The 144,179-nt window shown below is 44.4% G+C and overlaps 2 protein-coding genes across 2 annotated transcripts; one reads left to right on the top strand and one right to left on the bottom strand.

The window, feature by feature from the left end:
* Positions 1–26,654: 26,654 nt before the first annotated feature.
* On the bottom strand, positions 26,655–92,852 carry LOC138663598 (zinc finger protein 665-like). The gene is made up of 7 exons (XM_069749860.1): positions 92,806–92,852; positions 49,044–49,193; positions 48,735–48,914; positions 48,528–48,651; positions 48,347–48,444; positions 48,054–48,144; positions 26,655–32,942 (listed from the first exon to the last, which is right to left on the bottom strand). Exons 2-7 carry the CDS (start codon positions 49,119–49,121, stop codon positions 31,330–31,332), a joined length of 2,184 nt encoding a protein of 727 aa, XP_069605961.1. The 5' UTR covers positions 49,122–49,193; positions 92,806–92,852; the 3' UTR covers positions 26,655–31,329.
* A 56-nt stretch (positions 92,853–92,908) lies between these two features.
* LOC138663601 (oocyte zinc finger protein XlCOF22-like) lies at positions 92,909–123,026 on the top strand. Its single transcript, XM_069749864.1, has 7 exons — positions 92,909–92,978; positions 113,746–113,900; positions 114,029–114,208; positions 114,292–114,415; positions 114,502–114,599; positions 114,797–114,887; positions 121,359–123,026. Exons 2-7 carry the CDS (start codon positions 113,829–113,831, stop codon positions 122,546–122,548), a joined length of 1,755 nt encoding a protein of 584 aa, XP_069605965.1. The 5' UTR covers positions 92,909–92,978; positions 113,746–113,828; the 3' UTR covers positions 122,549–123,026.
* The last annotated feature ends 21,153 nt before the right edge of the window (positions 123,027–144,179 follow it).

Here is a 144,179-nt window from a genome sequence, read left to right as displayed (position 1 = left end):
TTTCGTTTGTCAAGTTGTGTGTGTTGAGTTGCGTGTGGCGACATGCATGTAGCGACTTTTGTGAGATGAGTTTTGTGTGGCAACATGCGTGTAGCAACTTTTTGTGTGTCGACTGGCATGTGACAGGTTAGTGTAGCAAGTTGTGTGCAGCAAGTTTTGCGCATGGCGAGTTTTGCGCATGGCGAGTTTTATGTGTGGTGCCTTTTGAGTATGTGCAAGTTGTGTGTGAGGCAACTTTTGCATGTGCTGCAACTTTTGTGCATGTGGCAATTTTTCCGCGTGTGCAAGTTTTGCGTGTGGCGAGTTTTCCATGAGGTGAGTTTTGCACTTGTGGCGAGTTTTGCGTGAGCCTAGTTTTTGCATGTGGCGAGTTTTGCGCGGCGACTTTTGTGTTTCGACTTTTATGTGGCGAGGTTGGTGTATGTGTGGTGAAATGTGTGCTGAGGGTGGTATATGTGTTCAAGCACGTGGTAGTGCGTGGCGCATTTCGTGTGTGTTCATATCCCCGTGTGTGGTGAGTATCCCATGTCGGGGCCCCACCTTAGCAACTGTACGGTATATACTCTTTGGCGCCATCGCTCTCATTCTTTAAGTCCCCCTTGTTCTCATCTGGCAGTTGTCAATTTGCCTCCAACACTTTTCCTTTCACTTTTCCCCATTATGTAGATAGGGGCAAAATTGTTTGGTGAATTGGAAAGCGCGGGGTTAAAATTTCACCTCACAACATAGCCTATGATGCTCTCAGGGTCCAGACGTGTGACTGTGCAAAATTTTGTGGCTGTAGCTGCGACGCCTCCAACACTTTTCCTTTCACTTTTTTCCCCATTATGTAGATAGGGGCAAAATTGTTTGGTGAATTGGAATGCGCAGGGTTAAAATTTCGCCTCACAACATAGCCTATGACGCTCTCGGGGTCCAGACGTGTGACTGTGCAAAATTTTGTGGCTGTAGCTGCGACGCCTCCAACACTTTTCCTTTCACTTTTTTCCCCATTATGTAGATAGGGGCAAAATTGTTTGGTGAATTGGAATGGGCGGGGTTAAAATTTCGCCTCACAACATAGCCTATGACGCTCTCGGGGTCCAGACGTGTGACTGTGCAAAATTTTGTGGCTGTAGCTGCGACGGTGCAGATGCCAATCCCGGACATACAGTTAGGGCCAGAAATATTTGGACAGTGACACAATTTTCGCGAGTTGGGCTCTGCATGCCACCACATTGGATTTGAAATGAAACCTCTACAACAGAATTCAAGTGCAGATTGTAACGTTTAATTTGAAGGGTTGAACAAAAATATCTGATAGAAAATGTAGGAATTGTACACAATTCTTTACAAACACTCCACATTTTAGGAGGTCAAAAGTAATTGGACAAATAAACATAACCCAAACAAAATATTTTTATTTTCAATATTTTGTTGCAAATCCTTTGGAGGCAATCACTGCCTTAAGTCTGGAATCCATGGACATCACCAAACGCTGGGTTTCTTCCTTCTTAATGCTTTGCCAGGCCTTTACAGCCGCAGCCTTCAGGTCTTGCTTGTTTGTGGGTCTTTCCGTCTTAAGTCTGGATTTCAGCAAGTGAAATGCATGCTCAATTGGGTTTAGATCTGGAGATTGACTTGGCCATTGCAGAATGTTCCACTTTTTGGCACTCATGAACTCCTGGGTAGCTTTGGCTGTATGCTTGGGGTCATTGTCCATCTGTACTATGAAGCGCCGTCCAACCAACTTTGCAGCATTTGGCTGAATCTGGGCTGAAAGTATATCCCGGTACTCTTCAGAATTCATCCGGTTACTCTTGTCTGCTCTTATGTCATCAATAAACACAAGTGACCCAGTATACAAAAAAACCCTGTTTGGGAGAGAAGAACAGACAAATCGCGGCGCCCTAAGTGCGTAAACACAATATTATAGTCTTTAAAGGGTGCACAATTTTATGCACTCACCTGATAAAAGACTAAAATGACTTTAGATCGTGTATCCTCCAAATTCCCTCTGAGATACTTTTCAATATACAGGGCTTGCAGCTTGCCTCGGGTGGATCCAAGTGAGAGAGCCAGAGTAAGACTCACACAGGATGAGTAGTTCAAGAAAAGCACATCCAGCCCATGAATGGCAGCGCTTCCCAGGACTCACATTCAAAGATGATATTTCATATTTTTTTATTTCATAACTTAAAATAGAAGAGATACAATGCGTTTCGGATACAGTATATATCCTTCTTCAGGTATCATAAAAACACCGTACAAATCCTACTAGTATAAAATTCAATTACACTTATATATAGTATCACACCTTTTATCCCAGTCTCAGAAACTTTTCTGAGACTGGGATAAAAGGTGTGATGGCCTAGTGCCATTTGTAATCTAGAAAGATTTTGAAAATAATCCATTTACCCTGACCTTGGCAGTTGGAGTCGTATAAAGCGTCATAATGGCTTCTATAAATAGTTTCCCTTATTTTGATGCTGGACTGAAGGACACTGAGTAAATCTAAAAATAGGTTACATGGGTATAAAGACTTGGGTATAAAGAGGCTCAAAGACAGAGGGACACAGCCGGACATTCTGCAAAACACTGAACAGACGAGAGACGGGACAGAAGTCAATTCATCATGGCACCATCACGAGGGACACGGATCAATCATTCTGTATGAAGCAACCAAGGGGTTTTCGGCTCCGGTTGGAAAGATACAGATCTGCTCCATTGACCATCGCTGAACCATGAATACGTTTGGAGACAGCCAGGAATGGGGACGCGCTGGTCGCCTGGCTCTATAGAGATGTTTGGAGAAGTCAGGTGGTGACTCTCGTGTCAACTGTCTTTAAACCTCGTATTGACTGAATAGATTGTCATCTTCATATGCTTGTCGTTACCTCCTCTTTGTATGTGTACCTCAGGTGGGGTAGCGACCCTGGGAGCTCTGACATAACATCTGCCATTATCCCGGCGGGTCAGCGGAAGGGTGAGACTCTGTAATGTGCACCATCTTGGGGAATTTTGCTGGGACTGTTCTATATGTTATCTGCATGTTTTGTGGTTCAATAAAGCATTGCCATACTGTTTTACCCTCACCCTGCATTGTCTGAGTAGAGTTATGCACACATTAATGGGAGAGCGGGCGTTAGGCGGGATGATTCCTTTGTCCATGTGGTTCCAGCTAGCAGACTGGGGCGCCCTGTTTCCCCACACTGCCTATCAACTCATAGAACTCCAAGGACTATTGCACCCCAATCGCAGACTGTACAGACTAGGTTATATTGCATTTTTTAGTGTGATGTATTAATGTCACGTAACAGCACTCTGTGATATATTTAGTTTGGCTTCTGTGCCTGCTGTTGCTGCTGCTAACACAAATTTGTGGAAATGTAAACAGTCACGGTTGGTATAAATCTACTGGGTTAGCTGTAGTGGAAGACGTCCCGGTCCCAATTATACTGTTTCTATTGTCATGACAGGTATTCCACTTCGGTAGTGTCAGGCTCTCATTTTGTAAAATGTGATCACTTCTGGTGGGGTGTCCATCTGCTGCATTGTGTGTAGTGGAAGACCTGTTGGTCCCTATTATACTATTTCTACTGTGGTGAAATTGATGCCACTTCTGTGGTGTACAGTAAGGCCCTTATTTCTTTAAATGTGAACACTCCTGGTTGGGTGTCCATCTGCTGCCCTGGGTGCATTGGAAGAACTTTCAGTCTCTATTATACTATTTATACTGTGGTGAAATTTATGCCACTTTGGTGGTGTCTGTCAATAATTTTTGGAAATGTGAAAACTCATGGTTGGGTCTCCTTTATGCGTGTTGCCTGTAACAGTAGGCCTCCGACACCATCAGGCCTCCACTTCTTTGGACTCAACTACCTGTGTTACTATCCTTAAATTTTTCTGACAATGGTAGTGTACAAAACTGATATTTGTGCCAATTGAGTGTGACTCAACATGAAAGCAGGTAGAGGTGTTGCGTGTGGTATCATGGCTCCCAGCAAAAGGGCCCTACACCGATCCTTCACCCACCTCATCTGTAACATTCAATTGAAAGCTGTAGATGCTGTCCCAGACCCAGATACCTCATGCCTGGCTGATTGCTGCAGTTCCATGCTGCAATTTGTACTGAATTGAGGCCACTTTTCTGGTGTCTGTCCCTCATTTGTCTGATGAAGGGACCTGAGTAGTCTCGAAAGCTTGCAATTTGTTGCCATCTTTACAGTTAGCCATTAAAAAGGTATCAACTGTAATAGTATGCAGGTACTGAGTATGTCACCACGGAACAGACAGACCAACAGTTGAGGGGTTTAATAACAGGAAACAGGTTCTCCTCACAGGGAGGAAGCAATGGAATATAACTAGCAATAAAACAGTGCTAAAATATGGGAGTCAAACAGTGTAACAGAAATAAGCAGAAAAAAACACTTATCAGTCTGATGAGGACTTGCTTGTAGGGTCGTCTTCTCCACCGTAGGCGCCGAGAAACAGCGGCACTTGTCATCCCTCTGTTGTCCGTGGGCTGAGTAGTCTCTAGGAGCCCGCTGCCTGGGGTTTCGGGAGTTAATGTGATATGCACAGGCTCTAAGTCTTTAGCTTTTACAGCACAGCCTATCCCGTGAAAATGATGGTCAGTCTATTATTAAGTCTCTCACCAGGAATCAGAGGCTCTGCACTGTTAAGTCTCTCACCAGGAATCAGGGGTCACAGTCTCTGCACTGATACCACGGGTACCAGGAGGCCGCAGTCTCTACATGGGCCAATGTCTCTACTCGGGTCTCAAAGCGCCCCTCTCCAGTCATAGCAGAGTCCGCTTTCATGTACTCACAAGATGCAGTCTTTCTGGGCAATCTCCCTGTATTTGTACTCTGACGGAGGCTCTCTTTCTCTCCCGGAGCGCAGCTGCACCCTGCTCTGACCGCTGCTCATGCTGCTCTGTTCCTTCCGCGCATGCCTTTCCCGCTCTATGCCTGGCTTCCTTTCTGTCACAGTCTCTAAGTCTGCCCCCTGGGGAACCTGTAGCAAAGCTCAATGGTTCCAGGCACAGAGCCGAGAAGGTAACCGCCCCCGGACTCTTCTTGTGCTTCACCTCCTTACATTCCCTCCCTCATTCTGCTCGCCATTCCACGGGCGAGATTTTCAGGAGTTCCTGTCGGCAATCTTCCAGTCCTTGCACAATCTGCTGCCAGATGAACTCGTCCTGATTGTAGCGAACAGGGGGTACACCAGCCATTGAACGTTCAGAGCATCTCAAATCAGCAGGGGTGATGGTGTCAACTGCTGTGGGAGGAGTCTAGGGTTCCTCCGATACGTTGGTAGTGTCAGGCACCAGCCCTGTGTCTGGGTTCCCTGGGAGAGATTGGGAGTCTTCCTCGTCTTCTACATCTACATTGATCACTGGCGCAGCCAGTGGGGGCGCTGGAGCCAATTGGACTGATTCAGGATCTCTAGACAAACAGGGACGCAACATATTCCTGTGCAGTGTGCGGGTGGGAGTCCCCTGATCTGTTTTGGGCTGGACCTCATAAACGGGACCCCTGTTGCCGAGCCGCCGCTTCACTCGGTATGGCCTTTTCTCCCACCAGTACTCTAGTTTGTTGTGTGTGCGCTTTTCCCTCACTAAGACTCGGCCTCCAGGCCGCAGGGCTGTCCCCTTTTGAGGAGCTACCTGGGGATGCTCCAAATCTTGCAGCCGGTTCTGCACTAGACATTGAATTGTCAGCAGCCGACGACGATGTTCTTGAACCCAGGAGTACACCCCCGTCCATGGTTAGTCCTCCTCGGGTTCCAACTCCAGCTCTGCCAGCCCCTTCCTGAGTCGGCCAAAGAACAAAGAGTAGGGGGTAAATCCGGTGGTGCTGTGTTTCCGATTGTTATGCGCCCACACCAATTCAGGGACGGACTCAGTCCACTTCGCCTTCTGGTCCTCAGCATTTGAATCAGAGTGCGGTTAAATCTTTCCCAAGCCCCATTCCCCTGTGGATGATAAGAGGTGGTCCGGGACTTATCGATTTTGTACAGCTGGTGCAGCTCCTCCATCACTCTTCTGAGGAAGCAGGCCCCTTGATCAGAATGGATGCGCTTGGGACACCCGTACACCTGTAAGTAGCGTTTGCAAATTGCGTGAGCAGCAGACTCGGAGTCTGGTCCTGCGTGGGCGTCACTACGGCAAATTTAGTAAAGTGGTCTATCATCACTAAAAAATGCTCATAGCCTTGGTGTGCTGGTCCAACTGTCAAGTAATCTATTGCCAGTAGGTCCATGGGGCCAGAAGACCTCACCGTCTCTGTGGGGGCTCATTTTTCTAGTGGTTTGACCAGCTCACAACTTCTGCATTGCTGACATACTTTCTCCACAATGTTCCTTAAGTTGGGATGATAAAATAGGTGCTGTAACCACTGGAAAGTTTTCTCTGGCCCAAAATGTGCTCCTTTCTCATGTGCTTCCTTAGCCACCTGATCTATCAAGGACGAGGGAATCACCGTCTGCCACACAAGACTGAGTTCGGTTTGCAGGAATACCTTCCGGTACAGGATACCATCCCGCAACTGGAGCCTCTCCCACTGGCGTAGCATCTTCAGTACTTCAGGTGACATGGACCTCCTCTCATGCTGATTGGGAATTTGCTCAGACACGACCCTTCTCAACTGAGCAAGCTCCAGATCCTCCTGCTGCACTCGGTCCCACTCCTCGCGGAGTTGCTCCAGCAAATTCACACAGGCCTCTACCTGTTCAATTTTCTGTGTCGCTGCCACCGTCCTGGCAGTCTCTCCAAAATCTGGAACCTCCACATCTTCCAGTTCTTCATCCTGGCTGGGTGCTGGTTTGCGATAGTTTACTCGGGAGAGGGCATCCGCATGAACATTCTCAGCTCCTCTTTTATACGAAATTCTGTATCAGAACTTGGCCATTCGGGCCAACGGATTGTTATCAGTGCGTACATGAACTTCTGAACCAGCAAGATATTCCGCAAACTTCATTGCCCACACCAATGCCAACAACTCCAGCCTAACCGAACTGTAGTTTTCTGGATTCTTTTCCGAGTCATGCAAAGACCAACTGGCGTATGCAATGACGCACTCCTTCCCATCCTGCATCTGCGATAGTACGGCCCCAAGGCCCTGCAGGCTCCCATCGATGTGCAAGATGATCGGTTGTATGAAGACAGCGTAGGCCAGCACGGGGGCGTCCGTCAAAGCCTTCTTCAAAGCCAAAAATGCCTCCTCCTGATGCTTCCCCCACTGTATGTTCCTGTTTTTGGCACAAGAGAGCACACAACTCCTGGAGTGGATTAGCAAGGCGGGAAGTCTTTTACGAAGCGTCTGAAGTATCCTGTGAGTCCCAGGAACGCACGCAAATCTTTCACAGTTTTTGGAGTTGGCCACTCTTGTACCGCAGCAATCTTCTCCTGGGAAGGCCTCACCCCCTCAGCGGAGGCAACGTGTCCCAAGTATTCAGTCTCGATACAGATGAGGTGACATTTCTGGGGTTTCACTTTCAAGCCGTACTTCTGTAGCTGACTCAGAACTTGCTCTAGTATCTGCAGATGCTCCTCAAAGGTGGGGGCAAAGACGATGATATCATCCAAGTAAATGAAAGTGGCTTCAAAATTCAGGTCTGCCAGACATCTCTCCATGAGTCACTGAAATGTTCCTGGGGCGTTTGCTAGGCCGAAGAGCATCCAGTCGAACTCATACAGTCCCATCGGAAGGATGAAAGCCATCTTGGCTCGATCTTGCTCAGACATGGCCACCTGCCAGTAGCCGCTGGCCAAGTCTAACATGGAGAAATATCTGGCATTCCCTAGTGCCATCAGGGACTCCTCTATCCTGGACAGTGGGTACGAGTCCCGCACTGTGCAAGCGTTGAGCTGGCGATAGTCCACACAGAACTGCAAGGACCCGACTGTCTTTCTCACCAAGACTATAGGGGCAGCCCACGGGCTCTGACTCTCGCGTATAACTCCCTTCTTCAGCATGTGTGACAGCATTCCCTTCACCTCCTGGTACATCTGTGGGGGTATTTGCCGGTACCATTCTCGGATTGGTGCCGCATCCCCGGTGGGTATCTCGTGGGTGATGGCCGTGGTACGTCCAAAGTCATCTTCATCTTTGGCGAACGCCTCCTGAAATTTCCACAATACGGCTTCCACCTGAGGTATCTGCTGCAGAATAAGTTCTGAGAGCTCCGCCCTCATGCGTTCCAGTATCTGGCGCCCTTCTTGCAGTATTCTGGGGTCCGGAGCTGCCTCCGCTTTGACGGTCACCAGCCACGAATATTCTGGCCTCGCGGTCAGCTGTACCGCCTCAGTTGGGACCAACTCGTCTGGGAGGCCCAGGACTTGAGCGACTTCGCTTCTAGGGGGCAAAGTTGTATCAGTCTCCCCCAAATTTATGCAGCACACAAGGACAGTTCCATCCCGCATGGTAGCCAGGGACTGGGCGACCAATATTCCTGACGGCAGCTGGTCTGCTCTGCTGAGCTCAATTTGGATTTCGAACCCTTCCAGCGGGATGCCAAGTCGTATAGGCAGGGGAAGCACCGTCTGCCCAGGGGGCAACACTCAATTGACTGAGGCAGGGGTGACAACTTTGCCGAGTTCCTTTCCATCGCTGTATGCTTCCCGGACCTGGGTGGTCCGTATCATTTGTATGCAAGACCCTTCTCTGGGGGAACTTGGTCGCTCCATTTTTGCTGGAACTGTTCCAAGGACTCGTTGAAAACCAGGCTTCCGAGGTCTTTTAACACATTCATGCCCAGGGTCACGGTATGGTCTTCAGCTACCTCTCCATCCACCAGTACTACTCCTCTTCTCCCGAGGTCTTTTCCGGAGACCTCTATGTTCATCCATACCACCCCTGCAACCGGGATGGGCATGTGATTGGCCGCCATAAGTTTGATCACAGGGCCCCATTCGTGCCGTAGTGCCTCTGTGAAGTGATGGCGGAAATATCTCTCAGGCCTGGTCAATTGTGAGCCGGTGGCTATCAAGCACCTGTTGTGAATTCTGCTTTTGGGCTCCCTCCTGTGGTTGTAGATGGTAATGCAGGTGTGCCTGGACTGCAGGATTGGACAGGTGTATCTGCTAATTGCAAGGCTGACTGGGGTATTTAGCTTTGCAAGACTCTTTAGTCCCTGCCAGTTGTCAATGTTCCTTGTTAGGTGTTGGATCACTTTCTGGCTTCTCCTGCTCGCTGCCAATTTCAGCAAAGATAAGTGTTTGGTTTTTGTTTCTGTGGCACACTGCCGGTGTGCTTGTTTCAGTTTTATTCCTGTTCTGATTGTGGGATTCACTGGAGTTGCAGATATACGCTCCTGCATCTTTTAGTAGATGTAGGAAGTTTTAGTATATTCTGCTGTGGATATTTTGAAGGGTTTTATACTGACCGCACAGAACTCTGTCCTATCCTGTCCTATCTAGCTAGAGTGGCCTCCTGTGCTAATCCTGTTTTTCTGCCTGTGTATGTTTTTTCCTCTCCGACTCACCGCCAATATTTGTGGGGGCCTGTCTATCCTTTGGGGATTTTCTCTGAGGCAAGATAGTATTCCTATTTCCATCTTTAGGGGTATTTAGTTCTCCGGCTGTGACGAGGTGTCTAGGTGTGTTAGGTACACTCCACGGCTACTTCTAGTTGCGGTGTTAAGTTCAGGATTGCGGTCAGTACAGTGGCCACTTTCTCCAGTGAAAGTTCTCATGCAGCTCCTAGGTCACCGGATCATAACAGTACAACTGGCCAACAATGAGTTAATTGCATCTCAGAAGAAGGGAGGAAAGGTTTTGAGCCATTTTTTTTCTCAGCCTGTTTTGTCTTCTCCTCCCTCTTAATCTCTGGGTGGCTGAGGAACCTAGTACTAACATGAATGTTCAGGAGTTAGCTTCTCGTGTGGATCAGCTTGCTGCTAGGGTACAGGGTATTTCGGATTATATTGTTCAGACTCCTGCTTTAGAAACTAAGATTCCCACTCCTGATTTATTTTTTGGTGACAGATCCAAATTTTTGAGTTTCAAAAATAACTGTAAACTGTTTTTTGCATTGAGACCCCGGTCCTCTGGTGATCCCATTCAGCAGGTTAAAATCATCATATCCCTGCTGCGTGGTGACCCACAGGATTGGGCATTTTCCCTGGAATCTGGCAATCCTGCTTTGCTTAATGTTGATTCTTTCTTTCAAGCATTGGGGTTATTGTATGATGAGCTTAATTCTGTGGATCAAGCCGAGAAGACCTTGTTGGCCCTATCTCAGGGGCAAGAGGCGGCTGAATTGTATTGTCAGAAATTCAGAAAATGGTCTGTGCTGACTAAATGGAATGATGATGCTTTGGCGGCAGTTTTCAGAAAGGGTCTTTCTGAATCCGTTAAGGATGTTATGGTGGGGTTTCCCACACCCTCCAATCTGAGTGATTCTATGTCTTTGGCCATTCAGATTGACCGGCGCTTGCGGGAACGCAGAACTGTGCGCGCTATGGTGTTATCCTCAGAGCAAATTCCTGAGCCTATACAGTGTGATAGGATTCTGTTTCAAACGGAACGACAAGGTTTCAGACGTCTCAACAGGTTGTGCTTTTATTGTGGCAACGCTTCTCATGTCATTTCTGTCTGCCCTAAGCGGACAAAAAGGATCGCCAGTTCATTTACCATCAGTACTGTACAACCTAAATTTCTGTTATCTGTGTCCTTGATCTGCTCATTGTCGTAATTTTCTGTCATGGCGTTTGTGGATTCAGGCGCCGCCTTGAATTTGATGGACTTTGACTTTGCTAGGCGTTGTGGTTTTCCCTTGCAGCCTTTGCAGAATCCTATTCCTTTAAGGGGCATTGATGCTACACCCTTGGCTAAAGATAAGCCCCAGTTTTGGATACAGGTGACCATGCGCATGGCGCCAGCCCACCAGGAAGATAGTCGATTTCTGGTGTTGCATAATTTGCATGATGCTGTCGTGCTGGGTTTCCCGTGGTTGCAGGTCCATAATCCTGTTTTGGATTGGAAGTCCATGTCTGTAACTAGTTGGGGTTGTCAGGGGGTTCATAATGATGTTCCTCTGATGTCAATCGCCCCTTCTCCCTCTTCTGAATTTCCGGACTTTTTGTCTGAATTTCAGGATGTATTCGATGAGCCTAAGTCCAGTTTCCTTCGACCGCACAGGGACTGCGATTGTGCTATTGATTTGATTCCAGGCCTGTAAGTTTCCTAAGGGTCGACTTTTCAACCTTTCTGTACCTGAACATACCGCCATGCGGAGTTATATTAAGGAGTCTTTGGAGAAGGGGCATATTCGTCCATCTTCTTCACCGTTGGGAGCAGGGTTCTTTTTTGTTGCTAAAAAAGATGGTTCTTTGAGACCCTGTATTGATTATCGCCTCTTAAATAAGATCACAGTCAAGTTTCAATACCCCTTGCCTTTGCTTTCTGATTTGTTTGCTAGGATTAAGGGAGCTAGTTGGTTTACGAAGATTGACCTTCGGGGGGCTTATAATCTTGTTCGTATAAAGCAGGGTGATGAATGGAAAACTGCGTTTAACACGCCCGAAGGCCATTTTCAATACCTTGTGATGCCATTCGGACTCTCTAATGCTCCATCTGTTTTTCAGTCCTTCATGCATGATATCTTCCGGAGTTATCTTGATAAATTCTTGATCATTTATTTGGACGATATTTTGATTTTTTCCGATGATTGGGAGTCTCATGTGCAGCAGGTCAGGATGGTATTTCAGATCCTTCGTGACAATGCTTTGTTTGTGAAAGGGTCTAAGTGTCTTTTTGGGGTGCAGAAGGTTTCCTTTTTGGGCTTTATTTTTTCTCCCTCGTCTATAGAGATGGATCCGGTTAAGGTACAGGCCATTCATGATTGGATTCAGCCCACATCCGTGAAGAGCCTTCAGAAATTTTTGGGTTTCGCTAATTTTTATCGCCGTTTCATTGCTAATTTTTCCAGTGTGGTTAAACCCTTGACTGATTTGACTAAGAAGGGCGCTGATGTGGCGAATTGGCCCTCTGCGGCTGTTGAGGCCTTTCAAGAACTTAAACGTCATTTTTCTTCTGCTCCAGTGTTGCACCAGCCGGATGTTTCTCTTCCGTTTCAGGTTTAGGTTGACCCTTCTGAGATTGGGGCAGGGGCTGTTTTGTCTCAGAGGGATCCTGTTGGTTCCTTGATGAAACCGTGTGCCCTCTTTTCCCGTAAATTTTCGCCTGCGGAGCGCAATTATGATGTCATCAATCGGGAGTTGTTGGCTATGAAGTGGGCATTTGAGGAGTGGCGACATTGGCTTGAGGGAGCTAAGCACCGTATTGTGGTCTTGACCGACCATAAGAATTTGATTTACCTCGAGTCTGCCAAACGGTTGAATCCTAGACAGGCTCGATGGTCCTTGTTTTTTTCTCGTTTTGATTTTGTGGTCTCGTACCTTCCTGGTACTAAGAATGTTAAGGCTGATGCCCTCTCTAGGAGTTTTTTGCCTGATTATCCTGAGGTTTTGGAACCAGTCGGTATTTTGAAGGAAGGGGTGGTCCTTTCTGCCATTTCTCCTGATTTACGACGGGTTCTTCAGAAATTTCAGGCTGACAAACCTGACCGTTGTCCTGTGGGGAAACTGTTTGTTCCTGACAGATGGACTAGTAGAGTGATTTCTGAGGTTCATTGTTCTGTGTTGGCTGGTCATCCTGGTATTTTTGGTACCAGAGACTTGGTTGGTAGGTCCTTTTGGTGGCCTTCTTTGTCGCGTGATGTGCGGTCTTTTGTGCAGTCCTGTGGGACTTGTGCGTGGGCCAAGCCTTGTTGCTCCCGTGCTAGTGGGTTGCTCTTGTCATTGCCGGTCCCCGAGAGGCCCTGGACACATATTTCTATGGATTTTATTTACGATATTCCTGTTTCCCAAAGGATGTCGGTTATCTGGGTTGTTTGTGACCGATTTTCTAAGATGGTTCATTTGGTGCCTTTGCCTAAATTGCCTTCTTCTTCTGATTTGGTTCCGTTGTTTTTTCAGCATGTGGTCCGTTTGCATGGTATTCCGGATAATATTGTGTCCGACAGAGGTTCCCAGTTTGTTTCTAGGTTTTAGTGGGCCTTTTGTGCCAAGCTGGGCATTCATTTGTCTTTTTCTTCTACATTTCATCCTCAGACAAATGGCCAGACTGAGCGAACTAATCAGACCTTGGAGACCTATTTGAGATGCTTTGTGTCTGCTGATCAGGATGATTGGGTGGCTTTTTTGCCATTGGCCGAGTTTGCCCTTAATAATCGGGCTAGTTCGGCTACTTTGGTTTCGCCTTTTTTTTGTAATTTTGGTTTTCATCCTCGTTTTTCTTCTGGGCAGGTTGAGCCTTCTAACCTTCCTGGTGTGGATTCTGTGGTCGACAGGTTGAAGCAGATTTGGGCTCATGTGGTGGACAATTTGGTGCTGTCTCAGGAGGAGGCTCAACGTTTTGCTAACCGTCGTCGGTGTGTTGGTTCCCGGCTTCGGGTTGGGGATCTGGTTTGGTTATCTTCCCGTCATGTTCCTATGAAGGTTTCTTCCCCTAAGTTTAAGCCTTGATTTATTGGTCCTTATAGGATTTCTGAGATTATTAATCCGGTGTCCTTTCGCCTGGCGCTTCCGGCCTCTTTTGCTATTCATAATGTCTTCCATAGATCTTTGTTGCGGAAATATGTGGAGCCGGTTGTTCCCTCTGTTGATCCTCCGGCCCCTGTGTTGGTCGATGGGGAGTTGGAATATGTTGTTGAGAAGATTTTGGATTCTCGTTTTTTGAGGCGGAAGCTTCAGTACCTTGTCAAATGGAAGGGTTATGGCCAGGACTATAATTCTTGGGTTTCTGCCTCTGATGTCCATGCCGCTGATTTGGTTCGTACCTTTCATCGGGCTCATCCTGATCGGCCTGGGGGCTCTGGTGAGGGTTCGGTGACCCCTCCTCAAGGGGGGGGTACTGTTGTGAATTCTGCTTTTGGGCTCCCTCCTGTGGTTGTAGATGGTAATGCAGGTGTGCCTGGACTGCAGGATTGGACAGGTGTATCTGCTAATTGCAAGGCTGACTGGGGTATTTAGCTTTGCAAGACTCTTTAGTCCCTGCCAGTTGTCAATGTTCCTTGTTAGGTGTTGGATCACTTTCTGGCTTCTCCTGCTTGCTGCCAATTTCAGCAAAGATAAGTGTTTGGTTTTTGTTTCTGTGGCACACTGCCGGTGTGCTTGTTTCAGTTTTAATCCTGCTCTGATTGTGGGATTCACTGGAGTTGCAGATATACGCTCCTGCATCTTTTAGTAGATGTAGGAAGTTTTAGTATATTCTGCTGTGGATGTTTTGAAGGGTTTTATACTGACCGCACAGAACTCTGTCCTATCCTGTCCTATCTAGCTAGAGTGGCCTCCTGTGCTAATCCTGTTTTTCTGCATGTGTATGTTTTTTCCTCTCCGACTCACCACCAATATTTGTGGGGGGCTGTCTATCCTTTGGGGATTTTCTCTGAGGCAAGATAGTATTCCTATTTCCATCTTTAGGGGTATTTAGTTCTCCGGCTGTGACGAGGTGTCTAGGTGTGTTAGGTACACTCCACGGCTACTTCTAGTTGCGGTGTTAAGTTCAGGATTGCGGTCAGTACAGTGGCCACTTTCTCCAGTGAAAGTTCTCATGCAGCTGCTAGGTCACCGGATCATAACAGCACTGCACTGCTCTTCTGTTGTGAATTCTGTTGTCGGGCTCCCTCCTGTGGTTATGAATGGTACTTCAGCTGGTTCTGTCCATGGACTTCCTCTGGTGGGTGTTTCTGAGTTTCACAGGTGACGAGGTTAATTCGTTAGCTGCTGCTCTATTTAACTCCACTTAGATCTTTGCTCCATGCCACCTGTCAATGTTCCAGTATTGGTCTAGTTCGCTCCTGGATCGTTCTTGTGACCTGTCTTCCCATCAGAAGCTAAGTTCCAGCTTGTATTTCTTGGGTTTGTTATTTTTCTGTCCAGCTTGCTATTTAATTTGTTGTCTTGCTTGCTGGAAGCTCTGGGACACAGAGGGAGCGCCTCCGCACCGTGAGTCGGTGCGGAGGGTCTTTTTGCGCCCTCTGCGTGGTCTTTTTGTAGGTTTTTGTGCTGACCGCAAAGTAACCTTTCCTATCCTCGGTCTGTTCAGTAAGTCGGGCCTCACTTTGCTAAATCTATTTCATCTCTGTGTTTGTATTTTCATCTTTACTCACCATCATTATATGTGGGGGGCTGCCTTTTCCTTTGGGGAATTTGTCTGAGGCAAGGTAGGCTTTATTTTTCTATCTTCAGGGCTAGCTAGTTTCTTAGGCTGTGCCGAGTTGCATAGGGAGAGTTAGGCGCAATCCACGGCTATTTCTAGTGTGTTTGATAGGTTTAGGGATTGCGGTCAGCAGAGTTCCCACGTCCCAGAGCTCGTCCTTATTATCAGTAACTATCAGGTCATTCCGTGTGCTCTTAACCACCAGGTCCATTATTGTCCTGACCACCAGGTCATAACAGTACAGGTGGCCCAAAGTACTAATGCCTCTCAATAGAGGGATAAGAGAAGTTCTGAGACCATTTCTTTTCTTTGCAGTGTGCTTTGTCTCTATTTTCCCCTTTACCTCTGGGTGGTTCAGGACACTGGTGTAAACATGGACATTCAAGGTCTGTCCTCTTGGATGGATAATCTCACTACAAGGATACAAAACATTCAAGATTTTGTGGTTCAGAATCCGATGTCAGAGCCTAGGATTCCAATTCCTGATTTGTTTTTTGGTGATAGATCTAAGTTTTTGAATTTCAAAAATAATTGTAAATTGTTTCTTGCCTTGAAACCTCGCTCCTCAGGTGACCCTGTTCAACAAGTAAAGATCATTATTTCTTTGTTACGTGGTGACCCTCAAGACTGGGCATTTTCCCTTGCGCCAGGAGATCCGGCATTGCGTGATGTTGATGCGTTTTTCCTGGCGCGTAGATTGCTTTATGATGAACCTAATTCAGTGGATCAGGCAGAGAAAATCTTGCTGGCTCTGTGTCAGGGTCAGGATGAAGCGGAGATATATTTTCAGAAGTTTAGAAAGTGGTCTGTGCTCACTCAGTGGAATGAATGTGCCCTGGCAGCAATCTTCAGAAAGGGTCTCTCTGAAGCCCTTAAGGATGTCATGGTGGGATTTCCCATGCCTGCTGGTCTGAATGAGTCTATGTCTTTGGCCATTCAGATCGATCGACGCTTGCGTGAGCGTAAAGCTGTGCACCATTTGGCGGTACTATCTGAGCATGGGCCTGAGCCTATGCAATGTGATAGGACTTTGACCAGAGCTGAACGGCAAGAACACAGACGTCGGAATGGGCTATGTTTTTACTGTGGTGATTCCACTCATGCTATCTCCGATTGTCCTAAACGCACTAAGCGGTTCGCTAGGTCTGCCACCATTGGTACGGTACAGTCTAAATTTCTATTGTCTGTTACTCTGATTTGCTCTTTGTCATCCTATTCTGTTATGGCATTTGTGGATTCAGGCGCTGCCCTGAATTTGATGGACTTGGAGTATGCTAGGCGCTGTGGTTTTTTCTTGGAGCCCTTGCAGTATCCTATTCCATTGAGAGGAATTGATGCTACGCCTTTGGCCAAGAATAAGCCTCAGTATTGGACCCAATTGACCATGTGCATGGCTCCTGCACATCAGGAGGATATCCGCTTTCTGGTGTTGCATAATCTGCATGATGTGGTCGTTTTGGGGTTGCCATGGCTACAGGTTCATAATCCAGTATTGGACTGGAAATCTATGTCTGTGTCCAGCTGGGGTTGCCAGGGGGTACATGGTGATGTTCCATTTTTGTCTATTTCGTCTTCGACTCCTTCTGAAGTTCCAGAGTTTTTGTCGGATTATCGGGATGTATTTGATGAGCCCAAAGCCAGTGCCCTACCTCTTCATAGGGATTGCGATTGTGCAATTAATTTGATTCCTGGTAGTAAGTTTCCTAAGGGTCGATTGTTCAATTTATCTGTGCCAGAACACGCCGCTATGCGGAGTTATATAAAGGAATCCTTGGAGAAAGGCCATATTCGCCCGTCGTCATCACCGTTAGGAGCAGGGTTCTTTTTTGTGGCCAAGAAGGATGGTTCTTTGAGACCTTGTATTGATTACCGCCTTCTTAATAAAATTACAGTCAAATTTCAGTATCCTTTGCCGTTGCTGTCTGATTTGTTTGCTCGTATTAAAGGGGTTAGTTGGTTCACCAAGATAGATCTTCGAGGGGCGTATAATCTTGTGCGTATTAAACAAGGCGATGAATGGAAAACAGCATTCAATACGCCCGAGGGCCATTTTGAGTACCTGGTTATGCCATTCGGGCTTTCCAATGCTCCATCGGTATTTCAGTCCATTATGCATGACATCTTCCGAGAGTACCTGGATAAATTCCTGATTGTGTATTTGGATGATATTTTGGTCTTTTCGGATGATTGGGAGTCTCATGTGAAGCAGGTCAGAATGGTGTTCCAGGTCCTTCGTGCGAATTCCATGTTTGTGAAGGGGTCAAAGTGTCTCTTTGGAGTTCAGAAGGTTTCATTTTTGGGGTTCATTTTTTCCCCTTCTACTATCGAGATGGACCCTGTTAAAATCCAGGCCATTTACGATTGGACTCAGCCGACATCTGTGAAGAGCCTGCAAAAGTTCCTGGGCTTTGCTAATTTTTATCGGCGCTTCATCGCTAATTTTTCTACTGTTGCTAAACCGTTGTCTGATTTGACCAAGAAGGGTGCTGATGTGGTCAATTGGTCTTCTGCGGCTGTAGAGGCTTTTCAGGAGTTGAAGCGTCGTTTTTCTTCTGCCCCTGTGTTGTGCCAGCCAGATGTTTCGCTTCCGTTTCAGGTTGAGGTTGATGCTTCTGAGATTGGAGCAGGGGCTGTTTTGTCGCAGAGAAGTTCTGATGGCTCGGTGATGAAGCCATGTGCTTTCTTTTCTAGAAAGTTTTCGCCTGCTGAGCGTAACTATGATGTTGGTAATCGTGAATTGTTGGCCATGAAGTGGGCATTCGAGGAGTGGCGTCATTGGCTGGAAGGAGCCAAGCATCGCGTGGTGGTCTTGACAGATCACAAGAATTTGACTTATCTTGAGTCTGCCAAACGGTTGAATCCGAGACATGCTCGATGGTCGTTATTTTTCTAATGTTTTGATTTTGTGGTTTCGTACCTTCCGGGCTCTAAGAATGTGAAGGCTGATGCCCTGTCAAGGAGTTTTGTGCCTGACTCTCCGGGTGTTCCTGAGCCGGCGGGTATTCTCAAAGAGGGGGTAATTTTGTCTGCCATCTCCCCTGATTTGCGACGGGTGCTGCAAAAATTTCAGGCTGATAGACCTGACCGTTGCCCAGCGGAGAAACTGTTTGTCCCTGATAGATGGACTAGTAGAGTTATCTCTGAGATTCATTGTTCAGTGTTGGCTGGGCATCCTGGAATCTTTGGTACCAGAGATTTGGTGGCTAGATCCTTCTGGTGGCCGTCTTTGTCGCGGGATGTGCGTTCTTTTGTGCAGTCCTGTGGGACTTGTGCTCGGGCTAAGCCCTGCTGTTCTCGTGCCAGTGGGTTGCTTTTGCCCTTGCCGGTCCCGAAGAGGCCCTGGACGCATATTTTTATGGATTTTATTTCGGATCTCCCCTTCTCTCAAAAGATGTCGGTCATTTGGGTGGTTTGTGATCGCTTTTCTAAGATGGTCCATTTGGTACCTTTGTCTAAATTGCCTTCCTCCTCTGATTTGGTGCCATTATTTTTCCAGCATGTGGTTCGTTTACATGGTATCCCGGAGAACATCGTTTCTGACAGAGGTTCCCAGTTTGTTTCAAGGTTTTGGCGATCCTTTTGTGCTAGGATGGGCATTGATTTGTCTTTTTCCTCGGCTTTCCATCCTCAGACAAATGGCCAAACCGAACGAACTAATCAAACTTTGGAAACATATCTGAGATGCTTTGTTTCTGCTGATCAGGATGATTGGGTGTCCTTTTTGCCGTTGGCTGAGTTCGCCCTTAATAATCGGGCCAGCTCGGCTACTTTGGTTTCACTGTTTTTCTGTAATTCTGGTTTCCATTCTCGTTTCTCTTCAGGGCAGGTTGAGTCTTCGGACTGTCCTGGTGTAGATACTGTGGTGGATAGGTTGCAGCAGATTTGGACTCATGTGGTGGACAATTTGACATTGTCCCAGGAGAAGGCTCAACGTTTCGCTAACCGCCGGCGCTGTGTGGGTCCCCGACTTCGTGTTGGGGATTTGGTTTGGTTGTCATCTCGTTATATTCCTATGAAGGTTTCCTCTCCTAAGTTTAAGCCTCGTTTCATTGGTCCGTATAAGATTTCTGAGGTTATCAATCCTGTGTCATTTCGTTTGGCCCTTCCTGCTTCTTTTGCCATCCATAATGTGTTCCATAGGTCGTTATTGCGGAGATACGTGGCGCCTGTGGTTCCATCCGTTGATCCTCCTGCCCCGGTGTTAGTTGAGGGGGAGTTGGAGTATGTGGTGGAGAAGATTTTGGATTCTCGTGTTTCGAGACGGAAACTCCAGTACCTGGTCAAGTGGAAGGGTTATGGTCAGGAAGATAATTCCTGGGTTTTTGCCTCTGATGTTCATGCTGCCGATCTGGTTCGTGCCTTTCATTTGGCTCATCCTGGTCGGCCTGGGGGCTCTGGTGAGGGTTCGGTGACCCCTCCTCAAGGGGGGGTACTGTTGTGAATTCTGTTGTCGGGCTCCCTCCTGTGGTCATGAATGGTACTTCAGCTGGTTCTGTCCATGGACTTCCTCTGGTGGGTGTTTCTGAGTTTCACAGGTGACGAGGTTAATTCGTTAGCTGCTGCTCTATTTAACTCCACTTAGATCTTTGCTCCATGCCACCTGTCAATGTTCCAGTATTGGTCTAGTTCACTCCTGGATCGTTCTTGTAACCTGTCTTCCCATCAGAAGCTAAGTTCCAGCTTGTATTTCTTGGGTTTGTTATTTTTCTGTCCAGCTTGCTATTTAATTTGTTGTCTTGCTTGCTGGAAGCTCTGGGACACAGAGGGAGCGCCTCCGCACCGTGAGTCAGTGCGGAGGGTCTTTTTGCACCCTCTGCGTGGTCTTTTTGTAGGTTTTTGTGCTGACCGCAAAGTAACCTTTCCTATCCTCGGTCTGTTCAGTAAGTCGGGCCTCACTTTGCTAAATCTATTTAATCTCTGTGTTTATATTTTCATCTTTACTCACCATCATTATATGTGGGGGGCTGCCTTTTCCTTTGGGGAATTTCTCTGAGGCAAGGTAGGCTTTATTTTTCTATCTTCAGGGCTAGCTAGTTTCTTAGGCTGTGCCGAGTTGCATAGGGAGCGTTAGGCGCAATCCACGGCTATTTCTAGTGTGTTTGATAGGTTTAGGGATTGCGGTCAGCAGAGTTCCCACGTCCCAGAGCTCGTCCTTATTATCAGTAACTATCAGGTCATTCCGTTAGCTCTTAACCACCAGGTCCATTATTGTCCTGACCACCAGGTCATAACACTCTTCCATTGATTTCTGCCCAGACCAGAGGGCACATGGAAATAAGGCTGTGGGGACTTTTACTACTCCTCCTCTGTTCTTTACGCTCCGAGCGGTGCCCCTCGAGCTCAGAGCCACCTAGTTTAAAGGAGGGTGCGGGGATGGTCGGCTCCGCCGGGGACACATCGAGCAATGTGGCCGGATTCTCCACAAGTGTAGCATGTAAGAGGGCTTCTCCTCCTGGTAGTTTCACCCTCCCTTCGGGGGGCAGCTTCTCTGTCTCGCACCAGGGGGCCGGGCCCTTCTGCCAGAGTTCTTCTGGAGGCCGCCATTTCTTCACGGACCTGTCTAATCTCCATTCTCAGGTCCTCCACCCACTGGGGGATATTGTCTGCGGTGGTGGTAACCTCCCCGCTCTGCACCCTTCCCACCAGCCCCGTCACTCCCTGTTCTTGTTCTCGCACACGCGCCTCACTGCCAACCTCAGAGAAAGTCATGTCTGGCTTAACTTGCATGCGCTCTCGCAGTGCCTGTTTCATCATTGAGTCACGCAGTCCCATCACCAGCTGATCTCTGAGCACATCAACTGACCCAACCCCTACACCGTCCTTTCGTCTGATAGCAGTGTGAAGCTCTTATAGGGCATTCATGAATTGGGACATGGTCTCCCCCTCCCCTTGTACCCGGTGAAACAGTCACATGCGAAGTTCCCCTACGTCAGTGGGGTCCCCATGCGTCTCTTCAAGTATGTGCAGCCCTTTGTCCAGGGTATCTCTCTCCCGGGGAGACCTATGCATGACAGAATCCCACGCCTCCCCCTCCAGGGCCATCAAGGCAATTTCTGCCTCCAGGGCTGGTGTCATGGGATGCATCTGCATCATTCCCTGGATACACTCCGTCTAACTCCACAGCATTACATTGTTCCCAGTGAACCATGGCAAATTATTCAACATGGCTCCCAGGGAAATGCTAGACCTGGGAACTTCACCAGCTGCTTGGTCTGCCCTGTCCGCGCTAACGTGTGACATCCTGCTGACTACGCCAAATGTAATAGTGTGCCGGTGCTGAGTATGTCACCACGGAACAGACAGACCAACAGTTGAGGGGTTTAATAACAAGAAACAGGTTATCCTCACAGGGAGGAAGCAATGGAATATAACTAGCAATAAAACAGTGCTAAAATATGAGAGTCAAACAGTGTAACAGAAGTAAGCAGGATTTATTGAGAAAAGAACACTTATCAGTCTGAAGAGGGCATGCTTGAAGGGTCATCTTCTCCAACGTAGGTGCCGAGAAACAGCGGCACTTGTTGTTTGTCCCTCTGTTGTCCGTGGGCTGAGTAGTCTGTAGGAGCCCGATGCCTGGGGTTTGGGGAGTTAATGTGATATGCACAGGCTCTGAGTCTTTAGCTTTTACAGCACAGCCTAACCCGGGAAAACGATGGTCAGTCTATTAGTAAGTCTCTTACCAGCAATCAGGGGCTCTGCACTGTTAGGTCTCTCACCAGGAATCAGGGGTCACAGTCTCTATACTGATACCGCGGGTTCCAGGGGGTCGCAGTCTCTACACGTACCAATGTCTCTACTCGGGTCTTAAAGCGCCCCTCTCCAGTCACAGCAGAGTCCACTTTCATGTACTCACAAGATGCAGTCTTTCTGGGCATTCTCCCTTTATTTGTCCTCTGACCAGGAGCTCTCTCTCTCATCCGGAGCGCAGCTGCACCCTGCTCTGACCGCTGCTTATGCTGCTCTGTTCTTTGTGCGCGTGCTTTCCCGCTCTCTGCCCGGCTTCCTTCCTGTCCCAGTCTCTAAGTCTGCCCCCTGGGGAACATGTAGTACAGCTCAATGGTTCCAGGTACAGAGCAGAGAAGGTATCCGCCCCCGGACCCTTCTTGTGCTTCACCTCCTTACACAACCACTGAGGACTCTCAATTCTAAATATTTGATGTGTTTTGACAGCATTTGGGGCTGTTATGAGGTGTTGTGCATGCATTTGTTTTTGCCTCCCATTGATGTGAATGGTGTTCGGTAATGTTCGGTGAATATTCAACTAATAAATCGGCGAATATTGCAAATTTGGTGATCGTAATCTGAACCGAATCTTGAGATATTCGCTCATCTCTAATTATGAGAATGAAAGCACAACTAACTTCTTTGGCATGAAGGGTCCTAAATGTGGATTTTTCCTTGTCGTAAATGTATAGCTTGCCCAAATATGGAGAGGAGATTGACATTTAGCTCGAGTGATGGAAGTTTCAATTACGATATTAGCCATCACATAACATGTGAGACAGAGTTTGTCATCTACTTTGCTACTTGTTCTTGCAAGCTAATATATATAGGACTCACGTCAAGGAAACTTAGAGTCAGAGTAAGTGAACATGTCTTGGACATCAACAATTCTAAAAAGATTGAAGACCTGACTCAATTAAAACCATTGCCAAGACATTTCAAGAGAAAATGTAACTGTGATTCCAGCTTACTCCGTGTCTCTGGCATCGATAGGGTCCTGGCTACCAATAGGGGTGGCGATTGGAAAAAGATCTTCTCACAATCTGAAACTATGTGGATCTGGCAACTAAATACCTTACGTCCAAATGGTTTAAATTAAGTTCTCAGTTTCTCTCCTTTCCTATAACGTGTTTAGTAGAACTCATTCTCTACACTCTACTTTTAAATAAAAGTTTTATCTTATTTTAAGGTGTCTTATTTGTTTTTTTATTTCCCTTTTAAAAAAAAAAAAAAAGGTTTCCTCATAATACAATGGTCACAAACTAGCCTATCTGCACTTTAACACTTTCGTGCCCGGGCCTGTTTTTGCCTTCGTGACCGGGCCAATTTTTACAATTCTGACCAGTGTCACTTTATGAGACAATAACTCTGGAATGCTTCAACGGATCCCTGTGATTCTGAGATTGTTTTCTTGTGACATAATGTACTTCATGTTAGAGTTAAAATTTTGACTTGCGTTTATTTGTGAAGAAAAACCCTGAAATTTGGTGAAAATCTTGAAAATTTAGCGATTTTCAAACTTTTAGTTTTCATGCCCTTAAATCAGAGAGTTATATAACTCAAAATAGTTAATAAATTACATTTCCCACATGTCTATTTTACATCAGCACAATTTTGGAACTAACATTTTTTTTTTGTTAGGACATTGTAATGGTTAAAATTTGTCAAGCGATTTTTCATTTTTTAAACAAATTTTGCAAAACCATTTTTTTTAGGGGCCACCTCACATTTTAAGTCACTTTGAGGGGTCTATAGGAAAGAAAATACCCCAAAATGACACCACTCTAAAAACTGCACCCCTCAAGGTGTGCAAAACAATTTACTTTCCTTTCACAAAAATGTTCCTTTAGACCTATTTTTGTTTTACTTTTGCAAGGGTAACATGAGAAAATGGACCATACATTTTGTTTTGCAATTACTCTTGAGCACGCCGATACCACATATGTGAGGGAAATCTACTGTTTGGGCGCACGGCAGGGCTCAGAAGAGAAGGAGCACCATTTGACTTTTTGAATGTAAAATATGCTGGAATAATTAGCGGTTGCCATGTCGCGTTTGGAGAGCCCCTGATGTGCCTAAACAGTGGAAACCCCATGTGTATTGAGCACCTTGAACCCACAGGTGCTTCACAGAAGTTTATAACGTAGAGCATTGGAAATAAATAAAAAGTAAAATTTTTCCCAAATAAATCTTTTAGCTCCATATTTTGCATTTTCATAAAGGTAACAAAAGAAATTGCACCATACAGTTTGTTGTGCAATTTCTCCTGATACCTCCTATGTGGGGGAATACTACTGTTTGGGCGCACGGCAGGGCTCAGAAGGGAAGGAGCGCCATTTGACTTTTGGAATGCAAAATTGGCTGGAATTGATAGTGGACCCCATGTTGCATTAGGAAAGCCCCTGACGTGCCTAAACAGTTGAAACCCCCAACAAGTGACCCAATTTTGGAAACTAGACCCCTTAAGGAATTTCTTTAGATGTCTGGTGAGCACCTTGAACCTCCAGAGGCTTCACAGAATTTCATAATATTGAGCGGTCAAAATAAAAAAAAGATTTTTACCACAAAAATGCTATTTTAGCCCCCAGTTTTTTATTTTCACAGGGTTAGAAAGAACAGATGGATGGAAAAGTTTGTTGTGCAATTTCTCCTGAATATACCAATACCCAGTCTGTGGTGGAAAACTACTGTCTGGGAGCACGGCAGGACATGAAAGGGAAGGAGCGCCATATTACAGTTCAGGTTTTGCTTCACTGGTTTGAGGGGGCCATGTCAAATTAGCAGAGCCCCTGAGGTGCCAGAACAGCAGAAACCCCCATAAGTGACCCCATTTTACAAACTACACCTCTGAATGAGTTCATCTAGGGGTGCAGTGATCATATTGACACCACAAGTGTGTCACAGAATTTGATACCATTGGGCAGTGAAGAAAATATAATTACATTTTTACTGCAAATAAAATATATTTTATTAATTTTTTTTCTAATTATCCATCAGTTTTTTTTAAGCTACTTTTATCTTTTTAACTTTAACATATCCCTTTTTATTATGCTTTTCTCATCCTTTGTACATTTGCACTGTCACTGGTCACTTGGTGGTATCACATTTGGCACTTTTCACATGCATTGTTTTGTTTCCTGACACCCCTCACTATCACTTTATCTAATTGATCGCTACCTGATAGCTCTATGCAGCATTATTCATCTTGGTCTTACCAACAGGTTTTCATCCTAAACCTCCTGCTTCACTGGGGATGCTGAATGCTCATGTGGTGTGGGCCCGTCCGGTCTCTATAGCGACACGTCAATCCAACGTCGTACCGGTCACTCCCGCTCGCCGGCCATTCGGAGGTGCCCGGAGGCGGAGTTACCCAGGATGGCATGTGATGCTGCTTCCTTGATCCCGCATGTGACACCACCCGGAGCAGAGAAACACGACCAGAGGTATCACTTATGCGCTGCTGACATGGAATATCCTTAGGATAAAAACATTTATTGGAACAGGTTGAAAGTCTACGCGTTTCGAGGTCACGCAGGACCTCTTCATCAGGTTTGTCCTAGATACACTCCCACTTTGTTCCAGAGTTACTCTCCTTGCCTTGATTAGTGCAGGACCTTGGTTTGTTGGAAACCCATATAAATACACCTTTGGAAACACTTATCCATACCCTCTCTGAGGAAGCTGACGTGGCGAAACATGCGTAAGAGGGAATAATGGTAAATATTTCATCTTTATCTGTATACTACTGGCATGTCGTCTATAGGATTTGTAATATCCATCTCTAGTTAGGATGTTTACACCTTTAAACTATATGGGCTGTAATATGTTACTGGAATATTCCATATAGCACTTGCTGCACTTTATATCTCCTATTTTTATTCCAAGAATGTAATGCACTGTTAGCTCTTTATTTTCTTACTATTTATACCCTTTGCTCTGTGTCCTCTCATTATATAAGCTATTCATTTATAAGTGCACAGTATCTATTGACCTTATAAACTGATATCAAGTGATATATCTACAATTCGTTTATATATATCCATGTATGTATTTATTTTATACTCAATAAATACGGTGCACTTAACCTCATTTCAACCTAGATAAGAGACACTCTCTTAGGATACATTTTAGTCTATCATGGCACTTTTGCACATAGCCACCAGATGGAGCTACAACATTTGGCATTTGCCTGAATTTTTATATCTACACATGGTTTACACACATTATATTTTTTTGTCTATACCATTTATCATTTTAAGCTGTGTATTTTTGTAATTATTTGTACATATACATGATTAATTACCACTTCTGTCTCTGTAAAAGCAATCCCCTTTAACCCCTTTCCGACATCGAGCGTAAATGTACGCCAATGTCGCACTCCCTCCCTTTCATGTGGGCTCCAGCACTGAGACCACATCTTTTCTGGCACATGTCAGCTGTTTTGACCAGCTGACATGTGCCCCTAACAGCCTCTGACAGCAGCATTTAACGTGCACTTCCACCAAGCACGCCAGAAATTCTGCCCATCTGTGACCCTGTCACGTGATCGCGAGTCACCGATTGGTTGGCATTACAAACAGAAATCTCCAGCAGACCTCTATGGTTGTCACTGCCAGTTGCTGTGAGGGCCGCCCGCTAGCCAAAACCACGTGGACCAGAGATAATGCCGCCGAACTCCCGCTCTCCTTTTAACATGGGCAAAACGCTACTCAGACAACATAGGGTGAGGGCAAAACAGTGCAGCAATGCTTTATTGAACCACAAAACACTCAGATAACACATAGAACAGTCGCAGCAAAATACCCAAGATTGGGCCCATTAGAGTCTCACTGTAATGCAGCTGCAGCACAGTATGCGCAACCTTCACCAGGGGGAGCTGGTGAAGGAAGAGAGGTTGCGCTCTCAGTGTAGGATCACAGTGCAGCAGCGCAGATGTTACTAGGTGGCGAGAGAGTGGTCAGATGAACAAACAAACAAACCTCGGTCTGGTTCATGACACTCACCTTTCCACTAACTCGCTGGGAAAATAGCTGCTGTGACTTCCAGGGTCACTACCCCACCTGTGGAACACACACACAGAAGAGGTAATGACAAGCGTAGGAAGATGACAGTCCATACAAGGCCAGGTGATCCGAGGATCACAACCTGGCTTCATCTTCCATGGTCGACTACTCCACCTGTGGCATGCTCACAGAAACGAGGTAACAACAAGTGTAGGAAGTTGACAGTCCATACAAGGTGCAAGGCTAGTTGATCCAAGGATCACAACCTGGCTTCATCTTCCAGGGTCACTACCCCACCTGTGGCATGCACACAGAGAGGAGGTAACAACAAGTGTAGGAAGATGACAGTCCATTGAGTCCATACAAGGTACAAGGCCAGTTGATCTGAGGATCACAACCTGGCTCCTCCAAATGTATTCACAGTTCAGTGATGGTCAATGGAGCAGATCTGTATTCTTCCAACCGAGGCTGAAAACCCCTAGGTTGTTTTCTATACAATGATAGATCCATGTCCCTTGTGATGATGTTGTGGCTGCTGTTCTGTCTCTTGTCCTTTGGATGTGTAGATGTCTTGGCAGAATCTCTCTGGCTGTTTCTCTTAGTCTCTTTATACAGAGGCATGTAACCTATTTTTAGACATAACAAGTGTCCCTCATTCAGAATTTATATAAAGGGTAATAATGGAGATGAGATCAAATAGGATCACTTGATTATTTAAACTATTTGCATACTTTTCCCTCTCTACTTTAGAAGTCAACAAACTGGCTCCATAACACAATGCATAATTAGCATATCAGCAAACATTAGTAGTGATTTAAGGATAAGCACACAATAAAAGTCAATATTCCAGGCTTACACAAACAAAAGTCTGTTTTGTTGACCAAGATGGACTGCCGGCGTGCGCTGAAATCTCATCTCCTGAGATTTCGGTGCCGAGATCTCCATCTGCACACGTGCCTCCCCCAGGGCTGCCATTTTTCTGGAGTCCACCGCAGGGGAAACCATGGGATTGCCGGGGCTCCGGCCTTTCACAAAATGTCGGCAGAGCTCCGGCAGCACCGGAGACCACCACAGCAGCATCGGGCAGCACTGGTTGGGCACCCGCAGTACCGGAAACACCAGCAGAGCACCGGGCAGCAGCGATGGACACCAGCGCAGAACCGCCGGGCACCGGAGACACCCAAAGACCACCGGGCAGCAGCGCCGGGCATCTGCAGCATTGCCGGACAACCTCAGTGCTGCCGGGCACCGGAGACACCCGCAGAGCGCCAGGCAGCAGCACCGGTCACCCGCAGCACCACCAGACACCTCTTCATCCCAGCCTGCGGCCTGCAGCATCACCCCACTCCTGCCTCCTCCAGCAGCGACCCTGGGTCCCCACTTCACCGCAGCCACCACCCCCGGTAAGCAATAAGATGCATGGATTATAAGAAGCACCATCATTTTATTAAAAAAATGTTTTCCTATTTTTCTCCTGAAAATTTGTGTTGCGTTTTATAATCCGGAGCATCTTATAAAGCGAAAAGTACGGTACTTATGACCATGTGATAATTCAGTTTTTCTTTTTTAATACATTTGCAAAAATGTCTACATTTCTGTTTTTTTTCAGTCAAGATGAGGTGCAGAGTGTACATTAATGAGAAAAAAATTAACGTTCTTGAATTTACCAAATGTCAGCCACCAATTACGCAAGTTCTCCCACTTAAAAAGATGAGAGCGGCCTGTAATTGACATCATAGGTAGACCACAACTACGAGAGAAAAAATGAGAAAACAAATCCAGAAAATCACTTTGTCTGATTTGGCAAGATTTTTTTTTTGCAAATTATGGTGGAAAATAAGTATTTGGTCACCTAAAAACGTGCAAGATTTCTGGCTCTCACAGACCTGTAACTTCTTCTTTAAGAGGCTCCTCTGTCCTCCACTCATTACCTGTAGTAATGGCACCTGTTTGAACTTGTTGTCAGTATAAAAGACACCTATCCACAACCTCAAACAGTCACACTCCAAACTCCACTATGGTGAAGAGCTGTCAAAGGACACCAGAAATAAAATAAGTAGCCCTGCACTAGGCTGGGAAGACTGAATCTGCAATAGGCAACCAGCTTGGTGTGATGAAATCAACTGTGGGAGCAATAGAAAGAAAATGGAAGATATAAAGACCACTGATAATCTCCCTTGATCAGGGGCTCGACGCAAGATCTCACCCTGTGGGGTCAAAATAATCACAAGAACAGTGAGCAAAAATCCCAGAACCACATAGGGATGACCAAGTGAATAACCTGTATAGAGCTGGGACCAACATAACAAAGGCTACTATCAGTAACACACTACGCCGCCAGGGACTCAGATCCTGCAATGCCAGACGTGTCCCCCTGCTTAAGCCATTACGTGTCTGGGTCCATCTGAAGTTTGCTAGAGAGCATTTGGATTATTCAGAAGAGTATTGGGAGAATATCATACGGTCTGATGAAAGCAAAGTAGAACTGTTTGGTAGAAACACAACTCGTCGTGTTTGGAGGAGACAGAGGAGACAGAATACTGAGTTGCATCTAAAGAACACCATACCTACTTTTAAGCATGGGGGTGGCAACATCATGCCTTGGAGCGGTTTCTCTACAAAGGGACCAAGATGACTGATCCGTAAACATGAAAGAATGAATGGGGACATACTGCATATTGTGAGATTTTGAGTGCAAACCTCCTTCCATAAGCAAGGGCATTGAAGATGAAACATGGCTGGGTCTTTCAGCTTGATAATGATTCCAAGCACACCACCGCAGCAATAAAGGAGTGGCTTCATAAGAAGCATTTGAAGGTCCTGGAGTGGCCTAGCCAGTCTCTAGATCTCAAACCCACAAAAACCTTTGGAGAGAGTTGAAAGTCAGTGTTGCCCAGCAACAGGCCCAAAACATTACTGCTGTAGAGGAGATCATCAAGGAGGAATGGGCCAACATACCACCAACAGTGTGTGCCAACCTTGTGAAGACTTACAGATAATGTTTGACGTCTGTCACTGCCAAGAAACGATATATAACAAAATATTGAGATGAACTTTTGTTAATGACCAAATACTTATTTTCTACCATAATTTGCAAACAAATCTTGCCAAATCAGACAGGGTGATTTTCTGGATTTGTTTTCTCATTTTGTCTCTCATAGTTGTGGTCTACCTATGATGTCAATTACAGGCCTCTCTCATCTTTTTAAGTGGGAGAACCTGCACAATTGGTGGCTGACTAAATACTTTTTTCACCACTGTATATGTAATTATCCCTTGATTAGAAGATCCTCTGAGAAAAGGAAAGAAATAAACTTTATTAATTCCAAATGTAAAACTATACCCATAATTCACCCCCTAAAGGTTAATCAGAAGGTGACTAACAGAAAAAACATATACCCCAGGTCTCATTATATAGGGTGAGGTGATATATACACACTCGCTCTCCAAGCCTCTCATTTCTACTGGTTTTGTCTGCCTCACCAAAGACAACTCATCAAGAGACTATTTAATATTGACCTATATTCAAGTGAGACTAAACGAAAAAAAAACTAAAATCATGTATCGTGTTATCCAAAACAGTCAGAAAACAAGCCATATATTGGCAGATCCCAGACTTCAAGCTATATGCTTCGGAAGTTTATAAGCCACTCCAGTGCCAGGAATAGATAGTATGTGAAAATACAGTATATACCGCTCAGGGTACACTTAACTTCCAGAGATAATTTCCATATTTATACTAAATAATTGCATAGATCTCCCAGACATTATGGTTGAACATATCCCTTGTCTTTATAAAGATATTGCACTCATTCCCTGACAAACCGCAGCATGACCATTAGTTAGAAGATGCAAATGATCTTTGGAGCAGGTAAGTTTCTGACACTGGAGTGGCTTATAAACTCACGAAGCATATAGTTTGACGTCTGGGATCTGCTTATATATGGCTAGTTTTCTGATTGTTTCGGATAACATGATAGATGATTTTAGGTTTTTTTTTGTCTAGTCTCACTTGAATATAGGTCAATATTACATAAAGTCTCCTGATGGGTCATCTTTGGTGAGGTCGATGAAACCGTAGAAATGAGAGGCTTGGAGAGTGAGTGTATAAATGTCTTCGCACCCTATATATAGGGTATATGTTTTTTTCTATTAGTCACTTTCTGACTAACCTTCAGGGGGTGAATTATGGGTATAGTTTTACATTTGGAATTAATAACGTTTAGTTTTATCCCTTTGTCAGCAAACATGAGGAATGACAAGAGACAACCTATTTAAGAAGATCCAGTTTTGGTTAAAACTATTCCAACATTATGAACATAAAAAATGCTTCTCCCCTATGTGACTTCTCTGATGTTTATTAACAGTTGATTTCCAAGTAAAATATTTCCCACATTAAGAAAATGAAATAGGCTTCTCCTCTGTGTGACTGCTCTGATGTCTAACAAGAAGCGCTTTCCAGCTAAAAGATTTCCCGCATTCTGAACAGGAAAAAGGCTTCTCTCCTGTGTGAATTCTCTGGTGCTTAACACAATCTGATTTACTGCTAAAACATTTCCCACATTCTGAACAGGAAAAAGGCTTCTCCCCTGTGTGAGTTCTCTGATGGGAAAGAAAATGTGATTTCTGTGAAAAATGTTTTCCACATTCTGAACAGGAAAAAGGCTTTTCCCCTGTGTGAATTCTTTGGTGGGTAACAAAATGTGATTTATGTGCAAAACATTTCCCACATTCTGAACATGAAAAAGGCTTCTCTCCTGTGTGGGTTCTCAGGTGCATAACAACATCTGATTTATGTGCAAAACATTTCCCACATTCTGAACATGAAAAAGGCTTCTCCCCTGTGTGAGTTCTCTGGTGGCTATTAAAATGTGATTTATTCGCAAAACATTTCCCACATTCTGAACATGAAAAAGGCTTCTCTCCTGTGTGGATTCTCTGGTGCTTAACACAATCTGATTTAGTGTTAAAACATTTCCCACATTCTGAACAGGAAAAAGGCTTCTCCCCTGTGTGGATTCTCTGGTGCGTAACACAATCTGATTTATTGTTAAAACATTTCCCACATTCTGAACAGGAAAAAGGCTTCTCCCCTGTGTGAGTTCTCTGGTGTCTATCAAGAAACGATTTGTGAATAAAACATTTCCCACATTCTGAACAGGAAAAAGATTTCTCCCCTGTGTGAGCTCTCTGGTGGATATCAAGAACCGATTTCTGATTAAAACATTTCCCACATTCTGAACAGGAAAAAGGTTTCTCCCCAGTGTGAGCTCTCTGGTGGCTATCAAGAGCCGATTTCTGATTAAAACATTTCCCACATTCTGAACAGGAAAAAGGCTTTTCCCCTGTGTGAGTTCTCTGGTGGATATCGAGAGCCGATTTCTGATTAAAACATTTCCCACATTCTGAACAGGAAAAAGGCTTCTCCCCTGTGTGAGCTCTCTGGTGGCTATCGAGAGCCGATTTCTGACTAAAACATTTCCCACATTCTGAACAGGAAAAAGGCTTCTCCCCTGTGTGAGTTCTCTGGTGGATAACAAAATTTGATTTCTGTGAAAAATATTTCCCACATTCTGAACAGGAAAAAGGCTTCTCCCCTGTGTGAGTTCTCTGGTGGATAATAAAATTTGATTTCTGGGCAAAATTTTTCCCACATTCTGAACATGAAAAAGGTTTAGCTCCTGTGTGAATTCTCTGGTGAGTAAGAAAATGTGATTTCCATGTAAAATATTTCCCACATTCTGAACATGAAAATGGCTCCTTTGCTTTAGGAGCGGTTTGTTTTTTATTGCCTCTTTTTGGACTTTGATTTTCCTTAGTAGTCGGTAATAAATCAGAAGATGGGACCTGTTTCATAGGATCAGATGACAGATCTTTGCTGTGAATCGATAATGGTATATCTGGAGTAATAGCAATCACTTCAGTTGTATCTTGTAGGATCTCAAGATCATCAGATTTAAAAATTGAAGATGTCAGCTGTCCCGCTAATCTCCTGGTACAGTCATCTGCTAAGATAAAAACTATTTTTTAATAAAATATCCTTGAGTTTTATATTTTTGAACATTTCTACTTAAACTGTCCATAAAAATGGCAAGCTATGTAAAAAACTTTAATTATTTACCAAGACAATAACAGTCTTGCAGTGTGCTCAAACAACATTTAGGATCCCTGTATTTAGCAATACTATAGTAGAAGAACCCACTTAATTTATGGTGTGTGTCTCCTGAAGCACAATTTGGGCACTATATGTTGGGTAATAAAATGGCAAATGTGTAATTTTTCACTCTCCAACATCACTACCAAGACAATGACAGTTCACAGTCTAATAGAAAACCTTGTTGGATGAACCAGTAGTCCTTGGTGTTCAACTGTTCTTTCTGCCTCCCAAATATCGAATAAAAATAAACCAATGTTATGTAGGCAAATAAATACCAATTCTCCTTTCACAAAAAAACAAGTCCTCACTCAGGTCCATTATCTGTCAATTGAAAAACAGAGGTTCCCACACTATTAGTGGCTCACAGGCTATTGAAAAGCAACGGGGTTTCCATAAACCAATTCAGTGAAATCCGCTCTCACTTCTGAGTCTTGCAGTGTGCTCAAAAAACATTTAGGATCCCTGTATTTAGCAATACTATAGCGAGAAGAACCCACTCAATTTATGGTGTGTGTATCCTTAAGTACAATTTGGGCACTAAATGCTGGGTAATAAAATGTCAAGTGTGTAATGTTTCACTCTCCAACATCCACTGCGTGTTAATTTACAGAAAGTGGCTGTGGAGTCAAAATATTCACTCCTCCTAAGGATTATAACCCTCGGTGGATTAATTTATAAAATGGAATCACTTTGTGGGGATTTCGACTGTTCTGGTTTTCTGTCATTTAGTTATATTAGGGCTTCTGCATTTGATGTGTCCAATCTCATATGGGATCTGTCCCTGCTGTCCAGCTGGAGAAATCTGCTCCCTACTTCAGCCAATTGGAAAGTACCACACCCTACTAAAGCTCAAAGCATATTTCTGGAATTTGCCTGATACAGCGTTGTTCTCTTCTGCTTCAGTCCTCTGTGCTCAGCTTGCGGCTTGTGTATTTCTTTCCTGTTGTGATCATGGTCCTTTTACTGACTACTCTTGTATCTTCTGATTCTGTATTCTGTCCCTCTGGTTCCGACCCAGCTACCTATTCTTCTTGCGACCTAACACCACAGAATAGCAGATAACACCATGGTCCAAGCCTAGGGGCTCCTTTGTAAGTCCAGATTCCATGTAGGGGTGCTTGTAGTAAAATATGTATAAAAATATATGTGTGCAGTGAAATATGTATAGGTTTATTGTGTGACTAGTAATAATTGAACATCTGTCCTGAAGGCTGCAAGTCTCACCCAGGTGTTAATATGTATTTTCCTTAGACTGCAGACTTCTGTCTCCAATCTCACTAGGGGTCGTGCTGGGAACCAAGAAGAAAGGGAACATTTGACACCTCCTAGCTCTTTGAAGAGAGATGTCAATTACAGCCTAATGCTATCTACCTGTGAGAAAATCCCCAAAGGACAGACAGCCCCCCACAAATATTAACTGTGAGAGGAGAGGGAAAAAACACAACCAGACAGGAAATCAGGATTTAGCATAGGAGGCCATACTAGCTAAATAGAAAGAATAGAACAGAGTACTATGCGGTCAGTAATAAAACACTAGAAAATATCCACCACAGAAAATACATAACACCACATCTGACTAAAGACATGGAGGGTATATCTGCATCTCCAGAGACTCAGCAAGGCTGCAAAAAATACTTCACAGACAAAGCTGGACAAGACAAAACATGAAAATGCACAGAACTATAAGGTCCACAGCAGGTGGACAGGAAAAACAAAGCCAGGACTTATCTTTGAAGAAAAGCACAACGAACAGGAGAGACCAGAAGGGATGTGAATCCTCCAAAAACAATGGACTACTGGCAGGGACTAAAGAGTCCTGCAAAGTTATATACTCCAGTCAGTTTTGCAATTAGTAGATACACCTGTCCAATCCTGCAGTCCAGGCACAACTGCATTACCCTCTACAACCACCGGAGGGAGCCCAAAAGCTGAATTCACAACAGGGGGCGCTGTGTGGGCTCCTCAAGATACACATGGAGGCGTAACTGGGTTTGTGAAACAGTGTTCGGCATGATTGTAAATGGCAGGTATGTGTCGCAGAGGGAGTCTGCGCTGTTAGCGAGTATTGTTGTTCTGGGACTTGTAGTTCCATAAGAGTTGTGATTGTGTAGCTTTAAAGGGAGGTTTGCAGGGTTTGTGGGAGAGCGGGACAGGTCTGACTAACCACACACACATCCCACCTATGGGAGTGGTTACAGGCAGGGCCGGTGTCAGCACCTGGCGCACCAGGGCAAGTGCCGGGGCCCTGGCGAGATGGGGGGCGCATTCATGGTACAGACAATGCCGATGTTAGGGGCAGGCAGCTGCCTAGGGATTCCGCTCCCCAGGGGACCTCAGCTAGCAGCACATCACGTAGCCACTATGGGGCCCCTGTGAGGCAGGGGGGCCCGCTTGCCACAAGCCCCGACTCCCCTGCTGCATTGAACTATACCGGCTATACTATTATGACTGCATAATAAACCACATAGACTGTTTAAGTGGAAAGTGATCTTGTGTGACTTAAATCTCGCAGCCAAGTGAGTGTCCCCCAATACATTCAGTACGCGCTATCTTACATATGGCGCTAGACTGCAATCAACGGTCCAGGAAGCACATGTGGAGGTGCTTGCTGTAACTCGGTGGGGTTATGAAGTTTGCTGTGGATTGGGGGGTCCACGAAACTTACAAGCGCCTGGCTGTAACTCGGCGGGGTTACGAAGATTTGCTGTGGATCGGAGGGTCCACGAAGTCTGCGGTGCAGAGCCTTGCGGAGAGGAGCTGCAGTTGCAGCAAGAGGTTCTGCAGCAGCAGGAGCTGCAATTGCAGTAAGAGGTTGTGCAGCAGCAGGAGCTGCAATGGCAGCAGTAGCAGCTTGGAATCGGCAGCCGGAGGTGCTGACGGTTTGTGGCTGCAGCAGGAGCTGGTGAGGTGTCGTGAAAGGACATTGGTCCAGATCGTGCAGACTCTTAAAGAGACAGTGCCGACCCAAAGATACTTTTTTTTTGTACTGTGCAAACTGGTGCCTAAGTGTACCGTGGGAAGTCCACTGGGCGTACTCCAGGAATGGGGTGGTGTCCCTAAACGTGGGCGGTAACCCAAACAGGGATAGTTTTCTAAAAAGGGGTGGAGTCCCAAAAGGGGGCAGTGACACAAAAAGTGGTGGTTGCCCAAAAAGGGTTGAGGCCCCAAAAGGAGGTAGTGACCAAAAAGGGGTGGAGTCACAAAAGGGGCCGTTATCCCAAAAAGGAGTAGTTACCCTAAAGGGGGCGGAGTTACAAAAGGGGCCGTTAACCCAAATAGGGACAATGGCAGAAAACAAAGGCAGCCAATGGTGCGTCAAGACAGTGCCCTTTCTGGCTGGATGGAGACCGTGTGTGGGGACTGTTAGACCCAGGGAAAGGAGTGTCCTTACTAAGGGCCTCTCCTGATTGCTCCATGTCGCCTGGGATGAGAGTAAATGATGCATGTGAGGACGTTAAAGGACTTTTGACAGCCCTCCTCTACATTGACGCTGCTGAGGTTTCCATGTACTATGAAGTGGGGTTAGTCCCAGACTTGCTGTATCCAGGCCTATGGAATTGGTGGATAAAAGGAAAAGTCTTGGTAGAAATAATGTGTCAAGGAGGTAATAATGTGGAGAATACTCCCCCTAGAGTTGACAGTCCCACGTTAGGCATGACCAGAGGAAAGGATGTGTCTGCCCAACTTACTGACCTGAGGTCACCTGAAGGGTACCACAATGTGACTGATAGTGATGTGGTAGTTAAAAAGAGCGGAGCTGACACCCAGAAAGAGAGGAACTTGTGGGTTCAACATACTGTGGGGGGTGACACAGGCTCCAGAGGTGACTGTGACATGTCATGGCCAGTAGCAACCGCTAGGGCTGAGTACAATGGTGTGCTGACAAAAGCACTGACACAGTTGAACGACAGTGCTCCACAAGGTGAAGTCAGGATTACGGTGGTTGCCTGTTATGAAAGGTAATTCAGTACCACAATGGACATAGAGGTCAGCGCACATACAGTGACCTGGCAATAACCCAAAAAACAAGAACGAGCTCTGAGACGTGGGAACTCTGTTGACCGCAATCCCTAATCCTCTACAACCACACTAAAGGCAGCCGAGGATTGCGCCTAACGCTGCCTATGCAACTCGGCACGGCCTGAGAAACTAGCTAGCCTGAAGATAGAAAATAAGCCTACCTTGCCTCAGAGAAATACCCCAAAGGAAAAGGCAGCCCCCACATATAATGACTGTGAGTTAAGATGAAAAGACAAACGTAGAGATGAAATAGATTTAGCAAAGTGAGGCCCAACTTACTGAACAGACCGAGGATAGGAAAGGTAACTTTGCGGTCAACACAAAACCCTACAAAAACCACGCAAAGGGGGCAAAAAGACCCTCCGTACCGAACTAACGGCACGGAGGTACACCCTCTGCGTCCCAGAGCTTCCAGCAAGCAGAAAAAAACAAATTGACAAGCTGGACAGAAAAAAACAGCAAACAAATAGCAAAGAGGAACTTAGCTATGCAGAGCAGCAGGCCACAGGAACGATCCAGGAGGAAACAGGTCCAATACTAGAACAATGACTGGAAGCCAGGATCAAAGCACTAGGTGGAGTTAAATAGAGAAGCACCTAACGACTTCACCACATCACCTGAGGAAGGAAACCCAGAAGCCGCAGTACCACTTTCCTCCACCAACAGAAGCTCACAGAGAGAACCAGCCGAAGTACCACTTGTGACCACAGGAGGGAGCTCTGCCACAGAATTCACAACAGTACCCCCCTTTGAGGAGGGGTCACCGAACCCTCACCAGAGCTCCCAGGACGACCAGGATGAGCCATATGAAAGGCACGAACAAGATCGGGAGCATGGACATCAGAGGCAAAGACCCAGGAATTATCTTCCTGAGCATAACCCTTCCACTTAACCAGATACTGGAGTTTCCGCCTTGAAACACGAGAATCCAAAATCTTCTCCACATTATACTCCAACTCCCCCTCCACCAAAACCGGGGCAGGAGGATCAACAGATGGAACCATAGGTGCCACGTATCTCCGCAACAATGACCTATGGAATACGTTATGTATGGAAAATGAATCTGGAAGGGTCAGACGAAAAGACACAGGATTAAGAACCTCAGAAATCCTATACGGACCAATAAAACGAGGTTTAAACTTAGGAGAGGAAACCTTCATAGGAATATGACGAGAAGATAACCAAACCAAGTCCCCAACCCGAAGTCGGGGACCCACACAGCGTCTGCGATTAGCGAAACGTTGAGCCTTCTCCTGGGACAAAGTCAAATTGTCCACTACATGAGTCCAAATCTGCTGCAACCTGTCCACCACAGTATCCACACCAGGACAGTCCGAAGACTCAACCTGCCCTGAAGAGAAACGAGGATGGAACCCAGAGTTGCAGAAAAACGGTGAAACCAAGGTAGCCGAGCTGGCCCGATTATTAAGGGCGAACTCAGCCAAAGGCAAAAAGGACACCCAGTCATCCTGATCAGCAGAAACAAAGCATCTCAGATATGTTTCCAAGGTCTGATTGGTTCGTTCGGTCTGGCCATTAGTCTGAGGATGGAAAGCCGAGGAAAAAGACAAGTCAATGCCCATCCTACCACAAAAGGCTCGCCAAAACCTTGAAACAAACTGGGAACCTCTGTCAGAAACGATATTCTCCGGAATGCCATGCAAACGAACCACATGCTGGAAAAACAATGGCACCAAATCAGAGGAGGAAGGCAATTTAGACAAGGGTACCAAATGGACCATCTTAGAGAAGCGATCACAGACCACCCAAATGACTGACATCTTTTGAGAGACTGGAAGATCTGAAATAAAATCCATAGAGATATGTGTCCAAGGCCTCTTCGGGACTGGCAAGGGCAAAAGCAACCCACTGGCACGAGAACAGCAGGGCTTAGCCCGAGCACAAATCCCACAGGACTGCACAAAAGTACGCACATCCCGCGACAGAGATGGCCACCAAAAGGATCTAGCCACCAACTCTCTGGTACCAAAGATTCCAGGATGACCAGCCAACACCGAACAATGAACCTCAGAGATAACTTTATTCGTCCACCTGTCAGGGACAAACAGTTTCTCCGCTGGGCAACGATCAGGTTTATTAGCCTGAAATTTTTGCAGCACCCGCCGCAAATCAGGGGAGATGACAGACACAATTACTCCCTCTTTGAGGATACCCGCTGGCTCAGATACACCCGGAGAGTCAGGCACAAAACTCCTAGACAGAGCATCCGCCTTCACATTTTTAGAGCCCGGAAGGTATGAAATCACAAAGTCAAAACGGGCAAAAAACAACGACCAACGAGCTTGTCTATGATTCAACCGCTTGGCGGACTCGAGATAAGTCAAGTTCTTATGATCAGTCAAGACCACCACGCGATGCTTAGCTCCTTCAAGCCAATGACGCCACTCCTCGAATGCCCACTTCATGGCCAGCAAGTCTCGATTGCCAACATCATAATTTCGCTCAGCAGGCGAAAACTTCCTGGAAAAGAAGGCGCATGGTTTCATCACCGAGCAATCAGAACTTCTCTGCGACAAAACAGCCCCTGCTCCAATCTCAGAAGCATCAACCTCGACCTGGAACGGAAGCGAAACATCTGGTTGACACAACACAGGGGCAGAAGAAAAACGACACTTCAACTCTTGAAAAGCTTCCACCGCAGCAGAAGACCAATTGACCAAATCAGCACCTTTCTTGGTCAAATCGGTCAATGGTTTAGCAATACTAGAAAAATTGCAGATGAAGCGACGATAAAAATTAGCAAAGCCCAGGAACTTTTGCAGACTTTTCAGAGATGTCGGCTGAGTCCAATTATGGATGGCTTGGACCTTAACAGGATCCATCTCGATAGTAGAAGGGGAAAAGATGAACCCCAAAAATGAAACCTTCTGAACACCAAAGAGACACTTTGATCCCTTCACAAACAAAGAATTAGCACGCAGGACCTGAAACACCGTTCTGACCTGCTTCACATGAGACTCCCAATCATCCGAGAAAATCAAAATGTCATCTAAGTACACAATCAGGAATTTATCCAGGTACTCTCGGAAGATGTCATGCATAAAGGACTGAAACACTGATGGAGCATTGGCAAGTCCGAATGGCATTACTAGATACTCAAAATGGCCCTCGGGCGTATTAAATGCAGTTTTCCACTCATCGCCTCGCTTAATACGCACAAGATTATACGCACCACGAAGATCTATCTTGGTGAACCAACTAGCCCCCTTAATCCGAGCAAACAAATCAGATAACAATGGCAAGGGGTACTGAAATTTAACCGTGATCTTATTTAGAAGACGGTAATCTATACAAGGTCTCAGTGAACCATCCTTCTTGGCTACAAAAAAGAACCCTGCTCCCAATGGCGACGATGACGGGCGAATATGCCCCTTCTCCAAAGACTCCTTCACATAACTCCGCATAGCGGCGTGCTCAGGCACAGATAAATTAAACAGTCGACCTTTTGGGAATTTACTACCAGGAATCAAATCGATAGCACAATCACAATCCCTATGCGGAGGTAGGGTATCGGACTTGGGCTCATCAAATAAATCCCGGTAATCAGACAAGAACTCAGGAACCTCAGAAGGGGTGGATGACGAAATAGACAGAAATGGGACATCACCATGTACCCCCTGACAACCCCAGCTGGACACAGACATGGATTTCCAATCTAAAACTGGATTATGGACTTGTAGCCATGGCAACCCCAACACGACCACATCATGCAGATTATGCAACACCAGAAAGCGAATAACCTCCTGATGTGCAGGAGCCATGCACATGGTCAGCTGGGTCCAGTACTGAGGCTTATTCTTGGCCAAAGGCGTAGCATCAATTCCTCTCAATGGAATAGGACACTGCAAGGACTCCAAGAAAAGCCCACAACGCCTAGCATACTCCAAGTCCATCAAATTCAGAGCAGCGCCTGAGTCCACAAATGCCATGACAGAATACGATGACAAAGAGCAGATCAAGGTAACGGACAGAAGAAATTTTGACTGTACCGTACCAATGGTGGCAGACCTAGCGAACCGCTTAGTGCGCTTAGGACAAACAGAGATAGCATGAGTGGTATCACCACAGTAGAAACACAGCCCATTCAGACGTCTGTGTTCTTGCCGTTCAACTCTGGTCAAAGTCCTATCGCACTGCATAGGCTCAGGTTTAAGCTCAGGTAATACCGCCAAATGGTGCACAGATTTACGCTCGCGCAAGCGTCGACCGATCTGAATGGCCAAAGACATAGACTCATTCAGACCAGCAGGCATAGGAAATCCCACCATGACATCTTTAAGGGCTTCAGAGAGACCTTTTCTGAAAATAGCTGCGAGCGCACCTTCATTCCACTGAGTGAGTATGGACCACTTTCTAAATTTCTGACAATATACCTCTATTTCATCCTGACCCTGACACAAAGCCAGCAAATTCTTCTCTGCCTGATCCACAGAATTAGGCTCATCGTACAGCAATCCGAGCGCCAGGCAAAAAGGCATCGATATTACTTAATGCAGGATCCCCTGGCGCAAGGGAAAATGCCCAGTCCTGAGGATCGCCACGCAAAAAAGAAATAACGATCCTAACTTGTTGAACTGGGTCACCAGAGGAGCGAGGTTTCAAAGCCAGAAATAGTTTACAATTATTTTTGAAACTCACAAATTTAGTTCTATCTCCAAAAAACAAATCAGGAATAGGGATTCTCGGTTCTAACATAGAATTCTGAACCACAAAGTCTTGAATACTTTGCACTCTTGCTGTGAGCTGATCCACACATGAAGACAGACCTTTAATGTCCGATGCTACACCTGTGTCCTGAACCACCCAAATGTCTAGGGGAAAAAAAAGGCAAAACACAGTGCAAAGAAAAAAAAATGGTCTCAGAACTTCTTTTTTCCCTTTATTGAGAATCATTAGTACTGTTATGAAAGGTAATTCAGTACCACAATGGACATAGAGGTCAGCGCACATACAGTGACCTGGCAATAACCCAAAAAACAAGAACGAGCTCTGAGACGTGGGAACTCTGTTGACCGCAATCCCTAATCCTCTCCAACCACACTAAAGGCAGCCGAGGATTGCGCCTAACGCTCCCTATGCAACTCGGCACGGCCTGAGAAACTAGCTAGCCTGAAGATAGAAAATAAGCCTACCTTGCCTCAGAGAAATACCCCAAAGGAAAAGGCAGCCCCCACATATAATGACTGTGAGTTAAGATGAAAAGACAAACGTAGAGATGAAATAGATTTAGCAAAGTGAGGCCCAACTTACTGAACAGACCGAGGATAGGAAAGGTAACTTTGCGGTCAACACAAAACCCTACAAAAACCACGCAAAGGGGGCAAAAAGACCCTCCATACCGAACTAACGGCACGGAGGTACACCCTCTGCGTCCCAGAGCTTCCAGCAAGCAGAAAAAAACAAATTGACAAGCTGGACAAAAAAAAACAGCAAACAAATAGCAAAGAGGAACTTAGCTATGCAGAGCAGCAGGCCACAGGAACGATCCAGGAGGAAACAGGTCCAATACTAGAACATTGACTGGAAGCCAGGATCAAAGCACTAGGTGGAGTTAAATAGAGAAGCACCTAACGACTTCACCACATCACCTGAGGAAGGAAACTCAGAAGCCGCAGTACCACTTTCCTCCACCAACGGAAGCTCACAGAGAGAACCAGCCAAAGTACCACTTGTGACCACAGGAGGGAGCTCTGCCACAGAATTCACAACAGTTGCCATACCAAAACGTATGACTGGACGGAAGTGTTGGTCTGACCAACTCTGTGACATAGCAGAGGTGACCAAAGGTATGTCCGTTGAAGACGGAAAGCTCCAGGAATGGTGTCCGACACCGTTAGAAATGGGGACTGCTGGTTCCAGGATGACCAATCGCATGGTGGTGACTCCCATTCAGACGATGACGAAAGCAGAAAAGAGTGCAGTAAGGCTGACTCGGGTACAAGTGGTAAGTCTTCCTCTCGGAGATGGAAAGGGCGTAAAGGTGCTGAACAAATTGCACCCTCTGAAAAGATTGATAAAGAGTTGTCTCATGAGACGCAAAAGGTGACAGATTTACAGGCCGAGATAAAGCATCCGAGAGACCAGAAATCTGAGGAAAACACGGCTTTGGAGTCTAGGAACAAGAACAGTGATGCATTAAAGATGCTTAAAGGGGCTATAAAAGAGCATGCTGAACAAGAAAAGGCCCTGAGACAAGCGGCTGAGCACAGGGTGGATGTCAATGTGGCAAAGTGTGAATAAGGCCTTAAGGGAAGATGTGGAAGTGCTCAGAGAAGCATTAAGAGGTCTTCTGCCAGAGGAGAAGATGGTGGTCGCAGACTTACAGTGGCGGTGCCAGAGGTAATAAAGTGAAGCTGCCAATGAAAATCTTGGCCAGAGGTCTAGAAGAGTGTAAAGCGGAGGAAGAACTGGCGCTTAAAGCAGAACAATACAGTCACCCAGTCATGGCAGATATCTTGATGGAAATATCCGAGGCAAAACGGGAGCCGTCCGTCCATGAAGCGAGTGAGACCTCGCTCTTCAAGTTTGTGCTAGAGGTACCCGAAGATGTGCGAGATGCATGTACCAGTGAGGGTGTGCATGAGGCCTTTAAAAAAGCAGTAGAAGCGTGTAGTGTGCACTGGGCACCGGAGACTCAACAGTTGGTCATACTGTCGAATAAGAAAGTCACAGTGAAGTGGGTGGCCATCCTGAGGGATATGCATCTACAATACCTCCGCACAAAATAGATGATCCTGGTGAGGAATAATGAAGGCGCTTGACGTTTGGAGCGTGCCAGGAAAGCTGAAAGTCGGCTGGGCTTTGTGGAAGACATCGTTCGGGTGCCCAGAAATCTGGTGAGGAGAGTCATTGGAAGATTTGGAAAGGTGATGCAGGAACTAGTGAATCAATCCGGTGTAGTGAGAGTGAGGATTCCAGATGATGGCGAGAAGAATTGATGGTTCCATTCCTTGCTTTTGGAACCATGGAGAGCTTTGGGAATATCCAAATGCTCCTGGAATATACCAAAATGAGACAGAGCAGCTAAGACTTGAGAGGGAGCAGATCAATAAAGAGCTGCAGGAAATGAGAAACAGGTGGCCGCCTCCTTCAACTCGCGGTATAGAGAAGCGAAGAGGTTTGTTAAAGACTGGAGGTCCTGAAGCTGAAGCTAACAGAGGACATAGAGAAAAATGGAGGAACTGCTATCTGGCCAATAAGGACCATAAGAGAAATGGCCAGCAGAGAGATAACAGAAGCGGGCCTGAGGGAAGAGGTAGAAGTAGTGATGTCTCAGTTAGCTCAGGGCTGAGTGACCTAGGCGGGAGACCCTGTAGCGGACTTAGAAACAGAGAGTCGGACTCAGATCAGTCACTGGCCTCAACTAGATGGTGGACTCATGACCGCAACAACAGTGGGAGGGGGCCATGGAAAGAAAGGTCATGTGAAGGGCCACACTTGGAAAGTGGGTTGACTAAAAAGGGTCTGGTAACACAGACAGATGGTGACTCAAGGGCTGAAGCCCAAGGCTGACATACTGACCGCTGGGGGTCCCCACAAGTTTGAACAGAGGGGGGGGGGGGGTATGTGATGCAGTGGCCCATGCTGCAGCTAGGGTGCGCTGTGGACTCCTCAGGATATGCATGGAGTTTTTGAACCAGTGTCTGGCGTGATTGTAAATGGCCGGTATGTGTCGCAGAGGGAGTCTGCGCTGTAAGCCAGTATTGTTGTTCTGGGACTTGTAGTTCCATAAGAGTTGTGTTTGTGTAGCTTTAAAGGGAGTCTGATGGGGTAAGTCAGAGAGCTGGGCGGGTCTGACTAACCACACACGCATCTCACCTATAGGAGTGGTTACAGGTACATAATGTGACCATGGTTTGGGTCACATGTCTCTGGGGGAGAGAGTGTATGGACCTGAATGGTCTGTGTGTTCTAAGATCCTGGATGCCCTGAGTGTTGGGAGATCCTGGAAGTAGGATCAGATACCTGAAGAGCACATGGTGAGCCCATGGATCTAAAGGCCTGTGTTGGAAGATCCTGGGAGTAGGACTTCCTGAATAGCACAAGCTGTGTTGGAAGATCCTGGAAGTAGGACTTCCTGAATAGCACATGGAGAGGCCGTATGTGATGGTACTGCATTGGGGAAGCTACCGTTTCTTCTGCGGATCTGGACTGTCGTGAGTGTCATGGTCACAAGGACGGTGATCCCAGTCAGACAGTTTCCCCATGAGAGAGGACTGACAGGATGTCAGTGTGTGGAGCAGGAGCTCCAGGAAGGTAACCCAGAGTTGGGGGACTGTGTGTTCTGACGAGGGTCAGTTAATGAACTGTGCGGTGACCCATGGTAACTGGACGGAGTAAGGTCCAGCATGCTTAGTGAGCGCAACTTAAAGGGAACCTGGTGTGTGACAAATGTTCGACCCCACAAGTTTGAACAGAGGGGGGGTATGTGATGCAGTGACCAATGCTGCAGATGGCGATCGCGGCGGCCATTTTCCTGCAGGCGAGATGCGAACTCTGCTTCAGGAAAATGGCCGCCGAGATCTCCATGTGTGAACGCGCGGCATCCCGTGGCCATTTTCCTGAAGCCCCGGGAAGCCGAGAAGAACCATCTGCGCACGCGCGGCCTCACAAAGATGGCCGCGCCCACCGATAAACGGCTCAATAGCGCAGATTGCGCTATTTTCCTTCAAGCTGCGCAGTGGATTCGCCAGTTGGACATGCGCACACCACTACGCCACCAACGGAGATCTGGGGGAGAAACAGCGCTGTCACCACGCCCATATGACCTGACCAGCGTGAGTGACAGCCCAAAACGGCGACTTTACAAAGGTATTTCGGCAGCATAGGTGGGGAATAAAGGCTCACAAAATACACTAATGTAAAGCACAGCTCTGCCCCTATTTAACGGTATTTGTAGCTCATCTTGAAAAAACGGGGTGACAGGTTCCCTTTAAAGTCATGTTTCGGTACAGTGTGTAATGGAATGTTCGCGGTACGGTTTATGACTGCATAATAAACTGCATAGACTGTTTAAGGGGAAAGTGTTCCTGTGTGCCTTAAATCTTGCAGCCAAGTGAGTATCCCCCAATACATTCAGTAAGCGCTATCTTACATATGGTGCTAGACTGCGATCAACGGTCCAGGAAGCACTTGTGGAGGTGATTGCTGTAACTCGGCGGGGTTATGAAGTTTGCTTTGAATTAGCGTGTCACCCCAATTCCTTCAGTAAGCGCTATCTTACACATGGCACAGATGTAATGTTTTTCCTGTAGTTTATCACAATCCTGCTTGAAATTACAGTATTTTTCAGACTATAAGACACACCGGACGATAAGACGCACCTAGGTTTTAAAGGAGATTAGGAAAAAAAATTGAAGCAAAACATGTAGTAAATTCTGTACTTAATATCTCCTATCCTGGTATATATGGTCCCCTCATCTCCATTCTGATACACATGGCCCCCTCATCCCTACCCTGGTACGCATGGACCCCTCATCCTTATCCTGATATGCATGGCCCCATCCCCATATGCAGGGCCCCCCATCTTGTCCTAGTATGCATTGCGCCTCATACCTATCCTGGTGTGCATGGTCCCATCAACCCTATCCTGGTATGCAGGGCCCCCATCTTGTCCTAGTATGCATGGTCCCATTCCTATCCTGGTATGCAGGGCCTCCATCTCGTCCTGGTATGCAGGGCCCCATCTCATCCTGGTATGCAGGGCCCCATCCTTATAAGTGACCCCCACCCCCATCCCTATCCTGGTTTGCATGGCCCCATCAGAAAACAATAAAAAAACCAAACCATTACACTTACCTACCCGGCGCTACCTCGGAGCCTCCTGCTCCAGTGCCAACAACTGCTTTATGCTTGTAAGCAACGCAGAGAACAGTTAGTATTCATGAATATTCATTTCTCTTAAGAATCGGCACATGTGACCGCCGGTAGCAGCAGAAAGCCGGCGGCTGACACTGCGTGCTACTGAAGAGCAATGAATACTCACTGCTCTTTGCGCACACAGTCCTGGCAGCTGTGCTCTGCTTGTGAGCAGGACATGACATCCCTGCCACGCGCTGCTTACAAGCATATAGCAGTTGCTGACACCGGAGTAGGACGATGGAAGAGAGCACCGGGAAGGTAAGTGTAATCGTTTATTTTAATGTTTTCTGATGGGGCCATGCATACCAGACTGGGGATGGGGGTGTGGGCCAATTATAAGGATGAGGTCATGCATACTAGGACCGGGGTTGGGGGCCAAACATACCAAGATATTATTATTAATGAGATATGAATATTCATTGCCCTCCAAGCCCATTGGCGTGGAATGCAGTGAATATTCATTGCTCTTTAGCAGCGGCAACAGGAGTTAGCTGGAGCCGCCGGCTCTAGCCCCTGTGACCTGCTACTCCATCAATGACGTTCCCCGACCTTAGTTGACGCTCAAAAAAGCAAAGTTTGACTAGAATGACTGGACCTGGTCTTGTAGGGACCATATGAGCACATTCAGCAGCACAGAAGGGAGAGAAGGTAGATTCATCCAATAAGATATCAGAGTTCTAGGAAGCCAACAGCATCATTACCCTCCAATTTCTCTTACAGGCCCATCATAATACTTTTCTTCAAGTGATTTTCTAACTTGTCAGCACATTCTACATACGCTGTCATTTGGCTTTGTAGTTTACAGAACTGGGCAGGTAATGGTCATTGTATCCTAATCCCAGAGGGTAGGTGGATCCTCCAGGTGGTAAGTTCTATAGAAAAGGGCTTTCAATGCCCAAAATCATTTGAACAGTTTTGGGTGGCAGAATATGTTATGGTCTCGAGGCCAAATGGTGATTATACTATTGTAATGCGGCCGGACTACACCACCAATAAAGCAGCCACAGCTGGTGACTGAGAAGAATCAGTGACTTCTCTACATTTAGTGGTTACTACTTACCTGGGTAGTCATATGTAGGAATCTCCTCTTTACACCGCTCATCACCCCTCACATATGTCTCTGTAGTATTAATATGGGTCAGATCTTCACCCTGAAACAAATATTGTTAAAAGTCACAGACAGATGGAGAAGTCACATCTATGATCAGCTCTAATCCTGCCATCTCCACTGTTCTCATTACAATCTCAAGTATAATTCATATAATGCTATGGATAAAACAAGACTGAGCACAAAACCTTCACAGCCGTCTACACATCATAAGGGAGATCTCATGACACCTTCTCTCCATCTACCTGATGATCCTGAGGAACACTGGGATCTTCTTGTTTACAGTCCTGTGGAAGAAGAGGACGTGGACATCTCTCTGGTGCTGTCCTCTTACTGGATAGATCTGGAGGAAACACATACAGGGACTGAATTCATTCTTTACATACAGATAATTATAGGCCAGGCGTATTTACTCCAGTCTATTACCTGGTAATGTGAGGGGCTGGAGAACCTCCAATATGATGTCCTTGTACAGATATTTGTGTCCCTCTAAATACTCCCACTCCTCCATGGAGAAATAGACAGCGACATCCTGACACCTTATAGGAGCCTGACACATACAATGATATCGTCATTCCCCCGATCCCTTCATAGCGTTACTGTATAATGTCCCAGCATTCCCAGCAGTGTCACCTCTCCAGTCAGCAGCTCAATCATCTTGTAGGCGAGTTCTAGGATCTTCTGGTCATTGATGTCCCCATATATCAGGGGGTGAGGTGGAGGTCCTGTGATTGGGCTCAGGGGTCTTCCCCATCCCTCAGACACAGGATCCTGACAGCACTCACTAGAGGTCTTCTTCACTACTGTGTAATCCTGGTTATGGAGAGACACATTAATAAATCTCACTACAGACATTTCCAGAGTCCTCACCTCTCCAGTTCTGTCCATCTGTTATTCCCATAGATAAGAATGATGTAATATGACGTCATCAGAATCTCTCACCTCTCCAGTAAGTCGGAAGAGGATCTCTAGGGTGAGATGTAATATCTTCTCGGCCATCTTGTTTCTGTCCATATCCATCTTTGATGGGTAAATCCGGAAAATTCTCTTATATAGAAGATCTGCACTGAGAGGATCCGATATTGTAGAGACCTGAGTGAGAAGATGAGCCGATGTAACATCATAAAAATCCTGTGTAATAATACAATTACTGGATATGAGGAGATTTATTATTTTAAGATTAAGAAAAGAATGGAGGGCACATCACGAAATATCTAATGTATAAATGAGATCATCCTGAAGCATGTAGGAAAACTGTCACACGTGCACAAAAAAGGACACGCTAAATCGGATATCACCAATGAAGACATATAATTCAATACTTTGAGTATAGCAAAAGACCAAATTTAAAAACATTTAAAACCAATGACGCCCATCGAAGATGGGTTCTGCCCAACGGACAAAAAGGCAAAATGAGACAGATATATATATATACTGTATATATATATATATATATATATATATATATATATATATATATAAGTCAAATGAAGAGTAAATGTCACTTAATGCACTCTGGTTAGAAAAAATACTAAATTAATTTGGCACCTGTTAGGGGGCATCTAAAAAAGAAAGTGCTGCCCCTTTAAAAGTGAATGTTGTTCACAGAAAGAATCTGCGTGCTTAGGCTACTTTCACACTAGCGTCGAATTCCTTGTCTTGTTTACTGATTAGTGTCGAGCAACCCTGGATGGTCCAGATGGATGTTGTAGTGGATGGTTGGTGGATGGCCGCCATGTCCCAAAAAGGCTGCGACATCAGCAAGGAGGTGGAGGAGTCATGGTTTTGGCCAGAATCATGGGGAAACAGCTGGTAGGGCTCTTTAAGGTTCCCGAAGGTGTGAAAAATGACCTGCAAAGTATATAGAGTTTCTGACTGACAACTTTCTTCCATGGTCTAAAAAGGAGAAAGTGCCTTCAGGGGCTCTCCTGCGAGTGGGAGCTGAGTGTCATGCTACTGTGCTCCGAGCCTCTCGCACAGAGAGGATCGGAGCAGAGCTGTGGAGGAGGCGAAGAAACTAATTTCTCCATGTCCTCCATTGCCGGGGTCGGTGTATATCGCACAGCACTCAGATGATATCCAAGCGCTGTGCGCTATGTCACTCGCACCCATAGACTTATATGGGTGCGAGTGAGCCGAGACTCGGCTGAGTCTCGGTGCCAATCGCAGCATGCTGTGATTGTTCTCGCATGCTGATTCGGCATGAGAAAATAATTGCAGATATGAGTTGGCCCATAGAGTAACATTGGTCCGAGTGCTATGCAATGTTTTCTCACATAGCACTCGTCCGTTTTATACGCTAGTATGACCCCGGCCTAATCAAGACAACGGAATGAAGAAAGTCAGCACTAACCCCTTTTAAAAAAATACTTCAGTCCTTTTTAATTATCATATGATTCAGGACAATGACAAAAAGTGCAACAGTGCTAGCAGGTGCAGTGATTTATTTGACATCATCTTTTGGACTTACTCAGTGGTCCTCCGCAGCCACCCACACAGACGGACATACACTAAACCTGGTCTTCACCCGTCTCTGCTCTCTATCTAACTTCACCACATCCCCTCTCCCTCTATCCGACCATCATCTGCTTACTTTCTCATCCCTGTCCTCCTCACCGGTCACCCATATCCAGCAACATGCGCACCGCCGCAGAAACCTTGCACACCTAGACATCCACACACTCTCTGACTCTATCCTACCACTGGCATCCATATCCTCACTCCACGACACAGACAGTGCAACTGCTTTCTACAATGCTTCTCTCACATCAGCTATTGACACAGTTGCCCCTCTTGTTCATGGCAGAGTGTGATGTATCAATAGAAAACCCTGGCACAATAACACTACTAAAAAGCTCCAGCAAGTGTCCAGGGTTGCAGAGCAGCTTTGGAAGAAATCACATTCGCAAGACGACTTCACTGCATTCAAACAGGCAACACTCGCTTTTAAATCTGCTCTCACCTCTACTAAACAGGCCTACTTCACAACCGTCGAATCTTCCCTCTTCTACAACACCAAACAGTTATTCAAAACCTTTAACTCCATCATCCCCCCCCCACTGCCCCCTCCAACCTCCCTCATCTCTGCTGAGGACTTTGCCACACACTTTAAAAATAAGATCGACCAAACAAGGCAAGTATTCATTGTTCAACCACCACAACCCCTTTGTATACCAGACCAATGCCCAAACCCCATAACCTCCCTATCCAACATCACTGAACGGGGGCTTAACTGTGTCCTTTCCAAATCACACCTCACCTCCTGTGCGCTAGACCCCATCCCACCTCCTCCCCAACCTCACCACCACTCTTAACCCATCCCTAACCCACCTCTTCAACCTATCACTATCTTCTGGCACCTTCCGTTCTTCTTTCAAACATACCACAATCAAACCGATCCTTAAAAAGCCAACCCTCGATCCAACTGCCATGTCCAGCTATCGCCTAATATCACTGCTCCCATTCGCTTCCAAACTCCTGGAGCAGCACGTCATCGCTGAACTTTGCTCCCACCTCTCATCTAACTTGCTCTACAATCTGGTTTCCGCCCTCATCACTCACCTGAGACAGCCCTGACCAAAATTACTAACAACCTACTTACAGCCAAAGCTAACAGACAATACTCTGTACTCCTCCTTCTAGACCTGTCCTCTGCTTTCGACACAGTTGACCTCTGCCTTCTACTATAGATCCTCTCCTTCTTTGGCATCACCCTATCCTGGATCTCCTCATACCTTTCTAACCGCACATTCAGCATCTCCCACTCCCACACTACCTCCTCATCCTACCCTCTCTCTGTTGGAGTCCCCCAAGGCTCTGTTCTAGGACCCCTACTCTTCTTAATCTATACATTTGGACTGGGACAACTCATAAAGTCCCATGGATTCCAGTACCACCTTTATGCCTATGACACTCAGATCTACCTTTCTGGCCCAGACGTCACTTCTCTGCTGTCCAGAACCCCGGAGTCTATCAGCCATATCCTCCTTCTCCTCTCGCTTCCTCAAACTCAATGTGGAAAAATCTGAACTCATCATCTTTCCTCCATCTCCATCTTTCCTCCTTGAAACCGCACATCCAAGCTCTTTCCACCTCCTGTCGCCTCCAGCTCAAAAATATCTCCAGAATCCGTACTTTCCTCAACCGTCAATCTACTAAAATGCTTGTGCATGCCCTCATCATCTCCCGCCCAACTAATTCATCTCTCTCCTCGCTACTCCTCCGCTTCCCCCTCTGCAAATCTCTTCACTGGCTCCCATTCCCTCTGAACTCATCATCTTTCCTCCATCTCCTAGATCTTCCTTACCTGACCTATCTATCACAATTAATGACATCATGCTTTCCCCCGTGCCGGAAGTTCGCTGCCTCGGAGTAACCCTTGACTCTGCACTGTCCTTGAAACCGCACATCCAAGCTCTTTCCACCTCCTGTCGCCTCCAGCTCAAAAATATCTCCAGAATCCGTACTTTCCTCAACCGTCAATCTACTAAAATGCTTGTGCATGCCCTCATCATCTCCCGCCCAACTAATTCATCTCTCTCCTCGCTACTCCTCCGCTTCCCCCTCTGCAAATCTCTTCACTGGCTCCCATTCCCTCAGCGTATCCAGTCCAAATTACTAATACTAACCTACAAAGCCATCCATAACCTGTCTCCTCCATATATATCTGAACTAATCTCCCTTTATCTTCCCTCATGTAATCTCCGGTCCACCTAAGACCTCCTTCTCTCCTCCACACTTATTCGCTCCTCATCCAACCGCCTCCAAGACTTCTCCCGAATATCCTACATCCTCTGGAATTCTTTGCACCAACACGTCCGACTATCAACCACATTCGGATCCTTTAGACGGAACCTGAAAACCCACCTCTCCAGGAAAGCCTACAGCCTGCACTGACCCGGCTGCCTCCTCACCACTACCGAAGCTACCGCCTCACCAACACCGGAGCCCCTGCAACCCTCAACCTATTGTCTCCATCCCCACCATCCTGTAGAATGTAAGCCTGCAAGGGCAGGGTCCTCGCCCCTCTGTATCAGTCAGTAATTATTAGTTTGCTTACTGTAAGTGATACCTGTAATTTGTATGTAACCCCTTCTCATGTAAAGCACTGGAATCAATGGTGCTATATAAATAATAATAATTAAAAAAAAAAGACATGATGGACAACGAACGTTATGGACTTAATTTGCACTTCTACTGGCCCATGTTCCACTGGTCTATGAACATGGACCAGTAGAAGGACTGAAGTATCTTCTAAAAGGGGTAAGAGCTGACTTTCTCCATTCCGTTGTCTGGATTACAAAAATAATATTGAGGATGGCGGTATTGTGAGAACATTATACTGTGTGTGGGGGCCAAAAAAAGACCCTGTACTATGGGAGTAAGGCTAGAGTCACACACAACATATAAAAAAATGGTCTGTTTTACACGGACGAGAATCACAGAAATGTTCACTGAACAGTGATCCGTATGTCATTCGTGTGCAGTGCGAGGATGCGATTTTCTCACATGTAAGCATCCATGTGACATCAGTATGACAATGACATCCGTATGGTGAGATTTTCTAGCCGGCTTGCAAAATGGACATATAATGGATCCATGAGCTCAAATATTCGTGAAAGCATAAACAGTATATATATATATATATATATATATATATATATATATACATATATATATATATATATATATATATATATATTGCTCAAAAAATAAGGGGAACACTTAATCAACAGAATATAACTCCAAGTAAATTAAACTTCTGTGAAATCAAACTGTCCACTTAGGCAGCAACACTGTTTGAAAATCAATTTCACATATTGTTGTGCAAATGGATAGACAACAGATGGAAGTTATTGGCAATTATCAAGACACACTCAATATAGGAGTGGTTATGCAGGTGGGGACCACAGACCACATCTTAGTACCAATGCTTTTTGGCTGATGTTTTGGTCACTTTTGAATGTTCGTTGTGCTTTCACACTCGTGGTAGCATGAGATTGATGCTACAACCCACACAAGTGGCTCAGGTACTGCAGCTCATCCAGAATGGCACATCAATGCGATCTGTGGCAAGAATGTTTGCTGTGTTTGTCAGCATAGTGTACAGAGGCTGCAGGAGCTACCAGGAGACAGGCCAGTACACCAGGAAACGTGGAGGGGGCCGTAGGAGGGCAACAACCCAGCAGCAAGACCGCTACCTCAGCTTTTGTGCATGGAGGAACAGGAGAAGGAGGTTAATAAGTGGCTCAAGAATTGGTGTAGTGTTAAATATTAATTATTCTTATTTTTATTCTGTACCGAGCACATGGTTTCTTGCTGACACTATCAAAAGCTATTTCTGTGTATGTAGCTCAGAGTATAAGTTAACTCCATATACAGAAGACATGTGATCTGTAGAAACCATATAAATAACGTCTCTAAGGAGGGTGGGGGGCTTTTTGTCACGTGGGACGGTCACCTCCCTTCCTTCACCATCATTCTCCATGGACATGAGACAAGACACGAGGAACAACAGCTGTTAGCTACTCCATGCCATGATGACTTCAGACTTTCACACAGAGAGATGACTTCTACCATTCAGGACCCTGGAAAGATGAGTAACAGGAGAAGCGCTGATATCTACACATGGACACTCTGTTTGTAATTGTTTCATCTACCTTTTATGTTTTTGTTGCGATGGTGGATAACTCAATAAACCACTATACTTTCGTCAGAATATCATGACATTTTTATTTTAAGAATAACGCACCTGGTTAAGTCTTGATGAGATATTTTTGCCCAATAACGATTTTTAACATTTGGCCTAGCCAGCCAGTTTTGATTTTTTGTGCTATTTTTGCGTGAATTTCCTTCTTCTTGCACACGGGGGAAGACAGAAGAGTTCCGCTAGATTGTGCAAGTATTCAGGAATTCCACTTCAAAATTTCAAGTCACAAAGATCTCACAAGAACCTACGAATGACGGAGACTAACAGGTGTTGTACGGATTGACAGCAAGCACTGGTAGTGCTGAAGAACAGACGTGTTAAAAATAGCCGTGCTGAAGTCCGGAGCCCAGCGTTGTAAAAGCAAAGGAACTACAAGCTGAGATTTCAAGGTAAGACAAATGGATTTGATAAATTCATATGCTAAATCAAGTCAGATAGACTTTGTAAGTTTGTACGGATCTAGCTTAGAAATATTTTGGTCTAATTTATTTTCAGAATGCAGAACCGCGAATTTGAATTTAGATTGTAAGCTAATGTCTAAGAAAAAAGAAAAAGAGCAACTTAAAAATATCTTACATATGGTTTATGTATTTAACGAGTTTGTGACAGAGAAGTCCAAAAAAGACAGTGTAGAAAGAATTTCTAAGGAAACGAATGATGTTCCCAAGATTGACTGTAATGAGAAGAGTGAGAAAGATGTGACGCACGTATCTGTAATGACGATGACCACCCAAAGTGACATTGACTTTGTGACACAAGATGAAAAACAAGATGGAGGAAGTGAAGGAGACATGACAATTGACAAAGATGATCTACGAGGGACAGATGTACAAGGGCCACTAAAAATAGACGACTCAGAGGCCCAACTCCAACTTAAATCTAGGAAAATCCTGCTAAAATTATGCAAAATCATTCCTGCATATGATGACAAAATCCATGTGTGCAGAAATTCAGAGATATTTGAAAGTTTTGCTGATAAGTTTGATTTGACTAATCAGGAGAAAAATAATTTGTTTAAAATTTGGCTGCCAGTAACTTTTATGAGAAGATATTCATTAGAAATGCAGAATGAGAAGTATGAAAATATGACTGATGTAGAAAGATTAAGAATTTTGATTTTCTGTGGATTAAAAGAAAATTATCCAGATCTTGATATTCTTCTAAAATTGAAGATTGGCCAGAAAGAATGTACTTTTACATTCATGTCCATTTTTGAAAGGACTTATAAATTGGTCTGTACGAATTTGAATCAACAATCCATGATAAATTGTTTTGTAAACAAATTTAAATTCTTAAATCCTGTATCTCGTATAATTGCTACACAGAAAAATTCTTTATACGAATGCGCCCAATCCCTTGATTTTTCTAGAAAACACGAGAATCTTGAAAGGAAAACACATTTTACTAAGTTTTTGAAACCAGTCAGAATTCAATCTTATCAAAAGCCAAAATCAAAATCTTCAAATCTGATCCAAAATCAAATCTATGAAGTACGAAGAAAATTACATATTTGTTACAAACCGTATGAAAAGATTCAGGAGTCTATTAAAGAAATTTCTCTGAAAGATTTAAAATCTGAAGGCTCAGATCTCTCTGTAAAGATGGCGGAGACTGACAGACGGAAGCAGGTGAGTATCCCAGGGGGAGCTCAGCTGAACACTCCATTATCACAGCAGCTCTTCAAAGAGTCCATAGGGTTAAAACTGACCTTACTAAATACAGCATTTCAGATAATCGACAGAGAGTTACATTTTGGGATAGGAATTGGCTAAATATGTAATTATATTATATGATGAGTTATACAATGTATTATTTATTAATGTAATTATTCTATTTCAATATAATTCTGCAGTTATATATATTAATATAGTATACAGTAAATACTGTAGCATATTTGTATAAGTAGAAATTATATTAACTGCATTTTTATATATATATATATATATAGTGAAATAATTAAAATATACTCCAGTAAAAAATATTTAGAATTACAATTAAATACATTTATTAAGTATATACATATGTATAAGATATCTAAATTATTTTGTTTTGAAATAAATATGAAAATAACCTTTATCTTTCATTTCCCTTAGAATTTTACTTTCAAAGCGAGGATTGAACAAAAAATACCTGTTTCATGAATTTATGTCTTATTCACACAGGAAGTTATATTAACTGCATGATTTTTATATATATATATATATTTAACACTAACAAAATAAATAATATATCTAACAACCTAAAAATGTGTGTACTACATGTTTTTCTGTAACATTATGTTTTTTTTTTCCTCCCACTGCATGGTGCATGACGTGACAGCTGTGAGTTAAGGAATATCATATAGCCTTGTTTTTTTTTTTAATTTTAGGAATTTTCCTCAGCCTTTACATTCAAATGGTTTCAGTAACAGGCTTGTACCGAAATAGCGTTGGAACATTCAACTCGGGTTTCTTGTAAATGGAGGAGTCCTTTCTATAGGTTAAAACATACTGTTAGATAATATTTGGGGAATATTCAAAGAAATATTAGAATACTAAATTTAATAGATTACAATGCGCATTGATTGATAATTAGGATACAATATTTTGGGTTAATATACATGTTTTTTATTCTTTGTATGTGAAATGTATTGTGAACGTCTATGTGTGTCACATGTGACAGGTGAGAGAACACATGAGCAGCTGCTGAGTGAATTTGACATGAGATGTGATGTAAGAGTGACCAGAGCGTGGTATGTGGAATGTGGAATGTGTATGCACAGTTTGACTGAGGCCTCATGATTTATGGTATGTCAGAAAAAAAAAACCCAACAACTGTGTGTTTAAAAAATAATAATAATAGGATTCAGTTAAATTATTAGAATATTAAGATATATTTAAATATTATTATGCAACATATATTTCTTTGGTGATTATTATTTAATAAGTACAATAATACATCAATATGATTTTTCTAGAAAACCTACATTTAGAATAATTTTTCCAAATTATAATTTTATGATATTCAGTGTTTTTTTATGGTTACATAGATAAGTACACATCTTCAAACAAATATATGGCACAAGTTGATATGACAGTTATAAAAATAATTATTTTTCACTTGGGTTTTTACAAATTAATTTTTTCATAAAATAATATTTTTTGATATTAAGGGGGAAATGTGTTTTTGATCCTGATCACATCATCACATTTCATCAATACCTCTTCTTCACACATTTTAATAAAGAAGAAATATTAATAAGGTATTATTGGGTACAATAACAATAAATATTATAAATATCATTTTTTTCTCTAATGAAGGGTATTATATGCAAAGCTGCATAATTTCAATATTTTGGTGATCCAAGGTTATGACAACATCTACATGAGGAAGTATTAAGGGAATGTGTTACTGAGACATAATCTCAGCATTTGTCATCAACATATAAAGGCCTTATTCTTATTTTTATTCTCATTTTTGTTTTTAATTTTTCATTTTTTTCATCAACAAATGAAGCCTTATTTTAATTTTTAATTTTTAATTTTTTCTTCAATTTTTATTTTTCATTCTTATTTTTCATCAAGGAAAAATCAATATTTAATAGAGTAATGTCTACAAGCATATTGCTTTATCAAATATAGTGATCATATGGTTTCATTATATAAGAAATGTTTCAATTCTAAGTTAAATACAACAATTCTTTCACTCATTCATCCATTCATATATATATACTTATTTTGGTTCATGCCTATACATACTTACATATTATTGGTCTACTGAACATAAATTAATAAAGTTTTAATACTAAATATCAGCACTTGTTACATAAAAGACATACTGACATCTATGGGTTCAAGAAGAAATTACACCTACGACATAAAAATGTCCAATCACATGAAGAATATGGTAAATAATATATCATTTATTATTATTATTATTATTATTATTTTATTTTCTAAATATAAATTTCATATTAATATAATTTAATAATTATATGGATATTATTGATTGCTATGGTACGCTGTGATATTATAAGTTAGGGAAATTACCAGATTTGGTATAGAATAGGGAATGAAGACTTCAATCAAGATACTAAAGACGTTAATAAAGATTTCATTTTTCTAAATTCAATTGATTCTTAAAAGTTGCAAGAAGAAAAGCCGTTATCCAGAAGTTCCACAAGGTAACAATGCTATGATTTCTGAGTAATAATAGACTGTGTCAAATACAATTCATGTCACCATTCACAACTATAGCATCCATCACTGACAACTGAGTACAGTATCAAAGATGAACTGTGTTATTCCGTTCTTATCACGATCCAGTGGTTTCCTATCACCTATAAGACTTCCATGAAAGCTGGTGAACACTCAGGTAATTGTCAGGACGCTACAACCCTGACATGTGTCCTGTGCACTAAGGACTGGTTATGGTGCTATGTTTGGGAAGGAAGAGTCAATGTAACCCTTGCTGTGCTGACCAAAGACGTCACACCTGTCCCAAGATCAGTGCGGACAATATGAGGATTCCAGATGATTTCCAAGGCGAGCCAATGTAAGTCCAGGTCTCTAAAGGTGACACTACACAGATATTAAAGCGACATTTCATCTATGAACTTTGTTTTCTTATCAACATTTGAATTTATGGACTTTGATTGACACATGACACACAGTCTCTACATATCTACATGCTATCATCTATTTCAAAAGACTTATAATAAAGATTGTTTTAAAAGAAGAAGACATCAATATGAAGACCAGATGACATCAGACCTGAGATGCTTCAAGTAGATATAGGGAAGTATAATATATATTTTATATGAATATTAGTCACGGCTTACCATAACATGAATTACCATAACATGAATTTACATATCATTATATTATTGAGAACATATAACGATATTATTATTAATAATATTATTTATTACATCATTTTGCCAAAGAAGAAAGAAGATTCTATTATTATTTTAATTTGAGGGTTCCAATCAATGTCTGTCACCCTCAAAAGGGGGAATTGTTAAATATTAATTATTCTTATTTTTATTCTGTACCGAGCACATGGTTTCTTGCTGACACTATCAAAAGCTATTTCTGTGTATGTAGCTCAGAGTATAAGTTAACTCCATATACAGAAGACATGTGATCTGTAGAAACCATATAAATAACGTCTCTAAGGAGGGTGGGGGGCTTTTTGTCACGTGGGACGGTCACCTCCCTTCCTTCACCATCATTCTCCATGGACATGAGACAAGACACGAGGAACAACAGCTGTTAGCTACTCCATGCCATGATGACTTCAGACTTTCACACAGAGAGATGACTTCTACCATTCAGGACCCTGGAAAGATGAGTAACAGGAGAAGCGCTGATATCTACACATGGACACTCTGTTTGTAATTGTTTCATCTACCTTTTATGTTTTTGTTGCGATGGTGGATAACTCAATAAACCACTATACTTTCGTCAGAATATCATGACATTTTTATTTTAAGAATAACGCACCTGGTTAAGTCTTGATGAGATATTTTTGCCCAATAACGATTTTTAACATGTAGGAAGGAGGGGTTTGTGTTATGAATTCTGTTATCGAACTTCCTCCTGTGGTCATGAATGGTACTTCGGCGAGTTCTGTCCATGGACTCCCTCTGGTGGCTGTGAGTGGAGCTGCTGCTTCTGAGGTTCCTTCCACAGGTGACGGAGTTTATTCTTTGGCTGGCTGCTCTATTTAACTCCACTCAGATCGTTACTCCATGCCAGCTGTCAATGTTCTTGTACTGGTTCAGTTCGCTCTTGGATCTTTCTGGTTACCTGTCTACTCCAGCAGAAGCTAAGTCCCTGCTAGTTAATTATTTTTTCATTGTTTTCTTGTCCAGCTTGCTATCATGATTTTGCCTTGCTAGCTGGAAGCTCTGGGATGCAGAGTGGCACCTCCGCACCGTGAGTCGGTGCGGAGGTCTTTTTGCACACTCTGCGTGGTCTTTTTGTACTTTTTTGTGCTGACCGCAAAGATACCTTTCCTATCCTCAGTCTGTTTAGTAAGTCTGGCCTCCCTGTTATGAAAGGTAATTCAGTACCACAATGGACATAGAGGTCAGCGCACATACAGTGACCTGGCAATAAACCAAAAAACAAGAACAAGCTCTGAGACGTGGGAACTCTGTTGACCGCAATCCCTAATCCTCTCAAACCACACTAAAGGCAGCCGTGGATTGCGCCTAACGCTCCCTATGCAACTCGGCACGGCCAGAGAAACTAGCTAGCCTGAAGATAGAAAATAAGCCTACCTTGCCTCAGAGAAATACCCCAAAGGAAAAGGCAGCCCCCACATATAATGACTGTGAGTTAAGATGAAAAGACAAACGTAGAGATGAAATAGATTTAGCAAAGTGAGGCCCAACTTTCTGAACAGAGCGAGGATAGGAAAGGTAACTTTGCGGTCAACACAAAACCCTACAAAAACCACGCAAAGGGGGCAAAAAGACCCTCCGTACCGAACTAACGGCACGGAGGTACACCCTCTGCGTCCCAGAGCTTCCAGCAAGCAGTAAAAAACAAATTGACAAGCTGGACAGAAAAAAAACAGCAAACAAATAGCAAAGAGGAACTTAGCTATGCAGAGCAGCAGGCCACAGGAACGATCCAGGAGGAAACAGGTCCAATACTAGAACATTGACTGGAGGCCAGGATCAAAGCACTAGGTGGAGTTAAATAGAGCAGCACCTAACGACTTCACCACATCACCTGAGGAAGGAAACTCAGAAGCCGGAGTACCACTTTCCTCCACCAACGGAAGCTCACAGAGAGAACCAGCCGAAGTACCACTTGTGACCACAGGAGGGAGCTCTGCCACAGAATTCACAACAGTACCCCCCCCCCTTGAGGAGGGGTCACCGAACCCTCACCAGAGCTCCCAGGACAACCAGGATGAGCCATATGAAAGGCACGAACAAGATCGGGAGCATGGACATCAGAGGCAAAGACCCAGGAATTATCTTCCTGAGCATAACCCTTCCACTTAACCAGATACTGGAGTTTCCGCCTTGAAACACGAGAATCCAAAATCTTCTCCACAATATACTCCAACTCCCCCTCCACTAAAACCGGGGCAGGAGGATCAACAGATGGAACCATAGGTGCCACGTATCTCCGCAACAATGACCTATGGAATACGTTATGTATGGAAAAAGAATCTGGAAGGGTCAGACGAAAAGACACAGGATTAAGAACCTCAGAAATCCTATACGGACCAATAAAACGAGGTTTAAACTTAGGAGAGGAAACCTTCATAGGAATATGACGAGAAGATAACCAAACCAAGTCCCCAACCCGAAGTCGGGGACCCACACAGCGTCTGCGATTAGCGAAACGTTGAGCCTTCTCCTGGGACAAAGTCAAATTGTCCACTACATGAGTCCAAATCTGCTGCAACCTGTCCACCACAGTATCCACACCAGGACAGTCCGAAGACTCAACCTGCCCTGAAGAGAAATGAGGATGGAACCCAGAGTTGCAGAAAAACGGTGAAACCAAGGTAGCCGAGCTGGCTCGATTATTAAGGGCGAACTCAGCCAGAGGCAAAAAGGACACCCAGTCATCCTGATCAGCAGAAACAAAGCATCTCAGATATGTTTCCAAGGTCTGATTGGTTCGTTCGGTCTGGCCATTAGTCTGAGGATGGAAAGCCGAGAAAAAAGACAAGTCAATGCCCATCCTACCACAAAAGGCTCGCCAAAACCTCGAAACAAACTGGGAACCTCTGTCAGAAACGATATTCTCTGGAATGCCATGTAAACGAACCACATGCTGGAAAAACAATGGCACCAAATCAGAGGAGGAAGGCAATTTAGACAAGGGTACCAAATGGACCATCTTAGAGAAGCGATCACAGACCACCCAAATGACTGACATCTTTTGAGAGACGGGAAGATCTGAAATAAAATCCATAGAGATATGTGTCCAAGGCCTCTTCGGGACCGGCAAGGGCAAAAGCAACCCACTGGCACGAGAACAGCAGGGCTTAGCCCGAGCACAAATCCCACAGGACTGCACAAAAGTACGCACATCCCGCGACAGAGATGGCCACCAAAAGGATCTAGCCACTAACTCTCTGGTACCAAAGATTCCAGGATGACCAGCCAACACCGAACAATGAACCTCAGAGATAACTTTATTCGTCCACCTATCAGGGACAAACAGTTTCTCCGCTGGGCAACGATCAGGTTTATTAGCCTGAAATTTTTGCAGCACTCGCCGCAAATCAGGGGAGATGGCAGACACAATTACTCCCTCTTTGAGGATACCCGCCGGCTCAGATACACCCGGAGAGTCGGGCACAAAACTCCTAGACAGAGCATCCACCTTCACATTTTTAGAGCCCGGAAGGTATGAAATCACAAAGTCAAAACGGGCAAAAAACAACGACCAACGAGCTTGTCTAGGATTCAACCGCTTGGCGGACTCGAGATAAGTCAAGTTCTTATGATCAGTCAAGACCACCACGCGATGCTTAGCTCCTTCAAGCCAATGACGCCACTCCTCGAATGCCCACTTCATGGCCAGCAACTCTCGATTGCCAACATCATAATTTCGCTCAGCAGGCGAAAACTTCCTGGAAAAGAAGGCGCATGGTTTCATCACCGAGCAACCAGAACCTCTCTGCGACAAAACAGCCCCTGCTCCAATCTCAGAAGCGTCAACCTCGACCTGGAACGGAAGCGAAACATCTGGTTGACACAACACAGGGGCAGAAGAAAAACGACGCTTCAACTCTTGAAAAGCTTCCACCGCAGCAGAAGACCAATTGACCAAATCAGCACCTTTCTTGGTCAAATCGGTCAATGGTTTAGCAATACTAGAAAAATTGCAGATGAAGCGACGATAAAAATTAGCAAAGCCCAGGAACTTTTGCAGACTTTTCAGAGATGTCGGCTGAGACCAATTATGGATGGCTTGGACCTTAACAGGGTCCATCTCGATAGTAGAAGGGGAAAAGATGAACCCCAAAAATGAAACCTTCTGAACACCAAAGAGACACTTTGATCCCTTCACAAACAAAGAATTAGCACGCAGGACCTGAAACACCGTTCTGACCTGCTTCACATGAGACTCCCAATCATCCGAGAAGATCAAAATGTCATCTAAGTACACAATCAGGAATTTATCCAGGTACTCTCGGAAGATGTCATGCATAAAGGACTGAAACACTGATGATGCATTGGCAAGTCCGAATGGCATTACTAGATACTCAAAATGGCCCTCGGGTGTATTAAATGCAGTCTTCCACTCATCGCCTCGCTTAATATGCACAAGATTATACGCGCCACGAAGATCTATCTTGGTGAACCAACTAGCCCCCTTAATCCGAGCAAACAAATCAGATAACAATGGCAAGGGGTACTGAAATTTAACCGTGATCTTATTTAGAAGGCGGTAATCTATACAAGGTCTCAGTGAACCATCCTTCTTGGCTACAAAAAAGAACCCTGCTCCTAATGGCGACGATGACGGGCGAATATGCCCCTTCTCCAAAGACTCCTTCACATAACTCCGCATAGCGGCGTGCTCAGGCACAGATAAATTAAACAGTCGACCTTTTGGGAATTTACTACCAGGAATCAAATCGATAGCACAATCACAATCCCTATGCGGAGGTAGGGTATCGGACTTGGGCTCATCAAATAAATCCCGGTAATCAGACAAGAACTCAGGAACCTCAGAAGGGGTGGATGATGAAATAGTGAGAAATGGGACATCACCATGTACCCCCTGACAACCCCAGCTGGACACAGACATGGATTTCCAATCTAATAATGGATTATGGACTTGTAGCCATGGCAACCCCAACACGACCACATCATGCAGATTATGCAACACCAGAAAGCGAATAACCTCCTGATGTGCAGGAGCCATGCACATGGTCAGCTGGGTCCAGTACTGAGGCTTATTCTTGGCCAAAGGCGTAGCATCAATTCCTCTCAATGGAATAGGACACTGCAAGGGCTCCAAGAAAAACCCACAACGCCTAGCATACGTCAAGTCCATCAAATTCAGAGCAGCGCCTGAGTCCACAAATGCCATGACAGAATACGATGACAAAGAGCAGATCAAGGTAACAGACAGAAGAAATTTTGACTGTACCGTACCAATGGTGGCAGACCTAGCGAACCGCTTAATGCCCTTAGGACAATCAGAGATAGCATGAGTGGAATCACCACATTGGAAAACAGCCCATTCAGACGTCTGTGTTCTTGCCGTTCAACTCTGGTCAAAGTCCTATCGCACTGCATAGGCTCAGGTTTAAGCTCAGGTAATACCGCCAAATGGTGCACAGATTTACGCTCGCGCAAGCGTCGACCGATCTGAATGGCCAAAGACATAGACTCATTCAGACCAGCAGGCATAGGAAATCCCACCATGACATCCTTAAGGGCTTCAGAGAGACCTTTTCTGAAAATAGCTGCGAGCGCACCTTCATTCCACTGAGTGAGTACGGACCACTTTCTAAATTTCTGACAATATACCTCTATTTCATCCTGACCCTGACACAGAGCCAGCAAATTCTTCTCTGCCTGATCCACTGAATTAGGCTCATCGTACAGCAATCCGATCGCCAGGAAAAATGCATTGATATTACTTAATGCAGGATCTCCTGACGCAAGAGAAAATGCCCAGTCCTGAGGGTCGCCACGCAAAAAAGAAATAACAATCCTAACTTGTTGAACTGGGTCACCAGAGGAGCGAGGTTTCAAAGCCAGAAATAGTTTACAATTATTTTTGAAACTCAGAAATTTAGTTCTACCTCCAAAAAAACAAATTAGGAATTCTCGGTTCTAACATAGAATTCTGAACCACAAAGTCTTGAATACTTTGTATTCTTGCCGTGAGCTGATCCACACATGAAGACAGACCTTTAATGTCCATTGCTACACCTGTGTCCTGAACCACCCAAATGTCTAGGGGAAAAAAAAGGCAAAACACAGTGCAAAGAAAAAAAAATGGTCTCAGAACTTCTTTTTTCCCTCTGTTGGGAATCATTAGTACTTAGAGGCCTCCAGTACTGTTATGAAAGGTAATTCAGTACCACAATGGACATAGAGGTCAGCGCACATACAGTGACCTGGCAATATAATAATAATAATAATAATAATAATTTTTATTTATATAGCGCCAACATATTCCGCAGCGCTTTACAAATTATAGACGGGAATTGTACAGACAATAGACATTACAGCATAACAGAAATATAGTTCAATACAGATACCAGGAGGAGTGAGGGCCCTGCTCGCAAGCTTACAAACTATGAGGAAAAGGGGAGACACGAGAGGTGGAAGATAACAATTGCTTTAGTTATTCGGACCAGCCATAGTGTAAGGCTCAGGTGTTCATGTAAAGCTGCATGAACCAGTTATCTGCCTAAGTATGTAGCAGTACAGACACAGAGGGCTAATACTGCATAAAGTGTATGAGAACATGATGCGAGGAACCTTTTTTTTTTTTTTTATAAATAGGCCACACAGGGATCGTTAGGTTAATGCATTGAGGCGGTAGGCCAGTCTGAACAAATGAGTTTTTAGGGTACGCTTAAAACTGTGGGGATTGGGGATTAATCGTATTAACCTAGGTAGTGAATTCCAAAGAATCGGCGCAGCACGTGTAAAGTCTTGGAGACGGGAGTGGGAGGTTCTGATTATTGAGGATGCTAACCTGAGGTCATTAGCGGAGCGGAGGGCACGGGTAGGGTGGTAGACAATAAACCAAAAAACAAGAACGAGCTCTGAGACGTGGGAACTCTGTTGACCGCAATCCCTAATCCTCTCAAACCACACTAAAGGCAGCCGTGGATTGCGCCTAACGCTCCCTATGCAACTCGGCACGGCCTGAGAAACTAGCTAGCCTGAAGATAGAAAATAAGCCTCTGCTTAACGGCACGGAGGTACACCCTCTGCGTCCCAGAGCTTCCAGCAAGCAGTAAAAAACAAATTGACAAGCTGGACAGAAAAAAACAGCAAACAAATAGCAAAGAGGAACTTAGCTATGCAGAGCAGCAGGCCACAGGAACGATCCAGGAGGAAACAGGTCCAATACTAGAACATTGACTGGAGGCCAGGATCAAAGCACTAGGTGGAGTTAAATAGAGCAGCACCTAACGACTTCACCACATCACCTGAGGAAGGAAACTCAGAAGCCGCAGTACCACTTTCCTCCACCAACAGAAGCTCACAGAGAGAACCAGCCGAAGTACCACTTGTGACCACAGGAGGGAGCTCTGCCACAGAATTCACAACACCTCCCTATGCTGAAACCTGTTTCATTTCTGTGTTTGTGACTTCATCTTAACTCACAGTCAATATATGTGGGGGGCTGCCTTTTCCTTTGGGGAATTTCTCTGAGGCAAGGTAGGCTTTATTTTCTATTTCTAGGGCTAGTTAGCTCTTAGGCTGTGAAGAGGCGTCTAGGCCGAGTTAGGTACGCTCCACGGCTATTTCTAGTTGTGTGATAGGATTAGGGGTTGCGGTCAGCAGAGTTCCCACTTCCCAGAGCTTGTCCTGTGTGAGTTTAACCATCAGGTCGTTCCGGGTGCTCCTAACCACCAGGTCCATAACAGTACAGCTGGCCCAAAGTATTAATGCAACTCAATAGAGGGATAAGAGAAGTTCTGAGACCATTTTTTTTTCTCTGCAGTGTGTTTTGTCTTTCATTTCCCCTTAACCTCTGGGTGGTTCAGGACACAGGTGTAGATTTGGACATTCAAGGTCTGTCCATTCAAGATTTTGTGGTTCAGAATCCGATGTTAGAGCCTAGAATTCCAATTCCTGATTTGTTTTCTGGGGATAGATCTAAGTTCCTGAATTTCAAAAATAATTGTAAATCGTTTCTAGCTTTGAAACCCCGCTCCTCTGGTGACCCCGTTCAACAAGTAAAAATCATTATTTCTTTGTTGCGTGGTGACCCTCAAGACTGGGCATTTTCCCTTGCGCCAGGAGATCCGGCATTGCGTGATGTTGATGCGTTTTTTCTGGCGCTTAGATTGCTTTATGATGAACCAAATTCAGTGGATCAGGCAGAGAAAATCTTGCTGGCTTTGTGTCAGGGTCAGGATGAAGCGGAGTTGTACTGTCAGAAGTTTAGAAAGTGGTCTGTGCCTACTCAGTGGAATGAGTGTGCCCTGGCGGCAATTTTCAGAAAGGGTCTTTCTGAAGCCCTTAAGGATGTCATGGTGGGATTTCCCACGCCTGCTGGTCTGAATGAGTCTATGTCCTTGGCCATTCAGATCGATCGGCGCCTGCGTGAGCGCAAAGCTGTGCACCATTTGGCGGTATTCTCTGAGCATAGGCCTGAGCCTATGCAGTGTGATAGGACTTTGACCAGAGCTGAACGGCAAGAACACAGACGTCGGAATGGGCTGTGTTTTTACTGTGGTGATTCCACTCATGCTATCTCCGATTGTCCTAAGCGCACTAAGCAGTTCGCTAGGTCTGCCACCATTGGTACGGTACAGTCTAAATTTCTTTTGTCCGTTACTCTGATTTGCTCTCTGTCGTCCTATTCTGTTATGGCATTTGTGGATTCAGGCGCTGCCCTGAATTTGATGGACTTGGAGTTTGCCAGGCACTGTGGTTTTTTCTTGGAGCCCTTGCAGCATCCTATTCCATTGAGAGGAATTGATGCTACGCCTTTGGCCAAGAATAAGCCTCAGTACTGGACTCAATTGACCATGTGCATGGCTCCTGCACATCAGGAGGACATTCGCTTTTTGGTGTTGCATAATCTGCATGATGTGGTCGTTTTGGGGTTGCCATGGCTACAGGTCCATAATCCAGTATTGGATTGGAAATCTATGTCTGTGTCCGGCTGGGGTTGTCAGGGGGTACATGGTGATGTTCCATTGCTGTCAATTTTGCCTTCCACTCCTTCTGAAGTCCCTGAGTTTTTGTCAGATTACCGGGATGTATTTGAAGAGCCCAAATCCGGTGCCCTACCTCCTCATAGGGATTGCGATTGTGCTATTAATTTGATTCCTGGTAGTAAGTTTCCTAAGGGCCGACTGTTTAATTTATCTGTGCCAGAGCACGCCACTATGCGGAGTTATATAAAGGAATCCTTGGAGAAAGGTCATATTCGCCCGTCGTCATCACCGTTGGGAGCAGGGTTATTTTTTGTGGCCAAGAAGGATGGCTCTTTGAGACCTTGTATTGATTACCGCCTTCTTAATAAGATCACAGTCAAATTTCAGTACCCTTTGCCACTGCTGTCTGATTTGTTTGCTCGGATTAAGGGGGCTAGTTGGTTCACCAAGATAGATCTTCGAGGGGCGTATAATCTTGTGCGAATTAAACAGGGCGATGAATGGAAAACAGCATTTAATACGCCCGAGGGCCATTTTGAGTACCTGGTTATGCCATTCGGGCTTTCTAATGGTCCATCTGTGTTTCAGTCCTTTATGCATGACATCTTCCGAGAGTACCTGGATAGATTCATGATTGTATATTTGGATGATATTTTGGTCTTTTCGGATGATTGGGAGTCTCATGTGAAGCAGGTCAGAATGGTGTTCCAGGTCCTTCGTGCGAATTCCTTGTTTGTGAAGGGGTCAAAGTGTCTCTTTGGAGTTCAGAAGGTTTCATTTTTGGGTTTCATTTTTTCCCCTTCTACTATCGAGATGGACCCTGTTAAAGTTCAGGCCATTTATGATTGGACTCAGCCGACATCTGTGGAGAGCCTGCAGAAGTTCCTGGGCTTTGCTAATTTTTACCGTCGCTTCATCGCTAATTTTTCTAGTGTTGCTAAACCGTTGACTGATTTGACCAAGAAAGGTGCTGATGTGGTCAATTGGTCCTCTGCGGCTGTAGAGGCTTTTCAGGAGTTGAAGCGTCGTTTTTCTTCTGCCCCTGTGTTGTGCCAGCCAGATGTTTCACTCCCGTTTCAGGTCGAGGTTGATGCTTCTGAGATTGGAGCAGGGGCTGTTTTGTCGCAAAGAAGTTCTGATGGCTCGGTGATGAAACCATGTGCCTTCTTTTCTAGAAAATTTTCGCCTGCTGAGCGCAATTATGATGTTGGCAATCGAGAGTTGTTGGCCATGAAGTGGGCATTCGAGGAGTGGCGACATTGGCTTGAAGGAGCCAAGCATCGCGTGGTGGTCTTGACGGATCACAAGAATTTGACTTATCTCGAGTCAGCCAAACGGTTGAATCCTAGACAGGCTCGATGGTCGCTGTTTTTCTCCCATTTTGATTTTGTGCTTTCGTACCTTCCGGGCTCTAAGAATGTGAAGGCTGATGCCCTGTCAAGGAGTTTTGTGCCTGACTCTCCGGGTGTTCCTGAGCCGGCGGGTATTCTCAAAGAGGGGGTAATTTTGTCTGCCATCTCCCCTGATTTGCGGCGCGTGCTACAGAAATTTCAGGCTGATAGACCTGACCGTTGTCCAGCGGAGAAACTGTTTGTCCCTGATAGATGGACTAGTAGAGTTATCTCTGAGGTTCATTGTTCGGTGTTAGCGGGTCATCCGGGAATCTTTGGTACCAGAGATTTGGTGGCTAGATCCTTTTGGTGGCCTTCTTTGTCACGGGATGTGCGTTCTTTTGTGCAGTCCTGTGGGACTTGTGCTCGGGCTAAGCCCTGCTGTTCTCGTGCCAGTGGGTTGCTTTTGCCCTTGCCGGTCCCGAAGAGGCCCTGGACGCATATTTCCATGGATTTTATATCAGATCTCCCTGTCTCTCAAAGGATGTCGGTCATTTGAGTGGTTTGTGATCACTTCTCTAAGATGGTCCATTTGGTACCCTTGTCTAAATTGCCTTCCTCCTCTGATTTGGTGGCATTGTTTTTCCAGCATGTGGTTCGTTTGCATGGCATTCCGGAGAACATCGTCTCGGACAGAGGTTCCCAGTTTGTTTCGAGGTTTTGGCGGTCCTTTTGTGCTAAGATGGGCATTGATTTGTCTTTTTCTTCGGCTTTCCATCCTCAGACAAATGGCCAAACCGAACGAACTAATCAGACGTTGGAAACATATCTGAGATGCTTTGTTTCTGCTGATCAGGATGATTGGGTGTCCTTCTTGCCTTTGGCTGAGTTCGCCCTTAATAATCGGGCCAGCTCGGCTACTTTGGTTCCGCCTTTTTTCTGTAATTCTGGTTTCCATCCTCGTTTCTCTTCAGGGCAGGTTGAGCCTTCGGACTGTCCTGGTGTGGATACTGTGGTGGACAGGTTGCAGCAGATTTGGACTCGTGGTGGACAATTTGACATTGTCCCAGGAGAAGGCTCAACGTTTCGCTAACCACCGGCGCTGTGTTGGTCCCCGACTTCGTGTTGGGGATTTGGTTTGGTTGTTGTCTCGTCATGTTCCTATGAAGGTTTCCTCTCCTAAGTTTAAGCCTCGTTTCATTGGTCCGTATAAGATTTCTGAAGTTCTCAATCCTGTGTCATTTCGTTTGGCCCTTCCAGCTTCTTTTGCCATCCATAATGTGTTCTATTGGTCGTTATTGCGGAGATACGTGGCGCCTATGGTTCCCTCCGTTGATCCTCCTGCCCCGGTGTTGGTCGAGGGGGAGTTGGAGTATGTGGTGGAGAAGATTTTGGATTTTCGCATTTCGAGACGGAAACTCCAGTACCTGGTCAAGTGGAAGGGTTATGGTCAGGAAGATAATTCCTGGGTTTTTGCCTCTGATGTTCATGCTGCCAATCTAGTTCATGCCTTTCATTTGGCTCGTCCTGATCGGCCTGGGGGCTCTGGTGAGGGTTCGGTGACCACTCCTCAAGGGGGGGGGGTACTGTTGTGAATTCTGTTATCGAACTTCCTCCTGTGGTCATGAATGGTGCTTCGGCGAGTTCTGTCCATGGACTCCCTCTGGTGGCTGTGAGTGGAGCTGCTGCTTCTGAGGTTCCTTCCACAGGTGACGGAGTTTATTCTTTGGCTGGCTGCTCTATTTAACTCCACTCAGATCGTTACTCCATGCCAGCTGTCAATGTTCTTGTACTGGTTCAGTTCGCTCTTGGATCTTTCTGGTTACCTGTCTACTCCAGCAGAAGCTAAGTCCCTGCTAGTAAATTATTTTTTCATTGTTTTCTTGTCCAGCTTGCTATCATGATTTTGCCTTGCTAGCTGGAAGCTCTGGGATGCAGAGTGGCACCTCCGCACCGTGAGTCGGTGCGGAGGTCTTTTTGCACACTCTGCGTGGTCTTTTTGTAGTTTTTTGTGCTGACCGCAAAGATACCTTTCCTATCCTCAGTCTTTTTAGTAAGTCTGGCCTCCCTTTGCTGAAACCTGTTTCATTTCTGTGTTTGTGACTTTCATCTTAACTCACAGTCAATATATGTGGGGGGCTGCCTTTTCCTTTGGGAATTTCTCTGAGGCAAGGTAGGCTTTATTTTCTATTTCTAGGGCTAGTTAGCTCTTAGGCTGTGAAGAGGCGTCTAGGCCGAGTTAGGTACGCTCCATGGCTATTTCTAGTTGTGTGATAGGATTAGGGGTTGCGGTCAGCAGAGTTCCCACTTCCCAGAGCTTGTCCTGTGTGTTTAACCATCAGGTCGTTCCGGGTGCTCCTAACCACCAGGTCCATAACAGGTTTGGGTTCCTGCAGAACTGGGCCGACTTCTCAGTTGGCTACAGGTTCTACGCTAGGGATGGGCTGCACCTGAATGGGGAAGGTGCAGCTGTGCTGGGGGAGAAAATGGCTAGAAGGTTAGAGGAGTGTTTAAACTAGGGATTGGGGGGGAGGGTATTCAATTTATAGGAGGGGAAGATAGTGCAGACAGAGCCCTCTTCTTTTTAACATATTTATTAATGACCTTGTAGGGGGCATTCAGAGTAGCATTTCAATATTTGCAGATGACACTAAACTCTGCAGGGTAATCAATACAGGGGAGGACAATTTTATATTACAGGATGATTTATGTAAACTAGAAGCTTGGGCTGATAAATGGCAAATGAGCTTTAATGGGGATAAATGTAAGGTCATGCACTTGGGTAGAAGTAATAAGATGTATAATTATGTGCTTAATTCTAAAACTCTGGGCAAAACCGTCAATGAAAAAGACCTGGGTGTATGGGTGGATGACAAACTCATATTCAGTGGCCAGTGTCAGGCAGCTGCTACAAAGGCAAATAAAATAATGGGATGCATTAAAAGAGGCATAGATGGTCATGAGGAGAACATAATTTTACCTCTATACAAGTCACTAGTTCGACCACACTTAGAATACTGTGCACAGTTCTGGTCTCCGGTGTATAAGAAAGACATAGCTGAACTGGAGCGGGTGCAGAGAAGAGCAACCAAGGTTATTAGAGGACTGGGGGATCTGCAATACCAAGATAGGTTATTACACTTGGGGCTATTTAGTTTGGAAAAACGAAGACTAAGGGGTGATCTTATGTTAATGTATAAATATATGAGGGGACAGTACAAAGACCTTTCTGATGATCTTTTTAATCATAGACCTGAAACAGGGACAAGGGGGCATCCTCTAGGTTTGGAGGAAAAAAGGTTTAAGCACAATAACAGATGCGGATTCTTTACTGTAAGAGCAGTGAGACTATGGAACTCTCTGCCGTATGATGTTGTAATGAGTGATTCATTACTTAAATTTAAGAGGGGACTGGATACATTTCTGGAAAAGTATAATGTTACAGGGTATATACACTAGATTCCTTGATAGGCCGTTCATCCAGGGAACTAGTCTGATTGCCGTATGTGGAGTCGTGAAGGAATTTTTTTCCCCAAGGTGCAACTCTTTGCCACATGGTTGTTTTTTGCCTTCCTCTGGATCAACATGTTAGGGCATGTTAGGTTAGGCTATGGGTTGAACTAGATGGACTTATAGTCTTCCTTCAACCTTAATAACTATGTAACTATGTAACTGCCAGAGCCCTGCAAAATGACCTCCAGCAGGCCACAAATGTGCATGTGTCTGCACAAACGATTAGAAGCCGACTCCATGAGGATGGTCTGAGTGCCCGACGCCCAGAGATGGGGGTTGTGCTCACAGCTTAACACTGTGCAGGATTGGCATTTGCCACAGAACACCAGGATTGGCAAATTCGACACTGGCGCCCTGTGTTCTTCACAGATGAAAGCAGGTTCAGACTGAGCACATGTGACAGACATGACAGAGTCTGGAGACGCCGTGAAGAGTGATCTGCTGCCAAAAACATCCTTCAGCATGACCGGTTTGGCAGTGGGTCAGTAATGGTGTGGGGTGCAATTTCTTTGGAGGGCCGCACAGCCCTCCATGTGGTCGCCAGAGGTAGCTTGACTGCCATTAGGTACTAGATGAGATCCTCAGACCACTTGTGAGACCATATGCTGGTGCAGTTGGCCCTGGGTTCCTCTTAATGCAGGACAATGCCAGACCTCATGTGGCTGGAGTGTGTCAGCAGTTCCTGCAAGATGAAAGCATTGAATCTATGGACTGGCCCGCCTGTTCCCCAGACCTGAATCCGATTGTACACATCTGGGACATCATGTCTTGCAACATCCACCAACGTTGCGTTGCACCACAGACTGTCCAGGAGTTGGCAGATGCTTTAGTCCAGGTCTCGGAGGAGATCCCTCAGGAGACCATCCGCCGCCTCATCAGGAGCATGCCAAGGCATTGTAGGGAGATCATACAGGCACGTGGAGGCCACACACACTTCTGAGCATAATTTCCTTGTCTTGAGGCATTTCCACTGAAGTTGGATCAGCCTGTAACTTCATTTTCCACTTTGATTTTAAGCATCATTCCAACTCGAGACTGCCGTGGGATATTAGTTGCGATTTATGTTGATCATTTTAAAGGGAACCTGTCACCTGCATTTGGCAGGACAGGTTTGTGGTCATATGGGCGGGGTTTTTAGGTGTTTGATTCACCCTTTCCTTACCCACTGGCTGCATGCTGGCCGCAATATTGGGTTGAAGTTCATGCTGTGTCCTCCGTAGTACACCCCTGCGCAAGGCAAGATTGCCTTGCGCAGGGGTGTACTACGGAGGACACAGCATGAACTTCAACCCAATATTGCGGCCGGCAAGCAGCCAGCGGGTAAGGAAAGGGTGAATCAAACACCCGAAAACCCCACTCATATGACCACAAACCTGTCCCGCCAAATTTAGGTGACAGGTTCCCTTTAAGGTTTTATTGTTCTCAACACATTCCACTATGTAATGAATAAAGATTTAGAACTGGAATATTTCATTCAGTGACATCTAGGATGTAGGATTTTAGTGTTCCCTTTATTTTTTTGAGCAGTGTATACGTCTATACTATGTGTAGATGTTTATTTTATCTATTCTATTCTAACCTGTCAGTGTGATTCTACATTACACTGCACTGAATTGCCGGCTTTTCTATAGGACACCAATGCTTATTTCTCACAAGTCACACTGACGGTCCTTGTGATGTGAGTTTTTCTCGCACCCATAGACTTTCATTGGCGAGTCTCGGCCGATATATGATGCAAATCACAGCATGCTGCGATTTCTCTCGTACGTATAATACGGCCGAGAAAACAACGGATGATGAGAGATGCCCCATAGATTAACATTGGTCCGAGTGCTATGTGATTTTTTCTCGCATAGCACTCATCCCTATTCCACTCTAGTGTGACTCCGGCCTAATACATGTTTCCTTGATTCTCGTCTTTCATAGTTGGGTCATTTGTATCTATCAGCAGAAAAGGAACAAAACCATTGTGATTTTTATAAGGAGGCAACACAACCCCCCCTAAATCTAACATTTTATAACAGCCCCACAATCTGTGACTCTTCAGGGTAAATCGCTCTCTCCCCATTGGATTAGAGCTGATACTATGAAGCTAAAGTGACTAAACAGACTTTCTGTCACCTCCATAAAGGGGCACTTTTCCATGTTTGTCAGAACTGTCCGAGGATTATTAGAGGTGATCGTTTCCTCCAATTAGAAGGGACACCTGTGGATATTGGGGTCTCTACATGCTACAGTTCTGATTTATTCGGTAAAGTGCTGGAATCACTTTCCCCCAAAGGGTTAAATGCAGTCTGTAACTTCAATGTCTCTCTATGAAGCTTCTTCTCTGAACTTTCTTCCTGTTTTCTGCCGTATTTCTATTACTCTCCGGAATCAGGAATGTATTAAGTCCTATAGAAACTGCGGAGAAAGAATCATTTCTAAATCTGCGTTTCCAGGGAATTGGCTGCGATATCCCCTGTGCAATATATTTCTAGTGTTAAAGGGAACCTGTCACCAGCTTTGGCCGATACGAGTTACGGCCACCGCCTTTCAGGGATTATACACAGAATTCTATAATGCTGTAGATAAGCCCTCAATCCAACCTGCAAGAGAAGAAAAATAGCTGGTGACAGGTTTGCTTTAATAAGTAATAATCCTGTCACTCTATGGACATGTGATGGTTGTTTGTTTCTTTCCTTAATTTCTTGTTTCATTTATTATCTTTATGTCACGTACAGTGGGTACGGAAGGTATTCAGACCCCTTGAAATTTTTCACTCTATTTCATTGCAGCCATTTGGTAAATTCTAAAATTTTTATTTTTTTTCTCATTAACCCCTTTCTGCCATTAGACGTACTATTGCGTCCATGTGGGGTGGGCTTTACTTCCCAAGGACGCAATAGTACGTCATATGCGATCGGCAGCGCTCACGGGGGGAGCGCCGCCGATCGCGGCTGGGTGTCAGCTGTTTATCGCAGCTGACATCCGGCACTATGTGCCAGGAGCGGTCACGGACCGCCCCCGGCACATTAACCCCCGGCACACCGCGATCAAAGATGATCGCGATGTGCCGGCGGTACAGGGAAGCACCGCGCAGGGAGGGGGCTCCCTGCGGGCTTCCCTGAGACCCCCGGAGCAACGCGATGTGATCGCGTTGCTGCGAGGGTCTCACCTCCCTCCCTGCTCCCTCCAGCCCCGGATCCAAGATGGCCGCGGATCCGGGTCCTGCAGGGAGGGAGGTGGCTTCACAGAGCCTGCTCAGAGCAGGCACTGTGAAGGCTGCAGCGCTGCATGTCAGATCAGTGATCTGACAGAGTGCTGTGCAAACTGTCAGATCACTGATCTGTGATGTCCCCCCCTGGGACAAAGTAAAAAAGTAAAAAAAAAAAATTTCAAATGTGTAAAAAAAAATAAAAAAAAATATTCCAAAATAATGAAAAAAAAAAATAAAAATATTATTCCCATAAATACATTTCTTTATCTAAATAAAAAAAACAAAACAATAAAAGTACACATATTTAGTATCGCCGCGTCCGTAACGGCCCGACCTATAAAACTGGCCCACTAGTTAACCCCTCAGTAAACACCGTAAGAAAAAAAAAAAAAAAACGAGGCAAAAAACAACGCTTTATTATCATACCGCCGAACAAAAAGTGGAATAACACGCGATCAAAAAGACAGATATAACTAACCATTGTACCGCTGAAAACGTCATCTTGTCCCGCAAAAAACGAGCCGCCATACAGCATCATCAGCAAAAAAATAAAAAAGTTATAGTCCTGAGAATAAAGCGATGCAAAAATAATTATTTTTTCTATAAAATAGTTTTTATCGTATAAAAGCGCCAAAACATAAAAAAATTATATAAATGAGGTGTCGCTGTAATCGTACTGACCCGAAGAATAAAACTGCTTCATCAATTTTACCAAACGCGGAACGGTATAAACGCCTCCCCCAAAAGAAATTCATGAATAGCTGGTTTTTGGTCATTCTGCCTCACAAAAATCGGAATAAAAAGCGATCAAAAAATGTCATGTGCCCGAAAATGTTACCAATAAAAACATCAACTCGTCCCGCAAAAAACAAGACCTCACATGACTCTGTGGACCAAAATATAGAAAAATTATAGCTCTCAAAATGTGGTAACGCAAAAAATATTTTTTGCAATAAAAAGCGTCTTTCAGTGTACGACGGCTGCCAATCATAAAAATCCGCTAAAAAACCCGCTATAAAAGTAAATCAAACCCCCCTTCATCACCCCCTTAGTTAGGGAAAAATTAAAAAAATGTATTTATTTCCATTTTCCCATTAGGGCTAGGGTTAGAGTTAGGGCTAGGGTTAGGGCTAGGGTTAGGGCTAGGGTTAGGGCTAGGGTTAGGGCTAGGGTTAGGGCTAAGGTTAGGGTTAGGGCTAGGGTTAGGGCTAGGGTTAGGGCTAGGGTTAGGGCTAGGGTTAGGGTTAGGGCTAGGGTTAGGGCTAGGGTTAGGATTAGGGCTAGGGTTAGGGCTAGGGCTACAGTTTGGGTTGGGGCTAAAGTTACAGTTAGGGTTTAGATTACATTTACGGTTGGGAATAGGGTTGGGATTAGGGTTAGGGGTGTGTCAGGGTTAGAGGTGTGGTTAGGGTTACTGTTGGGATTAGGGTTAGGGATGTGTTTGGATTAGGGTTTCAGTTATAATTGGGGGGTTTCCACTGTTTAGGCACATCAGGGGCTCTCCAAACGCGACATGGCGTCCGATCTCAATTCCAGCCAATTCTGCGTTGAAAAAGTAAAACAGTGCTTCTTCCCTTCCGAGCTCTCCCGTGTGCCCAAACAGGGGTTTACCCCAACATATGGGGTATCAGCGTACTCAGGACAAATAGGACAACAACTTTTGGGGTCCAATTTCTCCTGCTACCCTTGGGAAAATACAAAACTCAGGGCTAAAACATATTTTTTGTGGGAAAAAAAAAGATTTTTTATTTTCACGGCTCTGCGTTATAAACTGTAGTGAAACACTTGGGGGTTCAAAGTTCTCACAACACATCTAGAATAGTTCCCTGGGGGGTCTAGTTTCCAATATGGGGTCACTTGTGGGGGGTTTCTACTGTTTAGGTACATTAGGGGTTCTGCAAACGCAATGTGACGTCTGCAGACCATTCCATCTAAGTCTGCATTCCAAATGGCGCTCCTTCCCTTCCGAGCTCTGCCATGCGCTCAAACGTTGGTTTCCCCCAACATACGGGGTATCAGCGTACTCAGGACAAATTGGACAACAACTTTTGGGGTCGAATTTCTCCTCTTACCCTCGGGAAAATACAAAACTGGGGGCTAAAAAATAATTTTGGGGGGAAAGATTTTTTTTTTTAATTTTCACGGCTCTGCGTTACAAACTGTAGTGAAACACTTGGGGGTTCAAAGCTATCACAACACATCTAGATGAGTTCCTTAGGGGGTCTAGTTTCCAAAATGGTGTCACTTGTGGGAGGTTTCTACTGTTTAGGTACATTAGGGGCTCTGCAAATGCAATGTGACACCTGCAGACCATTCCATCTAAGTCCTCATTCCAAATGGAGCTCCTTCCCTTCCGAGCCCTCCCATGCGCCCAAACAGTAGTTCCCCCCCACATATGGGGTATCAGCCCACTCAGGACAAATTGGACAACAAATTGTGGGGTCGAATTTCTCCTGTTACCCTCGGGAAAATACAAAACTGGGGGCTAAAAAATAATTTTTGTGGGAAAAAATTTTTGTTTTATTTTTACGGCTCTCCATTATAAACTTCTGTGAAGCCCTTGGTGGGTCAAAGCGCTCAGCACACATCTAGATAAGTTCCTAAGGGGGTCTACTTTCCAAAATGGTGTCACTTGTGGGGGGTTTCTACTGTTTAGGTACATTAGGGGCTCTGCAAACGCAATGTGACACCTGCAGACCATTCCATCTAAGTCTGCATTCAAATGGCACTCCTTCCCTTCTGAGCCCTCCCATGTGCCCAAACAGTGGTTCCCCCCACATATGGTGTATCATCGCACTCAGGACAAATTGGGCAACAAATTTTGGGGTCCAATTTCTCCTGTTACCCTCAGGAAAATACAAAACTGGGGGCTAAAAAAATAATTTTTGTGGGAAAAAAATTTTGTTTTATTTTTACGGCTCTGCATTATAAACTTCTGTGAAGCACTTGGTGGGTCAAAGTGCTCACCACACCTCTAGATAAGTTCCTTAGGGGGTCTACTTTCCAAAATGGTGTCACTTGTGGGGGGTTTCAATGTTTAGGCACATCAGTGGCTCTTCAAACGCAACATGACGTCCCATCTCAAGTCCTGTCACTTTTGCATTGAAAAGTCAAACGGCGCTCCTTCCCTTCCGAGCTCTCCCATCCGCCCAAACAGTGGTTTACCCCCACCTATGGGCTATCAGCGTACTCAGGACAAATTGTACAACAACTTTTGGGGTCCAATTTCTTCTCTTACCCTTGGGAAAATAAAAAATTGGGGGCGAAAAGATAATTTTTGTGAAAAAATATGATTTTTTATTTTTACGGTTCTACATTATAAACTTCTGTGAAGCACTTGTTGGGTCAAAGTGCTCACCACACCTCTAGATAAGTTCCTTAGGGGGTCTACTTTCCAAAATGGTGTCACTTGTGGGGGGTTTCAATGTTTAGCCACATCAGGGGCTCTCCAAACGAAACATGGCGTCCCATCTCAATTCCAGTCAATTTTGCATTGAAAAGTCAAATGGCACTCCTTCGCTTCCGAGCTCTGCCATGCGCCCAAACAGTGGTTTACCCCCACATGTGGGGTATTGGCATACTCAGGACAAATTGTACAACAATGTTTGGGGTCCATTTTCTCCTGTTACCCTTGGTAAAATAAAACAAATTGGAGCTGAATTCAATTTTTTGTGAAAAAAAGTTAAATGTTCATTTTTATTTAAACATTCAAAAAATTCCTGTGAAGCACCAGAAGGGTTAATAAACTTCTTGAATATGGTTTTGAGCACCTTGAGGGGTGTAGTTTTTAGAATGGTGTCACACTTGGGTATTTTCTATCATATAGACCCCTCAAAATGACTTCAAATGAGATGTGGTCCCTAAAATAAAATGGTGTTGTAGAAATGAGAAATTGCTGGTCAACTTTTAACCCTTATAACTCCCTAACAAAAAAAAATTTTGGTTCCAAAATTGTGCTGATGTAAAGTAGACATGTGGGAAATGTTACTTATTAAGTATTTTGTGTGACATATCTCTGTGATTTAATTGCATAAAAATTCAAAGTTGGAAAATTGCGAAATTTTCATAATTTTCGCCAAATTTCCGTTTTTTTCACAAATAAACGCAGGTACTATCAAATAATTTTTACCATTGTCATGAAGTACAATGTGTCACGAGAAAACAATGTCAGAATCACCAGGATCCATTGAAGCGTTCCAGAGTTATAACCTCATAAAGGGACAGTGGTCAGAATTGTAAAAATTGGCCCGGTCATTAACGTGCAAACCACCCTTGGGGGTAAAGGGGTTAATGTACACTCTGCACCCCATCTTGACTGAACAAAAAAAAGAAATGTTGACATTTTTGCAAATGTATTAAAAAAAGAAAACCCGAATATCACATGGTCATAAGTATTAAGACCCTTTTCTCAGGCACTCATATTTATGTTACATGCTGTCCATTTCCTTGTGATCCTCCTTGAGATGTTTCTACTACTTCATTGGAGTCCAGCTGTGTTTAATTAAACTGATAGGACTTGATTTGGAAAGTCACACACCTGTCTATATAAGACAACACAGCTCACAGTGCATGTCAGACCAATGAGAATCATGAGGTCAAAGGAACTGGCCCAGGAGCTCAGAGACAGAATTGTAGCAAGGCACAGATCTCACCAAGGTTACAAAAGAATTTCTGCAGTACTCAAGGTTCCTAAGAGAGCAGTGGCCTCCATAAATGGAAGAAGTGTGAGATCACCAGAAGTCTTCCTAGACCTGGCTGTCCAAACAAACTGAGCAATCATGGTAGAAGAGCTTTGGTGAGAGAGAGAGAGATAAACAAGAACCCAAAGATCACTGTGGCTGAGCTCCACAGATGCAGTAGGTAGATGGGAGAACGTTCCGCAAAGTCAACTATCACTGCAGCCCTCCATCAGTCAGGCCTTTATGACAGAGTGGCCCGATAGAAGCCTCTCCTCAGTGCAAGACATATGAAAGACCCGCATAGAGTTTGCTAAAAACACATGAAGGACTCCCAGACTATGAGAAATAAGATTCTCTGGTCTGATGAGACGAAGATAGAACTTTTTGGTGATAATTTTAAGCGGCGTGTGTGGAGAAAATCAGGCACTGCTCATCACCTGCCCAATACAATCTCAACAGTGAAACATGGTGGTGGCAGAATCATGCTATGGAAGTGTTTTTCAGCTGCAGGGACAGGATGATTGCTTGCTATAGAAAGAAACATGAATGCGGCCATGTACAGAGATATCCTGGATGAAAACCTCTTCCAGAGTGCTCTGGACCTCAGAATTGGCCGAAGGTTCATCTTCCAACAAGACAATGACCCTAAGCACACAGCTAAAATAACAAAGGAGTGGCTTTAGAACAACTCTGTGACCATTATTGACTGGTTCATCCAGAGCCCTGACCTAAATTGAGCATCTCTGGAGAGACCCAAAAATGGCTGTCCATCAACGTTCACCATCCAACCTGACGGAACTGGAGAGGATCTGCAAGGAAGAATGGCAGAGGATCCCCAAATACAGGTGTGAAAAACTTGTTTCATCATTCCCAAGAAGACTCATGGCTGTACTAGAGCAAAAGGGTTCTTCTACGCAATACTGAGCAAAGGGTCTGAATACTTATGACTATGTAATATTTCAGTTTTTCTTTTTTAATACATTTGCAAAAATTTCTACATTTCTGTTTTTTTAAGTCAAGCTGGAGTGAAGAGTGTACATTAATGAGAAAAAAATGAACTTTTTTTTAATTTACCAAATGGTTGCAATGAAACAAAGAGTGACAAATTTAAAGGGGTCTGAATACTTGAGGTGGCACCATAATAACATTCCGGCAGCAGGAACGCTGTCTGGGTGTTACGTTTGACACCAATCTCTCCTTCACCTCCCATATACAATCTCTTGCCTGCTCGTGCCGCTTACACCTAAAGAACATCTCTAGAATCCGCTCTTTTCTCACCATGGAAACAACAAAAACCCTCACCGTTGCCCTGATCCACTCCTGCCTGGACTACTGTAACGCTCTATTAATTGGCCTCCCCCTCACTCGACTTTCCCCTCTCCAGTCTATCCTTAATGCTTCAGCCAGGGTCATCTACCTGGCTAAGCGGTATTCAGATGCAGCTGCTCTTCGCCAGTCGTTGCACTGGCTGCCCATTCATTATAGGATCCAATTCATTGGAAAGCTGTGACCACCAATCAAAAAATATTGTACAAAAAAGCAGGGTATGATTAATTAGTTAAAAATTAACTTTTAATATATTCATTTAAATAGTGTACCATAAAGTAGTAATAATAAAAATACATATAGGACTCACAATATATCACATTCAAAAGGAATGCCAATTAAACCACGATACCACAGACCTCAATCTCTTGAGGGTCTTGTTACAAAATCCCTTGACAAATGAAGAGAATTGTACAATTTCACACCAAATACCTTTCAGCGAATAAAAAAACACAAAAAATATACATTCCCCATATAGACATCCAATGCTCAGTAGAATGCAATGATACCCTTCAATGGTTTCTGAATGGTGTGAAAAAAAGAATAGGTTCTTTTAGGGTCCAATTCAAAATACTTGTTCTCACCCATACAGCTCTTCACTGTGCAGCACCCCCTTACATCTCCTCCCTCTTTTCTGTCTATCGGCCTAACCGACCGCTGCGCTCTGCAAATGACTTCCGACTAACCTCTGCATTAATCCTCCCACTCCCAACTTCAAGACTTCTCCCACGCTGCACCAATCCTCTGGAATGCTCTACCCAAAGAAATTAGGACCATCCACAACTTGCATAGTTTTAGCCACGCCCTCAAAACATATTTGTTCAGAGCGGCCTATCACGTTCCCTAATAAAAGTCATTTTATGTGTGTGTCATTTTTAAGTGTGCGTGTGTAGCCCATTCACTATCTCCATCTATACCCCACTCCCTCAAGATGGCTGGACCATCATTGCAAATACATCATTGTAAAAAAGTTCCTGTACTTTGTATCTCCCCCACCTCATTGTAGATTGTAAGCTCTCACGTGAAGGGTTGTCTTATTTTGCTTTAATTATTGTATTGGTAACATTGTTACTTATGACTGTTGTGTTTGAAACTGTTCAACTCTAAAGCGCTGTGGAATATGTTGGCGCTATATAAAGATTATTATTATTATTATTAATACTTTCTGTACCCACTGTATGTGTACGGGTTCTGACATTTGGTATATTCTTGTCATTTGACAATCACTATAAAAGGGACACCCAAGGAATATGATGCATGCTTAAAAAATGTGTCTGACCTGGAAAAAAATCACAAAAGGTGCGTTTTCACACTTTAACTCCCTTTCCATGATGTCTCCATGAAACACTGCTTGTGCCGACAGCAGATGGATCTCATATCGCAGTTCTGACAAGATCTTCTCCTGGATTGTTTAATAGGACATAGAGGTGGAACCGGTCCAGAAAGCAGAAGATCCAACGAGTATTTGCCACATATTCCTGCAAATTCCCTGAAGTGTTATCAATTGTATCCACTAGTGATGAGCGAGGACTAAAATGCTTGAGTGCTCGTTATTCAAACAAGCAGGTCGGATGCTCAGACTCGAGTACCGACTATAATGGAAGTCAATAAAAAAGCATTTTAACTGAAAACCCTAACAGGAGGGTGCATGGGGGGGGGGGGGGGGGCAGAAAAATCTCTGAAATGGATGAAATCAGTGCTCAAATGGAATGGGAACAGCATGGTGAAGATGCCTGGATGCATATCAGACTCGAAGGTCACTAATGGGTACTAAATAAATAAATAATTTTTAAAAAATGACGCCGGGTCCCTTCACATTTTTGATAACTATACTACACAGCTGACATCAACCCTCGAAAATATTACCTTGATTGCCCATGCACCCGGAAAGACCAAGGCAAAATGCCAGAATTGGTGGATCTAATGTGATGCGCCAATTTTGGGGCTGCTATGGGCTGGTAGTTTTAGGCTGGGAAGGGAACAATATCCATCGACCTTAAAGGGAACCTGTCACCTGAATTTGGCAGGACTGGTTTTGGGTCATATGGGCGGAGTTTTCGGGTGTTTGATTCACCCTTTCCTTACCTGCTGGCTGCATGCTGGCCGCAATATTGGATTGAAGTTCATTCTCTGTCCCCCGTAGTACACGCCTGCGCAAGGCAATCTTGCCTTGCGCAGGCATGTACTACGGAAGACAGAGATTGAACTTCAATCCAATATTTCGGCCAGCATGTAGCCAGCGGGTAAGGAAAGGGTGAATCAAACACCTGAAAACTCCGCCCATATGACCCAAAACTGGTCCCGCCAAATTCAGGTGACAGGTTCCCTTTAATATCAGCCCCAGCTACCTGCTTCACCTTGGCTGGTTATCAAAAATTGCAGGGACCCCACGTCAGTTTTTTTTAGTTAGTTATTTAATAGGTTTAAGAAGTTAACCCCTTCTCGACATGTGCTATATATCTACTGCTGCGCTCCCACAAAGTGAAGTTTATATTCGGCGCTGCTATTTCTGGTCACCGCGCTGCAACATGGAGTAACTAGGTTAAGATGGGATAGCAGGCCATCCCTGCATGTTTACCCGAGAGTTTGTAAGCCACCCCCCTCCCGCATCGGCAATGTGTGAATAAAGGGATTTTAATAAAATTAGTTTTTACCCTGTTGACACAACACACTTTTATAATCTCCACACATCTTACACATAACACCACATTATAAATTCACACACTAGTAAAACCAAAAGAATTATAATCATTACTATAAAACTATGCCTCTAGATAAAAAATTCCTTGAGGGGTGTAGTTTACAAAATGGGGTCACTTATGTGCTGACGTAAAGTAGACATGTGGGAAATGTTATTTATTAACTATTTTGTGTGATATATCTCTCCTATTTAAGGGCACAAGAATTCAAAGTACGAAAATTGCAAAGTTTTCAAACTTTTTGACACATTTCCAATTTTTTCCACAAATAAACATCATATTGAAGACATTTTAGGACTACCATGAAGTACAATATGACATGAAGAAAACAATGTCATAATCACCAGGATCCATTGAAGCATCCAGAGTTATTACCTCATAAAGTGACAGTGGTCAGAAATGAAAAAATTGGCCTGGTCAGGAAGGTGAAAACAGGCTTCGGGGTGAAGGGGTTAAATACACCCTATAGCGCCACATGAAAGACACTAAAGGATACAACTTTATAATACTTAGGGGGCTGACAATAATCTAAGCGCTCCCTGCTATAACAACTCTCCCTGAGCTGCTTCCTGAGGACAGTGTGCCGAGCGTCACATCAATGGGTCTTCTTTAAACCAGATAACGTGATGTGGCCGGACAGTCACAGTAATACCAGTAGCCAACATGACTACAGCATCACCATGTATGGCGGGCAATCCCCGCATGTTTATTGGCTGGGAACTCGAGCACGGCGCTCCATCACCTGCGATACTCCAGTAACAAGCTTGTCCGAGCCCCCGATGCCGGATCGAGTAGTGGAGAGCGGCTCACTCATCACTGGTATCTACATTATTGTGCTGGAGCCAGGAGAGGAGTCATCGCATTGTGGGAGAACTTCTCTGGGCTTCTGTCCTCTCATCCTGCAGGTGTCTTAATGCAGCAAATGTTGACTTGGGAACCAGCAAAGCCGCATTCTGTCCACAGTTGTTATGCAGTAGCGTAGCTACTGGGGGGAGAGGGGGCGGTCGCTCCGGGCCTCGCGCTCTGAGGGGGTCCACCAGGAGCTACAATACTGTAACTGTATTGGTATGCGCAGCGTGCCCTGCGCAGTGCAGGAAGAATCGATCTCCCAGCTCTGCCGCCCGGCCGCTATGGGGCCTTTGAGCAAGCGGGGGGACCCGGTGCCAGCAGTGGACCCCCTCCCATCATCACAAGTTCAGCTGTATCGGCTAGATGCCGATACAGCTGACAACACTGATGAGAGGAGCGTTACGCTCCCTCTCCCATCATCCCCCTCTCAGCATTTGACATCACCGACGACGACACTGACGGGGTCGCGATTACGTCATTACCTAGTGCCCGCTGTCTGGAAAAGCGCGGGCACTCAGAACAGTGGAGGAACCAGGAAGAAAGGTGAGTATTGGATTTATTTTTTATGGGGCTGAATTATGCTATAGAGGCTGCCTATGGGGGTGCATTATATGAAGGGCTGCATTAAACTATAGAGGCTGCCTATGGGGGTGCATTATATGAAGGGCTGCATTATGCTATAGACGCTGCCTATGGGGTGCATTATATTAAGGGCTGCATTATACTATAGAGGCTGCCTACGGGGGTGCATTATAGTAAAGGGAACCTGTCACCAGGTTTGGCCGATAAGAGATACGGCCATCACCTTTCAGGGCTGATATACAGCATTCTATAATGCTGAACCTGCCCCCAACCCAACCTGTCAGAGAAGAAAAATAACTTTTATTATACACACCTGTAGGGCGGTCTGGTCAGAGGGGCCTCGTTCTTCTTGGTCCAGCTCCTCCCATCTTATGATTGCCGTCCTCCTGCTTGTTTCATGTGAATTACGGGTCACTGCCTCGTCCACACAGTCTCCTCGGCATCACGCTCCTGCATAGGTGTACTTCTCTGCCCTGTGGAGGGTAGAGCAAAGTACTGCAGTGTGCAGGTGCCAGGGATCTTTGACCTTTCAAGACACCTGTTCGCGGTGCCAAAAAGTCTGTGTGGATGACGCAGAGATGCGTCAGCCACATGAAGCAAGCAGGAGGGCGGCATCACAAGAAGATGGGAGGTGTCGGACCAAAGCCTGCGACACCCCTTGGACCGAACTGCCCCAATGGTGAGTACAATAAAAGATCTTTTTCTTATCTTACAGGTCAGGTTGGGTGCAGATATACAGCATTATAGAGTCTGAATACCAATCAGACAAACAATACAAAGGGTTAATAGTTCCCAACCCCTGTGCCCATCCGGAAATAAATATAATTCGTCCCATGCAAAGAGTATATAAACCTATAAATTAATTTTGCACAACAATAAACAATATTACCAATGGTGAACGGTACCAAATGAAACAAGACACCACAGACCAGAGGATAATTATATCCAAAAGTTCTAACTCATACCACCAGTGGCTAATTAGTGCCTAATGCCATAAACAGACATAATAACCTTAAGGACGCCACACACGGGTTAGTAAAAAGATGGCATAGTATTAATACATATAATCTAATAATGATTACCTCTAGTCCGATGGTGCCACGGCCCTTACACGAGTTTCGGCTGCGTGTGCCTTCTTCCGGGGAAGTCTGCGTGTGCCTTCCGGAAGAAGGCACACACAGCTGAAACACGCGTAGAGGCCGTGGCACCATCGGACCAGAGGTAACCGTTATTAGATTATAGGTATTAATACTATGCCATCTTTTTAATAACCTGTGTGTGGCGTCCTTAAGGTTATTATGTCTGTTTATGGCATTAGGCACTAATTAGCCACTGGGTGTATCTATATTATGGCGGTATGAGTTAAAATTTTTGGATATAACTCTCCTCTGATCTGTGGTGTCTTGTTTCATTTGGTACCGTTCACCATTGGTAATATTGTTTATGATTTTAAGTGTTATTATTAATAAAGTTTATTCTTTTTTATTACCTAGTTCTGTTGTGCAAAAATTATTTATAGGTTTATATACTCTTTGCATGGGACGAATTATATTTATTTCCGGATGGGCACAGGGGTTGGGAATTATTAACCCTGTGTATTGTTTGTCTGATTGGTATTCAGTATTTGTTGCAAAATTTATTTATAGCATTATATAGTCTGCCTATGGGGGGTGCATTATAGAATGCTGTATATCAGCCATGGAAAATGATGGCCGTAACTAATATAGGCCAAAACTGGTGACAGGTTCTCTTTAAGGGCTGCATTATACTATAGAGGCTGTTTATTGGGTGTTAATTATATTAGGGGCTGCATTATGCTATAGAGTCTGCCTAGGGAGGTGCATTTTATTAACCCCTTACCGGCATCGGACGTACTATACCGTCCGATGCCGGCTCCCCTGCTTTGATGCAGGGCTCCGCGGTGAGCCCGCACCAAAGCCGGGACATGTCAGCTGTTTTGAACAGCTGACATGTGCCCGTAATAGGCGCGGGCAGAATCGCGATCTGCCCGCACCTATTAACTAGTTAAATGCCGCTGTCAAACGCAGACAGCGGCATTTAACTACCGCTTCCGGAAATGATGTCATCGCCGACCCCCGTCACATGATCGGGGGTCGGCGATGCTTGTGAATGGTAACCATAGAGGTCCTTGAGACCTCTATGGTTACTGATTGCCTGTCGCTGTGAGCGCCACCCTGTGGTCGGCGCTCACAGCACACGTGCAATTCTGCTACATAGCAGCGATCAGCAGATCGCTGCTATGTAGCAGAGCCGATCGTGCTATGCCTGCTTCTAGCCTCTCATGGAGGCTATTGAAGCATGGCAAAAGTTAAAAAAAAAAGTTTAAAAAAAATGTGAAAAAAATAAAAAAAACATAAAAGTTTAAATCACCCCCCTTTCGCCCCAATCAAAATAAATCAATAAAAAAAATATCAAATCTACGCATATTTGGTATCGCCGCGCTCAGAATCGCCCGATCTATCAATTAAAAAAAAGTATTAACCTGATCGCTAAACAGCGTAGCGGGAAAAAAATTAGAAACGCCAGAATTACGTTTTTTTGGTCGCCGCGACATTGCATTAAAATGCAATAACGGGCGATCAAAAGAACGTATCTGCACCGAAATGCTATCATTAAAAACGTCATTTCGGCACGCAAAAAATAAGCCCTCAACCGACCCCAGATGATGAAAAATGGAGACGCTACGAGTATCGGAAAATGGCGCAATTTTTTTTTTTTTAGCAAAGTTTGGAATTTTTTTTCACCACTTAGATAAAAAATAACCTAGTCATGTTTGGTGTCTATGAACTCGTAATGACCTGGAGAATCATAATGGCAGGTCATTTTTAGCATTTAGTGAACCTAGCAAAAAAGCCAAACAAAAAACCAATGTGGGATTGCACTTTTTTTGCAATTTCACCGCACTTGGAATTTTTTTCCCGTTTTCTCGTACACGACATGCTAAAACCAATGATGTCGTTCAAAAGTACAACTCGTCCCGCAAAAAATAAGCCCTCACATGGCCAAATTGACAGAAAAATAAAAAAGTTATGGCTCTGGGAAGGAGGGGAGCGAAAAATGAACACGGAAAAACGAAAAATCCCCCGGTCATGAAGGGGTTAAGGGCTGCAGTATACCGTAGAGGCTGCCTATGGGGGGCTGCATTATACTACATGGAGGCCTATGGAGAGTGCATTATACTATATTGAGGACTATATTGAGAATTGTCTGGTGCATTATTCTTCGTGAAGGCTATCTAGGGGCCACCATACAGTACGGAGATTACAGTGTTGGAGCTATCAAACAGTTTGGGGGATACTAAGGGGTCAGTATATATACAGTGAGGGGGCATTATACTGCGTATAAGAGCATCATGCTGTATATAGGGGAGCTGTACAGGGGGTAGACTCGGGACATTATAAAATGTAAAGTGGGCACTTATTTTTATAGGGTAACTCAGGTTAGTGACTGTCAAAGGGGCACACAGGGCAATATTACTTTCTAGGGGGCACAATGTGGGCACTGATTTCTACGGCACTTGCACCTGGCATTGCTGTATTCCAGAGGGGTGCTTTAGAACTCAGAGGTCACAGAGAACCACACAATAGGAGCAGTAATAGGGACACATATGGCAGCAGCGGCTCAGTATTGGGATATCAGGTGCAGTAATAGGATCACATACGGCAGCATCGGCTCAGTATCGGGGTATCAGCAGGATGAGGAAGTTGTGCAGGTTGAGAATAGATGGTGATGGGGCTGGAATATGAGTGAAATGTGTCTTTGTTGTATTCTCTGCAGACGAGTCCTGGCTGGAAGAAGTAGCCATGTCAGTCTGGGCCAGATGGAAAAGACGTGAAAAGTGAACGATCCCATCAGAAAGAACGTCAGCGGTAAGTCACCATCTTAGTTATTACATAGTTATTATTAAGGTTGAAGGAAGACTTTAAGTCTATCTAGTTCAACCCATAGCCTAACCTAACATGCCCTAACATGTTGATCCAGAGGAAGGCAAAAAAAACCCATGTGGCAAAGAGTAAGCTCCACATTGGGGAAAAAATTCCTTCCCGACTCCACATACGGCAATCAGACTAGTTCCCTGGATCAACGCCCTAACAAGGAATCTAGTGTATATACCCTGTAACATTATACTTTTCCAGAAAGGTATCCAGTCCCCTCTTAAATTTAAGTAACGAATCACTCATTACAACATCATACGGCAGAGAGTTCCATAGTCTCACTGCTCTTACAGTAAAGAATCCGCGTCTGTTATTATGCTTAAACCTTCTTTCCTCCAGACGTAGAGGATGCCCCCTTGTCCCTGTCTCAGGTCTATGATTAAAAAGATCATCAGAAAGGTCTTTGTACTGTCCCCTCATATATTTATACATTAATATAAGATCACCCCTTAGTCTTCGTTTTTCCAAACTAAATAGCCCCAAGTGTAATAACCTATCTTGGTATTGTAGACCCCCCAGTCCTCTAATAACCTTGGTCACTCTTCTCTGCACCCGCTCCAGTTCAGCTATGTCTTTCTTATACACCGGAGACCAGAACTGTGCACAGTAGTCTAAATGTGGTCGAACAAGTGACTTGTATAGAGGTAGAATTATGTTCTCCTCATGAGCATCTATGCCTCTTTTAATGCATCCCATTATTTTATTTGCCTTTGTAGCAGCTGCCTGACACTGGCCACTGAATATGAGTTTGTCATCCACCCATACACCCAGGTCTTTTTCATTGACGGTTTTTCCCAGAGTTTTAGAATTAAGCACATAGTTATACATCTTATTACTTCTACCCAAGTGTATGACCTTACATTTATCCCCATTAAAGCTCATTTGCCATTTATCAGCCCAAGCTTCTAGTTTACATAAATCCTCCTGTAATATAAAATTGTCCTCCTCTGTATTGATTACCCTGCAGAGTTTAGTGTCATCTGCAAATATTGAAATTCTACTCTGAATGCCCCCTACAAGGTCATTAATAAATAGGTTCAAAAGAAGAGGGCCCAATACTGACCCCTGTGGTACCCCACTGCTAACCGCTACCCAGTCCGAGTGTGCTCCATTAATAACCACCCTTTGTTTCCTATCCCTGAGCCAGCTCTCAACCCACTTACACATATTTTCCCCTATCCCTATTATTCTCATTTTATGTATCAACCTTTTGTGTGGCACCGCATCAAAAGCTTTTGAAAAGTCCATATACACTACATCCACTGGGTTCCCTTGGTCCAATCCGAAACTTACCTCTTCATAGAAACTGATCAAATTAGTCTGACATGAACGGCCCCTAGTAAACCTGTGCTGATACTGGGTCATGAGGTTATTCCTCTTCAGATACTCCAGTATAGCGTCCCTTAGAATGCCCTCCAGGATGTTACCCACAGTAGAGGTTAAGCTTACTGGCCTATAATTTCCAAGTTCAGTTTTTGTCCCCTTTTTGAATATTGGCACCACATTTGCTATACGCCAGTCCTGTGGTACAGACCCTGTTATTATGGAGTCTCTAAAGATTAAAAATAATGGTCTATCGATGACTGTACTTAATTCCTGCAGTACTCGAGGGTGTATCCCATCCGGGCCCGGAGATTTGTCAATTTTAGTGATTTTTAGACGCCGCCGTACTTTTTGCTGGGTTAAGCAGGTGACACTATAACTGTGCTGTGATCTCTTATATGTTCTGTAGGGCTGGTATCTACCACTGACCATATGGCGATAATATCCATGTTGGTCATTATATAGATTATGTTCAGTAACAGGGCGGTCATCTGCTGAGGTTCTCCTCCACTATTAGGGTGCATCACCCAGCTGTAATCACGGTTACCTGGTTAGGGGCCCACTCAGAAGCTTTGCCCCCCCCGAACCAAAACCCTAGCTTCGCCTATGTGTTACATCACTGTTCACACCACACAGAGACCCCAAAACTGCCTCAGTGCTGAAGGGGTTAATGTCCCCCGCATCCAGTAATGGGGAATCTCCAGCACCTACCTCCACCCGCAGCCGCACTCCACTTATATGGCTTTTCTGTGCACAGGACCTGTGATGAGGTCACAGGAGGGGAGGAGTCAGGGGTCACATGATCAGGGCCCTCAGTGTATGCAGGACTCTGCTGTGCTGACAAGTATTCAGCCCGTCTGCTGGTGCTGCTCCTTTAAGAACAGGTAACGTTGCAAAAAATAGAACAATTCCCCCCATTATTGCTTGGTTTATTGGTCGGCCTCGCAGTGTTGGGATCAGTCGGTGTTAGATTATAGTGATCGCCATCTTGGCCATTCCACAATATTATAGGATATTGCAGAGCATCATATGATCTATGTGTTTCTGTAATATGCTGAACATGTTCTCTTCGTCGCTGAATAATTATATCTCGGCTTAGAAAGTCCCGTCCAACCATTACAATAGTTACTTCATTAACACTGGGGGAAGTAAATCTCCTTTTGTGCCAACCGGTGTCTTGTCTGCTCTTATTACACCCTGATATTCCGCACTTGGCATTCTTTATAAGGCTTTTTTATAAAGGTTTACTAACTGATTGTGTTGATGGAAAAATCTTTGCAAATTCAAAACAAAATCTTTTTGTCCCAGGTATAACTTCACAACGTCGATCAGCTTGTATCTGTTCATCTCCCAAACAGTAAATTTGTAAAAATGTTAGTTCTTGATTTGCTACAGGAACCATCAGACCTATTTTGTGATATATTTGTCCCTTGACTTTAAGGGTATGTGCACACGATGGGGATTTGCTGCGGATCTGCAGCAGATGTTTCCACGCAGATCCGCACTGAGATGTACAGTACAATGTTAGTGAAGGGGGAAAAAAAAAAGATGTGCAGATGGTGCGGAAAAATCAGTGCGGAATTGCTGCTGATTTCAAAGAATTGCATGTCCCTTCTTTTGTGCAGCGTTTCTGCACCCCTCCATGTTAAAAATCTGCAGAGGCAAAAACTGCAGAAAATCCGCACAAAATCCTGATCAGAGATGTAATAGGTGAATCTATATATATAAAGCAGGGAATGTGTGACTGCCTCACAGTCAGACTGTTCGAGTTGTCCACTGCAACCAGTCACAGCTCAGCTTTCACTTTACCTCAGCAGCTTCAATGCTGAAAGCTGCACTCTTGTTGCTATAGATATCTATAACGATCTTAATATGTGTCAATTCTCATAAATGACGCCCCAGTTGCTTCCACCTTAGCAACTATATGGTTGCTGTCCCTTTACGTGTGACTCTTTGGATGCTGTCCCTCTAAATTCTTAGGACCTTTTGGGCAACAACTATCGCTTTGCCTTCAACACACAAACATTTGCTCCTTTATTTCTATAGAGCCTAAATTCTTGGTTCCAAATCTTGTGAAGGGTGAAATTTTCGCAGTATTTTTGGTCTGATGATAAAGACGGGTAGTGCAAAATGTGACTCAAACCGGGTGAAAAATGTGGTTTTGTATTCCACGGGCTACCACACACAAATGATCTGCTTTATATAGAGTAGGGGAAATAATAAATGTACAAAATTCTTTCACTTTCCAGAAAACCTACTCTCATCATGCTGACATACATTCTAACAGTTTTGGCTCCATTACTCCTCACTCTCCTTCACTATCCCCAAACCCCAGCACCCTCTAACCAAGTAATAATCTCTCCTAATAACACACAAAACAAGCCGCCCACTCTCCTTCTCCCACCTGCTCTGTCTCTCTCTGCTTCTCCTCACTGCTGCCCGACATATCTCCCAATCCTGGACCCCCACAGCTCATACCTCCCATTACTACCCCCTCCTATCGCTCCCAACCCAATATAAACACCTGATATCTTGCCCACCTCAAATCCGTGCCCATGACGCCCACCCCCCTGACCCTGTCTCTGGATCACTATGGAAGCTCCATCTGCAATAAACTCCACGTGATTCATGACCTCTTTACCTCTCGTAATCTTTTCTTTATGGGCATCACCGAAACATGGCTGACATCCTCTGACACAGCCTCCCCTGCTGCACTATGTTACAGCGGCCTCCACTTCACCCACACTTCTCGCCCTGGCAACAAACATGGTAGAGGAGTGGGCCTTCTTCTTTCTGCCAACTGTACCTTTAACCCAATCCCACCTCTACCCTCCCTTATACTCCCTTCTTTTGAAGTCCACTCTGTCCGCATCTACTGCCCTACAACCTCCAAATGGCCGTCATATACCGACCTCCGGGCCCGACCACTGCCTTTATTGACCAATTCTCCACCTGGCTCCTTCACTTTCTCTCTGCTGACATTCCCACCATCATCATGGGTGACTTCAACATCCCTATTGACACCCACCAGTCAGCAGCCTCAAAACTCCTGTCCCTTACTTCATCCTTTGGACTTACTCAGAGGTCCTCCTCAGCCACCCACACAGACAGACACACATTAGACCAGGTCTTCACCCGTTTCTGCTCCCTGTCTTAACTTCACAACCTCCCCTCTCCCTCTATCTGACCACCATCTACTCACTTTCTCATCCCTGTCCTCCTCACCTGTCACCCATGTCCAGCAACATGTGCACCCACATAGGAACCTCACACACCTAGACACCCACACACTCTCTGACTCTATCCTACCACTAGCATCCATATCCTCACTCCATGACAGAGACACTGCCACTGCTTTCTACAATGCCACTCTTGCATCAGCTATTGACATGGTCGCCCCTGTCATGCATTGCAGAGTGCGACTAACCAATAGACAACCCTGCACAATAACATCACTAAAAAGCTTCGGCAAGTATCCAGAATTGCAGAACGGCATTGGCAGAAAACGCATTCGCAAGTTGATTTCACTGCATTCAAACAAGCAACACTCGCATTCAAATCAGCTCTCACCTCTGCTAAACAGGCCTACTTCACAACCCTCGTATCTTCTTTATCCCACAACCCCAAACAGTTGTTCAACACTTTTAACTCCCTCCTCCACCCACCACTGCCCCCTCCGAGTTCCCTAATTGTTGCCGAGGACTTGGCCACGCACTTCAAAAATAAGATCAAACAAGGCAAGTCTTTGTTGTCAAACCACCACAACCCCTTTGTATACCAGACCAATGCCAAAACCCCATAACATCCCTCTCCAAAATCACTGAAGGGGAGCTTGCTCATCTTCTCTCCAAATCACACCTCTCCACTTGTGCACTTCACCCCATCCCACCTCCTCCCCAACCTCACCACCACATTAATCCCATCCCTAACCCATCTCTTCAACCTATCACTATCTTCTGGTACCTTCCCCTCTGCTTTCAAACATGCCACAATCCAACCTATCCTCAAAAAGCCATGCCTTGGCCCAAGCGCTATGTCCAGGTATCGCCCCATATCTTTGCTCCCAATTGCTTCCAAACTCCTGGAGCAGCACGCCCATGCTGAACTTTCCTCTCACTTTGCATCTAACGCTCTCTTCGACAACCTACAATCTGGTTTCCGTCCCCACCATTCCACTGAGACTGCCCTGACCAAAATTACTAACGACTTACAACCAAAGCGAACAGACAATTCTCTATACTCCTCCTTCTAGACCTGTCCTCTGCCTTCCACACAGTTGACCACTGCCTTCTACTACAGATCCTCTCTTCCTTTGGTGTCAAAGACCTTGCCCTATCTTGGATCTCCTCATACCTTATCAACCGCACTTTTAGCGCTTCCTACTCCCATACTACCTCATCATCTTGCCCCCTCTCTGTTGGTGTCCCTAAAAGCTCTGTTCTTCAGCCCTTATTCCTCTCAATCTAGACACTCAGCCTGAGACAACTCATAAGGTCCTATGGCTTCCAGTACCATCTATATGCTGATAACACTCAGATCTACCTCTCTGGCCCAGATGTCACCTCACTGCTCTCCAGAATCCCAGAGTGTCTATCAGCCATATTCCCCTTCTTCTCCTCTCGCTTCCTCAAGCTCAATGTGGACAAGTCTGAACTAATTATCTTTCCTCCGTCTCGCATATCTTCCCTACCTGATCTATCTATCAAAATAAATGAAATCACACTTTCCCTGTCCCCAAAATCTGCTGCCTTGGAGTAACCCTTGACTTTGCCCTGTCCTTCAAACCGCACATCCAAGCTCTCGCCACCTCCTGTCGCCTCCAGCTCCAAAATATTTCCAGAATCCGTCCTTTCCTCAACCGTTAATCTACCAAAATGCTTGTGCATGCCCTAATCATCTCCGCCTCGACTACCGCAACATCCTCCTCTGTGGCCTACCTTCTAACACTCTCGCACCCCTCCAATCCGTCCTTAACTCTGCTGCCCGACTAACTAATTTCTCTCCTCGCTACACTCCTGCTTCCCCTCTTTGCAAATCCCTTCACTGGCTCCCAATTTCCCAGCATATCCAGTTTAAACTACTAGCACTGACCTACAAAGCCATCCATAACCTTTCTTCTCTGTATATTTCCGAACTAATCTCTCAATATCTTCCCTCACGTAATCTCTGGTCCTCCAAAGACTTCCTTCTCTCCTCCACACTTATTCGCTCCTCACCCAATCGCCTCCAAGACTTCTCCTGAGTATCCCCCATCCTCTGGAATTCTGTGCTCCAACACGTCCGGTTATCCACCGCATTTGGATCTTTCAAAAGAAACCTGAAAACCCACCTCTTCAAAGAAGCTTACAGCCTGTAATGACCACACTGCCACCTCAACACCATCAGAGCTGCTGCAACCCACGACCTACTGTCTCCTTCCCCATAATACTGTAACATGTAAGCCCGCAAGGGCAGGGTCCTCTTCCCTTTGTACCAGTCTGTCATTGTTAGTTTTGTTTACTGTAAGTAACATAGTAACATAGTAACATAGTTAGTAAGGCCGAAAAAAGACATTTGTCCATCCAGTTCAGCCTATATTCCATCATAATAAATCCCCAGATCTACGTCCTTCTACAGAACCTAATTGTATGATACAATATTGTTCTGCTCCAGGAAGACATCCAGGCCTCTCTTGAACCCCTCGACTGAGTTCGCCATCACCACCTCCTCAGGCAAGCAATTCCAGATTCTCACTGCCCTAACAGTAAAGAATCCTCTTCTATGTTGGTGGAAAAACCTTCTCTCCTCCAGACGCAAAGAATGCCCCCTTGTGCCCGTCACCTTCCTTGGTATAAACAGATCCTCAGCGAGATATTTGTATTGTCCCCTTATATACTTATACATGGTTATTAGATCGCCCCTCAGTCGTCTTTTTTCTAGACTAAATAATCCTAATTTCGCTAATCTATCTGGGTATTGTAGTTCTCCCATCCCCTTTATTAATTTTGTTGCCCTCCTTTGTACTCTCTCTAGTTCCATTATATCCTTCCTGAGCACCGGTGCCCAAAACTGGACACAGTACTCCATGTGCGGTCTAACTAGGGATTTGTACAGAGGCAGTATAATGCTCTCATCATGTGTATCCAGACCTCTTTTAATGCACCCCATGATCCTGTTTGCCTTGGCAGCTGCTGCCTGGCACTGGCTGCTCCAGGTAAGTTTATCATTAACTAGGATCCCCAAGTCCTTCTCCCTGTCAGATTTACCCAGTGGTTTCCCATTCAGTGTGTAATGGTGACATTGATTGCTTCTTCCCATGTGTATAACCTTACATTTATCATTGTTAAACCTCATCTGCCACCTTTCAGCCCAAGTTTCCAACTTATCCAGATCCATCTGTAGCAGAATACTATCTTCTCTTGTATTAACTGCTTTACATAGTTTTGTATCATCTGCAAATATCGATATTTTACTGTGTAAACCTTCTACCAGATCATTAATGAATATGTTGAAGAGAACAGGTCCCAATACTTTCCCCTGCGGTACCCCACTGGTCACAGCGACCCAGTTAGAGACTATACCATTTATAACCACCCTCTGCTTTCTATCACTAAGCCAGTTACTAACCCATTTACACACAATTTCCCCCAGACCAAGCATTCTCATTTTGTGTACCAACCTCTTGTGCGGCACGGTATCAAACGCTTTGGAAAAATCGAGATATACCACGTCCAATGACTCACCGTGGTCCAGCCTATAGCTTACCTCTTCATAAAAACTGATTAGATTGGTTTGACAGGAGCGATTTCTCATAAACCCATGCTGATATGGAGTTAAACAGTTATTCTCATTGAGATAATCCAGAATAACATCCCTCAGAAACCCTTCAAATATTTTACCAACAATAGAGGTTAGACTTACTGGCCTATAATTTCCAGGTTCACTTTTAGAGCCCTTTTTGAATATTGGCACCAAATTTGCTATGCGCCAATCCTGCGGAACAGACCCTGTCGCTATAGAGTCCCTAAAAATAAGAAATAATGGTTTATCTATTACATTACTTAGTTCTCTTAGTACTCGTGGGTGTATGCCATCCGGACCCGGAGATTTATCTATTTTAATCTTATTTAGCCGATTTCGCACCTCTTCTTGGGTTAGATTGGTGACCCTTAATATAGGGTTTTCATTGTTTCTTGGGATTTCACCTAGCATTTCATTTTCCACCGTGAATACCGTGGAGAAGAAGGTGTTTAATATGTTAGCTTTTTCCTCGTCATCTACAACCATTCTTTCCTCACTATTTTTTAAGGGGCCTAAATTTTCAGTTTTTATTCTTTTACTATTGATATAGTTGAAGAACAGTTTGGGATTAGTTTTACTCTCCTTAGCAATGTGCTTCTCTGTTTCCTTTTTGGCAGCTTTAATTAGTTTTTTAGATAAAGTATTTTTCTCCCTATAGTTTTTTAGAGCTTCAATGGTGCCATCCTGCTTTAGTAGTGCAAATGCTTTCTTTTTACTGTTAATTGCCTGTCTTACTTCTTTGTTTAGCCACATTGGGTTTTTCCTATTTCTAGTCCTTTTATTCCCACAAGGTATAAACCGCTTACACTGCCTATTTAGGATGTTCTTAAACATTTCCCATTTATTATCTGTATTCTTATTTCTGAGGATATTGTCCCAGTCTACCAGATTAAGGGCATCTCTAAGCTGGTCAAACTTTGCCTTCCTAAAGTTCAGTGTTTTTGTGACTCCCTGACAAGTCCCCCCCCCTAGTGAAAGACAGGTGAAACTGTACAATATTGTGGTCGCTATTTCCTAGATGCCCGACCACCTGCAGATTTGTTATTCTGTCAGGTCTATTAGATAGTATTAGGTCTAAAAGTGCTGCTCCTCTGGTTGGATTCTGCACCAATTGTGAAAGATAATTTTTCTTGGTTATTAGCAGAAACCTGTTGCCTTTATGGGTTTCACAGGTTTCTGTTTCCCAGTTAATATCCGGGTAGATAAAGTCCCCCATAACCAGGACCTCATTATGGGTTGCAGCTTCATCTATCTGCTTTAGAAGTAGACTTTCCATGGTTTCTGTTATATTTGGGGGTTTGTAACAGACCCCAATGAGAATTTTGTTACCATTTTTCCCTCCATGAATTTCGACCCATATGGACTCGACATCCTCATTTCCTTCGCTAATATCCTCCCTTAAAGTGGACTTTAGACAAGACTTTACATAGAGACAAACCCCTCCTCCTCTCCGATTTTTACGATCCTTTCTAAACAGACTGTAACCCTGTAAGTTAACTGCCCAGTCATAGCTTTCATCTAACCATGTCTCGGTTATTCCCACTATGTCAAAGTTACCTGTAGATATTTCTGCTTCTAGTTCTTCCATCTTGTTTGTCAGGCTTCTGGCGTTTGCGAGCATGCAGTTTAGAGGATTTTGTTTTGTTCCAATCTCCTCGCTGTGGATTGTTTTAGAAATGTTCTTACCTCCCTTCTGAGTATGTTTTCCTGGATCTTCTTTGTTCAAGTCTAATGTTTTTTTTCCCGTCCCCTCTTCTTCTAGTTTAACGCCCTCCTGATGAGTGTAGCGAGTCTTCTGGCGAATGTGTGTTTCCCAGGTTTGTTGAGGTGTAGTCCGTCTCTGGCGAGGAGTCCATTGTACAAGTAATTCACACCGTGGTCCAGGAATCCGAATCCTTGTTGTCTGCACCATCGTCTTAGCCAGTTGTTTGCATCAAGGATCCTGTTCCATCTCCTGGTGCCATGCCCGTCTACTGGAAGGATAGAAGAAAAAACTACCTGTGCATCCAGTTCCTTTACTTTCTTCCCCAACTCTTCAAAGTCTTTGCAGATTGTCGGTAGGTCCTTCCTTGCCGTGTCATTGGTGCCAACATGTATCAGAAGAAATGGGTGGACGTCCTTGGAGTTGAAGAGCTTTGGTATCCTATCGGTCACATCCTTGATCATCGCACCTGGAAGGCAGCATACTTCTCTTGCAGTTATGTCCGGTCTGCAGATGGCTGCTTCTGTGCCTCTCAGTAGTGAGTCTCCCACCACCACCACTCTTCGTTGCTTCTTGGCTGTACTTTTTGCTGTCACTTGTTGCTGTGTGCCCTTTTCTTTTTTGCTTGCTGGTATTGCTTCATCCTTAGGTGTGCCATCTTCATCCTCTACAAAGATTTGATATCGGTTCTTCAGTTGTGTGGTTGGTGATTTCTCCATGGTCTTCTTGCTTCTTTTGGTCACATGCTTCCACTCATCTGCTTTTGGAGGTTCTCTGACACTTTTTTCACCTTCTGTGACCAGTAGAGATGCTTCTGTTCTGTCTAGAAAGTCTTCATTCTCTTTGATGAGTTTCAAAGTTGCTATTCTTTCTTCCAGACCCCGCACCTTTTCTTCTAAAAGGGCCACTAGTCTACACTTCTGACAGGTGAAATTTAATTCTTCTTCAAGTAATATTTGTATTTTGATGTAACCCCTTCTCATGTACAGCACCATGGAATTAATGGTGCTATATAAATAAATAATAATAATTTGATCCCTTGCTGATTTTGTAAGTTTGCCCACTGACAAAGACATGAACAGTCTATAATTTTAAGGGTACGTTAATTTTAACATTGAGAGATAGAATATCAAAAATATAATCCAGAAAATCACATTGTATAAATTATTTTAATTTATTTGCATTCTGCCGGAATGGGCTACAAAACCATAAGTAAGATGCTGAGAGTCAACTGTTAGTGCAATAGTAAGAAAATGGAAGAAATACAAAATGACTGTCAATCAACATCCATCTCGGGCACCATGCAAAATCTCACCTGGTGCGGTATCCTTGATCATGAGGAAGGTGAGAGATCAACCTAAAACTACACGTAGGGAACTTATTTATGATATCAAAGCAGCTGGGACCACCAAGAAAACTATTGCTAATACATTACGTTGTAAAGGTTTAAAATCCTGCAGTGCCCGCAAGGTCCTTCTGCTCAAGAAGGCACATGTGCAGGCCCATATGAAGTTTGCCAATGAACACCTGGATGATTCTGTGAGTGATTGGGAGAAGGTGCTGTGGTCAGATGAGACAAAAATTGAGCTCTTTAGCGTTAACTCAACTTGCCGTGTTTGGATCATGCAAAATGCTGCTTATGACCCAAAGAACACAATTCGCACTGTCAAGCATAGAGGTGGGAATGCAACACCCGCTAGGGCTGTGGTGTACTCGGAACCAGGTTGGATAATTCTTAAAGTGGTGGTCCCGGCATTGGGACCCGGTCCATGGCCCTGGGCGCGCAATAAAGGTATGAGGTAATGTTTGTAGGGGATTTCACATGATGCCACCTGTGGTGTTCAGCAATAGGTAGCCGACACTGCTTAAGGGGACTATCGAGGCCGATGGTGTTGCAGCTGAGATGGTTCTGCTCCCCAAAGGTGGAGCAAGGGCCAGGGTTACGAGTACAGTCTATTAGGGATCGTGGACATTGGGGTGCAGGACTGAGGTTGCGGGAAAGGACTAGAGGACACAAAGGCTGCAGTTTTTTTTACCTTTAATTCCTTGTTGAAAGTGTAGTCTGGGCACAGGTAACAGGTGGTATTGGAGATTCGGGCAGCCTGAAAGCAATTCAGAATCCTCCTAGTCAGGTGGGGTTGGAGGCCTCCCTGCTGCGCTGTTCTCTTGGTTCTTGATGCTTTGTGCTCCACTTAAGTCCCTCTCTCAGTCTGTCCATTAAATGGAACACTACCGGCATGGCAGGCAGCTTGAGCCTGTTCCAGGTGTCACTCCCTCTTGGTGACTCCGGGCTCTGAAATGCTGCTGTACCTCAGGGTGTCAGCTGGGGCCAGGAGACCTGCAATCTCCTGCCCTTCGGTTCTTGTTGCTGGGCCTGCAGTTCCCACACAACCACGGACTCCAGTGTCCGGTCTTTGGCACTCAGTCCTGGGGTGTGTTCGGTCGCAGCTCCAATCCCCCAGCTTCTCCCCACTTGCCTCTTCCTCCTTCACTGTCTCAGACTAACTAAAACCCCACTTGTGGGCCAGAACGTGTAGGGAAGCTCCCCTGAAATCAGGTGTTAGTGAAACGCCCGCCAGGGCCGTGGGGTACTCGGTATCGGTCGTTGTTAAAGGTGAGGTCACGGTGTCGGCGACCCGGTCCGTGGTCCTGGGCGCCCAAGTAAAAGGGACGGTCTTTAAAGGGATTTTGTGAATAAAGTTTGTGTTCATGACGCCACCTGTGGTACTCAGTCAGGGGTGAACGACTCTGCTTAAAGGGGTCCTCTGGGGTGATGTTTTGGCAGCAGGGATGGTATGGCTTCCCACAGGTGGAGCTGGGTCCGCAGGGCTCCCGGTGTATAGATATGGATGGTGAATGATGTAGCAAGAAACGGAGGACACAGGTTTGCAGTCTCTTTACCTGGTTTACTGATGAATTCAGGCAGCCACAGTCCAGGATACCAGATCGCAGATGAAGATGTTATCCGGCCAGCTTGGAAGTGAGTAGGGAGTTCCCTTTACCAGGTGGAGTTGGAAGCCTTCCCTCTAGTGCTGTCCAATGAGTCCATTGCTGCCTTAGACCTCTCACAAGGTCCTCACGTGATCTCTCTGTCCTCCTTGCAGATAGGACACTAACCCGTATGACAGGTGGCTCGAGCCTTTTTACAGGATCTCTATCATGACCCAGGCTCTCTGTGCCACTGCGTCTTCAGGTGTAAGGGTGGACAGGTGACTTGTAATCCAGCTGTCCTGCCGATTTCTGCTGTGAGACGTGGAGTCCTTCACAACCCCGGTCTTCCGGCTACTGGTGTCTGCACTCAGTGGGGAGGTATCTCAGTTGCAGCTAACCCCCAGTTCTTCACTCTCCTGCGCTTTACTTCCCCTACACGCTCTCTACAACTTGTTCTGCTTTCTTTTCTGTCTCTTTTCCAGGAGCTGCAGCACCCTCGTGGCTGCACAGCCCTTCTTGTCCCTTCCCCTCTGTCTCTCTGACAGACTGACTGACCTCCCTTTCCATCCAAACCAGAATATATAGGGGAGCCACCCACAAGCTGGATCAGAGCCCCCCTTTTGGCCTGGAGTATGAACATGTTGCATGCTAGTGATTACCTGATAAAAGAGATCCTTTCTCACTTCCAAGCGTGACATCACTCTCCCCGTGAGGAAAGCAATGCCACTGTAACAACCAGGAACCTGGGATGTTACATTAGAGCTTCCCCTTCTGGTTTGGAGTAGGAATGGTGTTGCATGCTGAGGTACCTGGAAAGGGGATCCCTCCTTGCTTCCAGGCATGACATCACCCCCTGTGAGGGAGGCAATGCCACTGTGGCAACTGGTCTCCTGGGGTGCCACATAAACATTATGTTTTGGTGGTGTTTCTCTGCTAAGGACTACTTCACTGCATCAATGGGAGAAAGGATGGAGCCATGTACCTTAAAGCCATGTACCTGAGTGACAACCTCCTCCCCTCAACCTGGACATTAAAAATGAGTTGTGGCTAGGTATTCCAGCAAGACAATGACCCAAAACATACAGCCAAGGCAACAAAGGAGTGGCTTAAAAAGAAGTACATTAAGGCCATGGAGTGGCCTAGCCAGTGTCCAACTTATGGTGGGAGTTGAAGCTCCGAGTTGCCAAGCAACAGCCTCAAATCTTAATGATTTAGAGATAATCTGCAAAGAGCAGTGGATGAAAATTCCTTCTGATGTGCACAAACCTCATCATCAACTACAAAAAATGTCTGACTGCTGTGCTTTCCAACAAGGGTTTTGCCACCAAGTATTGTCTTGTTTTCCAGAGGGATCAAATACTTATTTCTCACTGCAAAATGCAAATACATTTTTGTAATTTATATAATGTGATTTTCTAGATTTTATCTCTCAATGTTAAAATTAACCTACCCTTAAAATTAGAGACTGTTCATGTCTTTGTCAGTGGGCAAACAAAATCAGCAAGGGATCAATACTTATTTCCCCCGCTATATACAGTGGGGCAAAAAAGTATTTAGTCAGTCAGCAATAGTGCAAGTTCCACCACTTAAAAAGATGAGAGGCGTCTGTAATTTACATCATAGGTAGACCTCAACTATGGGAGACAAACTGAGAAAAAAAAATCCAGAAAATCACATTGTCTGTTTTTTTATCATTTTATTTGCATATTATGGTGGAAAATAAGTATTTGGTCAGAAACAAAATTTCATCTCAATACTTTGTAATATATCCTTTGTTGGCAATGACAGAGGTCAAACGTTTTCTGTAAGTCTTCACAAGGTTGCCACACACTGTTGTTGGTATGTTGGCCCATTCCTCCATGCAGATCTCCTCTAGAGCAGTGATGTTTTTGGCTTTTCGCTTGGCAACACGGAATTTCAACTCCCTCCAAAGGTTTTCTATAGGGTTGAGATCTGGAGACTGGCTAGGCCACTCCAGGACCTTGAAATGCTTCTTACGAAGCCACTCCTTCGTTGCCCTGGCGGTGTGCTTTGGATCATTGTCATGTTGAAAGACCCAGCCACGTTTCATCTTCAATGCCCTTGCTGATGGAAGGAGGTTTGCACTCAAAATCTCACGATACATGGCCCCATTCATTCTTTCATGTACCCGGATCAGTCGTCCTGGCCCCTTTGCAGAGAAACAGCCCCAAAGCATGATGTTTCCACCACCATGCTTTACAGTAGGTATGGTGTTTGATGGATGCAACTCAGTATTCTTTTTCCTCCAAACACGACAAGTTGTGTTTCTACCAAACAGTTCCAGTTTGGTTTCATCAGACCATAGGACATTCTCCCAAAACTCCTCTGGATCATCCAAATGCTCTCTAGCAAACTTCAGACGGGCCCGGACATGTACTGGCTTAAGCAGTGGGACACGTCTGGCACTGCAGGATCTGAGTCCATGGTGGCGTAGTGTGTTACTTACGGTAGGCCTTGTTATATTGGTCCCAGCTCTCTGCAGTTCATTCACTAGGTCCCCCCGCGTGGTTCTGGGATTTTTGCTCACCGTTCTTGTGATCATTCTGACCCCACGGGGTGGGATTTTGCGTGGAGCCCCAGATCGAGGGAGATTATCAGTGGTCTTGTATGTCTTCCATTTTCTAATTATTGCTCCCACTGTTGATTTCTTCACTCCAAGCTGGTTGGCTATTGCAGATTCAGTCTTCCTAGCCTGGTACAGGGCTACAATTTTGTTTCTGGTGTCCTTTGACAGCTCTTTGGTCTTCACCATAGTGGAGTTTGGAGTCAGACTGTTTGATGGTGTGCACAGGTGTCTTTTTATACTGATAACAAGTTTAAACAGGTGCCATTACTACAGGTAATGAGTGGAGGAAAGAGGAGACTCTTAAAGAAGAAGTTACAGGTCTGTGAGAGCCAGAAATCTTGATTGTTTGTTTCTGACCAAATACTTATTTTCCACCATAATATGCAAATAAAATGATAAAAAAACAGACAATGTGATTTTCTGGATTTTTTTTTCTCAGTTTGTCTCCCATAGTTGAGGTCTACCTATGATGTAAATTACAGACGCCTCTCATCTTTTTAAGTGGTGGAACTTGCACTATTGCTGACTGACTAAATACTTTTTTGCCCCACTGTATATTGTGTTGTATTATATATTTTTTAATGATTTCAACACTCCAATTAATTAATACGAATGATAGAGATATTGATATATATATATGTATGTATTTTCAATGGAGTCCACAGAAAGCTAATTGAAAACTTGTCCAGCCACATATCAATTGTTCCAAATGGTCAGTCTAAGCAAAGTGAATGTAAATGACCCAGTAATTTACATTTAGAGTACACTTTACACTTATCTTCAAAGATGAGATCCAAGGGCCCAAGGATGCCAGGTAGTGTTCTTATCTATTTGGCCTGAAGGCTTCAGTACACATACCATTCAAAGCCTCAGATAACAGGGTATAGTGTTGTGAATTCAGCTTTTCGGCTCCCTCAGGTGGTTGTAGAGGGTAATGCAGTTGTGTCTGGATTGCAGGAGTGGACATGTGTTTCTACTAATTGCAGGACTGACTGGGGTATATAGCTTTGCAGGATCCTTTAGTCAGTGCCAGTTGTCCATTGTTCTTGAAGGATTCACTTCCCTGCTGGTCTCTCCAGTTTGCTGTGTTTTTCTACAAAGATAAGTCCTGGCTTTGTTTTTGCTGTCCACCTGCAGTGGACCTTATAGTTCTGTGCATTTTTATGTTTTTGTCTTATCCAGCTTGGTCTGTGAAGGATTTTTTGCAACCTAGCTATTTCTTTGGAGATGCAGATATACCCCCCATGTCTTTAGTCAGATGTGGTGATCCGTATTTTCTGCGGTGGATATTTTCTAGTGTTTAATACTGACCGCATAGTACTCTATTCTATTGTTTCTTTTTAGCTAGTATGGCCTCCTATGCTAAAATCTGATTTCATATCTGCGTATGTTATTTCCCTCTCCTCTCACAGTCAATATTTGTGGGGGGCTATCTATCCTTTGGGGATTTTCTCTGAGGCAAGATAGGTTTCCTGTTTCTGTCTTTAGGGGTAGTTAGATCTTAGTCTGTGCCGAGGGGTCTAGGGAGTGTTAGGTACCCCCCACGGCTACTTTTAGTTGCTCTGCTAGGTTCAGGGTTTGCGGTCAGTACAGGGACCACCTTCTCCAGAGTACGTCTCATGCTGCTCCAAGGCCACCAGATCATAACTGTACAACTGGCCAACAATGAGTTAATTGCATCTCAGAAGAAGGGTGGAAAGATTTTGAGCCATTTTTTTTTACTCAGCCTGTTTGGTCTGTTCCTCCCTTTTTACCTCTGGGTGGCTACGGAGTCTATATTAACATGAATCTTCAGGAGTTAGTTTCTCGGGTGGATCAGCTTGCTGCTAGGGTACAGGGGATTTCAGATTTCATTGTTCAGACTCCTGCCTTACAACCTAAGATTCCCACTCCTGATTTATTCTTTGGTGCCAGATCCAAATTTTTGAGTTTCAAAAATAACTGTAAACTGTTTTTTGCATTAAGACCCCGGTCTTCTGGTGATCCTATTCAGCAGGTTAAAATCATCATATCTCTGCTGCGTGGTGACCCACAGGATTGGGCATTTTCCCTGGAATCTGGCAATCCTGCTTTGCTTAATGTTGATTCGTTCTTTCAGGCATTGGGGTTGTTGTATGATGAGCCTAATTATGTGGATCAGGCTGAGAAAATCTTGTTAGCCCTGTGTCAAGGTCAAGAAGCGGCAGAATTGTATTGCCAGAAATTTAGAAAATGGTCTGTACTGACTAAATGGAATGAGGATGCCTTGGCGGCAATTTTCAGAAAGGGTCTTTCTGAATCCGTTAAAGATGTTATGGTGGGGTTCCCCACGCCTGCTGGTCTGAGTGATTCAATGTCTCTGGCCATTCAGATTGATCGGCGCTTGCGCGAGCGCAGAATTGTGCACACTGTGGCGTTGTCCTCTGAGCGGAGCCCTGAGCCTATGCAGTGTGATAGGATTTTGTCTAGAGCTGAGCGTCAAACTTTCAGGCGTCAGAATAGGTTGTGTTTTTACTGTGGCGATTCTGCTCATGTTATTTCTGATTGCCCTAAGCGTACTAAGAGAATCGCTAGTTCTGTTGCCATCAGTACTATACAACCTAAATTTCTGTTGTCTGTGACTTTGATCTGCTCATTATCATCATTTTCTGTCATGGCATTTGTGGATTCAGGCGCCGCTCTGAACTTAATGGACTTAGAATTTGCCAGACGTTGTGGTTTTCCCTTGCAGCCTTTGCAGAACCCTATTCCTTTGAGGGGCAATGATGCTACACCATTGGCAAAAATAAACCTCAGTTTTGGACACAGCTGACCATGCGCATGGCGCCAGCCCATCAGGAAGATTGTCGTTTTCTGGTGTTGCATAATTTGCATGATGATATTGTGCTGGGTTTTCCATAGTTGCAGCTACATAATCCGGTGTTAGATTGGAAATCCATGTCTGTGACTAGTTGGGGTTGTCAGGGGGTTCATGATCAGGTTCCTTTGATGTCAATCTCCTCTTCCCCTTCTTCTGAAGTTCCTGAGTTTTTGTCAGACTTCCAGGATGTATTCGATGAGCCCAAGTCCAGTTCCCTTCCACCGCATAGGGACTGTGATTGTGCTATTGACTTGATTCCAGGTTGTAAGTTCCCTAAGGACCGACTTTTCAACCTGTCTGTGCCAGAACATGCCGCTATGCGGAGCTATATTAAGGAGTCTTTGGAGAAGGGGCATATTCGGCCATCTTCTTCACCATTGGGAGCGGGGTTCTTTTTTGTTGCCAAGAAGGATGGCTCCTTGAGACCCTGTATTGATTATCGCCTCTTGAATAAGATCACGGTCAAATTTCAATACCCCTTGCCTTTGCTTACTGATTTGTTTGCTAGGATTAAGGGGGCTAGCTGGTTTACTAAGATTGACCTTCAAGGTGCATATAATCTTATTCGTATCAAGCAGGGTGACGAATGGAAAACTGCATTTAATAAGCCTGAAGGCCATTTTGAATACCTTGTGATGCCATTCGGACTCTCTAATGCCCCATCTGTGTTCCAATCCTTTATGCATGATATCTTTCTGAGTTATCTTGATAAATTCATGGTTGTATATTTGGATGATATTTTGATTTTTTCCAATGATTGGGAGTCTCATATGAAACAGGTCAGGATGGTATTTCAGATCCTCTGTAATAATGCTTTATTTGTGAAGGGGTCAAAGTGCCTCTTTGGAGTGCAGAAGGTTTCTTCCCCTAAGTTTAAGCCTCGAGTTATTGGTCCTTATAGGATTTCTGAGATTATTAATCCGGTGTCCTTTTGCCTGGCACTTCCGGCCTCGTTTGCTATTCATAATGTCTTCCATAAATCTTTGTTGCGGAAATATGTGGAGCCCGTTGTTCCCTCTGTTGATCCTCCGGCCCCTGTATTGGTCGATGGGGAGTTCGAATATGTTGTTGAGAAGATTTTGGATTCTCGTTTTTCGAGGCGGAAGCTTCAGTACCTTGTCAAGTGGAAGGGTTATGGCCAGGAGGATAATTCTTGGGTTTCTGCCTCTGATGTCCATGCCGTTGATTTGGTTTGTGCCTTTCATCGGGCTCATCCTGATCGGCCTGGGGGCTCTGGTGAGGGTTCGGTGACCCCTCCTCAAGGGGGGGGGGGTACTGTTGTGAATTCAGCTTTTGGGCTCCCTCCGGTGGTTGTAGAGGGTAATGCAGTTGTGTCTGGATTGCAGGAACGGACATGTGTTTCTACTAATTGCAGGACTGACTGGGGTATATAGCTTGGCAGGATCCTTTAGTTTGCTGTGTTTTTCTACAAAGATAAGTCCTGGCTTTGTTTTTGCTGTCCACCTGCAGTGGACCTTATAGTTCTGTGCATTTTCATGTTTTTGTCTTGTCCAGCTTGGTCTGTGAAGGATTTTTTGCAACCTAGCTATTTCTCTGGAGATGCAGATATACCCCCCATGTCTTTAGTCAGATGTGGTGATCCGTATTTTCTGCAGTGGATATTTTCTAGTGTTTAATACTGACCGCATAGTACTCTGTTCTATTCTTTCTTTTTAGCTAGTATGGCCTCCTATGCTAAAATCTGATTTCATATCTGCGTATGTTATTTCCCTCTCCTCTCACAGTCAATATTTGTGGGGGGCTATCTATCCTTTGGGGATTTTCTCTGAGGCAAGATAGGTTTCCTGTTTCTGTCTTTAGGGGTAGTTAGATCTTAGGCTGTGCCGAGGGGTCTAGGGAGTGTTAGGTACCCCCCACGGCTACTTTTAGTTGCGCTGCTAGGTTCAGGGTTTGCGGTCAGTACAGAGACCACCTTCTCCAGAGTACTTCTCATGCTGCTCCAAGGCCACCAGATCATAACAGTATAGATCAAAATCCTTTAACATATAAATGGATTGCCAGAGTCACAGGGACACACAGTAGACAGAGACAGATTTTGGATGAGCGAGGACACTGAGAGAGAAGGCTGATTTTGACTCCTACCATTTCCAATGTAATGTATGATTATTGATTATGTGTTATTTTGAGTGACTGTTTATATTTATTATTTTTTATTAAGTAAATTCATTTTTGTCTTATTCAATTATTGTGTGAGCATTTATTCATCACAATTCTTTGAACCTTACAAAACATATATATACTAGCTGAAGAGCCTGGCATTGCCTGGGCATAGTAAATATCTGTGGGTAGTTATAGCACCTCACTTCTCTTATTTTCCCATCACGCCTCTCATTTTCCCCCTCACATCTTTCATTTTCCCCCTCACATCTCTCATTTTCTCCCTCACACCTCTCAGTTTTCCCCTCACTCCTCTCATTCCCCCTCACTCCTTTCACCCCCCCTAACACTTGTCATTTCGACCTCACATCTGTCATTTTCCGATCACTCCACTATTTTCCCTCACTCCTCTCAATTTGCACTCACACCTTTTCATTTTCACATCACACCTCTCATTTTCAACTCACACCTCTCATTTTCACCTCACACCTCTCATTTTACCCTCAGTATATACATGTTTGTCATCTCCCTTATACATAGTATACACCTGTATATAATCTCCGGTATATAATATATACCTGTATGTCATCTACCCTGTATATAGTATATACCTTTATGTCATCTCCTGTATATAGTATATACCTGTATGTCATCTCCCCTGTATATAGTATACACCTGCTGTATGTCATCTCCTCCTCTATATACCTATGTATCATCTCCTCTTTTATATAGTTTATACCTGTATGTCATCTCTTCTGTATATAGTATATACCTATATGTCATCTCCTCTTATATATAGTATATACCTGTATGTCATCTCCTGTATATAGTATATACCTGTATGTCACCTCCCCTGTATATAGTATACACCTGCTGTATGTCATCTCCTCTATATACCTATGTATCATCTCCTCTTTTATATAGTTTATACCTGTATGTCATCTCTTCTGTATATAGTATATACCTATATGTCATCTCCTCTTATATATAGTATATACCTGTATGTCATCTCCTGTATATAGTATATACCTGTATGTCACCTCCCCTGTATATAGTATACACCTGCTGTATGTCATCTCCTCCTCTATATACCTATGTATCATCTCCTCTTTTATATAGTTTATACCTGTATGTCATCTCCTCCTGTATATAGTATATACGTGTGTCATCTCCTCCTGTATATAGTATATACCTGTATGTCATCTCCTCCTATATATAGTATATACCTGTATGTCATCTCCTCCTATATATAGTATATACCTGTATGTCATCTCCTCCTGTATATAGTATACACCTGTAAGTCATCTCCTCCTGTATATAGTATATACCTGTGTGTAATCTGCTCCTGTATATAGTATATACCTATGTGTCATCTCCTCCTGAATTAGACCTCATTCACACGTTATTTGGTAGTATTTTTACCTCAGTATTTGTAAGCTAAATTGGCAGCCTGATAAATCCCCAGCCAACAGGAAGCCTTCCCCCCTGGCAGTATATATTAGACCACATATACATATAATGGACAGGTCATGTGACTGACAGCTGCCGTATTTCCTATATGGTACATTTGTTGCTCTTGTAGTTTGTCTGCTTATTAATCAGATTTTTATTTTTGAAGGATAATACCAGACTTGTGCGTGTTTTAGGGCGAGTTTCATGTGTCAAGTTGTGTGTGTTGAGTTGCGTGTGGTGACATGCACTTAGCTACTTTTGTGAGATGAGTTTTGTGTGGCGACATGCGTGTAGCAACTTTTTGTGTGTCGAGTTGCATGTGACAGGTTGGTGTAGCAAGTTGTGTGCAGCAAGTTTTGCGCATGGCGAGTTTTGCGCTTGGCAAGTTTTATGTGTGGTGCACTTTGAGTATGTGCAAGTTTTGTGTGAGGCAACTTTTGCATGTGTTGCAACTTTTGTGCATGTGGCAATTTTTCCGCGTGTGCAAGTTTTGCGTATGGTGAGTTTTCCATGAGGTGAGTTTTGCATGTGTGGCGAGATTTGCGTGAGCCTAGTTTTGCATGTGGCGAGTTTTGCATGTGGCGAATTTTGCGCGTGGCGAGTTTTGGTGTATGTGTGGTGAAATGTGTGCTGAGGGTGGTATATGTGTTCAAGCATGTGGAAGTGTGTGGCGCATTTTGTGCGTGTGTTCATTTCCCCATGTGTGGTGAGTATCCCATGTCAGGGCCCCACCTTAGCAACTGTACGGTAAATACTCTTTGGCGCCATCGCTCTCATTCTTTAAGTCCCCCTTGTTCACATCTGTCAGCTGTCAATTTTTCTTTCACTTTTTCCCCATTATGTAGATAGGGGCAAAATTGTTTGGTGAATTGGAAAGCGCGGAGTTAAAATTTTGCCTCACAACATAGCCTATGACGCTCTCGGGGTCCAGACGTGTGACTGTGCAAAATTTTGTGGCTTTAGCTGCGACGGTGCAGATTCCAATCCCGGACATACACACATACACACATACATACATGCACACACATTAGATAGATAGATAGATAGATAGATAGATAGATAGATAGATAGATAGATAGATAGATAGATAGATAGATAGATAGATAGATAGATAGATGTAAAAAAGAAATCTAAATAGTGTAAAATAATAAATCTCCTGATATGTTTCCTCTTATTATCTCCAGTAATTGTATTATTACACAGGATTGTTATGATGTTACATCGGCTCATCTTCTCATTCAGGTCTCTACAATATCGGATCCTCTCAGTGAAGATCTTCTACATAAGATAATTTTCCTGATTTACCCATCTCTGTCCAGGTGGATATGGACAGAGACAAGATGGCAGAGAGGATATTACACCTCACCTTAGAGATCCTCTTTCGGCTTACTGGAGAGGTGAGAGATTCTGATGACGTCACATTACATCATTCTTATCTATGGGAATAACAGATGTACAGAACTGGAGGGGTGAGGACTCCGGAATGTCTGTAGTGAGATTTATTAATGTGTCTCTCCATAACCAGGATTACACAGTAGTGAAGAAGACCTCTAGTGAGTGCTGTCAGGACCCTGTGTCTGTGGGATGGGGAAGACCCCTGAGCCCAATCACGGGGCCTCCACCTCACCCCCTGATGCATGAGGACATCAATGACCAGAAGATCCTAGAACTCACCTACAAGATGATTGAGCTGCTGACTGGAGAGGTGACACTGCTGGGAATGCTGGGACATTATACAGTAATGCTATGTAGATATCAAGGGAATGACGGTATCATTGTATGTGTCAGGTTTCTATAAGGTGTCAGGATGTCGTTGTCTATTTTTCCATGGAGGAGTGGGAGTATTTAGAAGGACACAAAGATCTGTACAAGGATGTCATGATGGAGGATCCCCAGCCCCTCACATCACCAGGTAATAGACAGGACTAAATACACTTGGCCTATAATTATTATCTGTATGTAAAGAATGAATTTAGTCCATGTATGTGTTTCCTCCAGATCTATCCAGTAAGAAGCCAACACCAGAGAGATGTCCCCATCCTCTTCTTCCACAGGACTGTAAACAAGAAGGTCAAAATGTTCCTCATGATCATCAGGTAGATGGAGAGAAGGTGTCATGAGATCTCCCCTCTAATTTGTAGATGGCTGTGAAGGTTTTGTGTTCAGTCTTGTTTTATCCACAGTATTATATGTTTTATACTTGTGTAATAAGATCGGTGGAGATGGTAGGATTAGAGCTGATCATAGTTGTGGCTTCTTCATCTGTCTGTGACTTTTACAATATTGGTTTCAGGGTGAAGATCTGACCCATATTAATACTACAGATACATATGTGAGGGGTGATGAGTGGTGTAAAGAGGAGATTCCTACATATGACTACACAGGTGAGTAGTAACCACTAAATGCAGTGAAGTCACAGATTTTTCTCAGTCACGCGCTGCAGCTGCTTTATGGATCCTGTAGTCCGATGGTATCACAATCGTGTGATCATCATTTTGTTTCTCGACAACAACATATTCAACCAACTAAAAGTGTTCAAATGACTTTAGGCATTGAAAGACTTTTTCTATAGAACTTACAACCTGGTAGATCCAACTACCAACTGAAATAAAAAGATGTTGACCATTACCTGCCCAGATTTGTAAACTACAAAGCCAAATGACAGCGTACGTAGATGGCCTCGAAGAGAAAGCAAAGGGTAATGAATCTGTTGACTTCCTACATCCCTGATATCTTGTCAGATTAATGTACCTTCTCTCCCTTCTGTGCTGCTGAATGTGATCATATGGTCCCTACAAGACCAGGTCCAGTCTTTCTGGCCAAACTTCACTTTTATGATCAACAACATTAAATGGGCAGTGAGGGAAAAGTGTGAATTTCTGTACAATAACAACAAAGTTTCTCTTTATCCTGACTTTTCTATTTGTTTTTAAACCGACTAAAATTTTTTTTTGTTAGGGAGTTATAAGGGTTAAAATTTGACCAGCAATTTCTCATTTTTACAACACCATTTTTTTTAGGGACCACATCACATTTGAAGTCATTTTGAGGGGTCTAGATGATAGAAAATAACAAAGTGTGACACCATTCTAAAAACTACACCCCTCAAGGTTCTCAAAACCACATTCAAGAAGTTTATTAACCCTTTATGTGCTTCACAGGAACTGAAACAATGTGGAAGGAAAAAATGAACATTTAACTTTTTTTTGCAAACATCTTAATTTAGAACCATTTTGTTTTATTTTCACATGTGTAAAAACAGAAATGTAACCATAAATTTTGTTATGCAATTTCTCCTGAATACGCCAATACCCCATATGTGGGGGTAAACCACTTTTTGGGCGCACCGCAGAACTTGGAAGTGAAGGAGCGCCGTTTGACTTTTTCAATGCAGAATTGGCTGGAATTGAGATCAGACGCCATGTCACGTTTAGAGAGCCCCTGATGTGCCTAAACAGTGGAAACTCCCCACAAGTGACACCATGTTGTAAACTAGACCCCTTAAGGAACTTATCTAGATGTGTGGTGAGCACTTTGAACCCCTCAAGTGCTTCACAGAAGTTTATAACGTAGAGCCGTGAAAATAAAAAATCGCTTTTGTTTACACAAAAATTATCTTTTTGCCCCCAAATTTTTATTTTCACAAGGGTAACAGGAGAAATTAGACCACAAAAATTGTTGTGCAATTTCTCCTGAGTACGTCGATACCCAATATGTGGGAATAAACCACTGTTTGGGCGCACCGCAGAGCTTGGAAGAGAAGGAGTGCCGTTTTACTTTTTCAATGTAAAATTGGCTGGAATTGAGATTGGACACCATGTCGCGTTTGGAGAGCCCCTGATGTGCCTAAACAGTGGAAACCCCCCACAAGTGACACCATTTTGGAAACTAGACCCCTTAAGGAACTTATCTAGTGTGTGGTGAGCACTTTGAACCCCCATGTGCTTCACAGACGTTTATAACGTAGAGCCGTGAAAAAAAAAATCACATTTTTTCTACAAAAATGATCTTTTTGCCCCCAAATTTTTATTTTCACAAGGGTAACAGGAGAAATTAGACCACAAAAGTTGTTGTGCGATTTCTCCTGAGTACGTCGATACCCAATATGTGGGGGTAAACCACTGTTTGGGCGCACCGCAGAGCTTGGAAGAGAAGGAATGCCGTTTTACTTTTTCAATGTAGAATTGTCTGGAATTGAGATCGGACGCCATGTCGCATTTGGAGAGCCCCTGATGTGCCTAAACAGTAGAAATCTCCCACAAGTGACCCCATTTTGGAAACTAGACCCCCCAAGGAACTTATCTAGATGTGTGGTGAGAACTTTGAATGCCGAAGTGCTTCACAGAAGTTTAGAATGCAGAGTCGTGAAAATAAAAAATATTTTTTTTTCCACAAAAAAGATATTGTAGCCCCCAAGTTTTTATTTTCACAAGGGTAACAGGAGAAATTGGACCACTAAAGTTGTTGTTCAATTTATCCTGGGTACGCTGATGCCCCATATGTGGGGGTAAACCACTGTTTGGGCACACGGCAGAGCTCGGAAGGGAAGGAGCACCGTTTTGGAATGCAGACTTAGATAGAATGGCCTGTGGGCGTTATGTTGTGTTTGCAGAGCCCCTGATGTACCTAAACAGTAGTAACCCCCACAAGTGACCCCATTTTGGAAACTAGACCCCCCAAGGAACTTATATAGATGTGTGGTGAGAACTTTGAATGCCCAAGTGCTTCACAGAAGTTTATAATGCAGAGTCATAAAAATAAAAAATATTTTTTTTTCCACAAAAAAGATTTTGTAGCCCCCAAGTTTTTATTTTCACAAGGGTAACAGGAGAAATTGGACCCCAGAACTTGTTGTCCAATTCATCCCGAGTACGCTGATGCCCCATATGTGGGGGTAACCTACTGTTTGGGCGCACGGCAGAGCTCAGAAGGGAGGGAGCACCATTTGACTTTTTGAGCGCAAAATTGGCTGTCGTGTTTGGAGACCCCCTGATGTACCTAAACAGTGGAAACCCCCCAATTCTAGCTCCATCCCTAACCCCAACACACCCCTAACCCTAATCCCAACCTGATCCATAATCCTAATCACTAACCCTAATGATAATCACAACCCTTACCCCAAAACAACCCTAATGTCAACCCTAACCATAACCCTAATCAAAACCCTAAATCCAACACACCCCTAATCCTAATCTCAACCCTAACCTCAAACCTAACCCTAATCCCAATACACCCCTAATCACAACCCTAACCTTAACCCTAATCCCAAACCTAACCCTAATCCCAAGCGTAACCCTAATGCCAACCCTAACCCTAATACCAACCCTAATCCAAACCCTAACCCTAATCCCAACTCTAACACTAACCTTAGCCCCAACCCTAGCCCTAACTTTAGCCCCAACCCTAATCCTAGCCCTAAGGCTACTTTCACACTTGCGTCGTTTGGCATCCGTCGCAATCCGTCGTTTTGGACAAGAAACGCATCCTGCAAATGTGCCCGCAGGATGCGTTTTTTGCCCATAGACTTGTATTGCCGACGGATCATGACGGATGGCCACACGTCGCGTCCGTCGTGCACTGGATCAGTGTTTTGGCGGACCATCAGCACAAAAAAAGTTCAATGTAACGTTTTTTTGTACGTCGCATCCGCCATTTCTGACCGCGCATGCGTGGCCGTAACTCCGCCCCCTCCTCCCCAGGACATAGATTGGGCAGCGGATGCGTTGAAAAACTACAGACGCTGCCCACGTTGTGCACAATTTTCACAACGTGCGTCGGTATGTCGGGCCGATGCATTGCGACGGCCCCATACCGACGTAAGTGTGAATGAAGCCTAACCCTAAATTTAGCGCCAACCCTAACCCTAAATTTAGCCCCAACCCTAACCCTAAATTTAGCCCCAACCCTAACCCTAAATTTAGCCCTAACCCTAGCCCTAACCCTAGCCCTAACCCTAGCCCTAACCCTAACTGCGCATGCGCCCGCCATTTTCTTTTCCCCAGAAGACGCCGGCGGCCAGGAGGAGCAGCAGGAGGACCCAGGGACTCCGGTGAGTATAGTAGGGTCCCCGAATCCCCCTATTTCTCTGTCCTCTGATGTGCGATCACATCAGAGGACAGAGAATTACACTTTGCTTCTTTTTTTTTTTTTTTGAGGTCGCCGGTAAACAGTTAATTACCGGCGATCGCAAAACAGGGGTCGGTAAAACCGACCCCGATCATGCTCTTTGGGGTCTCGGCTACCCCCGTAGCCGAGACCCCAAAGATTCTCCCGGGGCCGGCCAGCGGGCGCACTGCGCATGCGCCCGCCATTTTGATGATGGCGGTGCCCATCGGGAGCCACGAGGAGCACCGGGGGAGACAGGTGAGTATCGGGGGGCGATCGGGGACCTCTTTTCTCTGTCCTCTGATGTGTGATCACATCGGAGGACAGAGAAATTAAAAAGAAATCACGTTTTTTTTTTTGCGATCACCGGTAAACGGATAATTACCGGCGATCGCAAAAGTGGGGTCGGTAAAAAAAAACCAAATCATGTTCTCTGGGGTCTCGGCTACCCCCGGCAGCCGAGACCCCGGAGAAAATCCGACTCTGGGGGGTGCTATTTACTTTTTCCACAGTGCCGTTAATTAACGGCGCTGTGGTTTAAGTACCCTTAGCGGCCGCCGTTAAAAGGCGTATCGGCGGTCGCTAAGGGGTTAAAAAAGGTCTCCATTTCCTCTGCAAAATGCCCAAGATTTAAATTTAAGACACCTCAGCTCTGTACTATAATAAAAAGTTCTCTTTGAATGTCTAATATTTCTTCTTCTTGGCCTTTACAATAGTTTAGATTGCCCAGAGCCACCGAGCCCCATGCTCTAATTACCCCAGAGAGGTTTCACCACTAGTTGCTCATTTTTTACTGGTGAAGACAGTTAAGTTTGATCGTTTCATTAGATGTGTTGTTGTCTATAGTCAGTTTCTCACTACAGTCGTTAGTGCCCAAAATACTTTGATTTAACCACTTCTGCAGACAGTTTTGTGTTCCTAATCAGGCCCCATTTTTCACATTTTGACATGTGTCATTTTATGTGGTGATAACTTTGTAATTCTTCACAAAGGATAATAGGAATCAAGTGAACCTTACAAATTATTTTCAAAATTCTCTTGAATCCCACTATACCCTACAACCAATGTACAGTACTGTCTGGGTACATGGCAGGTTAAGAAGAGAAAGAGCGCTATTTAGCTATTTGAATGCAGATCTTGTTGGAATAATTTGCAGGCAAAATATAATAGGTGCACTGTTCATGGTCACCTAGCAGCTCAATAGATAGCACCATGAACAGGCTTTGCGCTGTCTACTCCTTTTTCCAAATCCCACGGGTTGCTTTGCTCATGACTATTTAACCCCTCTACAAGAATATGGACTTATACAGAGACACCTATGCTTGGGTGACAGTGTTACCTGCTGTTCAGTGGCACAAGATGATAAGAAAAATAGTCAGATAGTCAGGTCAGAACAGGAAAGCAGAGAAAATACAAAATAAGAAGATGCAAGAAAAGTCAGTAAATGGGCCAGTGTCACAACAGCAAACAAATATACAAAGTCGGGAGCTGATCACAGAGGACTGAGCCAGTGGAGAACAAGGCTGTATCTAGCAGCTTTCGGCAATCTACTTCAACCATGTGGTGCTTTCCATTTGGCTAAAGCAGGAAGCAGATTATTACAGCTGGACAGCACACACACCCATACTGCCAGACTGGATGGCATTACTGGTCCCAGGCACAATAATGTTATTGGATGGACAAAACCTGTGCTGCCCAGTACTTCTGGTTTAAAGGCCTCCTCCATTACTTATTATTACCCCTCACATAGCGACCAGATTGTGCCCCCCCCCCCCCCCCCGGAAACACACACTGTGAAATTAAGTGGGTTTTTATCTCTATAGTAATGCCAAACACGTGGATGCTAAATATGGTTTAGGCACACTGCAAGGCACAGAAGCTAGGGATTTTTTTTTATAGAGCGGATATTAGTGGATTGGTTAATGGAAGCCGTGATGCTTTTGAAGAGCTTTGGGCAATTAACAATGTAGAAACCTCTGTTTTTCCACTGACAGATGTTGAGCTTGAGTGGGTGACTTGTTTTTTGTGAGATAAGTAGAAGTTTTTATTGGTATTATTTTCACCTACATAACATTGGTGGCTTTTTATTCCTTATTTTGGAGGCAGAATGAACAAACAGTTGAACACTGTGCACTATTGGTTCATCCTATGAGGTTTTCTATTATTATTATTATACATTTTTATAGCGCCATTTATTCCATGGCGCTTTACATGTGAAAAGGGGACAAATATATTAAACATGAGCAAAAAACAAGGCACACAGGTACATAAGAAGGGAGGACCCTGCCTGCGAGGGCTCACAGTCTGCAGGGGATGGGTGAGGATACACTAGGAGAGGGTAGAGCTGGTTGTGCGGCGGTTCAGTAGGTTGAGGATCACTGCAGGCTGTAGGCTTGTGGGAAGAGGTGAGTCTTCAGGTTCTTTTTGAAGGTTTCTATAGAAGGCGAGAGTCTGATGTGTTGGGGTAGAGAGTTCCAGAGTATGGGGGTAGCACCGGAGAAGTCTTGGATGCGGTTATGGAAGAAGAGATGAGTACCGGGAGACCATGTCACAGATGTATTTAGGAGACAGGTTGTGAATGGCTTTGTATGTCATTGTAAGGGATTTGAACTATTAGACTGTGTCATTGTCCTGTTGAATAATTCAATATTTTTGCATAACTTGCCATTTTTTCTGACAGTATAAGTAGAAATGTTCAAAAATAAGAATATTTTATTAAAAAATAATAATAGTTTTTTTTTTCATGGTAGATAACGGCACCATGAGATCAGAGGGACAACTGACATCTTCAGTTTTTAAATCTGATGATCTTGAGATCCCACAGGATACAATTGAAGTGAATGCCACTACTCCAGATATCTCATCATCTCTTCACAGCAAAGATCTGTCATCTGATCCTTTGAAACAGGTCCTGTCTTCTGATTCATTACCGACGACTAAGGAAAATCAAAGTCACAAAATAAGCATTCAAATACGAGCTGCCCCTAAAGCAAAGAAGATATTTTCACGTTCAGAATGTGAAAATACTTTTCCCCTCAAAAAGTCTTTTCTTAACTTTCAAAAAATTCACACAACAGAGAATAGATTTTCTTATTTCGAGTGTGGGAAATGTTTTAACCAAAAATCAGATCATGTTAGTCACCAGAGAATTCACACAGGGGAGAAGCCTTTTTCCTGTTCAGAATGTGGGAAATGTTTTAACCAGAAATCAGATCATGTTAGTCACCAGAGAATTCACACAGGGGAGAAGCCTTATTCCTGTTCAGAATGTGGGAAATGTTTTAACCAGAAATCAGATCATGTTAGTCACCAGAGAATTCACACAGGGGAGAAGCCTTATTCCTGTTCAGAATGTGGGAAATGTTTTAACCAGAAATCAAATTTTGTTAAGCACCAAAGAACACATACAGGGGAGAAGCCTTTTTCATGTTCAGAATGTGGGAAATGTTTTAACCAGAAATCAAATTTTGTTAGTCATCAAAGAACCCACACTGGGGAGAAGCCCTTTTGCTGTTCAGAATGTGGGAAATGTTTTAACCGGAAATGGGGTCTTGTTTTACACCAAAGAACTCACACAGGGGAGAAGCCTTTTTGCTGTTCAGAATGTGGGAAATGTTTTAACCAGAAATCAGATTTTGATAAGCACCAGAGAACACACACAGGGGAGAAACCTTTTTCATGTTCAGAATGTGGGAAATGTTTTAACCAGAAATGGAATCTTGTTATACACCAGAGAAGTCACACAGGGGAGAAGCCTTTTTCATGTTCAGAATGTGGGAAATGTTTTAACCGCAAATCAGATTTTGATAAGCACAAAAGAACTCACACAGGGGAGAAGCCTTATTCATGTTCAGAATGTGGGAAATGTTTTACAAAGAAATCAAATTTTGTTAAGCATCAAAGAACTCACACAGGGGAGAAGCCTTTTTCATGTTTTTAATGTTTGATATATTTTACACGGAAATAAACACTTAATAATTATGAGAGAATTCACACAGGGGAGAAGCCTTATTCATGTTCAGAATGTGGGAAATGTTTTACAAAGAAATCAAATTTTGTTAAGCATCAAAGAACTCACACAGGGGAGAAGCCTTTTTCATGTTTTTAATGTTTGATATATTTTACACGGAAATAAACACTTAATAATTATGAGAGAATTCACACAGGGGAGAAGCCTTTTTCATGTTCAGAATGTGGGAAATATTTTAACTGGAAATCAGATCTTGTTAGTCAGCAGAAAACCCACACAGGGAAGATGTCTTTGTCATGTTCAGAATGTTGAAAATGTTTTACACAGAAATTACATTTTTTTTACGCACCAAAGAACTCATACAGGGGAGAATTATTTTTTATGTTTTTAATGCGGGAAATGTTGTATACCGAAATTAACTCCTATTAAACATCCGAGAGGTCACACAGGGGAGAAGCCTTTTTCATGTCAAAAATGTTAGAAATCTTTTAACAAAACTTCTTAAAGATGATGTCCACTGCTAGGACTACTCCTAGCAGTTTAGCTTCCTTAAAGTAAAAACACTTATACTCAACTTCTGTGCCAACGCTGTTTCAGCGTTGAATACATGGGGCTCAGTGGGTGCTCTCATCCGTAGGCATGGCTGTTTTTATAAAGATGTCTTGGGTCTTGTCTCATCCCAATATGCCAATACTCCTCAGTTGCCAGAACACTACTCAGACACCACAAGGTGAGGCATTACGTATAGTAACAGCATATATTACTTTCTCAGCAAAGACAAAAGATAGTGTAAAGGTACCGTCACACATAACGATATCGTTAATGATATCGTTGCCTTTTGTGACGTAGCAACGATATCGTTAAGGAAATCGTTATGTGTGACAGCGACCAACAATCAGGCCCCTGCTGGGAGATCGTTGGTCGCTGAGGAAAGTCCAGAACTTTATTTAGTCGCTGGACTTCCCGCTGACATCGCTGGATCGGCGTGTGTGACACCGATCCAGCGATGTCTTCACTGGTAACCAGGGTAAACATCGGGTTACTAAGCGCAGGGCCACGCTTAGTAACCCAATGTTTACCCTGGTTACCAGCGTAAACGTTAAAAAAACAAACACTACATACTTACCTTCAGCTGTCTGTCCCTGGCGCTCTGCTTCTCTGCACTCCTCCTGCATCCTGTGTCAGCGCCAGCCAGCCGGAAAGCACAGCGGTGACGTCACCGCTCTGCTTTCCGGCTGACCGGCGCTGACAGTGCAGAGGAAAGCAGAGCGCCGGGGACAGACAGCTGAAGGTAAGTATGTAGTGTTTTTTTTTTAACGTTTACGCTGGTAACCAGGGTAAACATCGGGTTACTAAGCGCGGCCCTGCGCTTAGTAACCCGATGTTTACCCTGGTTACCGGGGACCTCGGGATCGTTGGTCAGCTCTCCAGCGACCAAACAGCGACGCTGTAGCGATTGACATCGTTGTCGGTATCGCTGCAGCGTCGCTTAGTGTTACGGTACCTTAAGAGTCTCACACTTTCACTGGCTCGCCGAAGATTAGACCCTCTGCAACTTCAGTGCATCTAGGGCCAACTAACCCAAAAAGCAACAGCCTGCTTTTGCCAATCACCAACAGACAGGAGGCTAGCTTAGGAAGCTGACTGAGAACAGCGAGATACGTAACCAGGTGACTGAATTGTGCCAACCTGGGTTATCAAAATAAATTAGTGGCCTCAGTGTTGGGCAATGGATCAGTTCTGTAATCCACCAGCTTGAACCATGGTCTTTATGCTGAAGTGCTGTGGAATCACCCCGGTGAAAGGAGAAGGCCCCTTTTTATATCCATCAGCTTCCATTTCAAGGCATTGTCCCACAGGATTGAGAGGAGATAGCCATGGCTGTTCACCCATTGTTTGATTGTTCATTTACACTGCCTAATTATCCTCATAATTATGCAGACTTTCACACCCCAAGAGGTTGATGCAGTCTATGATGAGCAGACATTCCAGAAATTAGCATAAAAATAGGGGGATCGAACAGTCTCACTTGAAACAATTGCTCATGTCCCTTGACTTCCTGAACAAAGAAATAGTACCTCTGGCATAATTACCATATTACAGCACTTTTTCCCTTCAAATATGTGGAGTAAAATGGGGGGTGCGTCTTATAGTCTGGATGTACCAGCTCTGGCTGTGGTGGGTAGATGGAGAAGCAGCATCGGCAGAGCAGTGGGTCACAGGAGGCTGGAGCTGACAGCTGTGGCTAACTCCTGTGCCCGCTGTTAAAGAGAAATGAATATTCACTGCATTCTATGCCCATGTGGCGTACTCCTGTGCCGCTACTTAACAATAATGAATATTCACCTCTCTCCACGCTCAGAGAGGTGAATATCCATTTCACTTAAATAGCGGCACATGTGACCGCCCGGCAGCAGCAGGATGCCGGCGGCTGACACTGTGCGCGCTATTGAAGAGCAATGAATACTCACTGCTCTCTGGGCGCACAGTCCCGGCATACAGAGCAGTGAGTATTCCAGCAGCTGTGCTCTGCTTGTGAGCAGCGCATAATGTACCTGCTATGCGCTGCTTCCAAGCATAAAGCAGCTGCTGGCATGGGAACAAGATGCTGCAAGGGAGCACTGGGAAGGTAAGTGTTGTTAGGGCTAGCGGAACGCACCGAGTAAATATAGATGTTTTATTGTTATTGATGTGTTCGCAGCCCGGGGTCCACCGTGCAGAAGAACCTGCTGCTAGCAAATGGCGGCACTATTTGGCGGTATAGACTAGCTCTGTTACTTCACAGAGAAGCCGTGAAAGCAAAGCACTGCGCCCTGTTAGACTTCACAGGAGCACAGGCTAACTGTCCAACAGAGAGCAGTCAGTGGTCATGCATGCACACAAAAGTCCTCGCCGGAGGTGCCAGCATTCTAGAGGCTTATTTCAGCCAGGTCCCTGAATACACACAAACACACAATCTCCTCGCCGGAGGTGCCAGCATTCTAGGGGCTTATTTCAGCCGGGTCCCTGAACACAATCTTACATGACCACACTGGCGCAAAGCACATAACTCAGAAAGATACTAGCGCATGGCCGTGCGGCCATGCAAGCCTTTTATAGCTGCAGCAAGTACAAGACCTTCCTAGAAGGACCAATGAGAGGCTGCCACAAAGCCTGAGCACCTTCAGGACCTTCCTGGAGAACTAATGGGCTTTGCTGCAGGCGTCTGGTCATGTCCCTCGCCTTCAGCTTCCAGCACTGACTGAGCGCTAGTGACGTCACCGCTGAGCTTTGCTTTACGGCTGGCCAGCGCTCACCAGTCAGTGCGGGAAGCTGAAGGCGAGGGACATGACCAGACACCGGGAATGTAGTGTTTGTTTTTTTACATTTACAACGATAACCAGGGTAAACATCGGGTTACTAAGCGCGGCCCTGCGCTTAGTAACCCGATGTTTACCCTGGTTACCAGTGACGACATCGCTGAATCGGCGTCACACACGCCGATTCAACGATGTCAGCGGGAGATCCAGGGACAAAATAAAGTGCTGGACTTTCCCCAGCGACCAACGATCTCCCAGCAGGGGCCTGATCGTTGGTCGCTGTCACACATAACGATTTAGTTAACGATATCGTTGCTACGTCACAAAAAGCAACGATATCGTTAACGATATCGTTCAGTGTGACGGTACCTTTAGTCCCAAAAGCGTCTGCTCGCCGCTGCCCAGCACTGGCTTCCATGGCAGAAGCTGGAAAAGCAGCAGTAATCCTTTGCACAGAGTCAGACTGAGCGAGACGCTGTGACTGATGTCTCCGCTGAGCAGCCTCCACTGCGGCAGGAGAAGAATGGGAGACCGCAGCTGAGATGGCCTGAGATTCCCCCTGTGCAGAGGCAGGAACTTGACCCCTAACAAGTGTAATGTTTTTGTTTTTTTTAAATCGTCTTTATTGAACAATAAACGTAAAATACAAAAATTATATAAAAGCATCAGAAAAAGATCTGACAAGCAAGATTTGACAGTACTTTTACTATTAGAGAGTATTTTATAACTGTAAACAAATTCCCCTTCCTCCTCCCGCTTCCCAGGGCACACACCCGCATTTTCAGAAAATAACTTTAATCCAACTTTACCAGATTTCTGCCATCCATCTACTCTCTCATGTACCAATTTTTAAATTGGAAGCAGTCATGAATTGCCTGGCATATAGATTTTGTCTGAGTATTAATAAAAGAAGACAATGTAAGAAAAAAAGTTTAGTGTGTTTTTCTTTATTCAATATGGACTATATCCAGTCCATCCTGAAAAGAAAGGCCACCTTTGAAGAACACCGGTGGTCTGGGTATGAACGGTGGTGCCGGTGGCAGATTCCGCAAGCAGGACACCACACTCCGGAGTAGTAGTGCTGGGTCCTGCGGGGTCGGCGGTCGGCGGAGTACCGTCACCAGTTTCGGTCGTGATCGTAGATGGCACGACCACAAGCGCGCATCGTTTGACTCTCTTGGCATACCATCCTCGCTCACTCCAGTGGCGAGTGTAAGTCACATGGTCCCCCCGGTACAAGTTCCGGGTAGGAGGTACACTGTGGGACTGGGGTTCTACATTACAGCTAGTCACAAAGACTTCAGTCGGCAGCCCTGGCTCCAGTATAAAGCCACAACCCCTTCTCAGGTGGAAGGCCAGCACTATCCCCTGTTTCACCAAACTCTCAGGGCAGCAGTTGATGAGTGGTGTCTGTACCTCTGGTCGGGCAGTCTGTTCTGTTCGTTCTCGGTCTTTCCACTGCGAAATTAAGCTTCGTCGATACTGCTCCCAGGTGAACCCGACGACAAAAGAGCCCTCCTGTCTGGACCCGTCTAGTTGGATCCTTGGAGTATCCCATTCAAAGATCACCCCCTCGTGACTCACGTCTAACGGCTCGCCCATAGATGTCGGTAGCAGGGGCAGTATTCCCTTCATGGCGTAAAGGGCTGCCATCACAATCTCGGCAGTGGGAGACCAGTCATAGATGGGACGGGGAGCGGTCACTGGAGCAGGATCGGTCGGTGGGGCAGGGTCGCTTTTGGTACCTGCGTCTGATGTGGTTCCACCGATGTCGATCGGCTCCACTGACGAGGACAATGGAGTCTGCGGCGGCTCTGACCACGGCTTTCCCTGTGCGATCTTCTTGCACAGCTCCGACTTCCATTTCTTTGCCGTCGCCGACCCCACGTCCGGAGTCGGGAGGTCGGATGCCTCCAGTAGCGGCAGGCTCTGACTCGCCTCCGGTGGGCTGAGAGGGTCGTGGGCTACTTCGTCGCGGTTCAGGCACTCGCTGGTCGCCGTCTATACTTCTTGATCTACAGCGGCACACACACGAGGCTCCTCCATCTTCTGGGGTGTGAGCTCCTGCATTCCTGAGCTCGTCATCCTGCAGCCGTAGTCGGAGGGGGTGGATGCTGCTTTTGGCGCCGCTTTCGCGATCTCCCATGGCACGCCCTCCTTCTCCTGCACTCCTCGTGGCGCGGCAATGGTGGCGGTTTTGGCGGGAATCTCTGCAGCAATCAGCAATGCACAGTCTTTGCAATAAATCACAGTTCAAGCACAATTCCAAGACAGTTCAAAGGCACACATGACCTGTTTCTTCAGGCTTAAGTAGGATCCTGTTCGTGACGCCAAGTTGGAGCGCCCCCAGACGCAGGGCCGCGGGCTACTCGGTACCGGTCCTCTCTGTCTCGGTTCTATGGTTATCACGGTGGCTGGACCTGGTCCGTGACCCTGCTAAGGGGCGTCCAATAAAAGGGGTGGTGAAAGTCGGCTAAGGTTTCGTGACGCCACCTGTGGTATTCGGTCAGAGTGACCGACGCTGCTTGGAGTCTACTGGGGTGATGTGATGGCAGCTAGATGGTATACCTTCCCACAGGTGAAGTATATCCCCAGGGCTTCCCAGTAGTGTAGGTGGCGATGGTGTGTGGCGCAGTCAATAACGAGGTCACAGGGTTGCAGTCTCTTTACCTTTTACTGAAGGCTTCGGGATCCTCAATCCAGAGCACTGTCAACTGGGCTGTCTGAGACCGGCCGGTCCGAAGGCACATCCAGAGTTTCCTTTGCAGGTGGAAATCGTTGCCTACCACTAGCGCCTGTGTGTTGTAGTTCTTCCCTGCTGAGCATTCGGGATAGTCTTCACAACTTCTGTTCTCGTTCTTTCTCGTTCTCTCTCTCTCTCTCTCTCTCCGTCCCCCAAGTTTATCTGAATAGGACGCACCCGTTTGACAGGAAAGCTCAGAGCTATTCTGGGACCCTAGAGACGCCCCTCTCCACGCTTGCCCCCTATGTCTGCTTAGGTGATGTATGGTAGACAGCCAACCTATAATTAACTGTCCTGCGGTATTTGAAGTAAGACATAAAGTCAGTTACTTCTTCGGTGTTCCGGTCAAAGTGCAGTACCTGGGCCATGTGGTTAGTGCCGAAGGAGTGGCCCCAGACTCCGACAAGGTCAAGGTGATAAAGGACTGGCCGCAGCCCGGTAACCTCCATGAAGTCCGACAGTTCCTCGGGTTGGTGGGCTACTACCGGAGGTTTATCAAAGACTTCACCAAGAAGGCCGCGCCATTGCAAGACCTGTTGGTGGGCCAACCCAAGAAACCCAAGGGTAAGAATACCCCGTTTGATTGGAACGACGGACTGGAAGGATCGTTCACCTGCTTAAAGTCGGCGCTGATGGGAGAAGAGGTACTAGCCTACCCTGAATATGACCAACCGTTTGTATTGTATACGGATGCCAGCAACGTGCGGCTGGGAGCTGTGCTGTCCCAGGTCCAGAAGGGCAAGGAAAGAGTAATCGCTTACGCCAGCAGGAAACTTCGCCCCACTGAAACTACAGTTCCTTTAAGCTGGAGTTCCTCGCCGTCGTTTGGGCTGTGACGGAGAGGTTCAATCACTACCTGACCTCAGCAAAATTCACGGTCTTCACGGATAATAATCCGCTAACACACTTGGACACAGCAAAACTCGGTGCCTTGGAGCAGCGGTGGATGGCCGGTTGTCCAATTACGACTTCACCATCAAGTACCGGGCGGGGCACAAGAATGCGAATGCCGATGCATTGTCCCGAATGCCTCACTTGCCTGAAATGGGGGAAGATCCAGAAGCATTTGAAGAGGTAGAGCTGCCCGCTTTCCATTGCCCCAAGGCAACCCAGTGTTCCCATCAGGTGGAGAACAGGCGCAGGAATAAACAGGGCGCCCCGTTGAATCCCCTGCCCCATCACGGGTGGACAGAGAACCAGGATGGCGACCCTGCGGTCCGTCGGGTGAAAGAGCTCCTGACGCAGGCAGGTTTGCATCCCGGCCTGGATGATCCACCAGAGGCATTACAGTTGTGGAAGGAGAGGGGCAAACTGTTTATCCACGATGGCAAGCTGTGCCGGAGGAGCATCGACCCACGCACTCATGAATTGGTATGGCAGATCGTGGTCCCAAGACAAGATGTGCCAATGGTCCTGGGGGCGTACCTCGATGGGGCAGGACACTTTGGATGGAGGAAGCTGGAGAGGCTATTCCGTGGGAGGTTCTACTGGATTGGCATGAAGAAAGCCATCGAGAAGTGGTGTCAAGAGTGTGGCCCCTGTAGCCTACGCCGGAAGGATCGTGACAGCCAACGGGCTCCCTTGCAGCCCATCATCACCAAACGGCCGCTCGAGTTGGTCGTGCTGGATCACGTAAAGCTAACACCTTGCCGGTCAGGTTATATCTACGCTCTCACCATTGTGGACCACTACTCCAGATTCCTGGTAGTTGTGCCGGTCAAAGATCTAACGACTAGGACGGCTGCCAAAACCTTCCAGCAGTACTTCTGTAGACCCCATGGGTACCTGGAGAAGGTGCTGACCGATCAGGGACCAACATTTGAAGCGGAGGTGTTCCAGGAGTTCTGCAATTTGTATGGGTGTAAGAAGAACAGAAACACGCCGTACCATCCACAAACCAACGGGATGTGTGAGAAGATGAACCAAGTGGTGATCAACTTACTGAAGACCTTACCTGTAGAGGAGCGGAACTTGTGGCCCACAAAGTTACCAGACTTGGTAGACATATACAACCACATCCCGGTGAATTCCACCAACTGCACCCCAGCGTACCTGATGTAAGGAAGGTCTAGCAAGTTACCTGTCGATCTGGACATGGGGGTCCTGACCCTCGAAGATATATCGCCAGATGCGGATTGGGATACCGAGAGGCAGCAAAGGTACCACAAACTACAGGAATGTGTAGAAAGAAGTCTCGCCCAAGCCCGACAAAAATAAGAAAGGGACTACAACCAGCATGCATGCAGAGACCACCTTAAAATATGCCCTAATAAGTTGAGAGATGGGGAAACAGACCCCGGGACTTCTGCGCCCGTGGAAGAGGAGAAGAGGAGAAGATGATACACACTGTTCTTGGCGATTTGCCCCAGTCTTGGACTCAAATAAATCAGGCATTTGTGGTACCTGTCTTAACGTTTTGTCAACTGAAACCACCAGAACTAAATGTGGTGCCAGGTCAGCCGGTCCTGCAAGCAGAGCCGACCCCACCAGAAGATGCGATGCCAACAGTCGAACCAGCAAGCCCTCCCTCTGCTATCGGTGAATCTGCCATGCCCACCATTAGTAGTGGCAGCTCTGAGAACTCCAGCATGCCAGTGCTGCCCAGACTCACTAGAAGTGTAGCTAGAAGACAGTGCACTACACCAGCGATAGCAAGCGTGGCGGGCCCTGTCAGGCCAATAGCAACCCCTGCGCTGTGGTGGTCTACGCGTAGCACCAAGAATCAGACTCCACTATAAAACTTGGAGATATTAACGATAGTTGCTATTTGGTTGAAAATGTTTGTGTAAATATCTTTGTTACAGGTTTAAAAATGGACAATGGTGTGATGGACAGTGAATCGCTCCAAAACTTTCACAGGGACCCCTTTGTTTACCCGGGGTCCCTGCTGTTCCATAGTTGTACCTACTGATCTGGGAGTCATGAACTGTGCATGACCAACCTTTTGCAACGTTCAAGCGTCCTCACCTTCCATAACGGGAAGCACTGTTATATTTAGTTGTTCATAGTATTTAAAAATGTTTGTGCGTATTCTATTAACATGTATTGTTATCCTTCTTTTCCCAGTCCGGGAGTACTGGATTTAACCGGGGGGAGTGCAGCGCCCCAGCGTCCTGGTCGTTGCAGTAATGTCGCTCTTCCACCAGGGGGGAGTGATGTTACGTCTGATGGCACCAAAGGAGTCCACCTTACCAGGTATCACAGCCACACACACACTTCACACTCCAGTCCACCAGGGGGAGCTAAGGGTTCTATCTACTAGGCCGCTCCTCACATAGGGTAAAACTGGTGGGTTGGTTAGGAAGTTAGGCAGATTATTTAGAGAGTTAGGGAGCACCACAACTGGGCGACTACCATAATTATGATGAACATATAAAGGGGTGCAGCTCAATGCATAGCAAAAACATCATGGAAAAACAACAAGAGAAAGAAAGCTATGCAAATAGGGCGCACGCCCAGAAAAATACAAACTGAATAGCAAAAAATACAAAAATAATTTATTAAAGAAAGAAACAAATGCACAAAAATAAAAACATATAAAATACAACAACCACACTACTGGTCCCAAGATATTCATATATAAACAGCCCAAATATAAATGATATTAAACGACAGCAATAAAGACATGCCACAATTGGATTGTTATACCATAGAAGTATATGCATGAATATATATACATGCCTTTCCCAAAACAATATATGGGAAAGGCCTATAATATGGAAAAATAAGAACCCCCTGATGCTTATATAGGTAAAATATGACTCAATATTTCAAATGGCCACAATATAACAATATCTATACAAATATAAACATATATGAGCATAAAGAGTCTGGGCGTCCCCAGACAACCTTGCAATAAATAAAGTGCCCTAATATAGAGAAAGAGACTAATACCATCAATGGGGCCCCAATAAGCGCATAAGAGAATAATATAAAAAAAAATCCCCCCAAAAAATTTATGAGATATTAGCTAAGTAAAGAGATGCGACAAGCAAAGCAGCCAGGTGGGGAAATAAACCCACTCAGGTATAGAGAAGGCGTCCATAAAAATGGAAGTATGTGGCACAATGATGTAAAAAGATACAGGGGTTAAAGATAAATACCCAGAGTAGGTCATCCAGTATGTGGCATGGGTCGTCGGCAGTCAGTAGTCAAAGGTGGAAAAGGGCGAACCCGGGATACAGAGAGTGTGGGGGGAGCCCCACGCGTATCGCTGCTAGATGCAGCTTCGTCAGGGGAAGTGCTGGGAGACAAATAGGGAAGTCTTAAGTAGCGGTGAATAGATTAAGATGATTTCTGGCAGGTGGGAAAAAAAAAACCCACGCACATACCTTAATAGACAGAAGGGGGAGGTGCGCCGGCATCCATGCGAAGCGGTCACTGAAAGTGAAAGTAAAAGTGCGCACCTGCGCACAGGACTGGATATTGAACATCAAAGGGGCGCCTGCGCACAACATACCGCTCGAAATAGAGCTAATGCAATGGCTGAGAGGCTAAATAAGTCCATGACAAACTGAAACATGAGACGCATGCGTAGAGTAAGGGTACCGTCACACAGTGCAATTTTGATCGCTACGACGGCACGATTCGTGACGTTCGAGCGATATAGTTACGATATCGCAGTGTCTGACACGCTCCTGCGATCAGGGACCCCGCTGAGAATCGTACGTCGTAGCAGATCGTTTGAAACTTTCTTTCGTCGTCTAGTGTCCCGCTGTGGCGGCATGATCGCATGGTGTAACATATATCGTATACGATGTGCGCATAGTAACCAACGGCTTCTACATCGCACATACGTCATGACATTATCGCTCCAGCGTCGTAGATTGCAAAGTGTGACAGCAGTCTACGACGCTGGAGCGATATTGTTACGATGCTGGAGCATCACGGATCGTACCGTTGTAGCGATGAAAATTGCACTGTGTGACGGTACCCTATGGCATACAATGCCATAATCCAGCGCCAGCACAGCAGGTAGAAAAGCAGGACTGATCGGACAGGGCAATGTCCAAGTGGGACATATATGCTATAAGATTGGAAACCACATATGCGAGATGAGCAAATTAACACAGTACCCCAAATAGAAGGGGGCAAGGAAAGGAGGTTTCAGAGACCACAATGTGGTAAAAATGATTACAATGACAGCTACCCATAAATATCCAATTCAATGGACATAACGAGCATAGAAATGCACATACATTCATACAAAAATATATGAGAAATATAAGTATGTGTATGCACTATATATACAAAAATGTGATACTAAAGTGCTTAAACAATATTTTAATAGAGAAATAATAAAGTTATATATACAGACAAATATAAAGGGAACAACAGCGAGGCCCCCAATGGAGTAGCTAAGTCTCTATGAACAAGGGACCCCCACCCCACATGAGCAGGTACATGATGAAAGAACATGACAAAATATGGTAACCAATCCTCTTATAGCACAGGTAATATACGTATGAGTTGCCAAACATGGTACACAACCCATGAAAATAGTTGCATAAGATATGGGGAAAGCCAAAACGGGTGGGCAAAGCATGAGTCCACAAAGAATACAGCGTCCATGAGGGGGAGAGAGAACCGGTGTTCTTATATTGAAGGTCAAGATTCCTATGAAGGTCCCAAAGCCACTCATAGTCCCTCGTCCTCATCCATTAGTGTCCAATTCATGGTGCTTGGGTCCAGTAAAATCATCCCAGGAAGCTTGTGAAAAGCAATTCCTCATTGAGTCCAGTGGGGGAAAGACTCCGTAGATTGAAGATCCACTGGGACTCAGTTTGCAACAGCAGCTTCTTCAAGTTTCCTCCTCTGGCGTTAGGAAAGATTTTCTGTAAACCAAAGAATGAGATATGAGCTGAGGAGCCACCATGAGCAATTAAAAAATGCGAAGCAACTGGGGACACCATCCTGCCTTTTCTGGTATCAGATGCCACTAGATGTATTGTGGACAGGTGCTTCTGTGCCCTCTTCCTGAATTCCTGGGAGGTCTGGCCCACATACACCTTATTACATGGGCAGATGATGGCATAAATCACATTGACCGTTCGGCAATTAATGTACGATGTTAGTCGGTATGGTTTTGAATCCAAAGGATTGATAAACCGATCTCTGGTAACAGGAACATATTGACAGACACTGCATCCCCCACAGGGGAATGACCCTCTCAGGCGTATGCCACGATTCAAACTGGTGGTAGGGCGTAGAAAGTGGCTCCTAGTCAGGATATCCCCAAGGTTTGGAGCCCTCTTAGCTGTCAAGGTAGGGCGGGGAGTGACAAGAGTGGAGGTTTGTGTGTCAGTGGTAAGGATGTCCCAATGGGATGTTAGGACACCTCTTATCCGATCCCATTGATCATTAAAATCCGTAATGAAACGGACACTATTATCTTGATGGTGAGCACTAGGAGAAATCAATAGGTCCTGATTCATACCCGAAGCCCTTTGAAAGGCCTGGGAGATGGTCTTTTTAGGATAACCCCGCTGCCTAAATCTAGAGGTAAGTGCCCTTGACTGTGTTAGGAAGTCCTCATCCAAGGTGCAGTTGCGACGGATCCTTAGGAATTGGCCAATGGGGATACCCCTTTTAGTGTGGAGAGGGTGGAAGCTATCATACCTGAGCAGGCTGTTCGTCGCGGTGGATTTGCGATACAGATCCGTGACCAGACGTTCGTCTCGAATGCAGACTTTTAAATCCAAAAAAGTCACTGAGTCAGGAGAGAGAGAGTGCGTAAGGACGATGTTTAAGTTGTTACTATTCAGTTCATTGAGGAAGTCAAGACACCCCTGCTCCGTACCTGTCTATAGGAAGAAAACATCGTCGAGGAAGCGATGCCAATGCCGGACGTATGTTTTGGAGGAATTGGAGAATTGGAGCAATACACGAAGGTTTCCTCCCACCAGCCTAAAAAAATGTTCGCAAAAGCCGGTGCGCAGCGCGCCCCCATGGCCACACCCGATATCTGCCGAAAGAAAGTACGGTCAAATAAAAAATAATTGTGATGTAAAATAAAGTGCAATAAATCAATCAAAAAGGAATCATGAAAACGATCTGGGTTGTCCTGTTTGCTGAGAAAATGCCCCACTGCATGCAGTCCATCAAAATGGCTGATGTTTGAGTAGAGCGATTCGACATCGCAAGTCACCAAAAGTACTGGGTCCGGGCAAACCACCTCGCGGCACCCACTAATGAAATGGGCCGAATCCCTAGTGAACGATGGTAGAGATGTGGCCAAAGGTTGTAGAAAAAAATCCACATAAACATTGGCCTTCTCGCAAAGGCTTCCTATACTGGACACTATAGGGCGTCTAAGGGGTGCAGTTAGGCATTTATGCACCTTAGGGAGCAAGTAAAACGTAGGGATAACTGGGAACTCCACCTGCAAATACTGTTGTGTGTTTTTGTTAATGATACCATAATCAAAGGCCTGGCTAACCAAAGAATGATATTTGGCCGAAAACGTCTCCGTAGGGTCAGAAGGGAGCTTGATGTAAAACCTATTGTTGTTAAGCTGTCTATGTACTTCTGTTACATAAAGATGGACGGGCCATAGGACAATATTCCCGCCCTTATCCGCCTCCTTTATAACGAAATCCTTGTTATTTTTGAGTGAGGTAAGAGCTCTCCTTTCACATGGGGTAAGGTAACTGGGAACCCCTGAGGAGGGAGACAAGAGCATAATGTCCCTCTTGGCAAGTTCGTAAAAGATCTTAACGGTGGGAACCAAGGAAAATGATGGAGAGAATACGGATTTATTTTTATATGGAAAAATCCTCCTACCTTGTCCGTCCTCACTCTCGTGTAAAAGATCCAGGAGATCCTGATGTGCCTGTTCCTCCACAACGTCCAAGTTCCTCGCCATGTCAGGTTTATGATGGATAACCTGCAAGACTAGTTTACGGCAGAATAGAAATAAATCCTTGACCCAAACAAATTTGTCAAGGGCTTTAGTAGGTGAAAACGTGAGGCCCTTTTGCAATATGGAAATCTCAGAAGCGGATAAGGAATAATCAGAAAGATTAATTACCTGTAGGTGTTCAGATGTAGTTAAGGAGGCCTGGATATCTAAAGATGATGGGGAAGCGTTCATTAACGTCGATGTCTGTATGGACGATGAAAGGGGGATTTGGGCCCTTTGTAGACGTTTGTCCTTTTTCTTAAGACCCTTGTGCTTCCCCCCTCGTCGCGTCCTACGTCCAGATCGCTTCCCACTGATGATAAAAAATCGCTCGAACTTGTAGCCCCCAAAGGGGGATCGTCCGTAAGGCTGGCGGCCTGATTCAGAACTGGTCTATTAGGCTGCCGGTTGCCAGAATGTCTCCACTTAAATGCGGCGTTGTTATCGAAATCCCCACGATCCCGTTGGAATTTCTTACGTTTCTTAGCGATCACCTCGGCCTCAAATTTGTTTAAGATATCCTTCAGCCTCAATTTGTATTCGGCCACTTGAGTGGTTTCATACGTGGTAAGTTTGGATTCTAATTCTCTAATTTGCGCCTTGGTGGAAACAAGGAGCTCTTTATCATGTTCGAGAAGTAGAGAGATGAGAATATTGGAACACCGGATGAGGCCTTGTTCCCAAGTGATTTTAAAGGAAGGTGAAGGTTCCCAGGCGGGGAATATTGGGACCCTAAGGCCACGTGGAATAATGGTAGTTCTGGCGTACTTCTCAAGGCTCCGTATGTTCCACCATAAACGGATGCCTGATTTGTGCGCCGTGGTGAGGTCACCAATTTGGAGAAATCAGATCCGACAACTGGAACATCCTGAGATTGAAAGATATTAGAAGAGCAGGCCTGCCAGGAAGCCTCACGAGTTTCCCAATCCATATAGAATAGACTTGGCCCAGACCACTCACTGCGTGCTGGATAAACCTAAACCGCTACTAAAAGAACAGACAATACGACATATTAAAAAAAGAAAAGAGCAACTGTCTCAAGAAAAACCAAATAAGGTTTTACTATTATCACAGCCCAAAATTATAATAAATTGTGTGCTACCCTATAGAAAACTTCAAAAAGAAGAAGCAAACACAAGGGAATATTTAGAGAGTTAGGGAGCACCACAACTGGGCGACTAGGAAGTTAGGCAGAGTCAGGGGGAGTCGGAGGAGAGGAGAGTTACTGGTCGGGGACCGACAAGGAAAGGTCTCCAGGTCAAGCTGGCTGGGGTGATCCCTGGTCAGATCCAGACTGAAATCTGAGGAAGAGAGAAAGAAGGACACGGAGCTGCGCCTGCAACCCATGCGGCAGCATCCTAAGAAATGACAAGAAAGGAATTGTGCTGTAGTGAGTGAGAAAAGTTGTCATAGCAACAGGAGTAAAACATCGGTGGGAGACCAGCTAGAAGCAGGTTGCCTCCTTCCAAAGCGCAGACCCGGTGGCCGGAACACCGAGGGAGTAATATACTCTATGCTTTACTTCAGAGACCGGCAGGGCAGTCAATTCCAAGTTGGCTGTCCGACCTAAACACCTAAGCAAACACGGTGGCAATTGCGGAGGAGGGGCGTCTCTAGGGTCCCTATAAAATAGCCCCAGGCCACCACCGTCATACGGATTTGTCCTATCCATCTGGGGGACAGAGGGAGAGCACTAACAACAGTGAGGACCTTATGGTAGCTAATGCAAGTAGGGACCTACTACATTACTGTGCGCAAGGGGAAGGCTACTGATTTCCACCTGGATAAGGGGACTCTGGAATTGCCATCAGACTGGCCGGACTCTGCCTACCCTGTCATCCGGCACTCTGGACTGTGGATGCTGAAGCCTTCAATAAAGGTAGAGACTGCACCCATTGTGTCCGCGTTATTTGCCGCGCCTTACATCATCCACCATCATCATCTACACTTCTGGGAAGCCCTGGGGAAATACTTCACCTGTGGGAAGGTATACCATCTAGCTGCCATAACACCACCCCAGCGGACCCCTGAGCAGCGTCGGTCACTCTGACCGAATACCACAGGTGGCGTCACGAACACTATTATTATCTACGAACTCTGCCTTTTAGTTGGGCGCCCCTCATAGGGCCATGGTCCGGGTCGGGCCACCGTGACATCCTCGCTGAGGGAACTGAAGGACCCGATACCGAGTACCCCATTGCCCTTACGTGGGGGCGATTCATGTACACGTTGCAGATTTGACTGTGGAATTTTCTATGCAGGTTTTGCATTTCTTGGCAGAAAACGCAGGTGAGAATCTGCGTCTTTTTTTGGTATGTGCACACGTTGGAGATTTTTGTGCAGATTTCTATAATGGAACGGGTGCAGAAACGCAGCAGATCTGCACAAAGAATTGACATGGTCCTTTTTTGAATCTCCTACGTTTTCCGTGCAGATTTTTCCGCACTATCAGCACAGCATTTTTTTTTTTTTGCCATTGATTTACATTGTACTGTAAATCACTTGCAGATCTGCAGCGTTTCTGCACAGAAAAAAAGCTGCAGATTTGCAGGAGATCTGCAATGTGTGCACATACCCTCATGTAGTTTTAGTGTGTTTTTTGTGCGGAATTGATGCGGATTTTGTGCGGATTTTATGCAGTTTTTACCACTGCGGATTTCTATTAATGGAGGGGTGCAGAAATGCTGCAGAACTTCACAAAAGAAGTGACATGCACTTCTTTGAAATCTGCAGCGTTTCTGCGTGGATTTTTTTGCACCACGTGCACAGCTTTTTTTTTTTCACATTGATTTACATTGTACTGTAAATCCCAGTGCAGTTCTGCAGCGTTTCTGCTGCAGAAAAAAACGCTGCAGATCTTCACTAAATCTGCACTAAATCTGCATCGTGTGCACATAGCCTTAGACCTTTTTAAATATTAATTATCAATTGAATTATTCTTATTCTTATTCTGCACTGAGCACATTGCTTCTTGTTGACATTACCAAAAGCTATTTCTGTGTATGTAGCTCAGATTATAAGTCAATGCCATATACAGGGAACACGTGGTCTGTGGGACATATAAATAACGTCTCTTAGGAGGGTGGGGGCTTTTTGTCACGTGGGAGCTGCCACCTCCTGCCTTCATCATCATTCTCCATGGACATCAGAAAAATCATAAGGAACAACAGCTGGTAGCCATGATGATTTCAGACTTCACACAAACAGACGGTTTTACCATTCACGACCTTGGGAAAGATGAGTAACAAGCGCTGATATTTACACATGGACAATCTGTTCGTAACTATTTCATCTACTTTTATGTTTTGCTGCAATGTGGTTTTTCTATGGACAATTCAATAAACCACTATACTTTTTATGAGAATACCATGACATTTTTCTTTAAGAGTAAGCACCTGGTGAATAGTCCTGATTAAATAAATGTGCGAACTAAGCATATTTAACATTGGCCAAGCCAGCCAGTTTTGATTTTTTTGTGCTATTTTTGCGTGAATTTCCTTCATCTTGCACATGGGGGAAGATAGAAGAGCTCCGCTAGATGTTATGCAAGTTTTCAGGAATTCCACTTTAAAATTTCAAGTCACAAAGATCTCCGAAGAGCCTATGAATAACAGAGCCTAACAGGTGCAAGACGGATTGACAAGCACTAGCATTGGAAGTGCTGAAGACAGATGTGCTGATGATCAGAGCCCAGAATTGTACAGCAAAGGAACTACAAGCTGAGACATTTCAAGGTAAGAAAAATGGATTTAATTAATACGTATTCTAAGTCAAGTTCGCTGGAATTTTTAAGTCTTGGCGAAAAGTCTAAAAGCGTAGAAATATTTTGGCTTAGCTTATTTGCAGAATGCAAGATAGCAAATCTAAAGTTAGATTCTAAGCTAGTATCTAGGAAAAAAAGAAAAAGAGCAACTGAAAAATATTTTACATATGATTGATGTATTTCACAAGTACGTTACAGAGAAGTCCAAAAAAGACTGTGTAGAAAGAATTTCTAAGGAAATTAATGATGTTCCCAAGATTGACTGTAATTTAAAGAGTCAACAAGATGTGACACAAGTGTCTGTTATAACCACCCAAGGTGACTTTGTGTCTCATGATCAAAAACAAGATGGAGGAAACGTAGGAGACCTGACATCTGACAAAGATGATGTACAAGGGCCATTAAAAATAGACGACTCAGAGGCCCAACTCCAAACTAAATCTAGAAAAATCTTGCCAAAATTATGCAAAATCATTCCTGCATATGATGACAAAATCCATGTGTGCAGAAATTCTGAGATATTTGAGAGTTTTGCTGATAAGTTTGATTTGACTAATGAGGAGAAAAATCAATTATTTAAAATGTGGCTTCCAGTAACTTTCTCCAGAAGACTCTCATTAAAAATCCAGAATGATGATGAGTTCCATGAAGAAATGACTGATGTAGAAAGATTAAAAATTTTGATATTCTGTGGATTAAAAGAAAATTATCCAGATGTTGATTTTCTTCTAAAATTGAGGATTGGCCGGAAGGAATGTACTTTTACATTCATGTCCATTTTTGAAAGGGTGTACAAATTGGTCAGTACGAATTTGAATAAACAATCAGTGATAAATTGTTTTGTAAACAAATTTAAATTCTTAAATCCTGCATCTCGTGTTATTGCGTCACAAAAAGATTCTTTATTTGAATGTGCGCAATCCCTTGATTTTTCCAGGAAACATGAGAATCTTGAAAGGAAAACAAATCATACTAAGTTTTTTAAAACAGGCAGAATTATATCTTATGAGAAGCCAAAATCAAAATCTCCAAAACTGACCCAAAATCAAATCTATGAAGTATGAAGAAAATTACATATTTGCTACAAACCTTATGAAAAGATTCAGTCCATTAAAGAAGTTGCTCTGAAAGGGTTAAAAGCTGACGGGCCCGATCTGTCTGTAAAGATGGCGGAAATTAACAGACAGAAGCAGGTGAGTATAGGGGGGGAGCTGAGCACTCCGTTTTCACAGCTCATAAGACTAAAGATGGCAGTTTTAGGTTTTCAACAAATTATCGACAGAGAGGTAAATTTTGGTTTAGGAATTGTCTAAAAATGTAATTATACTATGTGATGAGTTATACAATGCATTATTTATTAATGTAATTATTTTATACAATATAATTCTGTAGTTACATATATTAATATAGTATATAGTAAATACTGTAGCATATTTGTATAAGTAGAGATTATATATTAACTGTATTTTTATATGTATAATTAAATAATTAAAATTTAATCCAGTAATAATATTTAGAATTACATTAAATACATATATTAAATATATACATATGTATAAGATATTTAAATTACTTTGTTTTTAAATAAATATGAAATTAACCTTTATCTTTTATTTTTCCATAGAGCTTTCATTTCAAAGCAGGAATTGAAAAAAACAAAAACAAAACTCTTATATGAACTTATGTCTTATTTACACAGGAAGTTATATTAACTGCATGATTTTTATATATTTAACACTTAAAATAAATAATATATAACTAACAATCTAAAATTTTTGAACTGTAAGTTTTCTTTCTGTAACATAATCTAAAACTTGTTTTCCTTTGCATGGTAATAATATTTTTTCCCCACTGCATGGCGTGACATGTCACACCCCTGTTTCAATTTAGAGCTGTACTGTAAGAAGAAACTTTAGGAATTTCCTCAGCCTTTACATTCAAATGGATTTGGTTGCAGACCCTGTTCCGATTTAGCTGTAGAACATTCAACTCTGGTTTCTTGTGGATGGGTCCTATCTATAGGTTAGAACATTCAACTCAAGTTTCTTATGGATAAGTCCTATCTATAGGTTAGAACATAGCGTTACTGTAGATAGTGTTAGTATTTGGGGAATATTCAAAGGATTATTAGAATATTAAATTTAATAGTTTACAATGCGCATTGATAATTAGGATACAATATTTTGGGTTAACCCCTTAGTGACAGAGCCAATATGGTACTTAATGACCGAGCCAATTTTTGCAATTCTGACCACTGTCACTTTATGAGGTTATAACTCTGGAACGCTTCAACGGATCCCGCTGATTCTGAGATTGTTTTTTCGTGACATATTGTACTTCATGTTAGTGGTAACATTTCTTCGATATTACTTGCAATTATTTATGAAAAAAATGGAAATATGGCGAAAATTTTTAAAATTTTGCAATTTTCAAACTTTGTATTTTTATGCCCTTAAATCAGAGAGATATGTCACAAAAAATAGTTAATAAATAACATTTCCCACATGTCTACTTTACATCAGCACAATTTTGGAAGCAAATTTTTTTTTTCTTAGGGAGTTATAAGGGTTAAAAGTTGACCAGCAATTTCTCATTTTTACAACACCTTTTTTTTTTTAGGGACCACATCACATTTGAAGTCATTTTGAGGGGTCTATATGATAGAAAATAACGAAGTGTGACACCATTCTAAAAACTACACCCCTCAAGGTTCTCAAAACCACATTCAAGAAGTTTCTTAACCCTTTACGTGCTTCACAGGAACTGAAACGATGTGGAAGGAAAAAAGGAACATTTAACTTTTTTTTGCAAACATTTTAATTCAGAACCATTTTTTTTATTTTCACAAGTGTAAAAACAGAAATGTAACCATAAATTTTGTTATGCAATTTCTCCTGAATATGCCAATACCCCATATGTGGGGGTAAACCACTGTTTGGGCGCACCGCAGAGCTTGGAAGTGAAGGAGCGCCGTTTGACTTTTTCAATGCAGAATGGGCAGGAATTGAGATTGGACGCCATGTCGCGTTTAGAGAGCCCCTGATGTGCCTAAACAGTGGAAACCCCCCACAAGTGACACCATTTTGGAAACTAGACCCCTTAAGGAACTTATCTAGATGTGTGGTGAGCACTTTGAATGCCCAAGTGCTTCACAGAAGTTTAGAATGCAGAGTCTTGAAAATAAAAAAAAAAATTTTTCCACAAAAAAAATTTTGTAGCCCCCAAGTTTTTATTTTCACAAGGGTAACAAGAGAAATTGGACCACAATACTTGTTGTCCAGTTTCTCCTGAGTACGTGCTACTACCGAGTCTGTTATCCCTCTGAATCTGACTTTAAGGACAAGTCATTCATATCATAGCATATAAACACCTTCCTCCTCTTGGTTTTTTTTATATATATCTTTTGAAACATGGATCCTCAACATACGAACTTTATAGACATAGATGACCATACAAACAGACTTAATAAAGTAGCCTCAGTGTTCAGTAGTGAAACACCTGATATAGTAACTGAAACTGATGAACTGAGAACCCTCATGCTACTATTAGAAAAGAAAATGGCTAAAGAGATGAAAACATGGTGGGACTGGACTACTTTGAAAACATATGAATCAAAAAATATGATTCCTAGAGGACTACGTTTAAAAAAAGTTCCTACAAAGATTTTTAATGAGGATTTTGAAAAAGAATGGTACTCTATTTTGAGTCAATGCTCCCTTAAACTCATCTCTTTGATAATTAAGTATGAGGACATGGAAATAAACAATATTAAACAGGACATTAAGAGTTTGCAACGCTCTTTGGAGGGGCACACCAGTTCAAAAGATTTTAATTTTTATAATGATAGATTGAAGACGAACATTACCAAGTTGGAAAATCAAATTATGGACATAAAA

Source organism: Ranitomeya imitator, chromosome 2 (genome assembly GCF_032444005.1).
Source record: "Ranitomeya imitator isolate aRanImi1 chromosome 2, aRanImi1.pri, whole genome shotgun sequence".
In the NCBI taxonomy this organism is placed as follows: domain Eukaryota; kingdom Metazoa; phylum Chordata; class Amphibia; order Anura; family Dendrobatidae; genus Ranitomeya; species Ranitomeya imitator.
This window is presented reverse-complemented; position numbering and strand designations above follow the sequence as displayed.

Coding starts and splice junctions, on each gene's coding strand:
- LOC138663598 (XM_069749860.1), bottom strand. CDS start 49,121: ATGGATATGGACAGAAACAAGATGGCCGAGAAGATATTACATCTCACC. Junction 48,915..49,043: donor TCTTCCGACTTACTGGAGAG/GTGAGAGATTCT, acceptor CTCCATAACCAG/GATTACACAGTAGTGAAGAA. Junction 48,145..48,346: donor GTGTTCCTCAGGATCATCAG/GTAGATGGAGAG, acceptor TATTTGTTTCAG/GGTGAAGATCTGACCCATAT.
- LOC138663601 (XM_069749864.1), top strand. CDS start 113,829: ATGGACAGAGACAAGATGGCAGAGAGGATATTACACCTCACCTTAGAG. Junction 114,209..114,291: donor TTGAGCTGCTGACTGGAGAG/GTGACACTGCTG, acceptor TGTATGTGTCAG/GTTTCTATAAGGTGTCAGGA. Junction 114,888..121,358: donor TCCTACATATGACTACACAG/GTGAGTAGTAAC, acceptor TTTTCATGGTAG/ATAACGGCACCATGAGATCA.